Source organism: Puma concolor, chromosome E3, assembly GCF_028749965.1.
Source record: "Puma concolor isolate L17-30 chromosome E3, mPumCon1.1.hap2, whole genome shotgun sequence".
NCBI classification, from domain to species: Eukaryota; Metazoa; Chordata; class Mammalia; order Carnivora; family Felidae; genus Puma; species Puma concolor.
Window position 1 is genome coordinate 823,202 of NC_141682.1, and position 131,268 is coordinate 954,469.

The 131,268-nt window shown below is 59.9% G+C and overlaps 1 protein-coding gene across 2 annotated transcripts; it reads right to left on the bottom strand.

Annotated features, from left to right (window-relative positions):
* Nucleotides 1-17,180: 17,180 nt before the first annotated feature.
* PRKAR1B (protein kinase cAMP-dependent type I regulatory subunit beta) lies at nucleotides 17,181-120,587 on the bottom strand. Of its 2 annotated transcripts, none has more exons than XM_086691830.1 (11): nucleotides 120,439-120,587; nucleotides 118,773-118,973; nucleotides 102,390-102,548; nucleotides 99,354-99,445; nucleotides 50,363-50,424; nucleotides 49,953-49,999; nucleotides 41,687-41,845; nucleotides 35,873-35,933; nucleotides 30,607-30,728; nucleotides 18,941-19,022; nucleotides 17,181-18,588 (listed from the first exon to the last, which is right to left on the bottom strand). In XM_086691830.1, exons 2-11 carry the CDS (start codon nucleotides 118,950-118,952, stop codon nucleotides 18,416-18,418), a joined length of 1,137 nt encoding a protein of 378 aa, XP_086547956.1. In that variant the 5' UTR covers nucleotides 118,953-118,973; nucleotides 120,439-120,587; the 3' UTR covers nucleotides 17,181-18,415. The 2 variants fall into 2 exon arrangements, with proteins under 2 accessions (XP_086547956.1, XP_086547955.1); XM_086691829.1 differs by lacking the exon at nucleotides 120,439-120,587 and adding an exon at nucleotides 119,994-120,119.
* Between the last annotated feature and the right edge of the window lie 10,681 nt (nucleotides 120,588-131,268).

Consider the following 131,268-nt stretch of genomic DNA (forward strand, 5'->3'; position numbering starts at 1 on the left):
AAGCCAACCGGCCATCTAGAAAGTCTGGATCCAGTATTATAGGCAGAAACAACAATAGCACGTGCAAAGGCCCCGGGGCAGGAACCGGCTTGGCTTGTTCAAGGAATAACAAGGGACATGGGATGGTGGGAGAAGGTGAGCTGGGGGAGGCAGGCAGTGGGGCAGGTCACACGGCCTTGAGACCAAAGTAAGGCATCTGGACTTTACTCGAGGGGTATGGAAGGCATTAGAGAGTGTGGGCAGGGAACACAAAATGTGGCAGCCTAGACGGGAAGTTTAGCTGCCAGCCTCCCCGGCCAAAGCAGCAACCCCTGTTCCCCTCGCTTGCCTCCTGGGGTCTTCAGGACTTGTGGCCAAGTTCCTGTGTTCTGGGTGTGAATTCCAAGGAGATGGGGCTGGCCACCCGGTCTGAACCCAGAGCCATCCCCCACCTCTTTCCCCAGGCACTGCCCACGGGCCCTGTCCCTCTCGGGTCTGTGACCGTGGACGGGGCGGGAAAGGCCTGCAGCAGCCCTTGGCCATCAGACAGACAGGACTCACCCCTGCCGGGCAGAGGTCAGAGCTAGCGGCTGGACCCTGGGACGGCTGGGGATATAGTGCAGGGATGGCCTGCCAGGCCTCCCTGAGAGAGGACAGTGAGGCCACACCCTCCAGAGACATGGGCCCACCAGACGGAAAAGCCTCCCGACGTCAGAGAGGCCTGCACCTCCCTGGATGGGAGCACAAATCAGACCAGAGCTGTGGGGTCAACTCGGGGGGCCTCGCTCACCAGGGGGAGAAAGGTGCTCAAGCGGCCCGTAGAAGCCGGGCCAAGGGGCTAAAGGTGCATGCAGGAAGCACAGAGACTTCTAGAAGGAAGAGGCAAATGGGTCATGGAGCTACCATAATCAGAACAGGGAGGCTCTCGTGTGACAAACGGCCCGGAACCACAGAGCCCAGAAAAGAGTCTGTCCCAGAGGAAAAGCCGTGAGAGGTACCGGCCTGTTTATTCCATAGGACAGTCTGGAAGAGCGACCTGCTGAAACCACACTTTACCCCCAGCGCTAAATGCACTTCAGGGGGATCCGGCAACGGTTCAATGAATGTTCTGGAACACGCGTGGGGCGGGTGCGTCTCTGCACGGGGGAAGCTCGCACCGCCGCCTGCCGCGCTCCTGCCAACGTGCGTGCTCTTGGCCAGCCTCGTGGGAGCAAGCAGGCCCCTCCGGGCGGAGAGCGCTCCACAGGCCCCCGAGGCAGGTTGCTCTGGGGACAGCAGACGAGAGCGTCCGGACGGCTCCACCAAAACCCGGGCAGCCAGGGACGCCACCAGGACCAGGGAGAAAGGGACGGTCGTGCTGATGCCGCGCGCCTTGGGACCTGGGGTGAAAGGTCACGATGCCCGCGGCTTGCTTCCAGCGGCCGGGGTCCGGGTGTGAAGGTGACCGGTGGGTCGACAGCGGCCAGCGACACACAGGTGACTGCGGCTTCGCAGAGCCAGCGGAGCGGGGGACGCGGGAGGCGGGTGAGCCGAGGTTCACTGTCGTTTCTCACGCCTGTTCTGGAAGGCCGACAGCGCTCAAATACAAGGCTGTGGGGGAACGCTGATTGCTGTTTCCCAGTTTTCCCACGGTTTGCCGAAGTTCCAGAAGACAGGGAGCTTTCTCCGGAAGACAGCACGGACCGCAGATCACTGTGGGCAGCAGGGCCGCCGCTCACAGTGTTTAGGTTCAACAAAGCCCGGCATAGAAATTTGAAACAGAGTAAAAACTTGAAACCCCGAACACAACCGCTGTCTGTTACGATCGAGTGCCCGGCCTCCCCGTGTATCGATCCGCGTAGGAAAAGCGCGCGGTGGTCACAGCCGTCTACCTGCCGGGTCTCCTTCGCGGGTCCCTCCTCGGGAAAGCACGGGCTGACACACACAGGGCAAGCAAGCCCTGGGGGCACCCGGCCACAAGGCCGGCGGACGGGCCCACGGACAGCGCGAGCAGCCCGAGCGGAGGGCGCCGGCAGGAGTGGGGGAGGGGCCGCAGCGACGCTGACAGCGACTTGGCACCTCGAGCCCTGGCCGTGACCCAACCCTGCAGCCCCGCGTCTGGGCACCTGGCCTAAGGAAATGGCCCGACCACAGAGCGGCCGCGTGCGCGGGGGGCTCCGGGGGGGGGGCGCGACCGGTCCCACAAACACTGGAAACAACCTAAAATCCCAGGTGTGAGAGGCCTTGTTTTCCTGACCCTCTGGTTGGAAACTGTCCATCCCCGGGACGGCGGCGAAGACAGCTCCCCGAAGTGGAAACCACGGAGACGGGACGCTGTCCACGGCGGGGTCAGAGCATCCGCCGCTGGTCTGGCTTCTTTCCGCCCAGCGTCCAGGTGGCGTGGGGTGCGGGTGTCACTGGTGTGAGAGGTACAGTCCCGACTGTTTCGGAAGAGACACCCAGGCTCTAAAGAGGGCAGCATTCCCCCCTGCCCCGCCTCCCCCACCCCTCCACACTGCAGGGATGGTGGCCCTTTTAGAGCAGGGACACTGACCGGCGGGGGGTGGGGACACGATGCCCCGAAGGGCCAGGCTGCATGCGGCCCTCCTTGGGTGGTCCTCAGCCCTCCAGGCGTCCCCCACCCCACCCTGCACCAGGCCGGCCTGGGAGGGGCCGCTCTGTCCCGGCCCCGCTTGGCCCCTGACCCCTGCCGGCTGGTGCCCACTCCCCCGGGGAGGGGGCGCCAGAGCTCAGGGCTCACACCTGTGCTCTGAGTGACCCCGGCAGTGTCCTTCCTCCCTGGGGACAAGGGCTGTGGGCCCAGCAGAGGGAGAGCTTGACACCCCTCCCCGTCTGTGACTGCCGGGGAAGCTATTTTCATCTGTGGCTGTTTTTCTCGACAGGAGAGAGCAAAGTACGGAGGATAATCTTATCCCTGTCCTGCGGTGACCCTTGGGAGACCTGGGGTGGGGGGAGGCCTGGCGACCTCTGCGGCCCAGGCTCCCCTCTGGGGGGACAAGGGGAGCGGCGTGTGGGTCCCCCGGCTTCCTGAGCTCCTACTATGCGCCTGCCGGCGGGACGTCGGAAGGACAGGAGAGAGACCAGGCCCGAGGCCCAGGGGAGCCAGCGCGGGGCTGAGGATGGCTTCACCACCAGCTGGCTGTGCAGCCTGCAAGAAGAGGCTTCACCTCTCTGAGCGCCTGTGGTCTCAGGTGACGGGGGTGATGCCTGGGAAGCAGTCAGCACAGAGCCGGCGAGCATCTCACTGCCGGGGTGCGGAGAGGGCCGCGTGCGGTGACGCGGGCACAGACCTTATGCCCAGCGCTCAGCTCGGGCCGTTTCCGCCTGCAGCTCAGAGCTCCCCGCCCCCCCCCCCCCCAGCCACAGGAGCCCTGGGTGGGGGAGCACAGGCAGTGTGGCCCCACACGTGTGGGCGAGGGGTCCCTCCGCACCCCACGTCACCAGCTCCCGTCTCCCCGGGACAGTGCCACGCTCCGCCCTTCAAGCCTTCACGTGCAGCTAAGATCACAGCGTGTGCCCTGTGAACGCAAAACAGGGCCACCCAGCCCCTACGGCCCAAACTCTGGTCTACACTAGGGTTATCTCTGGATCCCCTGAAGCTGACATTCTGGAAATGTTTTATCAGAGACAACCTCTCTGTCTCTAAGACAGACGCCCTGAGACGCGTTCCTTCCACAGCAGACATTTACCATGCACCTGCTATGTGTGATGCGTGAGGAGCACCATCCCTGCCCTCACAGAGTTGACCTCCCGGAAGGTGGAGACGGACAACACGGAAGAAGGGGTTTACCTGCCTGCTGATGGCCTTGGCCAGAAGCTCTCAGCCTCAGGGTGGGGGGACTCGACCCAACCTGGCTTGCGCAGCGGGCAGCCTTCAGGAGAGGTCTGGTCGAGGACGCGGCTCTGTGTGTTAGTGGCCCTCTCTCCCTCGGTGTCTTCCTTCAGCTGGGGCCTCACGGTGACGAGACGACTGCCATAAGCAGCTGGGGCTCCCTCGTTCACACTGAGCAAGCTCCGTCTCAGAGCACTGCCCTTGCCCCGAAATGGTGCGACGGCGTTGTGTCCCATGCTCCACTCGCCCCTCTGCCAAGACCTCGAACCCAGAGCTCCCTCCTGAGCCCCAGACTCCACTCAGCACCTCTGCCTGGGTGTCCGACAGACAAGTCTAACTTAACACGGCCGAGACCAGCCCCTGGCTCTGCTGCGTGCTCTGTCCCTGGGGACACCGTCCTTCTGGCCGCTCAGACCACAGCCTGCGAGCCAACCCTGAAGCCCTCTGCCCGTACGTCCATGTGTCAGGAAATGTTGTTGACTCGGCCCTCAAAATGTCTCTGAAACCTGACCAGTGCCTCCCCGAGGTCACCTCCTGGCCCCAGCCCCCACCTTCCCACAGGAAAACTGTCCCGTGGTCCCAGGCACGCCCCCCACCCCAGCCAGGGCATCTCCACTCTGCTGCTAGAGTGACCCCCTCAGACGCGTCAGCCTGCCCTCGGCCCCAGCCTTGTCCCGGGGGCTCCAGGGGAAATTAAGTGTGCATTGGGCTCTGGCGGGAATAAAGTGCGCGGCCCCTACTGCCCGTGTCCACTGCTGCCGCCGGACCCGCCTCGCTGAGCCTTGGGCCCTCCCCTGAGTCACAGAGCCTTGTCCCGACAGATAACAGGTTATAAATAATCCTCTCCTCGCCGTGCAGGCTCCCACTGGCAAAGCTGGTGTGTGGGCAGGAAGCAGCCACCCGGGATCTGCCCGGGCCAGGGGCCCACAGCCCCCCACCCCCCCACGAGGTCCCGCAGTTGGGACCACCCAGCTGTCACCTTTCCAAGTGGCTGGTGCGGCCGGGCCGAGAGGCCCCCGAGTGTCCGTGAGGGTCTCTCAAGGACTATTGAGGACTGTGGGGTCTGGGGCGAGGGCAGCTCAGCACCTGGAAAACCCAGGTCCAAATCCACGCTCTTTCTAGCATGTTCTGTGGGTAAGTCATGGAGCCACTCTGGGCCTCGGCTTCTCGGGAGTCATAACAAGTCCCAAACCAGGAGGTTAGAACCACAAGGACCACGCACGCCACTATCTCCGTGGGCCGGGCACCCGGGGCTAAACCAGCTGGACGGCTCTGGGCACTTCGGTCCTTGCTCAGGCCGCATGTGTCCTCACGACCCGGCGCCCGGCTTCCCCCCACGGGGGGACCCCCCCAGAGAAAGCGTCCTCAGCACCCCATCCTCCACAGTACCCTCTGGGTGACCCACGTGGGTGGGGGGACCCCAGGGCGCCCTGGGCTTAAGGGTGGTTTCCAGGGCTAGGCAAGCTCCCGCCACAGGCGCGTGGGGGCTCTTGGACCACGCACCCCTTGCCTCCCAGGAGAAGTTCGGGGGCCTCTCAACCAACTCAGCCTCCAGAGAACGGGCCCCTGGGTCTTCCAGACTCAGCGGGAAGCAGTGAACAGGGCCCAGCCAGGCGGGCGGGTTGGTGCCTTGTTTAGCAAACGGGGTGCATCCCTTCTGGTGGTGGCTGTGCCTGGGGGCATGGCTTAGCACTTTCCGGAAGGGTCCCCCAAAACATCCACCCACTCAGCTCCCAGGATCCCCCCGGCCCCCCTGGACGCTGCCCGTGTCTGACAGGAGGCTGAATAAAGCCAGGCTCCCCAAGGGCACCCCTGGGTCCAGGAGCAGAGGAGGAATCCCAGAAGGCTTCCAGGAGGAGGCACCTGAGCAGAGCCTAGGGCAGCAGCCAGCAGCCAGCAGCCAGCAGCAGAGCTGCCCAGGCCGGGGATTCTCCTTCCAGCCGGGCCCCACCCATCTTATCTCCTCTCCAGGGAGCGATCCCAGGGACCTTCCCGGGAGGGCAGCTGGGCCGCTCCCCTCCCCAGCCCGGCTGCAGTGCTGAGTCAATCGTCTGGAATGCACTTCCAATTCCCCCACCACCCTTCCCCCTCCTCGCTGTCCCCATCCTCCTCCTGCCCGTCCTGCGCCTCCAGTGCCAACCCATCCCTTCCTGACCCAGCCGCACCATTCCGGCCACCAGGCCGCGAGGATGAAGGATGGGCCAGGGACTCCCCAGGGCTCCCTGTCACCCTGGAGGCCAGGGCAGGAAGGAGGAGGTGCCTTCCCAGCCGGGCGGGGGGGGGGGGGGGTCTCCTCAGGGACCTGCCCCCAGACCCTCTGGCCCAAGGGGGACGTGCCAGCTCTCGGCATCCCGCTCAGCCAGACCCCAGTAGAGATCTGGCCGAACCCACAACGTCCCCACCCTGTCTCCTCTGCACCCCAAGCGTTCGTTCTCTCTTCACGGGGCTCCGGCTTCTGGAAGCGGCTGAACAAGGGCCTCGTGCTTTCCTGGTGGCCTCCCTGGAGGAGGGGGCACCTGGAGGACGAGAAGCTCAGCGTGTCTCTCTGTGCCACCAGTGGCGGGGACTCGAAGGGACAGCATCCTGTGGGTCCTTACACCCTCTCGGCTCAGCAGCCCCTCTGAGCCTGTAGCTCGGGCCCGGCTTCTGTGGGCTCCCGTGTCTTGCTGTGGCCCCACAGGGGTTGAGAGCAGGACAGAGTCCAGACGAGGCCTTGCAGCCCTGCCCTGCCTGTGTGCTTCCCAAGGCAACCCCTCTCCTCTCCCAGCTCCCCTTCCTCCCCTTCCTCAGCTCACCTGCTGACCCCAGGAGGTGTCCTGAAGGTGGTCAGAGCCCTGCAAGGTTAATCTTGTGGAAGGGTGGCTGGGTGGGGTCAGCCCCCAGGGCCCGGTGGCGCCCTCCTCGCACGTGCTCAGACACCTGAGGGGCTGGTGGGTGCCTGCACCCCTGCGTCTGTGTTTGCGAGCTGGGCTCCTCCCAGCTGGAGGCGGGCACCCGTTTGAGCCCAAGCAGCCATGCCTGAGGGGCTCCAAATGTACCTGGGTGCCTGGCCGAACCTCCAGGCGAGGCGTCCACCTTGGTGGCCTGTAGGGGGCTGGCGCTCTGCTCGGTTCTGCACCTGTCCCAGGAGCAGGAGCCGGGTGCTGGGCTTACAGCAGGGCTGACCTGGAGGAGGAGGCTGGGCGGGGGCTCTGTTCCCAACGGTGACTCTGCCCTCAGGCTACATCTGCCTGGAGCCCCCAGCAGGACCTCCCAGACACCCTCTACTACCATTCCCCTGTGCGTCCTGCCCCGCCCCCCTCCTCCCCAGCCCCCAGCCCTGTCAAAGTCCTGCCCCTCCTTCCTAGTGCCCCGCCCCCGTCAGAGCCCCGCCCCTCCTTCCTTGTGCCCCCCCCCGTCAAAGCCCCGCCCCCTCCTCCCCAGCCCTGTCAAAGCCCCGCCCCTTCCTAGTGTCCCCCACCTGTCAAAGCCCCGCCCCCTCCTCCCCAGCCCTGTCAAAGCCCCGCCCCTCCTTCCTTGTGCCCCCTTGTCAAAGCCCCGCCCCCTTCTCCCCAGCCCTGTCAAAGCCCCGCCCCCTCCTCCCCAGCCCTGTCAAAGCCCCACCCATTCCTAGTGCCCCCCACCTGTCAAAGCCCCGCCCCTCCTTCTTAATGCCCCCCCACGTCAAAGCCCCCCCTTCCTTGTGCCCCCCCCGTCAAAGCCCCGCCCCCTCCTCCCCAGCCCTGTCAAAGCCCCGCCCCTTCCTAGTGTCCCCCACCTGTCAAAGCCCCGCCCCCTCCTCCCCAGCCCTGTCAAAGCCCCGCCCCTCCTTCCTTGTGCCTCCCGCCCCCGTCAAAGCCCCGCCCCTCCTCCCCAGCCCTGTCAAAGCCCCGCCCCTCCTTCCTAGCCGCCCCCCTCCTCCCCCCTCCCTCAGCCCTATCAAAGCCGTGACCCGGCTACGTCTTCTTCATGGAACACAGGAACTCACTGCCCGCCCATGTAGTGTCTCATGGCCCCACCAGGTCGGGGCTCCGGGGAGGACGTGGCCATTTGTCATGAGACCCCGGTCCTGACAATGTCTGTGGGACGTGCCAGGCCCCTTGCTTGGCCCACATTCTCCCTGGGTCTCAGCCTAGAAGCTGAGGTGCCTGGGCGGGTGGCCCCAGGGACAGGCCTCTGCTGTGCCCAGGGCCATGCAGGGGCTGCGGAGGCCCAGACGAGGGGGCTGGCCATGAACCGTGGGGGCACTGCTTTCCGCACCCCACGGCCTCCCCTCACCAGCCCTGGTGTCGGCCCCGCATGGAGGCAAGGTGACCCCAGAGGAGGAAGCCGGCCGGCTCCCCTGGGGTGGCGGCCTGGCTGTGCACAGAGGGTCTGTGATCAGTGACAGGGAAAGGTGGCAGGGGCAGGCTCAGATCCAGGCTCCACGGTGGGGGAGACCACGCCTGAGTGGGAACGGAGGGGCCCCCAGGCGGCTGCCACAGACGTCAGCCCTTCTCCGAGCTCTGTTTCCTCAGTGGGACAGTGGGTCCCACAGGCTGTCGGGGGGCTCTCTGTGCTGGGGACCTGGGCGCTCAGCACACGCCTGGCACACGCTCGGTCCTCGGCACACGGCAGTGGCTGTGAGGCTGGCGTGGTGGCTCTGTGCCAATGCAGCATCCGCCACGTCCGCCACAGGGCCAGTCCCTCCTCGAAGGCAAAAGCACTTGGGAGTTGTGGGCTCCCAGGGCCCGGGGAGGCCTGGAGCAGGACTGTGGGGATGGGCGCCCACCCAGGAGCCCCCTCGGCCCTGGCGGGCACTGGCCTTCTGAGCGAATGAATGAACGAGTGAGGGAGGGAGGGAGCCAGGCACGAAGCACCAGCCTCACCTGCTGTCAGCCCCCGTGAGGTGGGCTCCAAGGTCTCCCAGGACCGTCCCCGAGAGGCCTGGAGCCCCGTACCTCGTGGGTGGCGCTCAGACCTCTCCTGCTCCCCTGCGGCAGCGAGGGGGTCCCCAGCCCCCCAGGGTCAGTGTGAGGTCTGAAGCCAGGCGGTCTTGTCCACGTTGCCCCTTGGCCAGCCCACAGCCGAGATCCCTTTCCCTCCCTAGCACCTCAAGGACCCTCTGGGGGCCCCGTAGTTCAACCCCCTAGTTCAGGAGCAGCGGCCACCTGAGGGACGGAGACCAGGACCGAAGCTTCCCGCACAGGAAGCTTCAACACCCGCAGGCCGCCTGCATTCCATTCCGGAAGGTTCTCCGTCTCCTACGGCTCTATCCGGGAGCTGGGAGTCGAGGAACTTCCCTTGGCCCCACGCAGCCCAGGCATCAGCACTTGGGAGGGTGCCCCCAAACCCACGGAAGCTCGCTGGGGGTCCCCACTTGGGCCCCATCCTGAGGCCAGACACTCCCCATTCGTTCTTGTCATGCCTCAGAGATCTCTGGACCAGCCGCCGTGTGCGAGGCCCAAGTGGATTGTGAAGCAGGACCGACGGGGGTCACTGGAATTGGAGGTGGGGGCGCAGGAGGAGTGTGAGGGGCAAGCCCTGGGGAGGGGTGTGGATCTGGGGCAGGTGGGGCCCAGGGCTGCCCGGGTCTGGGGGTGGGAGCACCAGGAGAGGAAGGGCTCTGTGCTGGTCTCGGTCTGCAGGCTCCCCGGGGCCGGTCTGGGGCTGGAGCCTAAGCAGGGAAGCAGGGGGCCGGGAGCTGCCGGGAGGCTGGTGACGCACGAGAGAGGCCTGGAATGTGTGGGGGTGGCGGGGCACAGCAGCGGGGGCAGCCCCGGCTGGGCGAGGCCCCCCTGCCCCTGGGGCCGCACCTCTCGTCCCCTGGGACCAAGGCTCACGGTCCCCAGGGTGTGGCCACAGTCTCAGGCCCGGGGCCCCCCGGGGGTCACTCCTGCCCCTCCTCCAGGCCCCGGATTGCTGAGACTGTCCCCCGCCACCCTCACCCCTCCAGAGAGGCCACTCACAGACGCACACACCACAGACGGCAGCTGATGTGGAGAACTCACACCTGAACTGCCTAAATTCGTCGGGTTTTTCCTGGCAACCTATTTAGTCCTTAGAAAAATGAAACGTGGGTGTTCCTAGGAGTCTCCAGGCATGACCAGGGCTCTGTCCCTCAGAAACACGAACCATTTGCCGGAGCGCATTTGTAAATCAGCCAAAAGCCGAACACCACACGTTTCCACCTGAGCCGGCAGCTTGGGGGAACCACAGGGGGGTCTGCGGCCCGGGGGCTCCCGTCCCAGCTCTGGCATCTACTGGGGCTGGTGAAGCACCCTCTCTCGGCTCAGCCTCCCCGCCCCGTCTGAGGCTCCTCAGGGTCCTCGACTAAGCAGTTCAGTCCATTCGGATCCAGGCGGTCTCTGCAAGGGCTCACGTGTGGGTTCAGTCGATCATGCGTTCGTCCGACAAACGTGTTCGCATGGGGTTATGTGGGGGGACAGCTGTGGACCAGACTGAGAGGGCCCCTGTGTGGGGAGACACACGGCCCTGTGTAGACTGATGAGCTGGCCCGCGGCCTCGGCCACCCCAAGACTGCCCCAGGAGGGCCCCTGGAGAGACATGAGGCCCAGCACAACGTGGTCTGCCGACCCCCGGCCAGGGCCCAGTGTTCCTAGGAACTGGGGGAGAGCGGCAATTCAGAAACATGACTGCTTGGTCTTCAAACTCTCCCCCGCCAGGAAGTGGGGCCCGGGTCCCCTCCCTGAGTCCAGGTGGGCTGGACGGCAGAGAATATGCAGAGGTGATGACCCCCAACCCTCACAGCAGGGCCTAAGAGCACCTCCGGCCGGGCGTTTCACCCCGCTCCTGGCCGTGCAGCACCCACGGAGGGAGGCCGGCTGTGCAGAAGCTCAGGCCACCCCAGGGGCCGTGGGTTCTGTCCTCGGGGCCCAGCAGAGTACCCAGAACAAGGTCAGAGGAACGCCTCAGCAGCTGTCCCCTGCTCATGAGGTCCCCGAGCCCTGACGTCGGGGAGCAGAGACAAGCCACGCTCACCGGGCTCTGCCCCATGTCTTAACCTGCACAATCTATGGTGGGTGTTCAGGCCCCCCGGGCCTCAGAGGGACACTACACGGAGGAGTCGCGTGTGCAAGGCCACGTCTGTGACCTCCACAAAGCTGGGTCCCAGAGCAGCTGCTGGGTGGGCGTTCCTCATCTGGGCATCCTCAAGGGCCAGACCCAGGGAGACGGGGGGGGGGGGGGGGGGGGGGGGGGGCTCAACGAGCAGAGGAAGGGGGAGGAAGGACACGTGTCCGGCTGGCACGTGCGGGACGGGCCCCATAGCCGGGAGCCAGACCCATCGGAGCCACAGGCTCTGGGGTTCGCACGTCTGGGTAAAGCGGGAGAGCCTCGCATCATCGTGAGTGCGTGTGACATGATCGGACGTCTCATGTAGCAGTAACTCCACACTGGGGTGTCTCCAGACCGCCTGCTCAGTGGTGTCCACGCAAGGACCCCATTTCATGGCACATCTAATCACACCTCGACCCCCACTTTGTACACCAAACAGTCGAGGCCCTGAACAGGGCAAGTGAAGAAATCTGCCTGGTGCCCCACGGCTCATAAGAAATGGGACCAGGACTCGAGGCAAATTGGATTATATTCTAATGACCGTGCGTTCGCAGCCCGACATAGGCTCCCCTGACGCCAGCATGGTGAGGTAGTTCCCCAGAACATTCCCCAAACACACGCGCCTGATTTCTCCAATGTAAAGGGAAAAGGAACGTTTGACCGGGGAGGCTGAAAGGGAGGTGTCCAGGGGGATGACACAGGGCTCTGTCCTGGAGGCAGACCTGAGCCCCAGCTGCAGCGGACTCCCACTGGAGCAGCAGATTCAACCCCGCGACCTGGGAGGCCGAGTGTGAGCTCTACGCGTGGACTTTAAAATCCTCTGCACCCGCACAAGGTCTTTCTTTGTTGAACGATTCCCATGGAAAGGTTCTGAGGGCCTTGGTGGCCCCCAAGCCTGCCGTGGGTCTGAGGTTACTCGGCCCAGATGGAGAGACTAATTGAAGGTTTCCCTGCCCTTGGAGCTTAAGTTAGAACCAGACTAGCTGACCCCCAGAAGACAGGGGGTGCCCTGCCCAACTGGAGGTGAGGCTGGGGCAGAGAAGTGAGTCATCGACTTCCTAATTTGGTCACATCCCAGGAGGCAAGAGCCGTCCAAGAGGGGAGAGCGAGGTCAGTGCGGTCAGAGGCGTCAGGAAAGTCTTCCTGGAAGGGGGTGGGGTCGAGCCACACTCTGGGGAGGCGAGGCCAGACCCCAGGGACCCCGTCTGGATCTGAGTCTCAGGGACCAGAGCCCCCATGGCCTGCAGCGGCCACAGGAGCCTTTGAACTGCGGGGCCCAGGACCCCCAAGTCGGCCTGGACGGACAGGCCACCGCCAAGGGCGAGAGCCTCCCAGACGAGGAGTCACCCTCCCCCAGGCACGGCCCGGCAGCCCTGGCCCCGGGAGGGAAGTGCCCGACCTCAAAGTGAGTCACCGCCCGGCTGATTCAGCTGCCCAGCCGGGCGAGGTGAGGCCGGGCGGACCGCAGCCACGGGCGGCACGGAGGGCCCCCGCTGGCCCCAGCAGGGTGTGCAGGGCGGCCGGGACCTGCCAGGCTCCTCTCGCTTGTTGGGGTCTTCTCTTGCCACAGGGCTGTGGGGGTCGTTACCCCCACTTCACAGGTGGGGACGCTGAGGCTCACAAGACCCGCGTCTGGCCCGGAAAAGCCTCCGCAGCCGCTCACGCGCAGCAAGAGGGGCTTCTGGACCCAAGGGGGGGTCCCTCCTCTGAACCCTCAGGCCAGACAGCCGGAAAGGGTGTCTGTGGGGGCGCTGAGCCACCCCCACTGCCGGGAACAGTGAAAGGGGCGCAGAAGGAATGAACTCCTGAAGGAACCTGCGTGGTCACTGCAAGGATGGCCTCTAACTCTGGCCCGGCCAGGCTGCCCAGCGATCCCGGGGCCACCTGTCCCCAGCCCCGCCCCCCAAGCCCACCCCAGGTCAGGGAGGGGATTGTGGACCACTGTGGGCAGGGGATGCGTTCCCAGGCTACTCCAGAGAGGGGCAGGAAGGCCTGGAGAGGTCCAGGGACTGGCCCGCGGCCACACGAGTGGCTCTGGGGACTTTCCTCTGGGCGTGTGGGCAGAGGGGCTGGGGCAGGCTGGGGGTGCCGCTTCGAAGTGAAGACTCAGGGAGCTGACCCCCCCTGGGGCCCCTCTCCTGCTCTGCCTGAGGCCTCGGGAGGAGGCCGTGGGCTCGCGAGGCCGACCCTCCCCGGGCCCTGTCCTCCCTGCTGTCCCGCCAGACCCCGGGCCCTCCATACCACACGCCGCACTTGGGGCTCCTGGGCTCCACGCTGTCCGGGGGCTTCCGACGGTGACCCAGGCCCCTCGGCAGGGTGTCCGGGGGTGTCTGTGCCCCTCCCCACCCCTGCCCCCACCTCGCCTTCCTCTGGCCTTCTCCTTCCTGCCCCTTAGACGCCCAGCCTCCGTCTTTCCCTTTTAATCCAAATACCGGGGATCTGCGTATGCTTTACCCGGTTGCCTCCAGGGCTCACGTCTTGCAGAGCGCGAGCGCAGTCCCACGAGCAGGGTCCTGATGTGGGTGCAGCCAATGGGCCCGCCACCCCGCTGCGCCCGGGGGGGGGGGGCGTTTTTCGAGCGGCTCCCTCCCCGCCCCCCGCCAGTTCCTCGTTTTGTCCTTTCAAGGAGGCCACACAGGGCACATGAGGGCCGCGTCTCTGCTCAGCACTGTCCTCTGGAGACGTGCCTGGGGTCCTGCTGCCGCGGGCCAAGCGGAGTCCGTGGCTCGGTCCCCTGTGGACAGCCGGGTAGCTGCCCGAGCGGGGCCCCAGAGGGAGGCTGCGGGTGCCTCGGCGTGAGGCATCCCGCGAGCACACACCCGCCTCTCTCTGCCGTGTGACGGCTGTGCCACGTGCTGCTTGGTGCTGCGTGTGGTTTGTTCCTTTTTAAAGACGCCACCGTCGGGGCGCCTGGGTGGCTCGGTCGGTTGGGCGTCCGACTTCGGCTCAGGTCGTGATCTCGCAGTCCGTGGGTTTGAGCCCTGTGTCGGGGTCTGTGCTGACAGCTCAGAGCCTGGAGCCTGTTTCAGATTCTGGGTCTCCCTCTCTCTCTGCCCCTCCCCCACTTGTGCTCTGTCTCTCTCTGTCTCAAGAATAAATAAACGTTTAAAAAAAAAAAAAAAGACGCCACCGTCTCCCGCACGGCCGCACCGTGGCCCCGCATGCTGCCGGCACTGGCCGCTGTCGCCACCCTTCGCCCCGGCCGCCCCGATGGGTGTGCAGTGTGGTCCCCAAGGTCTGCGCCCCGCTGGCCGTGCGGCTCTCTCCAGGGCGACGCCCCCTCACGCCCTCGCTGGGTGGCTGTGTCTTACCGTTGGGTGTCCGGATTTCTTCCCTTTGTGGGACGTGTGGTTGGAAAATTCTCTCCCGTCTGCAGGTTGCCTTTTCGTTTCCTTCACGGAGGCGGCTGGAGGACAAATGTTTTTAATTTTCAGGAATTCCAAGTAATCCAATTTCCCTTTTACGGATTGCGCTTTGGGTATCTGATCTCAGAGCAATTTCCTTGCTCGCTCGAGATCCCAGGATCTTCTCCTGTTTGTGTTTCTGGAAGTTTTAGCCTTCTATGTTTACGTGGAAGTCTGTGAGCTATGTCGAGCTAATTTTTGTAGAAGGTGTGAGACTCGGGTCGAAGTGTTTTTGGCCCACGGAAGCCAGAGACCGAATCTCCCAGCACCTCCCTCCCTCAGCCAACAGTTGGTGTGCTTTTGTGTATGTATCCCAGTGTTTATCGGGGCCGGGGGTCCACCCAGCTGGGCCCCAGCCACGCCCTGACCGCTTCCGTGCCTCGCGGGGTCCAAGTCAGCCCCCAGAGGAGCAGAGAGGACCGGGGCCACCGGGGACAGAGAGGCCACCACGGCCCCTGCACCTGGGGGCGGGGGGCGGTGTGGGGCTCCGTCTGCGTGGCCACAGTCCCCAGGCCACGGAGGGTGGGGGTGACCACACAAGCCCGGACCCCTTCCCGGCAGTGGATGCCGTACGGAGCCCCTGGCACCGCCCTGGGGGCCGCAAGGGGGCAGGAACAATCGCCCAGCTTGTTGTCTCAGGCACACAAAAGTACGCTTTCACGAGCCCACAAGCCCGGGTCTGTGCCCGCCTGGTGCCAGAGGGATCGGGCCCAGGGCCCAGCTGGGGAAGATGCTTCGGGGGCCTCGGCCCCGCGGCAGGCAGCAGGGCCCAGCCTCTGAGGAGGGGCCCGAGTGCCGGGCAGCTCAGGTGGTGGTCGACCCTAGCCTTGGAGATGGGCACAGGGCTCGGCCCCACACCCAGCCGGGCCTCGGTTCGAGTTTCCCGCGGCCGCTGTGACAAAACGCCAGACCTGGAGGCTCAAAGCCCGTGCCTTCCTTCGGTGGCTGTGTGGCCCCAGGCCCAGGCCAGGAAGCAGTCTCAGCGGACGGAGGGAGGATGCTGCTCGGTGCGGCCTTGCAGACGGGGGCGGAGGAGGGCTGGCGGCTACACAGCCACGAGCAGCGGCCGCCGTCCCCGGCCTCCAGCTGCTCATCTGCCCCACGGGGTCTCAGGGTTCTTCGCGCCCCTCTGCCTGCGGTGGTCAGGACACGCCCCGTGCCACGGCGCCCCTGACGCCGGTCACGGCTCCAGCCACCAGCGGGACCCAGCGGCCAGAGCCCTGACCTCGGGGCTGCGCGCTGGGCAGTGACACCCTACGTCCCCACGAGTGGGAGTCACATTTCTACGGAAGGTGACGAGGTCCTGACAGGCTCACTCCCTCGGGCCACTCGCGGGGGGAGCCCAGGCGTCCCCGGGAGTGTTCCTGCACTAGGATCGAGGCTTCCCTGCACATGGGGCGTGGGGGGCAGCCCCAGGGAGGCAGACCCAGCCCCCCCCCCCGGCCTCCTCCTCTCGGGGGACCCAGGCCAGAACCGCCCAGCTAGGCCGCTCCCCGAGGCCCCCAATGTCTGGGGCTGCCAAACTTGGGGAATTCATTCTGCAGCAGGAGGGAAGAGAGAAGCTCTGGGACCCAATGCCCACCCTCTGAGGGGGGTCCCTCAACATGCACCTCCGCCCTGCCCAGGGTCCTTCCCCCTGTCTCCCTCGCTGCCTCCCCCCAAACCCAGTCCCCCAGGCCAGGTTGCTGCCAGCGTGGGGCCCCCAGGCCGCCTCCCTTGGGGACACTCTGACATCAAATCAGGGCCTTCACGTGCCGAGCCACAGGACGAAGAGGCATTCTAACGGATTTAGGAAGATAAGAGTTATTTATAGACCTACGGCTCACAGGGTCAGATGTGTGACTTTAACAGAATCAATCGTGGAGAACATTGGGGCCCTGCTGACATAGATAAACAGAGGTCCGGGGACGTGGATGAAGGTCACAGATATCCGGCCGATTCCCACAGGTCGGTTCCGAGCAGCGGGAGCCAGGGCCCAGGAGGAGGCCGTCCCCAGGTCCGCACCAGACCCACAGCCGTGCACACGTCGGCACTGTACACGGAGCATGCCGGGCAGACCGGCAGCCACAGCAACACGCGGCCGGTGGGCGCCCCACGCGTGCACCCTGAGCCGCGCTGCACGTGTAAATGCACGCCGGGGCCCAAGACCGCATCCCCAGAGGAGCACAGAATCTCCCAGGAGCCTTTTCTGATATTGAGAAGATGCTCAAATGGCAATACTTTGAGTACACACGAGGCCCCTGGTCGTCAGACTCACGGACACGGGAGGACACGCACTGGGACGCATTCCTGCGAGGTCCCGGGGTCGTCACACTCAAGGACACGGGAGGACACACACTGGGACCCACTCCCACGAGGCCCCGGGGTCGTCAGACTCGCGGACACGGGAGGACGCGCACTGGGACCCACTCCCACGAGGCCCCGGGGTCGTCACACTCAAGGACACGGGAGGACACGCACTGGGACCCACTCCCACGAGGTCCCGGGGTCGTCAGACTCACGGACACGGGAGGACGCGCACTGGGACCCACTCCCACGAGGTCCCTAGGTCGTCAGTCTCACGGACACGGGAGGACCCACTCACTCGAGGTCCTGGGGTTGTCAGACTCGCGGACACGGGAGGACACGCACTGGGACCCACTCACTCGAGGCCCCGGGGTCGTCAGACTCACACACACGGAGGAGACAGTGGGGCCGGGGCTGGGGGAGCAGGTGGGGTCTGTGTGTAACAGGACCGAGTCTCAGGGTGGGGACATGGAACGTTCCGGAGCCGGACGGTGGGGAGGGCTGCACAGCAGCGTGAATGTGCTCAGTGGCCCTGTATTTTTTAAAACGGTTAAGATGGCAAAGCTCACGTTATGTATATTTTTGCACAATAAAAACAAAAGAAAAACCCTCCTCTGTTAAAGATTTCAGACCAAAGCCCAACGTGGGAAGAGGTACTTCGTGGCACATTTAATACACATGCAGCGTTGAAACTTCACGGTACGCATGGCGGCTCAGGCATCACAGAACATCCACGGGCAAAGGCAGGGCTGGCCGGGGTCGCCTCACAGTGGCGGCCTCCCAGACTTGCGTAGGAAGGGCAAAATTGGGCTAACTGCACGACCTCGTTCTCATGTCTGTCACCAGGGGCCACCGTGGCTCTCTGTCCTGCCCCCGGGCCTCTCTAGCTCCAGCTGACGCGGACCGAAAACACATTGAAGTGGGGTTTCAATCGATCGTCGACCTGGGCCGGTGTGGGGCCTGTTTGGTTTTTATCTTTCCTGCTCCGGGAGGATGGAGGTTCAGAAAGCACCTGTCTCCCGGGGCAAGGGCTCGTGTCCAGTGGGGCACCGCCGGACAAGTGAGAAGGAGCCCCTGGCCGTCACAACCGTACCCAGGGCGTGTCTGGAAAACCCCTCCTCCCCCTCAGAAGGTCCCCAAGGAGCTGCTCTTCAAAGAAGCGAATATCATGCGGCCCCCAGCCTGACTCTGAGAGAACCGTGCTCCCTGGGTCGTGGAAATCGTCCAACTCCTGATGTCTCCTTCCTGTCCCGGCTGTCCGGCCCAGCGAGGGTGACCGTCTGGCACGCTGGCCATCCCGAGGGGCGAGTCTCTGGAAAGGTGGGGACGCACACTTGACCACATCTCTCCTCTAGGGGCTCCCGCGAGCCTGGGCCCCGGGGTGGGGGGGGCTAGCCTGCGGCCAGATGAGGCCCCCTCCTGTCTGAGGCAGGGGCTGCTTTCGGTCACTCTCCTGCCTGCCGTCTCCGACAGGAGCCCCTGGAAACAGAGGATCCCCGTGGGACACCCCCTTTCACGTCACTGCACCCCACTCAGACTGCAGCCCTGGTGGCCTGGCCCCTGGGGCACAGGGGCGGGCGCATGTCCCGACCCGGCCAGCCCAGCACCCCCCTCCCGCCCCGGGCTGGCCCGGACTCACAGCTGACTCCTGCGCCCCCAAGACTCGGGGAGGAGTGAGGCTGGGTCCCACAAGCGGCAGAGGGGAAGGCCTGGGGGGTCTTGAGGGCCGTTTGTTTTTGAAACGCATGAGGTGACCGTTTTTTTCCAAACAGGAGTCCGGAGGAAGGGGCGGCCCCGTGGAGTTGGGGTGCCCGCCCCCACGGCCCGCGGACACGGGAACAGGCCAGCACACGGAAGCAGGGAGGTGGGGCCGCGGGGCTCAGACGGTGAGGGAGATGAAGCTGTTGTAGCGCTGGATGTTCCTCTTGAGGATCTCGGAGCAGGGGCCCAGCACGCGCTCGAAGCGGGGCCGGTCCAGCTTGACGCACTTGAGGGGCCCCCGGGCCACCACGGTGGCCGCCCGGGGCCGGTTCAGCAGCAGCGCAATCTCCCCTGCGGGGGAGCGGGCGGTCAGGGGCCGGGTCCCCAGGGCTTCTCCAGACGGCTGGCCCCCCACTGGCCCCCAACACGCGCATGTGCACGCACGCGAGGGCACACACACGCGCGCGTGCGCACACACACACACACACACACACACTGACACGTCACCCTTGGAGCACAGCTGGGCACCGTCCTGCCTCCCCGCAGGGACTTGGGTCACTCGGGGCTCCAGGTCACGCCCTCCCTGGGGACAGCCATGTCCGTTGAGGGGGTCCCGGCCTGCCCCCCACGGGCGCCCCCGCAGCTCTCCACCTCAGGGCCCTTCCGGGGCTCCCCTATGAGAGGGCGGGGAACCCACACTCACCAAAGTAGTCGGAGGGCCCCAGGCGCCCCACCTCCACGTACTCTTCGTTGGGGGACCGGCGCTGGAGGACGGAGGCCGTGCCCTGCAGACGCCAAGGGACAGGTGAGGGTCAGCAGTTGGGGGGGTCACAGGCGAGGGGGCATGCCCAACCCCCGCTCCAGCTCCCGTCCGCCTGCTCCCCGTCTAAACCGAAGTCAGGCGTTTCCTCCTGTGAGGTCAGAGGCCACCGCAGGCCGGGCAGTGGGGAGAATCTTTGGGGGCACCCCGGGCTGACCTCGGGCTAGCTCCCAAGGACTGGCACTCCAGTGGGATGGGCGTGGACTAAGGTCATGCCCCCAGGGAGCAGCGGGGGCCCCTCCCGAGGGGGGGTGGGGGGTCTGCAGAGGCTCAATGATTAACACGGAGCCCACGGAGCCGCCTCACACGCGGGGAGCCGCAGACGGGCTCTGACCCCAGGCCCCCTCACCTGCCAAGCGCCTCAGGCCAGTCCCCTGTCTGGGGAGCCCCCCCGACTCTACACCTGTGAGGATCAGAAGTGAGGCTTTGTAAACTGCCCGGAGCATCCAGCCGGCGCTCAGCCCTGCTTGGTGGATGTGCATAAACAGCATCACTCCTGCAGCTGAGCCCCGTGGCCGGGCTGAACGGCCTCCGGAATAACCGAGCCTCTGGACAGGCTGCCGACGGGGCTGAGGCCCGGGGTGGACGAGGGCCCCTGTACCCTCTGCTGCCCCGGGGCACCCGGGCCCTCAGCCTGTCAGGCGCGTCCGTGGCCCCATGCCCTGGCAGCACCGACAGACGTGATCCTGATCCAAGGGGGGGGGGGGGGGGGCTCAGTTTACCCGGCTCAGGTCGCCGGCCAGGCCGGCTCCCGCCTCACCGCAGGCTGGGGGAGACGCTGTGAGAAGACCCTGCTGGTGCCGCCGTGCCTGGAATCTCCGGGCACCGATCGGCAGCCACCCCCCCCCCCCCACCGCCGGCAGCTGGATCCCCGCGCTCACCCCTGCACCGGCCATGGGGCCGCTCGGCTCATGGGCGTCTGGCGTGTTTATGAAGCCAGCTGATGGATGGAGCCAGACGTCTAAACAGCAGACCGATGCCGCCACTGCCCGGGAGGCGAGGGTGGCAGGGCCTGGAGCACACGTGCTCCCTGCCCAACCCCAGAAGGCACAGAGTCCTGGGCTGGGAGCAAGGCTGAGGGGACTCACGGGCTCCGACATCGTCAGGGAGGCACAGGGAAGGTCACCCCGGCACCGCGTGCGGGCCCTCCGTGCCCTGGGCTGCTGAGACGGGCGTGATTTTTCTCAGAGCCCCGCTGTGCCCACCTAATTCTTTGACATTTATGTCCTATAACTACGGTGTACGTGACCTACACGCCTTTCATTCCCATTTACGTAATTTCCATTTTACAACTGGGATTGTTTTCCTCTTTCAAAACCCCAGCAGTGGAACTGGATGTGTCCCGTGTGTAGAATCAGTGACACTCCAGCCCGAGAGCGTCCGTTCAGATGCAAAGCCAGCTGCAGGGGCCTGAGGGCTCCTGGAGTATCTGTGAGGCAGTGGAACCGGAAGATGGGCAGCCGATTCAGTGGCCCAGACAGGTGTCAGGGCCCGGGGCTCACCCCTGCGTCCTGCTCTGGAGACCTCAGGCCCTCACGGTGGCACAGGAGCTGCCGCGGTTCGGGGAGTCGCCAAGTGTCTCCCCTTGCTATCGGCAGGCATAGAACCCACTGCTTCCTCCTGCAGCTTCTCTCCTCAGCAGGAAAACCTTCCAGAAGCTCCCAGCAACCTTCCCTCACACCGCATTGGCCCAAACAGGTCGCACGCTCACAGAGGCCCGGCCAAGAGGACGGGCAGCAGTGGGAGGGGCTGAGGATCAGGTGGTATTCCCAGGAAGGAGTAGGGATGGGTCTGGGTGGGCCAGCACCGGTCGGGGGACCACCATCCACCGAGAGACCGGCAGCACTTCCTTCCCGGGGGCGCACAGAGCAATGGCCACGTGAGACGAGGCAGGCCACGACCGTGGACGCTGGGGGGCACGTGCACACGGGTATGTCACCGTCCCAGCCAGACGGAAGCAAGGTCGTCACACATGAAGCAGGGAGAGCCCACGGCAAACACACGGCAGGGGAGCACCACTGTCGCCGGCCGCAGCCCCCGCCTGCTCTGTGGGTAGATGCGACCACGTCCTCACGGATGGACAGATAGACAGATGGACAAGGGCGTGTGCTGCCCCCCGCGGCTGTGACATCGACCACGGGCGCCAAGGCGAGGGGGCCCCAGGGCCACGTGGAGCCACCTCCCGGCCCAGAACGTGCTCACGAGAACACGCTTCCTTGCGCTCTCGGGCGTGTGGTTTTGGGGTCTCCTGACCTGGCGGTGCCGGCAGACGCCGTGGGTGCAGACCCTGCGCCCGCGGGGCCGCGGTTCCCACGACTCGCTGCCCAGGCTGCCGACGGGGCTGCACAGACACCCCCGAGGGACCGCCAGCCGGAATGTTCCGGGCCGGAGAAACACTTGCCAGAAGGCTAAACCGTACTCGTCAAATTCCTCTCTCAGTGACTCTAGGCCCGGCGCGAAAATAATTGGGTCTCGCCGAACGCGGCCTGGGAGGGCCCAGGAGAAAAGCGTTAGCACCGGCGGCAGGGGCGGGATTCCTAGATGACTCCCTCCTTCGGCGCCGTTTCAGTTTTAAAAACCGACGAGATTTCCGTGGCTCAGGTTTTCTCCAGTGGGCGGGTGCGATGCCCACAGCAAGGGGAACCTGTCAGGGTGGCACGCGGGGGGGCACTTGGGGGCGGCTTCTCCTCCAGGACCCCAGCCGCACACCCTTTTACTCATTCGTTCGGGGGCTCAGTGCCTGCAGAGTGACTCCCTGGACCCCTGGACCCACCACCCCGGGCGGACGACAGGCTCGTGCGGGACCCGCGTCCGTCAGACCCTGTACGCGCCCCTGAATAACTGAGCGCCGCCAGGCAGGGGCTGGAAAGCCGTGAGAGACGCACCAGCCCCACCTGAAGCCAGAGCCGGCCGACCTCAGCTCCGCAGAGCGCCGGCCACAGCCGCGGGGGGGCCCCCCACTTCCCAGCCTCAGCCTCCTCTTCCACAGAATGGGTACAGGACCGTTCAGCCTCCCGGAGCAGGGGCCCGACTGTCTGCACTTCAGAAGTAGCTCCATCCCCGTCAGATGGGACAGGTGGCCATGAGGGCAGTGGGCGCTTGAATAAGCGGAACAGAAAACACCCGTGGCCGCGGCGTTCACGAGACGTTCCCGCCCGTTCCTGCCTGATGCCCGGGGACCCCTGTGGACGCACCGCCGTCCGTGTTTGTGTGCTTATGCACAGGCAGCGTGCTGCACGTCTGCACGCGCATGGGAGTAACTGAGCCCGCGGGTGAGAGCACCTCGCAGACAGCCCCAGGCTCCCCCTGCATCGGCGAGTGGGCGCCCGTCGAGCTCCTCTCTGTTCCTCCCGAGGGGCCGGGCCGACTCTGCCAGAGCCCCGGTCCCCCCTCCCTGTGGCACGGCGGAGAGCCACGGGGCAAGGGCATCACACCCCGCGGCCGCCCACACCCTGGCCGGGTTCGCGCTCGGGTCCAAAGGTCACCCGTGAGGCCGGGGCCCCAGAGCGTGAAGCGCCACAAGCCCTGGCTGCTGGCGGTCCTTCCTCCAAACCCACAGTCTGTCTCATGCCCCCCAAGTCAGGAGACGTCTGTCAGGAGCAGGGGGAAGCGGCCGGTGACCGATGCTCCAGCGGGCACACACGATGTCCGGGCTGCACACAGGCGGCCGCACCAAACGTGTCCTGGAGCATGACGGGAGGGGCCTGTGGGTCCCAGCCCACGGCTCCCTTCCCCCCGGGCTCTGCCCCCAACGTCCGGCCGGTTCCTCCCTGCCACCCGCAGCCTCAGGGGCACCGGGGAGTGGGTCCGAGGCTTCCTGGCCACACACGCCCTGCTTCGAGTGAGGGCAGGAGAGAGGGACCACCACCCAGGGCTCCTTCCAGGCTGGGAGGGGGGGCGGGCAGCCCGCTGCAGTCCACTCTGGGGTCCAAAGGTTCTGGTGCTCAGCCGAGCCCAACGGCCACCAGCCCCGTCCCCAGGAACCACCGTCTGCAGACTCTCTGTGCTGGCTGGCGGCCTCCACCCAGGGCACCGGAGCCACGGGTAGGCTCCTGTCCCAACGCCTCCCCGGGGGGTGGGCGACCCAACCCAGACCACACAGGGCACCGTGGCCAGCAACTACGCTCCAGCCCTGCGCCCGAGGTGAAGGCCTGAGCAAGAAACAGAGTCTAGACGTGCAGACCTTGGGGCGGGGGGCACGTTTTCTGTCTGGGAGAAACATCCCCCAGACTCTCACCACGTCTCTGACGCCGATAACAGAAGCCAGGAAGAACCCGTCAAGGAGAAGGCACTTAGGGACGCACACGAGACGCCATGGGGACGGCGGCGAAGTGGGGGGATGGTGGGTGGGGAGGAGGCAATGTTTTCCTAAAGACGTTTCTGCGTCACCAGACTTGTTCCAGGAAGTGACACTTCGGTGGCACGATTTTGTTAATGTTTTGTTTTTCTAAGGCTCCCATCGAGGTCTAGCCTCGGCTTCCAGCAAGCTGACTTGTGTGGGATCCAGAATGTTCTGGGGCAGACAGTGCCAAGGCCCCGAGCCACACGACAGTGCACTTAATCCACGGCGGCACGGAAGGTGACGTACGTGCCCTCACGTCCGTGTGCCGAGGCCGATCAGAGCCGAGGGCCTGGCCTGCCAGGTCCTGCCTGAGGGGTCGGCCAGGTGTGCAGGCAGGTGAGCTGGCGAGGGGGTCGTCGGGCCCCTGACGAGGAAGGAGACATCACAGCGGCCCGCACGGGACGGGGCCTGGGAGGCCCCCCTGGCGTCGGAGGGAGGCCGTCCAGGCACCGAGCGGGCACCGGTGTGGGTGGAAGCAAACTCCTTTCGCCCGGCAACCGCGCCCCCGGGCCACACAAAAACCTGCGGCTGGGTGTTCAGGGCGGCTACGCCCACAGCAAGCATGCTGCCCCTAAGCAGGCGAGCGGCTTCGCGGGGTCAGGTCCAGACGAGGGGCCGCGATTCTGCGCCACAAAGGACTGCATGCGATCACCGATAACCTGGACTGCACGCTGTCTGATTCCAACGACAGGACGTCCTGGAAGAGGCGGAGCTGCGCAGGCAGAAGACGGGGGCTGCCTGGGCTCAGGGCGGAGGGAGGAGCAGGGGGAACACAGGGGACTTTTAGGGCGGCGAACAGCGCGAGGGACACGGGACGGTGGACACCTGCCGTCCCACGTTCGCCCAAACCCACAGAACGTGCACCCACCCAGAGGGACCCTCCCGTGAACCATGGACTCCGGGTGATAACAGCGTGTCAGTGTGGGGTCACCGGCTGTGACAAATCCACCATCTGGGGGACACCGATAACGGGGGAGTCTGGGGGGGGGGGCGGGAATTACGGGAAATCTCTGTCCATTCAGCTCAATGTTGCGGTGAATCTAAAACTACCCCCTAAAAATGAAGTCTCAGGGCACCTGGGGCTTAGTCAGGTGAGTGTCTGACTCTTGAGCTCGGCTCAAGTCATGATCTCGTGGTTTGTGGGATCGAGCTGACAGCTCGGAGCCGGCTTGGGATTCTCTCTCCTTCTCTCCTGCTCGCCCCCCGCCCGCCCCCAGCTTGTGAACACTCACGTGTGTGCGAGCACTCTCTCTCTCTCTCAAAATAAATAAATAAACTTAAAAAAAAATCAAATCTTAAAAATCAGAGAGAGAGAGAGAACTTCTCTGAACTCCTGCTCTCTCTTATTCTGGGGGTCTGGCCGACGAGCCAGCAAGCACCCGTGACCTCGGGCAGCCCCACGCCAGGCCCGCAGAACAACGGTCTGGGCCAATCGCTCTCCCTGGATGCAGACTGGAGGCCACTTCCCTCTGTTGGTTTCTGTCTGCAGAACGTTTCCTGCACCTCAGGCCCCGCCCCAACCTGCCCAGCACACCCTCTGTCCAGCGGGACCGTCCCTGCTACCTCCTGGCCCCAGGGCCCCCAGCTACGGGGCCCTCCTGCCGAGGCCCGGCCCTCCTCCACGCGGACCCAGGGCCAGTCTGTGCCAACGGACTGGGACCACTTCCCTCCTTGGCAAGTAAACACAGAAGCGCCCGTAGCTGCTGTCCCCGCCCCGCCTCGGCCTGGCACGCAAGGGCATGGCACCAGCCCAGCCACGAACGGCCCTGGGCACAGAAGGACATGCCCACGGGGGAGGTCTCCTCCCTATCCCCCAAGATCCCGGTGAATCGTGCATGCCCACCAGCCTGGTCCGTGTGTCTGAGGGGCCAGCAGGGCCAGTCCCCGGACAGACCGTGGCCTCGGGAGCAGTGGTTATGCCTTTGCTCCAACACTGTGGACGTTTACAAAATTAACTTACTAAGAGAGCAGATGAACCAAATCTGGAGTTTCCGTGACAGTGTCTCCCCAGCCGCCAGCCGGTGGGCCTCAGGGGGTCCTCCTGGGCATGCAAAGTCAGGCCCGCCCACCTCCTTGCCAGTTCTGGAGACCAGGAGCCGGCAGTCTCAGGGCCTGGAACAGCTGGGGGCCTGGCCAGTTCTGCACCCGCTCGCCCTCTCTCTGCCCGGAGCCCAATCCCTGAGGAGGCCTGGACGTGGTGGGTCCCACCTGGCGCGCCTGCCGGCTCTTTGGGAGGGAAGTGGTCTAGAGAACACAGGGCCACGCCCACCCCACCGGCAGCCACGGGTCAGGCCCTGGGAGGACCCAGGGGCTTTGTACTCTCCGGGTCTGTCGGCCGGGTTTACCAGGCCGACCTCGCTCATCCACTGAGGATGTTTTCAAGAGCTCTGGGGGTCTGGTGTCGTGGGGATTCAGACACAGCAGGTGCACGCACAGAGCCGGGAGACCACCTTGCCCAGGAGGGGCACCGCTCCGGCACAGAGACCCTCAGGGCTCAGGCGAGGCCCCCGGTCTTGCAGCCCAGCCCTGCCTTCCCGGCTGGGCTCCCACCGGACGGCAGGCGTTCATGACTCACCAAGTGTCTGTAGGGCCATTTCCCGCACCTGTGCAGGGCAGGCAGTCTCCACCAGCCTCGGCCACACCTCGGGGACCAGCAGAGAGAAGACGAATAAGCAAACCCCACGACCATCTTCCAAAATGGAGTGGAGACACTCAGTCAGGCAAAGGCATGAGAGCGGGGGCCCGGCCCCACTTACTGACTGGAGGAAAGGAGGCCAGCCACGCAGAGCCCCCCAGCCAGGGCCCCCCAGCCGAGGCTCCCTACGGCAGCTGCGTCTGCAGGCGCCCAGGGCCCTGCACCTGCCTCAGGGGCCCCACACCCCCCGCGCAGACACCTGTCTATTCCAGAAAAGCCGACGGGCATGTCAGTCGGGATTCTCCAGACAGACAACCCACGGGACGTATATGTGTAGAGAGACGTCGAGTCCAGGAATTGGCTCACAGGACAGCAGGGACCGCGAGTCCAGAATCTATAGAGCCGGCTGGCCGGCAGGGGGTGTCTCCCCCGGGGGGACACGCGGGTCTTTCTTCTCTCAAGAAAAGCCTTCAACTGACTGGCTGAGGCCCACCCCTTCACTCAACATCAGCTCATGTCCATGCTAGTCCCATCTGAAAAATACCTTTGCAGAAACATCTAGACACCCGGGGACCGCGGCTTGCTCAAGCCGACCCATCAAACTGACCCTGACCGCAGGGAGCCGCGGACCCCGGGCCCCTTTCCCGCCATCTCCCTGTGCGCAGACCAGCCCCGCTGTGCGGGGGAGCTCACAGGCGGCCCAGGAACCGGGGGTTAACCCACTCCACTGTGTGCGTGTGCTGTTCGCCAGCTGAAAGAGGACAGCTCAAACCAGACTGGCCACGTGCCCGAAAGCTTCCGCAAGAACGTGGGCCACCCGCGCCTCGCCTCGCCCCAGGCCTGGCCTGGGGGGGGGGTGGGGGGGGTCTCTTCTCATAAGGAAACATCGGCCACAGGATGGTCACTGGGGTTTCCAGAAGTCTCCAACCAACGGAACAGCCATCGGAGGGAGAACAGCCGACCCAACAAAACACACGAGTAACACTACCTTCTCCTGCTTCATCTCACGACAGTCCGGGTCGGCTCGGGTCAGATGGAGGCTGGCTTCCCCACCCGAGGCACCACTCAGACCAGGGAGCCACCAGGCAGCTCGCTGGGTGCTGTGGGGGAGCGAGGCTGGCAGGCTTGACCCAGGTGTGGCAGCTGTAGCCAGCGGGCCGCCTCTGGCCGTGTAGCAAACACCCAGGAAGCTGCATTTCAGGCCGAGAGCCTCGATTCCCGTGAACCCTGGGATCCCACCAGGACCTACCGGACTGGGTTGATCACAGAGGAAAAGGGGAAAAAAATCCAAGTTGCCAAGGAGACAACTTCAAATACATTTCCAGGAGGGTCGGGTTACATTCCAGAGCCGGTGCACGAGCCCCTGCCCCCGACCACACGGAGGACGTTCCTGCACGGGGCCCCAGGCCCAGGGCAGGGCCCAGTGCCACTGTCACCCCACCGCCCTCCCTCGGCACCTTCTCCTGGAGACCCCGCAGGGAGCCACACAGGCCTGCCCCGGGCACAGCACGAGACCCAGAAAGGTCCCTCTGCATCGTCACCCATCACCCTGTGTGAATCACAGAGGACAGTGCCATTCTAGAAAAGAATGAGGGGTGCCCACCGGACCCTCTTGTGGGACGCACACATGTGCACACATCACGCGGGAGCAAGGAGCAGGACCCCGGCCACTGGGATGCAGGGCGCACGCTTGCTGGCTGTGTGGCCTTGGGCAGAGGCCCAGCCCTCCCCTGCCCCAGGAGGGATGCTGGCCCCTGACCAGGCCTCCCTGACAGGTGCCTGGGGGTTCACACAATGCCCGGCACATCCTGGGCTCAGAAAGTCCCAGCTCACGACATCGGGATTAACAAACCAGGTGACCACTCCCCTCCCTGGAGCTGTGTGAGGGCCCCCCACCCCCTCGCCCATCTGTGCCCATCACACGCGTTTAATGCTTTTTTTACCCGTGTCCTTGGACCCGGCTGGGAGGTCCAAGCCTTAGTCCACAGCAAATGATGGACAATTGTGTGGGCTGGCCACAGTTACTCCCTCAGCTCGGAGACCACGACCCCTGAGACCATGAACCTCAAAGCCTGCGAGGCCGGCAGACCAGACACAAGGGCCGGGTGGGGACTGTGGCTAACAGGGGTCCTTTCCCACCCCTCCAGTCTGCCGATTGTGGCTAGGTGCCACATGTTTACAGAGAAGTTAGAGTCCCACTGCGACGAGAAAGACCTTGATTTTTAAACACTGGTAATTAATTCAAATGTTTTAAAAAACCACCACGCAAATGAATACAAACGCACCTCTGAGCCAAAGTGGCCCCGTGAGCACCAGCTTCTTATTAGTGAGTTGAAACCTAGGGCAGGAAAGGATTTGTGCCTTCGAGCCGGCACCACACCCTCCCCTTGGTCCCAGGTCATCAGAGGAGGGGCTCCACACGTGCACCCCTCGCGGGGACACACAGGCAGTTTCAGGGGTTGGTGACTTAGAGCCACGGTCTGTCCCCCTCTCACCGGCCGCTCTCACCTAGGCACCTGCTAACGCCCGGGGACCACGGCTGCTCTCTGGAGGTACAGTGGGCTGGACACCCAAGGTGGGGCGTCCAGTGCCCGGAGCTCAGGGCCCCACTGATGAGCTGAGCCGTGTGGGTGTCTCAGCACGGCTGCTGGTGCCAGGAAGGAGGCGCCCCCATGACCAGCCTGGGTGTCCCGGCGAGTCAGACCCCGCTTGTCCAGGAAGCAGCGAGGACCCTGCGGTTGGTCACATCCAATGCAGATTTGGGGGTGGGGTCCAACAAAGTGGTGGCTGGAGGGACCCCCTCCACCCCCTCCTGGACCTCATGTTCTTAACCGGGAAATGCCAGGCCCACACAGACCCAGAGAGGGTGTCACATCCGAGGCCACAGCAGAGGGGACATCACCCACCGGCCCCTTTGAGGAGCAGGACAAGACCTCAAGGGTCTCCCCCCCTCCGCCAAGCTCATCACGGGAGGAAGAAGCCGGCGGGCACTCCCCTGGGACCGGCTCCACTCGCTGTCGACCTAGAATCAGAATTCATTCTGTTTTCTCCTTCCTTCCCTCTCCCTTCAGAAGGACTTGTGACTCACGCAGCCGAGAACTGCTGGGGCTGGGGTCCTCCAGAAAGATTCACACAGCTTCCAGGGAGCCTGGGGTGAAGGAGCCACACGTGCCCCCCACCCGCAGGCACCATGTGTCCCCGGTGGGTGTGGGGCTGGGACGGGTGCAGGGCGGGGGGCGGGGGCGGGGGCGGGTTGTGCCTCCGGTGCCCTGGCAGACCCACCTTCCAGAAATTTCAGGCGGGTGGCGGAAAGGGACCCTGACACGCCCTCCCGGGAGTCACAAACCAGATTTGTGTTTCCTGTCCAGGTCTCACCCGTGCTGTTCGTGCTTCGTGTGCCGGCAGAGAGGGCTCCGCATCTCACCGGCACCGACGACCCGGCAAGGTCCCCTCTTGTTTTGTTTTTATTTTTAAAAACGTTTATTTTTGGGCGAGAGCGTGAGAGTGTGCGAGCAGGGGAGGGGCGGAGAGAGAGGGGGAGGGAGGGTCCCAAGCAAACTCTGCACGGTGAGCACGGAGCCTGGCACGGGGCTCGATCCCGCGAACCGCGAGACCGTGACCAGCCCCGAACGGCTGTCGAGAGTCAGACGTACCGACGGAGCCCCCAGGTGCCCCTCCTTCGTTTGTTTTGGACCCAGAAAGTGGCCACTGGCGCCGAGCAGGGCGTACTTTGCTGGCCGTGCAGAAACTCCAGCGTGGACGGCCTGCTCCGGACAGCGCCGGGCCCCCACGCTGCCCTGCCGAGGCCTCCCTCTCTCCGGCGGCAAGATGCACAGCTGAAGAATGTGTTTTAACGAGCGTGAACGTGAAATCCTTCCGCCCCTGAGCGCCACGGGAGGAGGAAGCGAGCCCAGCAGGCGGCGGCATACTTGTGGCCCCGCGTAATCGGTGCTGCCCCCCGCGAGGCGGGCCCCCCATTCATTCCGGGCAGCGTCTGGGTGGGGGCTCACCCGGGGGTCCCAGCCCGGCACAGCCCTGGGGACGGGCAGCCACAGCAGCTGCTTGCCTCTGTCAGTGACAGGCGCGAGTGTGGCCGACACGGATTACGGCCCCAGCGCCAGCTGTCGCCGGGCCTCGTAAAAATGACTCACGCGCCTCCAGCCTGGGAACCGGGAGCCTCTTTTAAAAACCAACGTCTTCGTTTGAGGTCCTTGTAGATGGGCGCATAGTCGTGAGAGACAGCACGGAAAGATGCCACAGACATCTTTGTCCGCCAGTGACAACGCGCCACAGAGCTTGGGGTGCCGCGCCACCCAGGGTCCCGACGTGGGTTCCGACTCTCCACCCGCACTGCGCACACGCTCGCGTTCAGTCCGGCACAACGTCCTCCCGGGGCACCGCACGCCTGGGGACCCGACGCTGTTTTCCAAGAGGAGAGTCTCGCTTCCGACTCTCCGGGGCGAGAAGACACGACGGCACGGTGTGAGGCCGTTAGCGGGGCAGAGGGCGGGGGGCTCGGGGTCGGCACACGGGAGCGATGCGGACGGAGCCCCCGTGAGGGCGGCCACTCACCTCCGTGATGATGAAGAAATCGTCCCCGGGCTCCCCCTGGACCACAATCTTCTCTCCGTCCTCAAACTGCACAGGCTCCAAGGCGTCAGCCACGGTCAGGCGCTCCCACTTCTCCAGCGACTCTAGAGTGGGCGACAAGGGGACCGTCACTGCGGCCTCGCCCCTGCCCTGCACCCGAGCGCTCGCTCAGCCAAGTGCCGCGGATCGGCAGCGAGGGACCCGGGGCGCGTCTGTGCGCTGGGAGGGCCTGGGCGCCGCAGCACTAAGTCGGGCCCGTGGGGGGCCCCGGCCAGCACGCCCGCCGAGCACTGAGGCCACGATGCGGTTTGACGCGAGTCTGCTCGGAACCACCACCGGCCGGGAAGACGCTTCGTCACCGCTCGGCTGCGAGGCTCGGCATGGCTCGCCTCCCGTTATTTCAGGTCAACACACTTGATTCCATCTCACGCTTCTCGGCACAGCTTTGCAAGCTCCGTGTCCCCTGCCGCCCCTCCCCACACCTCCCCTTCCTGGTCACTGTCCATCCCTAGCGCCCTCAGGAAGGGAAAAAACACCCAATACGCCCCATACGCTCCTTCTGTAAGAAAATAACGACTGCCTGATTAACTATTTCTTTCTCGGCAGAAGAAACCTCCCCGGCCTAGACTCCTCAGATGCTGCTTAAGTGGGTCAGCGGCTAAAAATACAAAGCAAAGCATTTATTTTAGAACTAGGTTAGGAGCGGGATTTCTCCACTTTAAGACGCCCGCCAGTGCTTCTCGTGGCATAGGACCGGCTTTCGGGGAGCCGTCAGTGCACGCGCCCCACCGGCCCGCCTGGAAAGGTCTGCAAGGCCGGAGGGGCCGCTGGGGAGTCAGAAGCCGGGCGTTCCCACGCAGCCCCGCACATCCACCGCCGGGGACCGAACAGAGCAGTGGCCTCAGAGTGGCACGAGGGGTGCGGGCACCAGTGGGTGCGGGCAGGCCGGCCGGCCGGCCAACGTGGAGGTCTTGCCCGTGGGTTCCGAGCGAGAGCCACGGGTCACGCTGCTGGGGGGACGTCTGTCCCCATGTGTCTCTTCAGCGGGTTTCTCTTGTTACACCTGAAATGTGACGCTCCGAGGCCTGAACGTCGACTCGCGAAGCTGCGTCCCGTCAGAAGATGCCAGGAGACGGCGGTTCCTGGGCCCCGATTACTGAACGGGCTCTTCTCTGAGGCAACTCAGGAAACAAGCCCCGGCAGTGGTTCTTCTGCTGTGCACAGCCCGACCCTCCAGGCAGCACGGTCCCTTTCCCGAGCGGGACGGTCAACGCTGCACCCGCACAGAATGCAAACAGAGGCAGGCGTCCCTCCGCCGTCACAGACGTCCTGCAGCCGGAGACCGAGAGCCAGCAGGCGTGTGGCCTGCAAGCAGGACACAGGGAGGCCGGGGTGCCTTCTGTGCTCACACCCCCCGGGGTTCCGCCACGTTCAGTGCCCCCCAGGGGCCGACTCCTATGTCCGTGCGCAGAAACCAGAACCCCCGGGCCCCGGGCGCACCGTGGCTGCCCACGCTCCTTCATGCCGGGGGCAGGCTGCCGAGACCAAGGCCCCCCCACCTTCCAATGCCGGAGGGCTCCGTGCAGCTGGGTGACTGAGGGCCAAGGGGTCAGTCTTGGGGTCGCTCTGCCCGACGGCCACGGAGAAGCGCTAGCTGGCGGTGGGTTCATCGGAGGGAACAAAGCTTCCGCGTGCAGCTGAGCAGAGCACTGAGGGCGCCTGGCACACAGTAAGAGCAGGAGGGATCGGAAGGCGACCGGGGCGCTTGGGCTCCGAGGGAACGGGAGACGGTGAGGGACCAGGGGGCCCCAGGCCCGGGGATTTCTCGTGGGGCTAAAACACCCCTCCTCCCAGCCTCCGTGAGACCCCGAGGACCCGCCCACGAGGCTGCCGAGTCTCGTGTCGCCGAGTGCGACACTGACCCATCAGCACAGCACCCCTTCGTATGACGCGCCCAGACCAGGCACCTGCAGAGACGGGCTCGTGGGCACAGGGCCTCCCCCGGGGGCGACAAGAAGGTTCTGGAACCAGGGAGTGGGGGTGGGGGCACAACCCTGAGCGCAGACGCCCCGAAGGGAAAAACTCTGGGACAGCGGATGCACTTCTACCACAGGAGCACGAGGAAAACGAGACCCTTCTCTGTTCGTTTCGCGGGACCTCAGAGGGTGTGGGGTCGCGCCGTGGCAGGCGCCCCAACCCCGGGGTCAGACGTCCTGCGGCGCCCTCCCTGGCAGGCCTACTTGATTGTTTTTGCTTAAGTTACTCAGATTCGCTACAAATAACTCAAGAAACGGAACGAAGCGTAAAGAATGTGAAAAAGTGCCGAATGCCACCCTACGTCACATCGCCTGGCCAAGTGCCTCTCCAGTCGTAGATCCAGACGGGAGGGTGGACAGAAGACGGTCACGGATGCTTTTACAAACACGACCACCAGACGCTTCCAACGTAAAGTCTTAAAGTTTACTCTGCCTGAATTTAACACCAGGCAAAGAAACCAAGAGTCTCTCTCTCTCTGTCTCTTTCGAGGTAAGATACTTTCTTTTCCCAAACATTCCCCTAAAAGAGATCACGAAAAACACTGACTCAGTGGTCAGGTTTCACACACATTGATGCAGATGGAACGCCCACTTTTTGGGTCCAAAGGGGTAGAAAACAGGCCATTTCAATTTTTCTTGATGTTTATTCATTTTTGAGACAGAGACAGAGCACAAGCAGGGGAGGGGCAGAGAGAGAGGGAGACACAGAATCCGAAACAGGCTCCAGGCTCTGCACTGTCAGCACTGAGCCTCATGTGGGGCTCGAACTCACGGACCGCGAGATCATGACCTGAGCTGAAGTCGGATGCTTAACCGACTGAGCCATGCAGGCGCCCCAAAAACGGGCCATTTCACGTGGGTCGACTTGACACCCTGAACTGCAGGCAGGCTCCGTGTCGCGGGAACAGGTGGCCCCATCTGGCCTCCCTCCCGTGTTGGTTTTCGCTCCCCGGTGTGGGCTGAGAAGGAGCAGACACACCCATCCCATCCAGGGTCTTCTGAGCCTGCCTCCGGGGCGCTGGCCCTCCTGCTCTGGGCGCCTGGGGCCTGGCGGGGGCTGCCTCGTGCCCTGCCTCGATCGATCAAATGCCTCCGTGTGGCTCTGCCCTTCCTCCACCCGCAGCAGCTACACCCCCGGGCGCTCTCCTGGGCTCGGTGACGTGCCCTCCCCGGGGACCTGCTCCGCGCACGATCTCGTCCATCCGTCATTTGGAAAAAAAGTTATCGAGACAGTAGCGCACGTGACGTAACCCAGCAACATCCGTCCTGCGCAAAATCACGCGAAGGTTTTGTCACGATTGCTTCAGATCCGTTTGTTAAGGTTTTAAAATTTTTAGTTTGTTATTAGGGAAGCGTGGTTGACCGTAGCCATCACTGATAAAACGCCAGTGCCCTGCACAGGGCGCCCAACCTGACTTCCGCCTCCCTCCCCGCGGCTACGACGTCCCAGGACCCAGCAAGATGGCTTCGCAGGCCCTGCTGAGCCGGGACCGTCTGCTGCTTTCTGCCTGCCCGCAGCTCTGGTCACTCGCTTGACTGCCCTCCACCCCAGAGGACGTGGCAGGCCTCACGCCGTCTCCACTGCCTGGATGCCGAACACCGCGGTCTCTCTCTGCGCCCTCGCGAGAGACTCCCGAAGGCCGTAGGGTGGGGGGCACCGCTGTGCCTGCTCCTCCCGCGACCCTGCGGACCTCCGAGGCTTGGCCGGAACGCGTCTCTCCAGCTCTTCCCTCTTCAGGCCGCTGCTCTCTGGGCGGACGTGTGTCCTAGACGAACCCTGTCCTGGATTTGATTTCTGTTTCTGTGGCCGTGCTCTCTTCCTAACTGGGTTCCTTCCGTGTGTGGCTGGCTCTCAGCTTTTCTTGGTAACTTCCGGCACCTATCCCAGTCCCAGTCTGTTCGGCCGCGGTGGCCTTTCCCCCGACGCATCCACACTTGGTGCAGGGGGTGCGGGTGGGGCTTCCTCCTGACCTGCCCCCCAGTCCTCCGCTGGAAGGGCAGGCGGCGGGCACCCCCCACCCTTGTCTCTGCAGCCTGGACAGCGGGCCCCGGGCAGAGGGGAGCCCAGCTGGGAGCCAGGGCTGCTCCGGTGCCGGGTCAGCCCGGCGTCCCTACGGGCTCACACCGCGCAGGGAGGGGAGCGCCCCGATCCTGTAACCTCATCCGCGAGCCTCAGCCCCAGTGCTGGACTCACACGCAGTGGGTTTTGTTTGCTTCTTTTCCTTCCTTGCCCCAGCACGCTCTTCCCCATCCTCACCCAGAAGGCCATGAGGGCTGCTGCTGGACAGTGGTTTCCAGAGGTTCCCGGAGGCTCGGCACTCAGCTGTCCCTCGCCCTCCCAAGCGGGGCCCCGCCGTACTTGCATTTCAATTGATTAAAATGGGACAAAATTAAAATTCGGTTCCTCGGGCACACCAGCCACAGGTCAAGTGCTCAACGCGGAAAGGACCGTCACCACGGCTGAAGGTTCTCCGTGACGGGATCGGCCGGCTGCAAACGGTGGCCCCTGTGTATGTCACAGCTACTCCAAAACACTGAAGACTCTTGCTGGTGAGAGTTCTGTTGACAGTGCTGGAAATCGACTGAAATGCAGCCAACGTGTTTATCAGACCACAGGGCGAGAAAGGGCAGTGAGTGCACCGGGGAAACCCGCTTGGGAAAAAAGAACACATCAGGCCCGGGAACGCTCGACACTGGGGACCACGCTTACTAGAACACGAAATGGGTCTCGAAACTGACGGATACGGAGGAAGGGCTGGCGGGGACACCGAAAGCAGAGGGACGGACAGGCGGAGCACGCGGGACGAGGGCACAGACGGCCCAGGAGAGGATGACCGCGCCCGGCGGATCAGACACAGAGCTCTCGGTGCACGTGGACAGACACACGCATGCGCACGTGTGAGTGTGGCTGTGTGTGCACACGTGTGTGAACGTGCCTGGGTGAGTATATGCACATGCACGTGTGCAACTGTACCTCGCGGGTGCATACGCGTGGGAGCGTGCGTGCGAGCATGCCCGCGTGGGTGCATACGTGTGAGCCATGCCTGTGAGGGTTCACACGTATGCCTGTCCCAAACCCACGCGTCACCCAGAGGGCTGAACCTTCCAGGCACACGGGGAACATGGAAATGGCTGGACCCAGCAGGCAGGACTCAGATGAGACCGATGGAAGCTACCGGCACAGGCTCGCGCGCGGCGTGGGGGCCACTGACCCAGGATGGAGACCTTGCTGAGAAACTCCTCGTACATCTTGCGTTTTCTCAGGGTGCTGCCCTGTTCCAGAGAAAGGAGAAGACAGAAAAGAAGGTGGGTCTTTGTGCCTGAATCATGTTGACATTTCCAAATTTCCCCAAATGACTCTGAACTCTTAACAGGAAACCCTTTGACCATTCCATGTCCCGCAAGCCGCTCAAAGACCCCAGCCGGCACCTCCTCCAGGCAGCTGCGCCTCCCCTGGCCGCCGACAGTGACCTCATCCAGCCCGGGCCAGTGACGGGTCCACACGACGAGCACACAGCCAACCAGAATCCTGCACTGGGGTTTCTACGTGCTCGAGGCAGATGTCCCCAAGGCGGGATTGCAAGGGGTACTGTCTGAGCCGGGCTCACTGCACCCCCACCCTTCCCCCCAACACACACACACACACACACACACACACACATACACACACACACACACCTGGAGAGGCTCTGGGGCTGTCGGCAGAACTGAGTGTGTGAAACCTAAGGAGGGAGTAGCTGACATGGGTCAAGTCCCCGGACTGGTCGTGCCTGAACCTGGGGCCTGGTGAGAAGGGCCAATGAGTTGCTTCTTTCCCAACCAAGTGCTGGCTGAACAACATAAAACCAGCAGACAGGGCCCTGTCAACCTCCGCGTGAATTAGAAATGAAAATCCACTCCAAAAAGTAGAACCTGAACGCGAATTGGAAAAGGGCACCCGCTTCCTCAAGCACGCACCCCAAGTGAAGGAGGTGGCGGCCCAGCCTTCCAGCAGCCAGCACCAGCCCGGCAGGTAGAGAGCAGTCTGGACTTTGTCCCCTTGGCCTGCTGCCCACGGCCTTTGCACAGTGTACGCACTCCACAACTGGACATGGCTGCGCCACCACTAAGTCCTGTGAAGCACCGCACATTCAGAAAACGGGGACATGCTCTCCACCGGCAGAGCAGCAAGCCTGGTCTGGTTAAATTCAAACGGCCTCCTCCATCACCTGGGACGCGGAAAGGATGGGTCGACCACAGACCCGACACCTGGTATGGAGAGAGGAGGGAGGAGGACAGCGACGGTGAGAATGTGCTCGGGCCCGGGCAGCAGCAGAAACCCAAAACGCTCAGGCCCACCTCAACCTCGCGAGAGTCCCGTGAGACAAGGGCACGGTTACCCTCATCCCCAGACGAGGAAGCAGGCTCGAGGGGCAAGCAAATGCCTAGACTGGGATCACAGGAGCAGGAATGGAACCCAGGCTGGGTCCTACACATCCCACAGCTTGGTGACGATGGTGGTGGTGATGGTGATGGTGGGGTGGATAGTGACAATGGCGGGGGCAGCAGTGATGACCTTTGCCAAGTACGGTGGTGGAGGGTGGAGGGCTGATGGGGCGGTTCGGGAGAGTCCCGTTCCACATCCACATCACCCGTAACCTCCCATGCTCTTAGACCAGTCTCACCACCTCGGGGTCTCAGTTTCCCCAACAGGAGAGCGGTCGGTCAGCACCACGTTCTCCGTGTCTTCGACCTGGGCTTCTCCCTACCTTCCTCCAAACTGCCCACATCCTCACCTCAGCCCAGAAGGCTCCTCGTCTGCTTCCCACTGAGACGCAGAGGGAGAGCCACCAGCCCCTGAATGACCCCCCGCCCCCCGCCCCATCATCAGAGATGGGGCTGGAACCTCTGCAAACAGGCCCTCGCAGCTGCCCAGACGCCTGATCTGGGAAGAGGTGAGCTCAGCTCAGACGTCCCCAGTGCTGCTAAGACCAGCGCCTCGAAGGATCAGCTCTCTCCGTGACCCTGGGGTCGCCACCAGTCTCCACTCTACAGGGAGGTGTGCAGGCCAGGGAGAGGTCGTAACCTGCTTGTGGCCACTAAGAGGCGTGGTCGGGGTCAAAGCAGGACGTCGATGTACAATTGGTGTTCATGCCACAGAGATGGAGACATGCTGGGCATCCTCCCCCTGCAGAGGGCACCCACTGCGTGCGGTCCTGGACCGCGGTACTCTGGGCATCACCCCTCCCCTGAAGCGCCAGGCCGCCCGGTGGCTGAGCAGAGCCGGGACCATCCAGCCCTCAGCCTCCGAGTTCAGGGGGTCACCACTACACCCACAGCCTCCTGAGGCTCAACCCAAAGAAATGTTGAGAACGTTCTAGAGCATAAGGTCGTTTTCGGACAAGCCCTCTTCAGGTAGGGGTGGGGGGTGCTCAGTGCCCACAGAAAGGGCTGGAAACTGGGGGACCGGTGGCCCTCCCCCCGCAGGGCCTGACATCTGAAGACAGAGGCAGCCCAGGCTGACACCAGGAGGGCCTGTCCCCAGCGCACGGAGTGCGCTCAGGAGCCGTGGGTAAGTACAGAGCTCTGCCACCGCCTGGTCGGTGCACTGGAGGCCCGGCCTTACCATTCTGCAGTGAGAACCTCACGGTGCCTGACACAGGGCACAGGGACCGATGGCAGGCGAGGGCAGCGTTGGGAGGCCGCTCCAAGAGGCCAGCACAGGGAGTCCACTGGGGCGGACACCCCTTGTCTCGTGGCCACACAGACACGGGATGCATAGGAGAAGGTGGGAGACTTGGGCGAGCCAGGATGGGAAGGGCGGTGCTGAGCGTGGGAGGCGCTGGGGGCGGGGGGCAGGGCAGGCCAACGGAGGCTGCGGTGTGCACCTTTCCCCAGCTCAGGGCGTCCAGGACTTGGGAGCTGCACGCACGCGTGACACAGGAGGGGCGTCCGGACAGCCCTGGGTCTGATCGCCGCCCCCCCGACTAGGCGTGCGGGCAAACATTCCCACTTCCGGCCTGTTTCCTCGGCTGCACAAGTCCCGCCCCAGAGGGTCCCGTGAAGGTTACGGGAGCCCAGGCCTCCCCAGCACCACAGAGGCTACAAGGCCCGAGTTCAGAATCCACACAGAGGCCCACGGTCATCCCCGGGGCCCTCCATCCGGCCAGGACCCAACAGGGCCAGGGGACCCAGCCAGCCAGACGACACAGCACTGAAGGGGCTTCTGCCGGGCCGCGGCTGGTGGCCGAGGCGAGGACGCAGAGCCAGGCGGCCCGTGGCAGAGCCCAGGGCGTTTCCAACACCGTGGCCGCCATTGTGGCCGGTGTGGATGCTCAGCCCGGGCCACCTGACGTCCTCGCCGGCCTCGCCGTGGAAAACACGTTTCTTCTGAAAAACCACCGATGGTTCCCACAGCCCTCCCAGCAAGGATGCCACCCAGTGGAAGACAGGCCCGACTCTGCCCAGCGACCTCGGACACTAAAGGCCAGCGTGGCTGGGTCCAGCCGTCTCCTGCTGCAGGACAGCTCATGGGAGGAGACCGGCCGCAGCGGCCGACCGAGGCGCCCCCGCCTTGGGGTGGCTTCCCGCTGTGATGGAGACTCTGGGTGAGGGTGGGTGGGAGCCCCGGGGCCTGTTCACAGCTGAGTGGGAGGCAGCTCTGAGAGTCTGCAGCACCCCTCAGTGCAGGAGAGGCTGGCGTGGGACTCCGCTTCCCGGGTGCACGGTGGCCCAAGGACATTCTCCGCGTTCTCCACGCAGGGGGAGCAGCCGGCAGACCAGGACGTCCCCTCGCTGCAGATGGGGGGACAGAGCCTGGCCCGGCTCAGTGGTGGTGGCCGGGCGGGGTGGCCTCGCCGAGCTCTGTCCGTGCCTCCGCACCACACGGAGCAGCAGAGGGAAGGGAAGGGACGTTCACGGGAACTTTCCAGATGAGACGTCCTGAATCCCTGGGGACACCACTAGCACCCTCCCCCCCCCCCCCGCGCCCCATGGTGTGTCCCAGCTCAGCGCTAAGCGGATGCACGATGGCGGGGCCACTCTGCATGATGGGTGCCTCCAAATCTGTCCAGACCCAGGACGGACGCTAAAACGGATGCCCTCCGGCAGGACACTCCCTTCCGAGGCGGCCGGCACTTGCCATGTTCCTTCCCCAGACTCGGAGGCTCTGCGGACTCGCGGCACAGCTGTGGCTATTCTTAGCACACGGGGCTTCAGAATGAAGACAGAGGAAGCGCCAGCTGCCTGGGTGGTTTGGGAACTTTCCTGAATACAAGGTTCCAGCCACAAAAATCCCACAGCCCAGAAAGACTCAGCACTGACGATGGCGAGAAACAGCGGCTTATGCAACACGGGCCAGGTGTGTGCGGAGGGGCAGAGGCTTCTGGGTCCGCTCCCAAGCCTGCCCGGGCCAGGAGGGGGCGGGGTGGGGGCGGGGTGGGGGGGGGGGTCAGGGTCAGGGCACCAACCCCCCCACCGGGCAGCCGGCCTCTCCCAGGAAACCAGGCGCCGGCAGGTGGAGGACAGGAGCAGAGAGCACGGGCTGGGCTCCGGGACGCAGGGACGCACAGCTTTCTCCCAGCGTACCCGGGGCTCTACATCTCCCGTACACGGTGGGCGCTCCGTCGATGCTTGCTGAGTGCACGGAGGGCGCTTCCTCACACACACGGAGCCCGATCAGACCACGACCCCCCCCCCCCCGACGGCACTGAACCCTCCCTGCGTCATGCAGACCCGGTGTTACAGCGGGACCAGGACAGGTCGGGGGCGTGGGTGTTCCCAGGATGAGGGGCAGCCTGGGCCGGGCCCTAACCCCAGGCTCCCATCTGACTGAGGCCTGGGGCTTCTCGAAACCGCCTGTGGACCGAACCCAGGCCTCCCCCAGAGCGTCCCCAGGTCACAGCCCCCACCCCACGCCATCACCAGAAGCTGCACCGTCCCCAGGGACACAGCCTAGCCCTGCAGGGCACGTGGGGGACACCAAAGGTCTCCAGGCTGGGGGCTGGTCTCCCTCACCCTCCCAGGGTCAGGATGTTTCCATGCCCCCCAGGACGGCCCCCCGTCCATTGTGGAAGGCGCTCTGGGGGCCCCCCTGCACACTCGGGTGGGAGCTGAGGGCTCTGTGGGGGTGGTGAGCCCACGGACCGCATCGCCCACGGGATCCCTACGTCCCCATCCACGGTGGTAACCCCGCTGCTCCCTCTGTCCACGCAAGCCCGGACACTCCTCTCCTGGATATGCTGGTTCCTGCCCAGGTACGTCTGCTCAAACGCCACCTCATCACGGGAGGGGGGCTTGGGGCCTTTCTAGAAAACAGCAGCCCCTCCGCGCCTCCCGGTCACCTCCACCCCATTCTCAGCTTTATCTTTCTCCAAGGAACTGTCATCACCTGAGGTGTGTGTTTGTCCCCTGACTCCCCCACTAGCACGAGGGAAGCTTCCCAAGGCCGGGTGCGGCACCCGTGGTATTCCCGGGTAGGTCTCAGCACCACGAACATGTGTGCAGGACGGGCACTGAGTGGGCACAGGCAGGGCCTCCCCAGCTCCCAGGTCACCTCTGGGAGCCCCCTGTGCATCCGCCATGCCCCTGATGGTACAACAGGGGACCCGTGCCCACCCTGCACCAGCCAAGAGTGGATGTGGCTACACACGAGAGAGAGAGAGGCAGAAACGCCTGAGGGTTGATCCCTGCGTGAGGATGTCTGGGGCCAATCAGTCTGGTCCCGCTGTGCCGGGGCCACCACAGAGCCAGGCGCCTGGATCTCTTTGCTCTACCCCCTTGGTGAATGGGTTTCTAGTCTCAGTCACCTCGTGATCCAGGGTGGCAGCGAGAGCTCCAGCCATCACGACCCCATTCCAAACAGCTAAAAAGAGACAGGGAAGGAAGGCAAAGGAGCCTCCCGAGCTACCTGCTTGCCTTTTAAGAAGTTTCCAGAATCTCTCCCACACTTTCCACCCACCCCACTGGCCCTTATCTATCACCCTCCCTTGGATAAAGCTAGGGTTCCCGACAGACACTTGGCTGCGGGTGTGCCGGGTGCCGCTCACCATGAGGATGCGCCGGTAGCTGTCCCGGTCAATGCCCCAGAGCTTGAGGTCCGTCTTGGCCTTCACGGTCGCTGCCCTGGGGGTGCCGTAGATGAGCGCCAGCTCCCCAAAGCTGCCCCCTTCGCTGATGCTCGTCACCCACTCTCCATTCACGTATACCTTCAGGGGACAGAGAGAGAAATGTCAGAGATGTCCCAGGGGACACGTGGGGTCTCGCCGGCGCGTCCCACACCGGGAGCCCTCCTGCACGCCCACCAGAGGGGACCCGGCAAGGACCTCGCCTGCCCGGGCACGGCCTGGACCTCTGACAGCTTTGCTGCCCGTCGCACTCCCGGCCCCGCACAGAGCCCTGGCTGGGCGGGGGCGATGGCACCTTCTGAGTCCTGGCCCCAGTTGTCGGCGAGACAGGCCGGAGATGAAGGGGAAAGTACCGCCCAGGGCTCCTGGTCCGAGCAGAGCCCTGCCCGCGTCCCTGGCCGGCCTTCGATTCGGTTCCTCATCCGCCTTAGGGGGGCCTTGGGGCCTGTCTCCCCAGCCGCACACTCGGGGCTTCCTCAGGGCACCCCTGCGGACGCCCTCCGGGTCTCTGCCCGGCGCCCCCACCTCCAACCAGCGCGCGGGCCCGGCCTGGCCCGGAAGGAGCCATGTTGGCAGGGCCTGCCCTGCCCGGGACAGCGCCAGGCTCCCTGGGCCTGCGTTCAGTGGAGACGCTGCTGGGGCACCGACGAGACGAGGCTGTGCTGAGAAGGGCCCTTTCAGCCCGCGTGCGTACTTGGCACAGTGCTCCCACTATGACCGACCCTGCACGTTCCGGACCGCACAAGAATGGCGAGATTGTTCATTATGTGGTGCCGATCTGGTTCCTATAAACTGGCACAACACGGGCATTATCCCCCAGCGTGTCAATGAGCTTTAAGAACAGCTCCCATTGGCAAAATGGGTGCACGTCGGGAAAGAATGGATTGCGGTGAATCACGGGCGTGATTCTTGCCGGAATCAACGACTCATTATCTGCCCTACGACTGACACACAGAAGCGCGTGTCTGCGAGGAGACGCCATGCAGGTGAGAACCCCGCGTTCCGTGCGTGCGAGGGTCAGGGGAGACCTGGCCGACCAAGAGGGGTGGGCGTGGCCCGAGGCACAGTGAGGCCCAGGAGCAGAGGCAGAGAAGTCTGGGCAGCGGGGCCCCCGGGGGAAGAGACGCCAGGGTCCACACAACGAGGCCCTCGAGGAACGAGAACCGTGTCCCGTCCTTCCCACGAGGCAGGGAACAGGCCGCCTTGCTCTGCCACGGACGTGCAGGGATGCAGGAGTTTTCAGGGTGCAGGGACATCCTCCAGAACGTGCACCCCTGGTTTTCTCAAAGGGGACCCGGGGCCCATGGAGAGGGGGCAGTGACCACTTATCGGTGTTCCCGGTGACCCAGGCACAGCCGGGCCAGCCCTCCCCGCACTGGGCTTCCTTGCGGTGAAGTCCTGGCCACGGAGGCGTGACTCCCCCAGCAGCCACGTGCATGGACCCCAGCTGCATAGCTCCAGGACGCCCCAGACGTCCCCAGGTCCCCTCCAGCAACCACGGCCCCTCGGGAAGCAATCGGGGGCACGTTCCTCTGCCCTCGCCGTGTGCCACGGGGCCCAGCTGGCTGCTTGGCACAGCCGTGGAGCGGGCACCCATCCTGCAGGACACAGATGGTTCCTGTGACTCCTCCAGGGGGAATGTCGGGCTCGGGTCGTGGGTCGGAGGTCCGGAGACTTTGCTGACAGTCTGGGGAGGTGGGTGGGCCTGTCTCTTGTGCCTTAGGGGGCACAGAAGCCACCTGCCTCCATCGGCTGCCGGCAGGGCCAGCCCGCCCAACAGACAAAAGAGCACAGGGACCCAGGGGACAGAGAATGGGGCTCAGCAGAGCCATCCAGGCGTCCCTGGACCCCGGTTTCCTGAGGCACATCCCCAAAGGCAGGGCAGGACTAAGGGGACCCCCTTCCCTGCCCAGAGCCCAGGCCCGGGAGAGCTCCCTGTGAGACGTCAGAGAAAACCATTGTGCGGAGCCACAGAGGGCCCAGGACCACACTGCAGGCCGGCCACAGAGCACAAAGAGGCCATCCTTCTCGGGACACTGGCCTCTGTCACGGCGACCGGCACAGCGCCGGGCCCCACCCCAGCTGGCACGCAAACGGGCTACTTCTTGCTTTGTTTCACTTTTTGTTTCTTCTTTTAGAAGAAAAATGGTGGGAGGCCCCACTCGGCTGCACGCACGGTCCCACCACTGACAGTGCCTTCTCCAGCTGAACCCGGAGCCCCCACCCGGCCGTGTGTCCACCACCCCGGTGTGGACTGAGCGCCCCTCTGTGCCCTGCGCGTTCTAACTGCTGGCGGTCAGCAGGGGAAGGCAGCGGGTTCCTGTCCACAGGACTCACCCACCGGCCGGGAGAAAGGCTGCAGGCAAATAATCACACAAACGCACATTCGTCGTGACATGTGCTCCGGGCGTGAAGAGAGCGTTCAGAACGACCACGGCAGTGACTGTCTGCAGCGAGCTCTCTGTGAAGGGGAACTTGAGCCAGGCCTGAGCGTCCGGCTCAACGAGCAAAGACTTGGGAGAAGGGCGGCTGAAGCCCAGGACAGGACGTGCAAAGTCCCTGGGGCCACAAAGGAATGGACACTAGATGCGGCATGACCAAGCGGGGACAGACGCCACGGGGGCAGGAGCAGGGGGTCAGGGAGGGAAGGGCTGCAATGTTGTTCTAGAAGCAAAAGGCAGCCACAGAAGGTTCTGGAACCTCATCTGGTTTACACTGTGACACTCCCTCTGCTGGGGAGTGGAGAACAGTGTGGGGCTGCCCGAGGGGAGAGGGGGAGGGGTGGGGAGGCCACTCAACAGGTGGCTGTGATGTGGCCCAAGCTGGACAGCCTGCTTCCGCTCCACAGAGGGGTACAGACGGCGATCGGATGGGGCGTGCGGGGGGGCACAGGGTCCTGCTCACGAGAGCCCGGGGCAGGGGCGCCCGTGCGTGGAGAGGAGTGAGCATCGCCCGCCTGCCTGTGCCCCCCGCCTCGCCCTGCCATCCGCCCTCCCGACCCGGGCATCTCGGTGCAACGCTCTACCGCCCAGAGAGCAGAAACCATCTGGGAGGTGGAGACAGAGCGCGTCTGGCGGGAGGAGTGCCCGCAGCCCCGCCCGCTTTCTCACGCCGCCTGGGGCCGGCCTGGCGCGGCCCGCGTGCCCCGCTGTTGTTTTCCTTCACAGACGGCAAGGACAAGCTAATGGCCCGTCTCCTCCCGCCTCCCAGGCCCTCACGGGAGCGCCTGGAGTCGGCCCCCGCGTCCAGGTCACTCAGCCGGTTGCCCACAGGAGCCCTGGGGCAGGGCACACCCCGCGGCTCTCCCTACCAGGCCTGGGCCGTCTCTAGCCCCGAAGCCGGATGCCCACGGGGCGGCCTGGCTGGCTGCCGCTCACAGCGCGCCCCGAGCACGGGCGTTGACGCTCCCGTCCGCGGCACCCGGGCCACGCGGGTTCAGTTCCACTCGGGTGCCGGCCCCCTCCAGAGGAGCCCCAAATCTGTCATGGCACACGGGCCTCCTCCTGCCCCCTCCCCACACAGACCACACTAGGCGCCCACAGAGCAGGATTTCGCCAGGACCCCGGAGCGCCCCTCCTAAACGTGGAGCACGGCCACCACCACACTGGGGCGGGTCGGCTCACCGTCCCCCAGTCCCAGAGGACAGTCATTACCCGCGGAGTCCGAAGCAGCCCCCGACCACAGTGGGCCCCAGATGTGCTCTGTGGACGAAATGGCTTGGAAGGCCCCAAATGCAACAGAGAAACATCAGCGTCAGCTCTAGGCCGTGGCCACAGCACGTAGTAAATGACTGATTAACAGGGACAACCTGAGGACAGGGACTAGAAGAGACACTCACACCTCGTTCATAGCGGCATGATCCACGACAACCAAGAGGTGGGGGAGCCACCCCGTGTCCCCTGACGTGACCAGACAGACACAGCGCGATCCATCCACACAACCCACTATCTATCACTCAGCTTCACGAAGGAAGGAAACTATGACCCTGCCTCAACGCGGATAAACCTCAAAGACGTGACGCTGAGTGACGCAAGCCAGACACAGAAGGACACGCACCGGGACCGACTCCCTCGAGGTCCCGGGGTCGTCAGACTCACGGACACGGGAGGACACGCACTGGGACCCACTCCCTCAAGGTCCCGGGGTCGTCAGTCTCACGGACACAGAGGAGACGGTGGGGCCGGGGCTGGAGGAGCAGGTGGGGGTCGGTCTGGAAACTGGTTAAGATGGCAAATTTCACGTTGTGTGTATTTTACCAACTTAAAAAAAACAGAGCACCAGGCAAACGCTGAATAACAAGTGACCATGCCCCGGGGTGCCCTGTGGGGGGGGGGGGGGGGACGGGACGCAGCTCAGAGGCCTCCCCTAGAGGCTGGGAACCGGAGGGAACCGGGCGGGGCAGGAGCCTGGGGGTGGGGGTGGGGGTGGGGGCGGTCCCGGCACAAAGAGGGTCCGAAAATAACGAAAGCCTCCCAGGATTAGGGAGGAGCCAGGCCTCAGACAGAACTACGTTCCTGAGCCCTAAAATCGGCAGTGGAGTATCCTTTTAAGTAGAAATGCTATGTTCCACGAATAAAACAAATTGGGAGATATTTTTAAACTTAGAAAAATGGATTACAGCTCTTGGCAACACATGCTGTGGTGTCTCTCGAAAACCATAATTGAAGCCGAACCTGGTGTTTTGGGCACTGGCCACCTGGCCATCCCCCCAGGGCGCCGCTGGGCCCAGGGCAGCATCCATGCCGCAGAACGGGAAGGTGTTCAAGGTGCCGAGCCCAGCCAGGAAGAGGGCCCGGAGGGGCGGGGGTCGCCCTCGGGGCTTCCAGACTTAGTGGGCCCCCCTCCCCTCATGAGGCCGCACAGCCAGGCTCGGCGACCCCGGGGCCGGGTCAGCCAGGCCAGGCCGCTCCCCTGTGCCCTGGAGGGCGGCTCACAGAAATGGGCACGTTCAGCGTGGTGCCAGGGCCACAGAGAATCTGTGTGATTCCACGCCGGGAGCGTGGTGGCAGTAATCACGATACCCCGTGCCCCATACCGCACCCCGGCCAGCTGACATCCCAGATTCCTGACTGAGCCCTTTTGATTCCCTCACATGTGGCTTTCAACCACACTGCTGTGCTGCCCAGTGGGTCCCACATCACAGAACGGCGCCCGCCCAGCTGGGGACCCGAAGGGCCTGACAGAGGGACCCCTACAAGGCACTGCCTGGCCCAAAGCAGAGACTCTGTCCGGACGCGGGCATCCACCCACGTTGCCCAGACATCCTGCTCCAGGAGCCTGAGTGTGGCGGGCACCTTAAAGACACCTTTGTACCTGAACTTCTGAGGCTGGAGCCGGACCCCGCCCAGACAACATATTTGGGGAACCAGCTTGCAAGAAGGTGACCTCACTTCTTCCCTCCCCAAACCGCCTCCGCGGGTCCCTGGCCTAAAGAAAAGCCAGCCATGACCCCTGGCGCGTCATGGGGAGGCTGGGGACTGCCTGTCGGCCCCTACCCCACCCCAAGGGGCCCTGGGGCCGGACTCTGTGACCTCCCCTGGGGGTGTGGAGGGTCCCTGTCAGGAAGGGCAGGCCAAGCCAGCCGATTCTCAGCTGCCTCTTCCCCGTCACATCCCACTTACGAAGGGGCCGGGGGCAGTGGAAGGAGACGCTATCCTGTGGGACCTGAGGGCACTCGGACAGATGTAACGGTGGGTGTGAGGACGGTGGGTGTGAGGAGGGAACAGCCCACGCTAAGACGCTGAGCGTCAGGGGCACCATCATCCGGGATGGCAGGGCCCACGAGCTGTTTAGGGGACCCTCTGTCAGGGGGCAGGTCCTGGTGGGCACCCGTCTCTCACACCTTCAAGCGCTTCCTGCCAGGTGCACTCCCTGCATCAGAGCTGGGGGTGGAGAGCTGGGCGGGGGGGGTTCTTCGTGGTGCAGGTGCGGGCAAGAGGGGGCAGGGATGGGGTCTGCCCAGGGCAGTGGCCACAGTGGCCCAGAGAGAGCAGATTAGCGGGGTTGGGGGGGGGGAGCGTAGAAAGAGGGACCACATCCACAGAGCCTCCTCCTGACCCCACAACGGGCTGTGCGAGGGCACATCAGGAGGACTGCTCCCTTTGGTCTGTGAGCTCTGTGTCCTTCGAGGACACGGGCACAGTGGTCAATACAAGGCCTCGGCTCTCAGGCCCAAGCCTGGGGGGTGTCTGACCGTCTGCTGCCTTCCCGCACGGGCCAGGGAGGAGCATCTCACGAGACCCTGCTGTGGGCCCTCCAGGCTCCTGAAGAGAAATGCAAGAACTCTGGGAGAAGGTCCCCCGCGTCCCGCACCCGCTCACCCCAGCAGCACCCCGGGTGTGCCCAGAAGTCCCAGGGTTTGCTCTTGTTGCTGCCTGAGCCCTGGTGGCACGACTCGAGTCAGCCCTTTGAAGACGTCTCCAGATTGAACTAGAAGATTCACGAGCTCCAGTGAACACAGAAGAGGAAAGAACATCCCAGGGGAGGAGAAGCAGGAGCCAAGATCTGGGTCTGGGTCGGGCTCCCTGTGTGGCAGGGAAGGTCCTGGGTCATCAGCGCAGCAGCCCAAGACAGGAGCTGGGTGTGCCTCTGCCTGGACTAAGGGGCAGCCGGGCTTGGGTGGGCGGGGTCTTGAGGATGCATAGGAGTTTGCGAGGAACAGCAGAAACAGGAACCGATGGAAAAGAGGAAAGACCCGGAGGTAAGGCACTTGCTCATTGCTGTGCAGACCCTGAGGGCAGGGGCCACGTGCCCCCAAGTGCGTTCTCAGCACACAGCAGGGCTCCGGAAACATCTGACCAAAAATGCGAGCGAGGTGAGGAGAGGCTGGGGGGGGGGGGGGGGGGGGCTCCTGACTGAGAACAGGGTCGAGGAGCCGGGCGGGGGAGGCGGGGGCCCCTCGCGGGCAGGGAGCGCGGTGCAGGGGGAGGCATGGAGACACCGAGCACCCCAGCCCTGCTGTGTAACCTGGCCATGGGGGTGTAACCACGAGCTGAGCTGAGTCACAGGAAGGAGGCTGCTCGGCCACAGAGAACCAAGTGGCCAGGTGCGCTTGCGGAGGAGGGACGTCCCAGGGAGGCCAATGGGGAAGCAGGAGCAAGAGGGGCAGCAGGGGTCCTGGCAGAGGCTGCACGGCACCAGCAGGCCCCAGGAAGCGAGAGGGCACTGCTAGGGGCAGGGGGGCAGGCCCCAAGAAGCGGGACCCCAGGAAGCGGGACCCCAGCAAGCAAGAGGGCACCGCTGGGGGGGGGCCAGGCCCCATGAAGCGGGACCCCAGGAAGCGGGACCCCAGGAAGCGAGAGGGCACCGCTGGTGGGGGGCCAGGCCCCAGGAAGCAGGACCCCAGGAAGCAGGACCCCAGGAAGCGAGAGGGCACCGCTGGGGGGGGGGGCAGGCCCCAAGAAGCGGGACCCCAGGAAGCGGGACCCCAGGAAGCAAGAGGGCACCGCTGGTGGGGGGCCAGGCCCCATGAACCGGGACCCCAGGAAGCAGGACCCCAGGAAGCAAGAGGGCACCGCTCAGGGGGGCAGGCCCCAAGAAGTGGGACCCTAGGAAGCGGGACCCCAGGAAGCGAGAGGGCACCGCTGGGGGGAGCAGGCCCCAAGAAGCGGGACCCCAGGAAGTGGGACCCCAGGAAGCAAGAGGGCACTGCTGAGGGGCGGTGCAGGCCCCAAGAAGCAGGACCCCAGGACACAAGACAGAGCCGCTGGGGGGGGCGCGGGCCCATCGTCTGGTCACATAAGGGACTTGGGCCTGAGTCAGAGAGAAGCCCATTCGAAGGCTTTCCTGGAGACGCTGTCCGCCAGGCCCGGTGTGGACGGCAGCCTGGGGACCCAGGAAGGGACAGATGCCCTCACCACTTCAGTGGGGGGGGGGGGGGGTGGCTGCAGGGGTGTGTCTGTGCCACGCCCAACAGGTCCACAATGGGTGGGGGGCTCCCTTAGCCCCGGACCAGCAAGGTGGACAGAGGAAGGTGAGAGGGAACAGGAGGAAGGCTGTCCAGGGCCTTGGGGTCTGTAAACACTCGGCTGCCTGCCCGCTTTGCGAAGCGCTGGGGACCCTGGGGACCACCGTCCGTGGGCGCACACCCTCTTACTCGCGCAACGCTCAGGTGCATTACACCGGCCTTCGGATGAAACGCGCTCCTGGGCTGACCGGACCGCGGACCAGGCAGGGAAGAGATACTCACGTCCACTTCTCCTTGGTCGATCACGTAGAAGTTATCTCCTTCGTCCCCTGTAAGGACAGAAACACGCTGTGCACACCGCGAAGGGCACCGGGGGCCACGCTTCCGTCCCCCCGGAAGCTGGACCTGCCCCAGCTTCACAGAGGCCAAGGTCCCTGGGTCTCGCCGGGTACGTCTTGTTTGTTAAATAAAACTCGTACGCACGACACGAGGGCTGACCCACAGGGGCACGCTCCCCTCGCGCGGCCCCCCATGCTCTGTGTGTGGTGGGGCCCCCGTGGTCCCCGCCTGGCCCGTCTCAGGGTCCAGCTTCGCTGGTGGAACGTCACGGAGACGTGGGGTTGGCGTGCAGAGAGCCGTGACGTTTCTCGCGGGAGGGCGGGCCTTGTGCTCACAGGAAGCAGGAAACATACCTTGCTGGATGACGGTCTCCCCGGCGATGTGCGTGACGGGGAACATGGCGTCGAATATGTCGCTGCAAGAGAACACGCATGGCATGTGGGGGCTGCGGCAGCGCGGGGCACAGACCCCCCCACCCCTCACCTCACGCGGAGCAACCAGCTCCGGTCACCCGGGGAAACGGAAAAATCTGCCTTCGGAGGAAATCATGACCCTTCGTGGCCCTGCCGTCCGGGTGACATCTCCCAACCTCCAGACCATGTCCGTGCCGGGATCCACGGGGTTCTCAGTCTGGGTCTCCGCAGAAACAGAATCACCCCGCACGCATTGCGTCAGACACAAAAACAAGCTGACGGCAGACCCTGGCTGTTCCTCGCGTCAGGAAACGTGAGTCCGCCCGGACACGTCCTGTGAGCCTGCTTTCTGCACACTTCCCTCGAGGGGTGTCCCGAGATCCCCGAGGCAGGAACCAGGGCCTCTACGCGGCCTGGCCGGCCACCGGAGCCTGACCCGCGGGCCGTGCCAAAGGGCGGCCTGGCAGTTAAGTTTCCTAAATGTGGCTGTCGGATGGACCGAACGGGCAGGACACAGGTGCAGGGGAGGTGGAGTGTGGGACCCTCATCTCCGCGGGACTGCATCCAGAATGCACTGTCAGAGGTCAGCCTCGCTCCCCAAATGCGATGGCCACGCCCAGGAGACCGCGCCCACCCACCCACAGGGTCCCGAAGGAGAATCGGGCAGCTGGGGCCCCTGTGTGGGCAGGGCACACGGCAGGGCTCAGGGGGGGCCTGCCTCCTCTCCCCCCGCTGAACGGGAAACCTTCGCCCGACTGGTCAGGTGGAGTGAACCTCAGAGGAACTCGCGGGAGTTGGACACGACCCCCCAGGGGCCAGCGCGAAACCAGAGATCCCAACAGCCTTGTGCTCCGCTGTCTCTAGGATCCAGGAAACGTTAAAGGGTCTGGTCAGTTGTCCAAACTGCATTGCTTCAAAACCACAGCATCAGGGATGTCAAAGTGAGCAGATGTTGAAGAAACGATTCTACAATTCCTGCCTCGTTTTTTAAAAAATTCTCGACGGTAATGGTAAAACATTTTCCCAAATGCCATGAGTAATCAAGCCAACCCCGGGACCCGTCACCACCCAGCCGGGGCAGGTGCTTGGGACAGCGGTCAAGCCCCAGGGCAGGGCCGCAACCCACCGCCCACCCCACACGCGGCCTGGACCTCTATTCCAGGCGGACGAGCCCATGGAAAAGCCTGTCTCGATTTGGTGCCTTTGTCATTCACGCAGAAGTAACGGCTGTAACTCGAGTTTTTGTCCTGTGCTTCGTGACGTGTGTCCAGATGGAGAATCAGGCCAGGCCAGCGCCCCGCTGACCACGCAGGCGCCTCCCCAGGTACAGAAGCAGCGGATGACTCCCAATCTGTGAACAGCGAGGCCGGAGAGCCCAGCCCCACGCACCAAAAAGGGCCGCCCTCCCCCTTTTCCCTCAGAAGAAGCTAACGCCCCCAGAGCCCCCCAGCCCGTCACCAAGGCTGGAACACAGGCTGTGTGCGGGACGGACGCCGAGAGGCCCCCCTCCTTCCCCACCTCTGCGTCCTCTCAAACAAGACCCAATCCTTCCTGCCTCTTAGCACTTAATGGCATTAAAAGACTCTGATGAAAAGAGAAACGGTTTTCTATTCTAATCTGTAAGTGACCTCTGGAAACCTTTACTGAAGCTGTCGCCTGCATCTCAGCGTCTGACACCGGGTCCTGCCGCGGCCCCCGCCAGGCTCCGGAACTGGGCTTGGCAACTCCTGGGTCGGGGCCTGAGCCAGGCCCGGGGACACAGCCCTCGCGGCCGTGGAGACACAGAAACGTGAAGAGGTTACAGCCCTCACTCCCCAAGGACGCTGGCCGGGTGCCCTCCATCCGCCCGCTTGCTCCGAGGTCAGACCTGCGGCTGTCTCGTCCAGACAAGGAAACCAGAGACACTAAGTAACTCTGCCAAGGTCAGCAGCTGGGAAGAGGTGAGGCCAGGCCGCACCCCTGCCTTCCTGTGCAGGGCTCTGTGGGGCGCCCCGGGGCTAAGCGAGGCCTCCCAGTGTGTTCAGGGGCACGGGGCCTTCCCGGTCTCAGGAAATGCCCTCAGAGAGCAGGTGGTGGAGGGTCCTGGCCGCCAGCCCCGGGGAAGCCACAGGCACACTCTGCCCTCCTCCAATCTTGGCCCGACGGTGGGGTCCTCTGGCTCCTGAGAGGTCCCCAGGCCAGAGTGGTCGCCACTCCCTCAACAGCGGGGAACAGCTGACGAAGGGGTGCCTGCTGGTCTTGGCCCCGTGTCCATGTGGCCCCGCGGGCACCTCTCGCCAGAAGCAGGTGAACTCACCTCGCTCGAGGGCAGCGAAGGGGCCCTGGGTTTGACCAGGAGTGATGGGGGCAGAGGCATTATCTATTCATTTTGTTTTAATTATGATTACTTATTGGTACCGACGGTTTCTGTCAACTTCAGGCCAAGGTTGGTTCTCAGGCCCGCTGCACCGTGGATGTCTTCGGCTTCTAGCTGTGTTTATGCACGCCTTCCAGAAAAGCAGAATAAATAAAAAAACCAGCGAAGTCAACGATACGGAGACAGGGATCCAAACACTCAGACAAGCGGTCTGCAGCAGACTGGCCCAGGCACTCGCACACCTGCCTGCATCACAGCGAGCAGGGGCCTAGGGAGCACCCGACGGTGAGGGAGCCACGAGCATGAGGCTCTTTTGAGACAATCTGCAACAGCCAGGATGGGTGCGGAAACACATCCCAGGCACCGCTCAGGTGCACAACGGAGGGAAACGCCAGCCTTAGTGGGCTGGTGACTGTCGGACGGCGGCCTTCCCAACCAAGTCCACGGACCCCTTTACGGCCTCCTACCTCCATCCGTGCCGGGTGCTGGGACCCGGAGCAGAGCACCGCTGACAGGGAGCTGGGGCAGGGTGGTGGCCAGGGAATGGGCAGACTTGGACCCCAGCCACAGCCGGGCCTGGCCCCTGATGCTCAGGGCCTGCGGAGTGCTGGGTCCCAGGTCCTGCGGGGTTTACGGCTCAGAGACCAGAGCCCATGGAAGTTCCCACCTGACTTACTCCTTGTCCTGGTGCCCCTCCTTCCCTGGGCTGCTCAGCTCTCACCCTCCGCCCCCTGCTGTGGATGGTTTCCTGACCCCATATCCCCCAGCTGACTGTGAGTTCTGAGAATGAAGACCACCTCACTGCAGTCTGACACACATTGGCCAGCCCAGGTCTGACTCAGAGCAGGTCTTTGGTATGGATGGAAGGACAGAGGTTGGCTGGTGGATGGCGAGTGGGTAGGTGGGTGGATGGGTGGTGAATGGGGGGGGGTAGATGGGTAGGTGGATGGATGGGTGGATGGATAGATGGACAGATGGGTGGGTGGATGGGTGGGTGGATGGATGGATGGATGGACGGATGGATGGACAGATGGGTGGGTGGATGGGTGGGTGGATGGATGGATGGGTGGGTGGGTGGGTGGTGAATGGGGGGGGTGGATGGATGGATGGAAGGAAGGAAAGATAGATAGAGAACGAGCTGTCTGTTAAGGCAGCTCCAAGACAGGAGATCAACTAGAACATGGTGTGGGTCTTGCAACAAAAGTCCCTGCTTCCTGAGGCCATTCACTGAAAATGGTGGCTATCGAGCCCAGTACCCTCGACCCAAAACAAAGCCTCGTTAAGCTTCTCCCATTTGAACCTCACAAGCATGGAAAGACATTGGCTCCCATCACTGTCCCCACTCTACCGACAGGAATATCAAGGTTCAGAAAGGCTAAGTGACTCACCCACAGTCACGCAGCTGGTTTGGGATGCAGTAAGGCTGACCACCCCGTCAAGGTCCCACTCACTCATGCTGCAGAGGACGCACAGAAGAACAACCAGGGCGGGGGAGTCTGCTCTCTCTGGCCAGGCGCCAGGCCCCGACTCATGGGGTGGGTCCACTCCGAGGTCTGGCCTCCTGGAGATGTTCCCAGGGCAGGAAGGCTGGATGCCAGCCAGGACTCTGCACGGACCACAGGGCATCACCCCCCCTGCCTACGGTCACACTTGCCCTTCCAGGCACACCTGGCTGCCACCTGGATCCCACCGGGTGCCCAGTTCCCAGGCGGGAAAAGTGAGCCCCGGAGAGAGCCACATCCTGAGAGCTGCACTCTCCCTGGTTCCAGCGACAAGGCCACAGGGCATCAGCGGGCATCAACTTCAAAGCCTAGACCACCCGTCACGCCTGACGCCCTGGGGGGTGGGGTGACCCTCCCCCCGATGCCTGACACCCTGGGGGGGGGTGACCCTCCCCCTCACTCCTGACTCCCTTGCAGGGGAGTGACCCTACCCCCAAGCCTGACTCTCTTGCGGGGGAAGGGTGTTCACGTGAAGTCATGTTTTGAAAGACAAATTCAAAATGAGGTCCCAGCCTTGAGGTCAGAATGCCACCAATGAACCCCGACTTAAGGTATTTCAGGGAAGAGCTCCTGGCCCATCTCGGGAGCTCATCCCCACCAAATAAAGCTGTGTAAACGTGCCACAGCTAAGCCCCACGACATAGAAAACCTCAGGTTTTTGTCTGTTTTCAGTCTAAACCCCATACACAGTCCAAACAGTCCAAACGCAAGTCAGTATGTAGAACATGACCTCCTGCTGAGTTACTTGTCTCGACCCTGAAAATAAGACTTTGCAGGATGAAACCAAGCCGGCTGGGGGCCACCAGACACTTCCCGGGTGTGAGGAGTCCCTTTGTCACGTCACTGTCACCTCAGGCCAGCCCCCATCTCCTCCTCTATCCAAGCAGAAAACCCCTGGGCGCTGACCCCTGGGGGTGTGGACAGGAACCCCCTCTGTCTCTCCCAGGAGGAAGAGGGCGCATTCACCCTGCTGGGGTGAAATCTCAGCTCAGGCACTTCTCACTACAACCTTGTGACATTTATCACCGTCATCCCCGTTGTGGTGAGAGGAGGACTGAGGCACAGAGAGGGTAAGGAACTCGCTTGGGGTCACACAGCCAGAAAGTGGGAGTGCAAGACTGCAAACCAGGTGACCCGGCACATAAGCAAAGTTCCCTTAACGTCAGGATGCTTGTCTGCGATAGGCACTTGTGACCTTTACTAAATTAAAACATTTTCCTCCTGGGACTAGTTTGCTAAGAATTTTTATAATAGGTGCTGCGCTGTATGAAATTCTTTTCCCACACCTACGTGATCTACCACACAGATCTTTTTCCTGGGATCTGTCAATGTGGCAACACATGGACAGTGTTCTGAGCTCAAACCGTTTTTGAAAACCAGATAAACCCTACCTGATCTGGATGTGTGGTTTTCAAAAATCAAGTTGGATCTGTTTGGCTGCTTAGGGTTTGTGCATCCACGTTCACAAAACATATACTACACCTATAATTTTTTTTTAACGTTTATTTATTTTTTAGAGAGAGACAGAGCACGAGTGGGGGAGGGGCAGAGAGAGGGAGACACAGAATCCGAAGCAGCTCCAGGCTCGGAGCGGTCAGCAGAGCCCGACGCGGGGCTCGAACTCATGACCCATGAGATCATGACCTGAGCTGAACTTGGACGCTTCACCGACTGAGCCACCCAGGTGCCCCTACACCTATAGTTTTTATACGACTTCTTATTCGTTTTCTCATACTGCCCGTACCACGTGCTGGGATGCAGATTATACTGTCCTCGTACAATGAGCCGGGCGGCTCTCCTGATTTTCCGTTCTCTGCAGCCACTGGTAAAGGGAGAACGATCTGTTGACGTTGGACAGGACTCTCCCGTAAAGCCGTCGGGGCCTGGCCTCTCCGGAGGGGGCAGGCCCTTGGTTAGCATTTAACCTCCTTAGTGTTTATTGATCGTTCCACACTTAACTGTTTCTTCACGTGCCAATGTTAGCTGCACGTTCAAAGTTAGCTCCCAACGTTTAAAAATTGACAGAGTTATAAAAACCGAAGTTTTTGGCTTTTCTTTAAAAAAAAAAAAAAAGGTTAGCTCTAGCTACATGGGGTCTGTGTTCTCACAAAGCAAGAGCTCAGGCCATTTCCACCCTGGTCAGACCACATGCTCTCCGTTTGGCCACCATCCCCAGAAGGCCACGGATTCCTGCCCCTGCACCGTCTGGGTGCACCAGCCCGCCCCTGCACCTGCTGTGGGGAGCCGCACACGTGGGACTTCATCACGGCGGGGGGGGGGGGGGTTGCCCTGTGACAACTGCTTCTCTGATGGCAACCCAGGAACCCGGTGCCACTCCTCAACTTGCCTGGAGAGACCCCAGGGGCGGACTCTCCGAGGACTTAACCCATCCGGAGAATGGGCAGGCGGCATGCTCACAGGCCACGGGGCATGTAACCACTCGTGAAGCACTTAGCGGAATGAGCCCTGCCATCAGGAGCTCCCGTGACCGTTTCTGCCGGCTCCAGATCCCCCCCACACGGCCCCGCTAAGATGCCCACACATGTCTCAGGGTCCCCTGGGGATGAAGCCAGCCGGGGCACATCGCACCCCCGTCTTCGCCAGCCTTACGACCCAGCACGGCTTCTGTACCCCTTGTTGCCGGCTCACGTTTGCAACATACTTGAAGCCGCAGCCCAGGCAGCCTGCCCCCACCCCTGCGAAGCTGCAGAAGCAAACAGGCTGCGCCAGTTCTCAGAGCGAGGCCGCCCTGAGCAGGACGGGCCTGGGAGGAGGCACCCAGCAGCCAGCCCTGCATGTGGCCCCACGCACCCGGCCTCCTTCCAGTGCTGGGACGTAGCGGCGTGGAACTGACAGGGTCCCACACGGACCCCCCCCCCCCCCAGCAACCCGCGGTGCTGCATCTTGGAAACCCTGGCGGGTGGAGGGCATTCCCGGGATTTACGCAGGGAGCCCCAGGACACGGGCCACAGGGTCGCCTCCAGTAAGAAGGAAAGCAGACCGCATCAGTGCTTTCAACATTTCTGGATCTCTACTTCTTTAAACGACTTACTCGGACAAACGTCAAACTTTCAGAAGCACGGAGGGGACACGGATGTGGGAGGGGGATGTGCTACACCTCCGGCTGGCAATGTCCAAAGAGCAGAAGGCAGCCCCTCGGCCGTGCACTGGCCGCGGGCGTGCACAGAAGCGCACGTCCGTGTACCACGAAGAACACAAGGGAGGTGTGAGTGATGTGAACAGAACGCAAGAACAAAGACTGCCCAGGCTGCAGAAAGCACGTCCCGGTGCACACAAGCGTGTTTTCCTGGCTCCAAAGTGATGCCAGAGACGGGATGTCTGGCCCGTCCCCTTCAGAAGTGGTTCAGAAGGACCCAAACCAGCCGCCTCGGCCACGGGAGAACGTCTGTCCGGCTGTTTGGACTCGGTCAATGTCACCCAGGGACGCAAGCGCCCGGGACCCGCAGGCAAAGCTCTGGTGCCCACATCCTGCTTTATGCTGCCTGTCACAGCCCGAGTGACAGTGGCCCCGGGCTGTGTTTAGGCCTCTCCACTGTTTGGGTGAGAGCTCACTGTGTTTCTCCATCCACTGCAAGTTTCCAAATAATCCTCTGTAAACAGTGATAACTCAGGCGTGGCCGTGTCCTCTGGAGACACGGTGCTGGAGCACCAGGAGCACGGGAGCCTCTGCCCCGGGGGCCTGGTGCCACCTCGTCTGCAGCAGTTCCCCACGCACAAACGTCGGGCCCTGGAGAGGGGTGCACGAACACGCGCCCGGGACTCCGGTGGGGAGTGTGTCCGCAGCACCCGGGACGGGGGACGGGGGCCGGGCCTCGGGGGAAGGGGTGGGGGCCAGGATCTCCAGCCCAGAATCGCCAGTGCACAGCCCCAGCCCTGCCATCCATCGTGCCCCCGGAGGCCCCGGCCAAGCGGAGGTGCCGAGTCAGAAGGCACCTTGGATGGAGACCGGCGCCCGCAGGTGTAGGCTGAGGCCGGGGAGCTTTTCTCTTAAGATGTGCCCTCTGACCCTGCAGGGCCGCTGAGGTTCTATTCCCTCCCACGCTCACTCTGGAGGCACAGTTAAACACACGAGGTGCGGTGCGCCCACTGGGCCGCTGGGGACCGCGCTGTCTGCAGTCACGGCAATCTGTAACACCTGACGGCTGGGGACCGGTTAACTAAATTACTAATTATGGACCAGGCGAGGGCATTGCAGACGCACCTCTGCGCGGAACACGGGCGTCCGTTACAGGTCTGCTAAATAGAAAACATCTCGCAAAACGAGTCTGACAGAACTGCAAGGAGAAACAAACAAACCCAAATTAGACTGGAGCGTTTCAACACCCCTTTGTGAGTTACCGGCAGCTCCACAGGCAGAAAACCAGTGAGGACGCAGCTGAGCTGAAAAGCACCATCGGCTAAGCAGACGCGGCTGACGTTTACAGGACTCCTTCTCAAACACAGCAGAACACACATCCTTCTCAAGTTCGCAGGAGTTTACCACGATGGACCACATCCTGGACCGCAGAACACACCTGAACACATTTAAAAGACTATGGTACACAGTGTCTCCTCCTGGGCCACAGCGGAATTAAACCAGAAATTAGTAACAAAAAGAGAGCTTGAAAGTCCTAACATTTGCAAGTTGAAAAACACACTGAATAACACATAGGGCAAAGAAGAAGGCTCAAGAGAAACCGGGAGTGTTTCTAACTAAACACAAATGAAAATGCAGCTTATTAAAATCTGTGGAGGGGCGCCTGGGGGGGCTCAGTCGGTTGAGCATCCGACGTCGGCTCAGGTCACGATCTCACGGTTCGTGGGTCCGAGCCCCGCTTCCGGCTCCGTGCTGACGGCTCAGAGCCTGGAGCCTGCTTCCGATTCTGTGTCTCCCTCCCTCTCTGCCCCTCCCCCGCTCATGCTCTGTCTCTCTCTCTCTCTCAAAAATAAACATTAAGATTTTTTTTTTTAATGAAATGAAAATAAAAATAAAATAGGAAGTGATTGGAGAAAATCAACAAAACCGAACCTGGTTCTTTGCAAAGATGAATAAAAACCTACAATCCTCTAGTGAGGCTGAGAGAGAGGGGAGAGAGCAAACAGAAGTGAGGGAAGAGGAGGATGTACCCCGCAGGTCCCAGAGACACTAAGAGTCTGATAAAGGAACGCTACGAACACCACAGACAGTGTGAAAACCTAGATGAAAGAGACCAGTTTTTTGAAAGACATTACCCACCAAAACTGACAAGAAGAAATAGATAATATATGCAAGAAATTGAATCAATAATTATTAATTTTCCATAACAGAGAGCCCGCAGGCCCGGAGGGCTCGTGAGTGAATTCTGTCAAGTATTTAAGGAAGAAATTATAGGGGCGCCTGGGTGGCGCAGTCGGTTAAGCGTCCGACTTCAGCCAGGTCACGATCTCGCGGTCCGTGAGTTCGAGCCCCGCGTCGGGCTCTGGGCTGATGGCTCAGAGCCTGGAGCCTATTTCCGATTCTGTGTCTCCCTCTCTCTCTGCCCCTCCCCCGTTCATGCTCTGTCTCTCTCTATCCCAAAAATAAATAAACGTTGAAAAAAAAAATTAAAAAAAAATAAAAAATAAAAATAAAAAAATTAAAAAAATTAAAAAAAAATTAAGGAAGAAATTATACCAATTCCCAACCATCTCTTCCAGAAAACCGAAGCAGAGGAAAGTTTCTCACTCATTCTACGAGGGCAGCATTAGCCTAACACCAAAACCAGACAGAGGCCTTACAAAAAAAGTTAAATCACAGACCAGTATCTCAAGATACGGTTGCAAAATACAAGCTTAATATACAAAAGCCGGTCACTTTCTTACACACCAGCAATGAAACAGTGAAATGTGAAATGAAAAGCACAACACCGTTTACAGTAGCACGCCTCAAAATGAAATACTCAGGCATAAACCTAACAAAATATGCATGAGATCGATGTGAGGACAACTACAAAACTCGGATGAAAAAAAAATTAAATAACAAATACAAATTGTCAACTGGATCCCCACTTGATCTGCAGATTCAATTCCAATAAAAATCCCAACAAGTCATTTTGTAGAGATCAACACACCGATCCTACGGTTCACACATCGAAGCAAATGACGCCGAACAGCCTGCACAGAATTGAAGTCTGAGCGCGGACTGCCGGACGTCAGGACCTGCCAGACGGCTGCTATAATAATTGAGACGGTGTGGTGTTGGCAAGAGTACAGGCCAATAATAGACCCAGGGAACGGAATGGAGAGCCCAGAAACAGAACGCCCCGAATACAGTCAACCGAGCTGTGAGAAAGGAGCGAAGACAGTCTCCCCCACACTGAGCTGGAACAAGAGGATGTCCACACGCTGAGTCTAGACCCAGACTTTACTTCCTTTACAAGAACTAACTCAAGATGCATCATAGATCTAATCGTAAAACACAGGGGCGCCTGGGTGGCTCATTCGGTTGAGCGTCCGACTTCGGCTCAGTCGTGATCTCACCGTTCACGGGTTTGAGCCCCAGGTCAGGCTTTGTGCTGGCAGCTCGGAGCTTGGAGCCTGCTTGGGATTCTGTGTCTCCCTCTCTCTCTCTGCCCCTCCCCTGCTCACATTCTGTCTCTCTCAAAAATAAATACACATTAAAGAAATGTTTTTAGGGGCACCTGAGTGGCTCAGTCAGTTAAGCGGTCTGACTTTGGCTCAGGTCATAGTCTCACGGTTTGTGAGTTCAAGCCCCACGTCGGGCTCTGGGCTGACAGCTCAGAGCCTGGAAACCGCTTCGGATTCTGTGTCTCCCCGTCTCTCTGCCCCTCCCCCACTCGTGCTCTGTCTCTCAAAAATAAATAAATGTAAAAAAAAATTTTTTTTTAATTTTTTTAACACTTTTTTTTTTTTCAACGTTTTTATTTTTATTTTTGGGACAGAGAGAGACAGAGCATGAACGGGGGAGGGGCAGAGAGAGAGGGAGACACAGAATCGGAAACAGGCTCCAGGCTCTGAGCTGTCAGCATAGAGCCCGACGCGGGGCTCGAACTCACGGACCGCGAGATCGTGACCTGGCTGAAGTCGGACGCTTAACCGACTGCGCCACCCAGGCGCCCCTTTAACACTTTTAGAAGACAACACAGAAAACAATCTAGGGACCTTGGGTTTGACAATGACTTTTTAGATGCAGCACCCGCAGCCCCCCGGATGGAAGCCTGGCTGCACCACAGAGGACACGTGCAGCCATCCATCCTCGGAGGGCACCAAGAACCCCCAGGGGGTAGCAGAGGCTCCAGGAGCCACCCGACTGAGAGCCCCATCAACCCCGGCTCCTGCTGGGCATCTCTGGGCGAGGGTGAGCAGCCCCAGGGAGGTTCGAGCACCACACCTGGTCTGACTCACCCACCGGGAGACCGTGGAGAACAAGGCAGGCGCAGTCCCTGCCTCAAGAGATGGCAGCAACATGGGGTGGGTGCCGAACAGCTGGGGCCTTCCGGCTGTTGCTTTTCAACAAACACACAGAGGGTCAATGCCAGGTCAGCCCCCTGCCGGCCTCAGGCCGTGGTCGGAGCGCAGGTAAGAAAGCCAATCCCTTGCTTGCCACTGGGCAAAGACCATGCGAGAGGAGAGGCGCCAATGCCCCGTGTGGACAGACATCGGCAGTGCCCTGGTCTCCTCGGCCTGGGGGCCCAGTAGTGGGGAGGACACCCCAGAAGCAGCTTCTGGTACTTACGGCAGATCAACCAGAGACAGAGAACGGGGCACAGAAGGCTCCGGGTCAGGACCCGTCCCACATGGTAACCAAGCCTGGGCTGGAAACCTCATCACCACCTCTGCACGACGGGCTCAGAAACAGTGCCTGGGAGCCAAGGGGAGTCACCTCCAAGAGCCTGTCTCCTGAGACTCAGATTCTAGATCTTTCTTCAAGGATTTCATGCCGGCAGCCAGGGCTGGGCATCCGGCTCCGGGGCAGGCTGGGGGGTGGTGCGGGGGGAGCTGTGGCGGGCGGCAGGGCTGAGGGGATGCACAGAGAAGCCAGCCGGCGGGAGTCCGTCTGAGGTTCAGCCTGGGTCAGTGCAGCCTCCCTGCCAGCCGGCCAGGCAGTGGGCAAGCAAGTCTGTCCTCTGGCCCCAACTACTCGGGAGCAACATGGGGCATCCTCGCCCAGCCACCTGAGGTTTGCGGAGCTCCACGGCCTCGTCTGTCTCCCCCCTGAACACTACCGTCCTCACCTCCTCCAAGCAGTCCCCTGGGATTCCTCCCCCCCACACCAGTCAGGGCTCCTTGGTTCTCAGGCCCGTTTGTAGAGCAGGTGGTTTGAGCCCCTGAGGAACAAGATTCGGCGTTCTGCAGCCCGTGGCAGTGCTAATCTTGGAGGGACGCGGGTCTCAGAAGCCCTGAGCGGCCCTGCGCTATCCTCACAGGGCCGGGTGACCCCGGTGTGAAAGCTTACAGTGAAGAGGGCCCCCCTTCCCAGCTGCCCTTCTGCAGGCCACGTCCACGGCCAGGGACACGACCCAGGAACTCTGCTGCCCTCCCCCTCCCCATCACCTCGCAAGGCGGGCGTGTTCTCCAGGGTCAAAGGCATCTCGCTTATTTTAAACCAGAGGGCCCACGGACCGGTCACAAGATCCAGGCAGCCGGTGTCCTCATAACCGCAGACCCCGCTCCAAGCACGTGGGAGGGGAGAACGCAGCGGCCTGTCTGTAGACACCGCCACCGAGGCTCCGTGGGCTGGGGACACGTGTGCTTTCTTTCCACGGCTGCTAAACCAATCAGCTGCTCCACGGGCCACTTCCCAGGGCGGGCACAGAGGCACCCAGGGCCAGGGAGGCGGGGTGGAAGGGTGCTTCGGAGGCTGAGGTGGAAGGGTGGGTCACGAGCTGGCCGGCCTGGCGGCGGGACCCGGGCTCCCAACAGGTGGGCAGCCGGGATGCACCAGCACTCGGGGCCAGGGACCGGCGGTCGTCCCGGGAAAAGCCGGAGCTGCCCAAAGGAGAAACAAGCTGCCCTGGGTGTGGGGGTCCCGCCAGGGTGTGCCAGGGGGGTTCCGCCAGGGGATGCCAGGGGGGTCCCACCAGGGCGTTCCCACAAGGAGGTGCCAGGGGTGCCTGGCCAGGGGGTGTGGGGGTCCCGCCAGGGAATTCCCACAAAGAGATGCCAGGGGTGCCTGGCCAGGGGGTGTGGGGGTCCCGCCAGCGGGTGCCGTGGGGGTCCCACCAGGGGGTGTGGGGGTCCTGCCAAGGGGTACCAGGGGGGGGTCCCTCCAGGAGGTGCCGGGGGCACTGAGAGGGGGTGCTGTGGGGGTCTTACCAGGAGGTGGGGGGGGTCCCACTAGGGGGTTCCCGCCAGGAGCTGCCAGGGGGGTCCCGCCAGGGGGCGTGGGGGTCCCGCCAGGGGGTGGCCAGTTAGCACCCAGCTAAGGTGCATGGACACCGGGTGGATGGTCTCTAGTGATGCCATTAGGGTCCCGAGGCTCCTGTTCTGAGAGGAAATGTGGCCAACTCAGAGTCATTTAACTTTGCTATTATTACTCTGAACCTGAGTGAAAACACACAGCTTTTACAAGGCTGGCCCTGAGTCAGACCCTCCTATGTCAAAGGCACCCGAGGGACATACCCCAGGCCACCAGGCATGAGCACGCCAGCAAGGGGGTTACTGCTCTCAGAGCCGGAGGGGCCACCGGGACTGTGGAGACAGCCAGGGCTCACGGAGTCAGCCCCCTGTGGGCCCAGGCAGGCCCAGGGGCCAGGAGCGCACTCCCCCACCTACAGAGAGCCCATGACCAGAGTGCAGTGAGGGCCCAGGATGAGTAACACTCCTGTGTCCCACACGACGGTGAGGGCGGACTCTGACTTTAAGAGCGCCCGTTGGTCAAAAAGAACATGGCTGTGGCCAGATGCAGACAGCACCCCACTTCTGCCATCCCACCAAGGCCAGTGCGGAGCACAAGAACGTGTGAAGCCTGTCACTGGCCAGACCAGGTCCAGGGCCAGGAGGAGCTCTGCCTGAAGCCGGCCGCGTGGCCCCGAGGGTCCCCGCGCCTCATACCGGGACCCGGCACTGGGAAGGGAGAAAACAAGGCCAGCCGAGGCACCAAGGATGCCCGTCGGAAAGCCACCGGCAAAAGCCACAGAACCACCGGCGCGCCCGTCACCAGGGGCAGCTTGCTGGGCAGTCACGCGAGGACGGGGAGGCCTCCGTGCTGATCCGCAACGGTCACCGGGGCGACCCCAGAGGGGCAGAGCGTGTGACAAGACAGCTCGTCATATCGGAAGACACGCGCACGTGTGCAAGGCAGCAACCCCGGAGCGACGCGTGTCCCACAGGGCAGCGGGGGTGTCTCCGGGCCACGGGGAAGGTGCTGGGACGCGGTCTGTTTGTCCTCGCCTACCCGGTCAGGGTGTTTCGTGTTTATCTGTTACCTGATTACGAATCACCAGTTTTAAACAATCTTGAGAGGTGCAGCGCTTCTGTTTCTGGTTGGTTCTGGGCTAAGGCTCTCTCCCTGCTGCAAGAGCCCCACGATGCTGGCCTACACTTGATTCTCCATGCCGCACCCCCCCCCCCGGCTTAGTGAGCCAAAGCAAAGGGCATGGCCGGGTGCACCCCAGGTCATTATCGCGCTCACGCGCTGGGCTGGACTCTGCCCGGGTTCCCTGTGCACAGCCGGCCACACCTGGACACACGCATACCTGTGCCCGCTCCGGGGCAATCGGCGGGGCTCCGGGGCCATGCCCCCAGGCCAGCTGCAGGCAGACCGCACCTCCCCCCCCACCCCAGCCCTGGGACTGGCCAGGCCGGGAAGCCAGGCTGTGCCAGGACGCAGGGTTATGTGAGAAAAGCAAGGTGGGGGTCCACGTGGAGGGGCAGGGGCAGTGTCTGCAAGGAAGGCGGGGACAGACGTGGACGTGGGTGCGTTTTTGCTCACTGAAACCAGGGACAAACCGTGAGGGTAGAAGGTACGAAGGGGAGACACCTTGTCTGCGGGCACGGCCTCGGAAACACGTCACTGCTCCGCACGATTATAAAAACAAAGCTGGGATCGGAAAGGCAATACTTACAAATAGTAAACGGCAACAAATGATAGCGTAACTGCCCCCAAACAGTACCTGGGGACAAAGTGAGTGTCACGGACCCTTGCTGGTGGCAGGTGGGGCTAATGGTGCCGTCATCCCAACATGGGGCGCGAGCGTGTGCTGGAATAAAACAGAGCAATCTTCAGCGGGTGTCGTTTAGATCTGGCACTTACGGGAGGAGAGACACATGCACGGCACCCATCGAGCTGTGCTACAGGGAAGATAAGAGCCCAAGCCTGTAGCCCTGAAGCGGAACTGAAGAGCCCACGTGAACACACGAAGTATTTTATCCTGAAAAAATTCCTGGTTCTGTCCACAGAAAAGCCTGGAAGGGGGTGGCTGGGTGGCTCAGTCGGTGGAGCGTCCGACTTCGGCTCAGGTCATGATCTCACAGCTCGTGGGTTCATGCCCCGCATTGGGCTCTGTGCTGAGAGCTCAGAGCCTGGAGCCTGCTTTGGATTCTGTGTCTCCCTCTCTCTCTGCCCCTAACCCACTCGCATTCTGTCTCTGTCTCTCTCAAAAATAAATAAACTTTAAAAAAAAAAAAAGCCTGGAAGAATGACAACTCAGAGTGGCACTTTTTTCTTTGGAGAAAGAGTGACTTCAGGTCTGGGGCAGAAAACACAAGCCAAGCCTACAATGTCCTAAAATACCAGAAAGCAAGGAAGATGGTAAAAACGAAGGGGCTCACAGCAGAGACCGAGGAGCCTTCACGGAGGCTCTGTGGGCCGCAGAAGGGGCAGTCCCAGCACCCCTCGGTGGTGGGGGCCCAAGGGCACACCGAGGTCGGGGGCCGGCAGAGGAAGGGCCACCAGGGAAGAGCCGGACTCGGGAAGCCCCACGCTAACCTGGAGGGCGGAGGAGCGGGGAGGCAGCTCGGTGATGTCCACCGGGCACGCCCCTCACCTGTCCGTCCTGCGCAGGCCAGGCCTCTCCCATCGGGGCCACTGGGCCCGCACCTGCTCCACGCGCTGGGCGTGAGGCCGCAGGGCGGGCTGGGCTCTGGCGCTCTGGGGCCCGATCTCCTACGTGGGCTCCAGCCAGGGAACGAGCAGGGAGTCCCGGGCAGGTGCCCCACAGACACGGACAGGACGCCGAGCCGGTGCAGAAGCTGAGCCCCGGCCACCCCCGGGAACCGTCAGCCTGGCCCAGGCAAGGCGACGTGCCCCCCACACCTGGCCTCCCCTACCTGTGCCGGGTGAGCCACTCAGAACCACACGGTGTGCTCCGGCTTCTCTGCCAGGTAAGAGGCTACGCTCCACCCCCGCAAGGGCAGAAACGAAAGGCAGGCCGTCCCCGCCGTGTGACGGCCAGGACAAGCGTGAGCCCCGGGCCCCAGCAGTCCGAGAGAGGCAGGGGGACCCGGAGGCGGGCTTGCAGGCACAGCCGGGCGTCTGAGGTAGCGGGACACTGCTCAGGGGTCTTCGCGCTGTCTCACTCGGCCCAGCCCTCGACACGAGGCGTGTGCTGAGTGCTAGGGCTCTGGCCACCCGGGGTGGGAAACGGGGTCTCAAGGCATGCAGAGGCCACAGCCCGGTGCCCCAGCAGGGCGGTGGGGCCAGCGTGAGAGCCCCCTCCATCAAACAGAGGGGGCAACTGAGGCTCAGAGGCACCACCGTGGGTCACAGGTCACACAGACGCAATGCGACTGCCAAGCCACGCCAGATCCAAGGGCCACCGAAACTCCCTGGGGTACCACACCCTAAAATCCGAAGGAAGATGATTTCCCTGTGGACTCATCCTGCTCTCTGGGACAAGGAGGAGCATGCAGGGGGTGATGTGTCTCAGACCTCTCGTCTCCTGGCTCTGCTCAGGCTTCCAGACCCGGCACAGACGCCTCCTCCCCCAGGAAGCCCTCCGTGTACCACTCCTGTTGGTGCCGGATGACACCCTCTACCCCACACCTCCCGTCCACCCCTATACAACCCTGAACAACTCCAGTCAGTGGAAACAGTCTGTGACTCCTACCCTCAGGACAGGCTGGGCACGGGGGGGACTGGATGGTCTGTGTGGAAGGAAAGAGGAAGGAGGGAGGGAGGAATGGGGGAAGGGGGGAGGGAGGAAGGGGGGAGGGAGGAAGGGGGGCAGGGAGGGAGGGGCGAAGGGAGAAAGGGAGGCAGGGAGGGAGGGAGGGAGGGAGGGGGGAAGGAAGGAAGGAGGGCAGGGAGGAAGAGGAGAAGGGAGGATAGGGGGAAGGGAGGAAGGGGAGAAGGGAGGGAGGAATGAAGGAGGGAGGGAAGGAGGGAGGGAAGGAGGAAGGAATGAAGAGGGGGAAGGGAAGAAGGAAGGAGGGAGGAGGGAGAGAGGAAGGGGGGAGGGAGGAAGGGAGGAAGGGGGGAGGGAGGAAGGGGGGGCAGGGAGGAAGGGGGGCAGGGAGGGAGGGGGGGAGGGAGGAGGCAGGGAGGAAGGGAGGAGGAGGGAGGAAGGAAGGAGGGAGGAGGGATAGAGGAAGGAGGGAGGGAGGAAGAAAGGAGGGAGGGAGGAACGGGGGAAGGGAGGGAGGGGAAAGGGGGGAGAGAGGAAGGGGGGGAGGGAGGAAAGGGGGAGGGAGGGATGGGGAAGGGAGGAGGGAGGAAGGGGGAGGGAGGAGGGAGGAGGCAGGGAGGAAGGAAGGAGGAGGGAGGGAGGGGCAGGGAGGAAGGGAGGAGGGAGGAAGGGAGGAGGGAGGGAGGAAGAGAGGAGGGAGGGAGAAAGGAAGGAGGAGGGAGGGAGGGAGGAAGGCAGGAAGGGAGGAAGAAGGGAGGGAGGGAGGGAGGTGAAGGAAGGAGCGAGCGAGCGGCAGGGCGGCCTCCCTGGATGCTGGAGCCGGGCGTCCGTGCCCCGTGGGCCCCACCACTCTAGGGGTGATGACATCTGGCTTGACTGAGAAACTGCATCTGGCCAAGGTTCCCCAGCCAGGCCATGGTGGAGCTGGGCTCCAACCCCAATCCGGAAGATTCTAGAGCTCAAGAGCCTCCTCTTCAAGTCAGACAGGAAACCGGGTCGCGGTCCCAGCCTACCCTCCACACAGCCCTGCTTAAGTCAGCTGCCCCCTCCTGAATCAGTCAGGGATGTGACGCGGTGGCCTTCCCGCCAGAAGTGAGTAACCTGAACCTAGTCATGAGCGGACTCAGCCGGGCCAGAAACCGTAAGGCCGCTCCGGGCACTTGAGAGACCGGGCAGGTGCCGGGCCCGGACCGGGTTAGTGAGGAACCCGCAGCCGTGATAGAGTCCTGACTGCGGTCATCACCCTCCGAGGGGCCCCACTCGTGGGGGACGTGCCGAGGTCACTCAGTCTCAAGCGGCACGGGGGTAACTAAGAGGCAGACACACGTGGACGGTGTCAGCTGGCAGGTCCGGGGGAGGCACACGCTCCTTGTAAACTTTTCTGTTTGAGACACTTTCAAGAAAAGTACAAAATAAAAAATAATAGTAAGTAAATAAAAGAAATTTTTAAAAATTTACTAAATAAAAAACTTTTTTTTTTTTTTTTTAAGTCAAAAGGGAAAAAATGAGTACACAAAAACCTTGACTTTGAGCTTCTCTGCACAGATCTGAGATCTGGCCGATGGGGCACAGAGACCAGGGCGCAGGCTGGCGAGCCGGGGCCCTGCTGGCGGGAACTTCGCCACTCTGGACTGGCCCCAGCGTCCTCTCTGGGCGGGGACCAAGGGGCCCGGGCTCGGCGAGGCCTCGGCGGATGCTGAGCGCACGGCTGTCGAGCACCCGCACACCGGAGCCCCGAGAGTCTGGCCAGGCCCGGGGGCTCTGGAACGCTGCCTCCAAGGCCCCCGGGACTCCACCGTTCGGCCACCAGGATGCAGCAGGCAGGCGTGGAGCGGCAGGGTGGAGAGACACACAGAGAGGCGTGAGGCTGCCGGGCTCTGGAGTCAGGAAGAGAATCTCAACCTGTCTCAATCTGTGGCAAGCAGGGCGGCCGCGGGCCCGGCTGAGTCTCGGCTTCCCCGTGCGGGAAACGACACCACAGAGGGAAGCGAGCTCCACGGGGGGCCGTAGAGGCACCTGTCCCCTGCCACCAAGGCCGCCTTCCTCCCGGGGGACGCCCAGGCTCCTCCAGCAGGGATGGGGGTCAGCTCCATTCCCGCCCTCTCCAACAGCTGGAGCACAGTGACCCCAGGTGGCCAGCACCTCCCCACCGATGGCTTCACAAGACGGCAAGCAGACGCCGAGCTTTTCCCGTCACAAGGGACCCTGCGCAGCACTGCTCGGTGCGGGTGGGTCTCTCCACCCGGCACAGGGCGGGCGCCACCCTGCCTCACCCCCTCGTCCGGAGAAGCTCCCGCCAACGGCCGAGACCACCAAGTGGGCACGGCACAGGGGACAGGAAGGTGGGTCACCCTCCCTGGGCCCTGAGGCCGTCAATGGCAGGCCCCCCTTCCCAAAGCCGGTGGGGGTGGGGAGCCAGCCTGCAGGGTGGGCCAGTGGGTCAGGCCGCAGGAGTCAGAGTAACAGGGAAGGCTGGGGATCCCGGATCCGTGATGGGCTGGGCAGCCCGGGCCGAGCTGCCCACCTCCCTGCTCTGGTCCGTCTGGCAACAGAGCCCATAATGACACGGCCTCCCGAAATACCTGTGGAAGCATATCAGACATGCGCTGGAGGGCCAGGACTGTCCTCATTTGCTGCTGAAAGCCCAGCCCTGGAGCTGCACCCAGCACCCAGCACCCAGCACCCAGGCCCTGGAGCTGCACCCAGCACCCAGGCCCTGGAGTTGCACCCAGCACCCAGCACCACGTCCCTGGAACTGCACCCAGCACCCAGCTCCGGGAACTGCACCAGTACCCAGCACCCAGCCCCTGGAGGAGAACCCAGCACCCAGCCCCTGAAGTGGTATTCAGCACCCAGCACCCAGCCTCTGAAGCTGTACCCAGCACCCAGCACCCAGGCCCTGAAGCTGCAGGACCCAGCACCATGTCTCTGGACCCAGCATCAGACCCAGCACCATGTCTCTGGAACTGCACCTAGCACCCAGCTCCTGAAGTTGTACTCAGCACCCAGCACCCAGCCCCTGAAGTTGTCCTCAGCACCCAGCACCCAGCCCCTGAAGCTGTACCCAGCATCCAGCCCCTAGAGCTGCACCCAGCACCCAGCCCCTGGAGCTGTACCCAGCATCCAGCACCAAGCCCCTGGACCTGTACTCAACTCAGCACCTTGCCCCCAGACCCTGGAGCTGCACCAGCACCCAGCACCCAGCCCCTGGAGCTGTACTCAGCACCCAGCACCCAGTGAGTGTCAAGGGGCAGCTGTTGAGTTATTCAGTAAAGAGCACGTAGAGGGCATGTCACAAGTGAGGATGCATATATGACGACTGACCGTCATCACTGTCCCTGCTGCTGTCACGTGACCCATGGCAAATAAGATGCCAGGGCAGGCAGGGACATCGCTCCAGGCCCTCTGCCCGCCCCCCACTCCCCCCGCTTCAGGAGCTGGACTCAACCTGAGCCTTGGAGCCAGGAGCTAAGTTCAGGCTGGTCAGTTACCAGCATCATGATGCCCGCTTCCTAGAGGCTCCATGAACAAGGACTCTTACTTTTCTGAGCCGTCCGGCTCCTCTGAGACCCCAGAGGAGCCACACCACTCTCCCAGCAGAACGCACATCCATGCACTTCGCCTCAAACTCACAGGGTTCAGGGACCCCCCGTACGCCCCCACCCAAGGCCAGGTCACAGGGCACCGTGCTCGGAGGAGGCCGAAACGGCCTCTCGGCCAATGATGCACACGCAAATGGTCCTGGGAGATTCAGATCCCACTCTCACTGAGCACAGCCCAAGAGGTCCTGTGTGAAGGAAGGGATGTGCCAAAGCCACCCAGAGAGGAGTCCACTGTGCATGTAGGAGCCCTGACATCTGCACTCTGGGCCCCATCCTCGCTCCCACCCCACTCCCGAATGCCCCCAAAACCACTCTTCCTGCCGGTCAGAAGGTGCACCCCAGCCCTCCAGAGCCCCATCCCACCCCATAGGCTCAGCTGGGCAGGGCCATCCCCTGGGAAGGCCCTGTCAGCGGTTGTGGCCTTTGGAGTCCTTAGAACAGGACTTAAGTTGGCTCTGTGCTGTCACGGCTGTGTGCCCTGAGCAAGCCACCTCACACTCTGGGACTCAGTGTCCTTACCTGGAGCGTGGGGTCGACTACCACCAGCCTTCTGTGGTTTCTATGAGGTTAAACGGTCCTAGCAAACTGCCTGGCATGCAATCTTCATTATACACACGCCTTAGGTGTTTCTCAGTGACCCACCCACATGCACAGGTGCACACCACCCTGCTCATCAGAACCATGAAGTCAAGTGCAAGAATAACAGCCGTTGGGAATGCAAGCTGGTGCAGCCGCTCCGGAAAACAGTCTGGAGGTTCCTCAAAAAAGTAAAAATAGAACTACCCTTCGACCCAGCAATTGCACTACTAGGCATTTATCCACGGGATACAGGGGTGCTGTTTCGAAGAGACACATGCACCCCCATGTTTATAGCAGCACTATCAACAACAGCCGAAGTATGGAAAGAGCCCAAATGTCCATCGATGGATGCATGGATAAAGAAAACGTGGCATGCATACACATACACACACACACACACACACACACACAACGGAATATTACTCGGCAATCAAAGAGAATGAAATCTGGCCATTTGCAACTACGTGGATGGAACTGGAGGGTGTAATGCTAAGTGAAATTAGTCAGAAAGACAAAAATCATATGACTTCACTCATATGAGGACTTTAAGAGACAAAACAGATGAACATAACAGAAAGGAAATGAAAATAATATAAAAAACAGGGAGGGGGACAAAACAGAAGAGACTCATAAATAGGGAGAACAAACTGACAGTTATTGAAGGGGGTGTTGGAGGGGGGATGGGCTAAATGGGTCAGGGGCACTAAGGAATCTGCTCCTGAAATCAGTGTTGCACTATATGCTAATTTGGATGTAAATTTTAAAAAATAAAAAATAAAAAAAAAAAGAATACCAGGCATTAGGGTGCATGGGGGATCAGCTGGTTAAGCGTTCGACTCTTGACTTCGGCTCAGGTTATGATACCATAGTCATGAGATCGAATCCCGCGTCGGGCTCTGTGCTGACAGCACAGAGCCTGCTTGGGATTCTCTCCCTCTCTCTCTCTGCCCCTCCCCCACTCAGACTCAGGTGCGTGCACGCTCGCTCTCTCTCTCTCTCTCTCTCCTCTTTAAAAAAAAAAAAAGGAGGGGCGCCTGGGTGGCGCAGTCGGTTAAGCGTCCGACTTCAGCCAGGTCACGATCTCGCGGTCCGTGAGTTCGAGCCCCGCATCAGGCTCTGGGCTGATGGCTCGGAGCCTGGAGCCTGTTTCCGATTCTGTGTCTCCCTCTCTCTCTGCCCCTCCCCCATTCATGCTCTGTCTCTCTCTGTCCCAAAAATAAAATAAAACATTGAAAAAAAATTAAAAAAAAAAAAAAAAAAAAAAGGAAAGTGGTACTCCGTACTGGACAAACGCATCAAGATATAAAAATCCAATCTAACGAGAAAATGGAACAGCAACCATATTTTGCTCCGGCCAGAAGGTGAGTTAACAAGAGTATCAGCTCCCACAGAACGAGCCACCGGGTGGGAAAGTGGACATCCTCACTAACTACAAAGAAACACAAAGAAAATACCACTGCGGACTCCTTATGCAGGTTTAAATCTGCAGAAACAGTAGAAAGAAATAGAGAGCTCATGTGCCCGCGACACCCTCTCCCCAAAGGTAACGATCTACAAGACGGTGGCAGCGTCCAGGGTGCCCACGGTGATACACCCAGATTCGGGTCATCAGGGGCCACCAGGATGGCTCACTCTGTCCTTTAAAAGCCGCACCCACCCCGTCTTCCCGATCCCTCCCTCCTCTGCCTCAGCTTCCAACCCCTGGTAGCCACCAAACTCTTCCCAATTTCTCCAATTTTGACACTTTGAGCGCGTACTTCAATGGAATCACCAGGATATAACCGCCAGGGACTGGCTGGTCTCCTTCAGCACAGCCCCCAAGATACTCTCCAGCTGCTGCCGCATCCAAGGTCCCCTCCCTGTTCGGGCCGAGGCCTCATCCACAGTGCGTGTGCACCGGCTTTACTCCACCCTGTACCCACTGAGGGGCGTCGGGGTCGTTTCCAGGTTGGGGCTATCACAAATAAAGCTGCCGTGAGCAAAACTAACGCACAGGTGTTCGCGGGGACGTAAGCCACCGCTGCTCCGGGACAGGCAACTGAGTGCTGGTCACTGGGCAGAATCAATTTTAGGTCTTTAAAAAGCTGCCAAAGTGCCCTGCGGGCTGTGGCATCTGCGCCCCGCCCCCCACCCGGGCTGAGCAACCCGTGTCTCCACACCCTCCACGGCTCAGGAGGGGTCCCTGCCATTTATTTCAGACCCGACAGGCGCGGCTCCCGGGACTGGAGGCGGGACTCCTGGGGCTGGAGGCGGGGCTCCTGGGGCTGGAGGCGCGGCTCGCGGGGCTGGAGGCGGGACTCCTGGGGCTGGAGGCGGGGCTCCCGGGGTTGGAGGCGGGGCTCCCGGGGCTGGAGGCGGGACTCCCGGGGCTGGAGGCGGGGCTCCCGGGACTGGAGGCGGGACTCCTGGGGCTGGAGGCGGGGCTCCCGGGGCTGGAGGCGGGGCTCCCGGGGCTGGAGGCGGGACTCCCGGGGCTGGAGGCGGGGCTCCTGGGGCTGGAGGCGCGGCTCGCGGGGCTGGAGGCGGGACTCCTGGGGCTGGAGGCGGGGCTCCCGGGGCTGGAGGCGGGACTCCCGGGGCTGGAGGCGGGGCTCCCGGGACTGGAGGCGGGACTCCTGGGGCTGGAGGCGGGGCTCCCGGGGCTGGAGGCGGGGCTCCCGGGGCTGGAGGCGGGACTCCCGGGGCTGGAGGCGGGGCTCCTGGGGCTGGAGGCGCGGCTCGCGGGGCTGGAGGCGGGACTCCTGGGGCTGGAGGCGGGGCTCCCGGGGCTGGAGGCGGGGCTCCTGGGGCTGGAGGCGGGACTCCCGGGGCTGGAGGCGGGGCTCCCGGGACTGGAGGCGGGACTCCCGGGGCTGGAGGCGGGGCTCCCGGGGCTGGAGGCGGGGCTCCCGGGGCTGGAGGCGGGACTCCCGGGGCTGGAGGCGGGGCTCCTGGGGCTGGAGGCGGGGCCCCAGGGGTCAGGGTTTCTGGAGGCTGACGGTCTGGACATCTGTCCCTGCGTCTGTTCCACCTGCGTTTCCTTTTCCGGGAAGGGTCTCTCCGTGTCTCCTGCCCAATATCTAAGCAGACAGTTTGGCTTTGTGTAGCGGATTCCGGAGGTCTTTCTATATTCTAGACACTAGGCCTCGTTCGGGCATGTGGCTGGGGGACGTGTGCTCTCACCTTAGGCCCGTCCCCTACCCTCTGCACATGACCCTTCAAGAGGCAAACACCTTAAATTTGAGAAGTCAGTTTGTCTATCTTCCTTTCATATATCACAGTCTTGCCATCAAAGTGCTCTGTCCCAGTCAGTCATGGGGCCCGAAGACCTTCCCTAGAAGTTTCACAGCCGTGCTAGGTCTGCGATCCATCTCGAGTTCCGTTTTGAGTAAGACGCAGGATTGAGGTCGAGGCCGCTTTCCGGGCCCTACGTGGAAAGCCTATCCCCTTCCACTGCCTCACCCTCCCGGTCCCATCAGAAGTCGGCTGGGCACAGCTGTGTGGCTCCTGTTCTGTCCCACAGGCCTGTGAGCCGCATCCTGGCTGCCGCAGGGACACAGCGAGCCTCCTGCCTTATTATCTCCTTATTCCTTTGCAATGTCGTTTCTGCTGCCCTGGGTTCTGTCCACTCCCACGCAGACTTTAACCAAACACCTGCTGAGGTACTGGTAGCAACTGCATTAAACCCAGGGATCAGTCTGAGGACAAGTGACATCTTTCCAAGGTGGAGTCTTCTCATCCATGGACATGGTATGTTTCTCTGCGTATTCAGGGTTCTTGGACTTCTTTCCTCAGCATTTTGTAATTCTAAGCACGCATATCCTGCACGTGTTAAGTTTGTACCGAAGGAGGTCACTTTATTTACAGTGGCTGTAACGATACTGCATCTTTAATTTCTGTTCACACACCACATTGCTCGTATGTGGAAATGCAGGTGGTGTTTGCAAGCTGACCTTGCATTCTGCGGTCGTGCCGAACTCATGCATTTGTTCTGGGAATTTCTGTAGATTCCTCGGGTTTAGCCCACAGTTGATTTAACGTGGGAAATCACTGAATGTAAACCCATCCTGGTGACAGATTACAGGGGGAAATCATATGAAGGGTCTGCAGATAAATTGTGAGTGCTAATTGTAGTCCCTGTGGGCTCCAGACCATTTTATCAAAACCCACTGCATTAGCACATAACCTAACAGGCTATCAAAAATTGAAATGTTTTAAAAATACCATTTATAAAAACATGAAAATGTGAATCACTTGGGAACAAATTGAACAGAAGATTTTATGACCTTCATGGGAGAAAACTGTTGGAAAATTCTTTAAAGTCCTAGATAAGAGAGATACCACGTTCATGAGTTACATAGGAAAGGTGTCGATTCTCACCAAATAAATGCAGAACTCAGTGCAATACGGGTCAAAACCCCAAGTGGTGACTCTGGAGAACCGGACAAGCTGATTACAAACTATGAGGAAAAACACAAAGGCCTATTCAGTGATGAAAATGAAGGGAACAGTTACTTCCAGCACCAGTAAAAGCTCACCAAGTCGGACAGGGATCCAAGACACAAAAACATACACATTCACTCCATTCATATGAAGTTCCAAACCGGGTAGCAGCAGAGAAAGCAACACTGCCCTGTTAGGGCTGCGTGCACGCCAGAGGACTAAAAAGAAACGCAGGAGAGTAGTGACTGCAGAAGTCACGCAGCGTGGTCGGGAGAGGCACACTGGAAGCCCCGAGGTGTAGCCACTTACAAACGGATCGTGGCTACACGGGGGCTCATTTTATAGTGCTCTCTAAGCCCTGTGAGTGCATGTGTGCACACACGTGTAAATGTTCTGTGCGCTCTTCTGCGTCTACGATGTAGCTTGCAACTTGAAGAGAAGACAGAGATGGAGAACAAAAGAGGCAGAAAAAGAATTATTTTAAGTAGAACAAACGAAAAAGAAAGAGGGAGCATCTTCCTGATCACAAATCAAGACTCCTGTTACAGCTATGGTGATTGACACAGGGTGGTGCTGGGTCAGGGAGAGGTAGGCAGTCCAATCGTCCAGAGAGGAAATGCACTTGATACACGATAGGGGCGCTATTCCAGGTCAGTGCAAGGAAGGCAGAATTTTAGCAGGTGCTTCTGGGACACCTGGTTGTCCCTGCGGAAAAGTCAAACTGTACCCCTCCTTCATACCATAGAAAACACCAATTCCAGGGACACCTGAGACCTGACTACAAAAGAAAACACTGTAAGGTTCCTAACATAACTTAGGAGACCATCTTCATGGTCTCAGGAAAGGACAGGATTTCTTTATCCTTCATCAAGTCATAAAAACACTAACCTTAACAGGAAAAAGTAGTACATTCAACTACCTTGGACAAGCCACAAACTGGGGGATGAATGTGCAAATACTAGAAAAAGACAGGCACGCCTGGGTGGCTCAGTCAGCTGGGTGTCTGACTTCCTCTCAGGTCACCATCTCGAAGTTCGTGAGTTTGTGAGCTCGAGCCCCGCGACAGGCTCTGTGCTGACAGCTTGGAGCCTGGAGCCTGCTTTGGTTTCTGTGTCTCCCTCTCTCTCTGCCCCTCCCCTACTCATGTTCTGTTTCTTTCTCTCTCAGAAAATAGGTGAACATTTAAAAACAATTTTTTAAAAAAATTTTTTTTTTCAACGTTTATTTATTTTTGGGATAGAGAGAGACAGAGCATGAACGGGGGAGGGGCAGAGAAAGAGGGAGACACAGAATCGGAAACAGGCTCCAGGCTCTGAGCCATCAGCCCAGAGCCCGACGCGGGGCTCGAACTCACGGAGTGCGAGATCGTGACCTGGCTGAAGTCGGACGCTTAACCGACTGCGCCACCCAGGCGCCCCAAAAACAATTTTTTTAATAACAACAAAAAAAAAAGAATTAGAAAAAGACATACAACCCAATACCGAAATGGGTAAACGACTCGCACAGGGAATGAACTTATGAAAAGATGCTTAATCGAATCAGTCATCAGGGAAATGTAAATTGAAACCACAACGAGGCAGCATCACACAGCCACCAAAATAACCAAGAAGCCCACCACCACCCGGCAATACCCAGTGTTGGTGAAGGTGTGGGGAAGTGGGGCCCGCACACGCAGCTTTCCCCAGTGAACGGAAGACACACACGGATGACAACCCAGCAGGTCCACACCTGAGTACGTACCGTGGACAATACCTGTCCATGTGCAAAGGAGGCACAAACGCTCACAGCCACCAAAAAGCAGGGTCTAGCCAAACAACCGTCAACTATGGAACGGGTCAGCCATGGAATATTCAGACAATCAAACACTATACCCAACAAAAACGGGACAGCTCCTCGAAGGTCACACACAGAGCTGCCACAGACCCTGGTAGGTAGGTGCCCAAGAGGACTGAAAGCGTGCTCATGTGAATACATGCGTGTAGATGTTCACGGCAGTGCTATTCACAAGAAGCCAACTGTGGGAACGGCCTGACGTCGACCAACAGACAAATGGGCAAACCAAACGTGGTCTAGCCATACCGTGGGCCGCCACTCCACCACAAACAGGAGGGGAGTTCTCATCTATGTTGCAGCGACAATGAACCTGGAAGGCATTATGTTACATGACAGAAGCCAGACTTGTCGAGACCACATGTTGAGTGATTCCGTGTTCGTGAAGCAGCTGGAACGGGCACACGCACAGAGGCGGCTGGTGGTTGCAGGGGTGGGGCGGGGAGATGGGGAGCAATGACCAGTGGGCACGGGGTACCCTGTGGGGTGGTGTAAAGGTTCCAGAACAAGATGGTGGGGTGGATGCATGGTGCTGTGACTAGAGCGCTGTGTTCACTCTAAAAATGGTTAGTTTTATGCTACATGAATTTCACCCTAATTAAAAAAAAAAGAATAAATGACAGCTGCTTTCTTCCATGAATGAATCTTAAAACAGGACATTGAACAGAAAATAAGACAGAAAAGAAAATAACAAAGAGAATGATTCCATTTATACAAAACTTAAAATAGGCAGAACAAGAACGCATGCTTCGGGCAAGTACACAGAGGTGGTAAAATTATCAAGCGTTACAGGGAATGAGTCCCCAGAACGGACGCTAACTCTTCTGGTTCTTAACCCTCACAGTTTAGAATTACTTCACTAAAATGCATTATACATTCTTTAAGGGATTCCTGGGGGGGGCTCAGTCGGTTAAATGTCCGACTCTTGATTTCGGCTCAGGTCGTGATCCCAGGATCACGGGATCGAGCCCTGCATCAGGCTCCGTGATGACTAGAGAGCATGCTTGGGATTCTCTCTCACTCTCTGCCCCTTCCCCGCTAGCGTACGCACTCTGTCCCTCTCTCTCTCTAAAATTGGAAAAATTTTTAACTAAGGAAAAAGAAAATGGCATTCTTCCTGAGGTATGTAAATCTAAAACACACTTTAAAGGAGTAAAGAAAGAACAAATATTGTTAAAATGTCGATACTACCCAAAGCAATCTACATATTCAACGCAATCCCTATCAAAATAACACCAGCATTCTTCACAGAGCTAGAACAAATAATCCTAAAATTTGTATGGAACCAGAAAAGACCCTGAATAGCCAAAGCAATCTTGAAGAAGAAAACCAAAGTGGGAAGCATCACAATCACGGACTTCAAGCTATACTACAAAGTTGTCATCATCAAGACAGTACGGTACTGGAACAAGAACAGACACTCAGATCAATGGAACAGAATAGAGAACCCAGAAATGGACCCACAAATGTATGGCCAACTAACCTTTGACAAAGCAGGAAAGAATATCCAATGGAAGAAAGACAGTCTCTTCAGCAAGTGGTGCTGGGAAAACTGGACAGCGACATGCAGAAGAATGAACCTGGACCACTTTCTTACACCACACACACAAAATAAACTCAAAATGGATGAAAGACCTCAATGTAAGACAGGAAGCCATCAGAATCCTCGAGGAGAAAGCAGGCAAAAACCTCCTCGATCTTGGCCGCAGCAACTTCTTACCCAACGCATCTCCGGAGGCAAGGAAAACAAAAGCAAAATCAAAATAAAAAGCTTCTGCACAGCAAAGGAAACAGTCAGCAAAACTAAAAAGCAACCGACAGAATGGGAGAAGATATTTGAAAATGACATATCAGATAAAAGGTTAGTATCCAAAATCTATAAAGAACTTATCAAACTCAACACCCAAATAACAACTAATCCAGTGAAGAAATGGGCAAAAGACATGAATAGACACTTCTCCAAAGAAGACATCCAGATGGCCAACTGACACATGAAAAAATGCTCCACATCACTCATCATCAGGGAAATACAAATCAAAACCACAATGAGATACCACCTCACACCTGTCAGAATGGCTAAAATTAACAACTCAGGCAACAACAGATGTTGGCCAGGATGCGGAGAAAAAGAGGATCTCTTTTGCACTGCTGGTGGGAATGCAAACTGGTGCAGACACTCTGGAAAACAGTCTGGAGGTTCCTCAAAAAACTAAAAATAGACCTACCCTTCAACCCAGCAATGGCACTACTAGGCATTTATCCACGGGATACCGGTGTGCTGTTTCGAAGGGGCACAGGCACCCCCATGTTTATAGCAGCACTATCGACAATAGCCAAAGGATGGAAAGACCCCAAATGTCCATCGACGGATGAATGGATAAAGAAGATGTGATATATATATACAATGGAGTATTACTCGGCAATCAAAAAGAATGAAATCTTGCCATTTGCGACTACGTGGATGGAACTGGAGGATATTATGCTAAGTGAAATTAATCAGAGAAAGATAAATATCATATGACTTCACTCATATGAGGACTTTAAGAGACAAAACACATGAACATAACGGACAGGAAACGAAAATAATATAAAAAACAGGGAGGGGGACAAAACAGAAGAGACTCACAAATATGGAGAACAAACTGAGGGTTACTGGAGGGGGTGTGGGAGAGGGGATGGGCTAAATGGGTCAGGGGCACGAAGGAATCTACTCCTGAAATCAGTGTTGCACTATATGCTCACTAATTTGGATGTAAATTTTAAAAAATAAAAAATTAAATTAAAAAAAAAAACCTTTTATACAGGACTGTAAATTTCTAAATAAAGACTTTCAACAATGTTATAGGGACAAAAAATAAAATACAGGAGTAAAGAAGAAAACAATGAGAATCGGGAAAGCTAGAACCAGGCATACATACCTCATGCTGGAGGGAGCACAGCCCAGTGCTGGGAACCCCGGACATCCCCCCCAGCTCGTGAAGGGGCAGAGCCCCATGCTGGGGTCCCCAGATATCCCCCCCCCAGCTCGTGAAGGGGCAGAGCCCCATGCTGGGGTCCCCAGGCATCCCCCCCACCTCGTGAAGGGGGAGAGCCCCATGCTGGGGTCCCCAGGCATCCCCCCCAGCTCGTGAAGGGGCAGAGCCCCATGCTGGGGTCCCCAGGCATCCCCCCCAGCTCGTGAAGGGGCAGAGCCCCATGCTGGGGTCCCCAGGCATCCCCCCCAGCTCGTGAAGGGGCAGAGCCCCATGCTGGGGTCCCCAGGCATCCCCCCCAGCTCGTGAAGGGGCAGAGCCCCATGCTGGAGTCCCCAGGCATCCCCCCCAGCTCGTGAAGGGGCAGAGCCCCATGCTGGGGTCCCCAGGCATCCCCCCCAGCTCGTGAAGGGGCAGAGCCCCATGCTGGGGTCCCTGGATGCCGGCAGCCGGTTCTTGCAGTCTCTTCAGCTCAGGGCAAGGAAGAGCCCATTCTGTTCATGCTGTGCTCTGTTCCAAGGCCTCATCCTGCCCAGAGAAGGCCTGGGGGGGCCCTGGCAGCTGCTGGCCTCGCAAGCACTGATAATATCTGAGTGCCACAGGCCAGTGAAGGCACACAGCAGGCACATAATAAATGCCCGGCCAGCGAGGGTACACAGCAGGCATTTAATAAATGCCCTGGAATGAACCTGTGGAACAAAGGCCTTGAATATCTTCAGAATGTCTGTGAGTCCCCGGGACTTGGCACATTTTAACTTAAATGCCAGCCTATGCCCAGAGCAGAGCAGCGAAAGTTGAGCAGCGAATGTCTTCCCCTAACTGGTCCCAGAGGCAACTTGCAAAGGCACACTTCCCATAACTAAACCCCATCTGGAGACCTCACCCAGCTCCACCTGGTGGGGACTGAGCAGCTGTCCCTGGGCCCAGCAGAGATGAGGCAAAGCCACAGCCAAAGTCCCCCAGCAGCCCGCTGCGGTGGACCGGCCTGCCACACGCCTGCCCACCAGAGGCCCCCACAGCGGCCTCCAGGCCAAAGCCGGCCCACCCTGCCGAGGACAAGGTCTGTCTCACAGTAGCGTCGAAAAGAATGGAATATCTACCAAGAGAAATGCAAGACTGAAACTGAAAACTAGAAAACGTTGTGAAGAGAAACGAAGAATCTGAATACACGGAGGGAGGTCTCACGTCCGGGACTCTGAAGCCGTGATACTGACGAGATACCAGTTCGGTAAGAAACCGATCTCCAGGGCGCCTGGGTGGCTCAGTTGGTTGTGCATCCGGCTTCGGCTCAGGTATGATCTCAAACCTGAGTTTGAGCCCCGCATCGGGCTCTGTGCTGACGGCTCGGAGCCTGGAGCCTGTTCCGGATTCTGTGTCTCCCTCTCTCTCTCTGGCCCTCCCCCGCTTGTGCTCTGTCTCTCTCTGTCTCTCAAAAATGAATAAGTGTAAAAAAAAAATTTTTTTTAAAGAAACCGTTCTCCAAGTTCAATGCAGACTTTCAAAAGAGAAACCACCTAAAGTTTGCATGGAAAAGCAAAGGCCCCATAGCAACCAGGACAGTTTTGAGAAAGAACAAAATGAAAGGCTCGCACAACTTGGTTTCAGAACTTACGACAGAGCCCCCCTGCCTTACGCGGCCTTCGGTGCCACGACGAGCACACGGAGCAACGGACAGACTGAGAGTCTAGAAATAAGCCTTCACACTTCCAGCCGCAGGTTCCCGTCCAACACGGAGAGCAGTGTTTCAACAGAAGGCGCTGGGACAACGGGAATCCACAGGAAAGAAATACTCCTGGACCCTGACCTCCAGGACCCCTGGACCCCTTGTTCCTCCACACAAGAAGTAACTCAAAATGGGTCGTAGACCGGGGCGCCTGGGTGGCTCAGTGGGTTAAGCGTCTGACATCAGCTCAGGTCGGTCATGAGCTCATGGTCCGTGAGTTTAATCCCCATGTTGGGCTCTGTGCTGACAGCTCGGAACCTGGAGCCTGCTTCACATTCTGTCTCCCTCTCTGCCCCTCCCCAGCTTTCTCTCTCTCTCTCTCTGTCTCTCTCTCTCTCTCTCAAAAATAAACAAACATTACACAAATTAAAAAAAAAGAAAAGAAATGCCAAACCAAGTGGGAAGAAAAGATTTGCAAACACACATCTGATAAAGAATCCACGTCCAGAATATATAAAGAGTGCTCCAAAGTCAACAATAAAACCAAGAACTCAATTGAAAAATGAGCAAAAAATTTAACTAAGGACTTTGCCAAAGACTTCGTACAAATGGCTAAGAAGCATCTGGAAAGCCGTCCAGTCTCAGTAGTCACTAGGCAAATGCAAAGCGAAGCCACATGCGATACCCGCAAGGCTGACGGCAATCCAAGCACAGGCGAGCCAACGTCGTTCTACGTAAAAGAAGCCAGAAACACGGGGCCACGCAGGGTCTGCTTCCATCATTTCAAGCGTCCAGAAAAGGTGTGCAGAGTCGTGAGAGGTAGGGCGGTGGAGAGGATGGGATGGCAAATAGGCACCGGGGACGTACGTCGGCAGGAGTCATGGAGTCGGACGCTTACTCTGGGCGAGCGGTACGGTACGTGTGCGATACCCCGACCGAGCGGCTCCGGAAAGAGAGAGAAGGAGAGACAGGAAAACACCTGTCTTCCAAGGACCCGGGTCGGCCCCTGGTTCCTAAACGCCAGACGGCTGGCGTCACGACGGGACACCCAAGGGAGACGGCGAGGTCCCGGTCCTGCCGGCCGTTCCGAGCCTGCTTCCACCCTAGGAAAAGGCAGGCCGCACCCCTACCGCCCAGACGGCGAGCGGTGACACGCGCGGAGCCCCCAGCATGGGGCAGGTGCCGAGCGGTCTGGCTCCGAGCAGAGGGCTGTTCAGCAGGAACGTAACCGAACTTTTCTGGTGCAAAAGAGGAAGAAGAAAATGAAGCTTTACCTCAAACTTCCGGACATATGGTCCCTCTTTCAGGCGGCTTCCAGCGGCGTGGCTCGAGAGTGCACGACCCTGGGCCAAAACGCGGTCCCGTCTCTTCCCGCGCTGGTGCCCAATGGCCTCCAGGCGCACACTTGACTGGGACCCCAGGAGGAGCAAGACTGGTGACCGAAAACCTCGCAAAGGACACTGTGGGGCAGCTCGGTCGTAACTGGTCACTCGGCTTCCTTCCACCTCGTTCTGCGGGAGTCCCGATCCGTCACAAGGGAGTCCGAGGGCCGAGGCCACCACGCTCCAGGCACCAGCCCGGCCCAGACCTCAAGTCGGCCGAGCCCGGCACCAGACTTGGGGTGCAGACCCCGCATCTGGCACCAGTCTTGGGGTGCAGAGCCCTCATTAACCCCTCGTTTCTGTGTTTTCCTGGCTGCGGTCCCCGGCCTCGTGGGGCTCGGAAGCCGTCCCCACCGGGCCCCACCAGCATGACGGACGGCCACCGCTCAGGCCACAACGTCTGGGGGGCCGCTGCGCCTCGGTCTGTAGCACGTGGGCGAGCAGGGGTCAGCGGTGCCCCCACCCGTCCGCAGAAAAGTGGGCTCGTGTGCACTTACCCGCACCGAGAGCGAGCCCTGGGCTAACAGAGCAGCTCCCTTGTCCAAAGCATCTCGAGATGTCAAAGATCTCTTAAAATTCTGTTCAAATCACCCACCTCTGAGCTCCGGAAGCCCACACGGTCAGGGGGAGGTGGTTCACGCACTAGGGACAGAATTGACTCCTCGGGGGCCCAGACCAGGCTCCCTGGAGCCAAGGGTCCCCGCAGGGGCACAGCCGGGCCCCACGTGGAGGGCCCCCTGGATACCTGGGTGGTCCTCTCTCGAGACGTCTAAGAGCCGTGACCCCGTGAGGGTGAGTGAGGACAGGCGTCTTCTGCACACTGAGCCTCTCAGCCTCTATAAACGAGGTGCAGCTTGTCCTGCGACCCGTGACTCACTCGAGATCCTTAACTGAGAGACACAGATGAGAAAGGAGCAGACGTGTCTCTGGAGCCCCTCCCTGCCCGCACCGTCCCCGCTCGTCGTGGGGGCCAGAGGAAGCAGTGCCTGCCCAAGGTCGCTCAGCGTCCCCAGGCCCACGTGCCCTCCCCTCCGAGAACACAGAGGCTGCAGAGAGAACCCGCAGGAAGAGAACGCAGGTGGAATTCGGGTGCACGTCCTCAGCCAGACCTACGTCCACACGTGGCTTTAGCATCGGGCTGGCTCAGAACCCTTGAAAGAGACACCAGTCAAGTCTAGTGCAACATGGGGGCCCCGGCTCACCCTAGGAAAGCCAGGGCAGTTACTTCCAGTAAGGCCTCCCTCGGGCCGGGGGGCAAGGGCAGGGCCACCCGTGCGTCTCGTATCCCACCGCAGCGCCCCAGCATGCTGCAGCTGAACACAGCAGTGAGTTCACGGGCACCTGATGGCAACGTGATAGGACACACTGCGGTGACCCGATGGCGGGAAACGCGGTCGCAGCTTCTGCGTGTGGAGGGCACCGCGCACCGGACGTGAGTGGGCTTATGTCCACCGTCTCCTTCACACCCGATGCTGGACGCCGTGACGTCACCACACGGCCCCGTACGGCAGGCTGGGGCAAGATGAGACATCCGTCTGGGAAAGGCTGGACGCGGGGCGGCCACGCTCAAGTTCACACTGGACCCAGGGAGGCAGGGGCCTGAGAGCCTGGCTCTGAGGAGCTGCACCCCACCCCAAATCTCAACCTCGTGCTCCCCCTTCAGGAGAAGACTCTCAATGTTTCTGGCCAGGTGGCGCACAGACCCCAAGACGTGGGAAGTCTGATGTTTGTGAACTTTTCCGGTTCTGCAAACCCAAGTGCTGAAGGCCACGGAGCCCAGGGGACACGAGAACACCGTGTCCTTCTGCCAGCACTCCGGCTAACCACAGCTACAACGTGGCTGAAAGGAGCAAAATGCTCCAGGAACACAGCTGCTTGCAGAATCATCATCATTTCCACACAATTAAACCTTGTTCGCCACGAAAGCATCACTCGGAAGTGGCTCTGTTCTCGGCCCGGACCCAGGAACTCACAACGAGCCACGTAAAATTGATTACGAGTTAATTGCTCTGAGAGACGCTTAGCTTTGAACTACGAGCCGTCGCGGCAGGGGTAATTAAGAACAAGCCATGTTCAACAAACTCAATGAAAACCAAGACTTAAATGCTGAAATTGGCCGCTGGCCTGAATATAACAGGAAGGCGGTTCCAATCCGAAAGGCCATCGGCTGAGCACACGCCGTGCAGGAACGGGGCAGCGGGGCGGCGGTGAGGGCACCCAGGGCACATGACACCTCCCTCCAGTGCCCAGCGGGCTGCTCCAGCCGGCCTCTCCGGATCTAAGGCCGCTGGCAGCCTCCCTGCACCCAGGCTACATCCACAGTCCCTCCCTTCCTGTGACTACGCCCGTGGTCGCGATGCCCGCACATGAGTACCCTTAAGCCACATCCCTTCGGGTGTTTCTAAGCCGACAACGAAAATGCTGCACTGTGTGTTCACATACTTGGAAAGGGAGTGACTTCTGGCCGCTGCAGACAACAGCCTGCCACCTGTCCTTCTGTCCTTCTGCAAATACGGTCAACGTAAACCCTTTGTGCGAAGGAGACTTCGTGTGCCCACCGCCCAGGCCACGGGATGCCCCGATGATGCCCAGACGGAGAAGTGTTACTTCCAGGTGCGTGTGGGCGTTTCTGGAGGAGCTGGGCACCTGGACCGGAGGGCCTGGGGGGGGCGGGTGGGGAGGATAGGAGGAGAGTCGGCTCTCTGTGCAAGCTGGGACATCACGTCCTCCTGCCCCCAGACAGCAGGGCTCCTGGGTCCCGGGCACTCAGACTCAGCCCAGAGCACACAGCGGGCTCTGCTGGGTCAGCCCCCACAATCACATGACCCGACTCCAGTACCAAATGCCTCAGGTATGTCTGCACCCCACTGGCTTTGTCTCCCCAGAGAATCCAGTATGCTGCGGTGACCAGCCCCTCGCCAGCTACTTAAAACGGGACATTACTGAGCGCTGGATGTTCACATGGCTCCTTGTCTCCAGAACTTTCCGCGCAGAACATACCCAAACATAAGAGCATTTATGCCTTGTCTCGTCCATCACCCTACCACACCTCTCTGTACAAGATACAATGAATTTCTGGAGCTTTTATCATCATTTTTTTAAGATACAGAAGTTTTTTTTTTTTTTTTATATTGGCTGACTAAATGTAAATACATCAACATTTTTGATAAATAATTATTACATTGAAAGATTATGACGTTCTGGAAATACACCACTTGGAGTTTTTTTATTTATACTGATTTATAGCGCCTTATTTAAAAAGAGGCCTCGTTCCAACGTTTCAGGGCCCTGAGGCTTCTGCACCTTGGGGCAACCCACCCAGGTAAGACCACCCCTCTGACAGCAGAGGAGGTCAACTTTTTAAGAGTAAGGGGCTAGGCCGCGTCAGGCTCTGGGCTGATGGCTCAGAGCCTGGAGGCTGTTTCCGATTCTGTGTCTCCCTCTCTCTCTGCCCCTCCCCCGTTCATGCTCTGTCTCTCTCTGTCTCAAAAATAAATAAACATTAAAAAAAAAAAAAAAAAGAGTAAGGGGCTAGGAACGGTCAGGAAAGGTCGGAGAAAAGTCGGGGAAAGGTGACTTTGACTGCTCGGTCCCAAGTGCGAATCTGAAATCTGAAACCCAGGACTCTGACCCCGTTGAGTGGCCCATGGAGGGCTTGCACATCAGGGTCTGTGTGTCATGCTGGAAGATCTCGGCCCTCAGAAGGACAGGGTCTGGGTCACCCTCTCCGCCTTGACAGGATCCCTCCTGGTCACCTCTGACCACCCAGGCTGCCCCTGGCCCTCAGACCAGAAACAAGCTTCCCAATCCCCACGCTTTCCGGTCTTGGCTGAAACTTTCCTCGGCCCGCGAAAGGCCGTCTCTAGCTGCGTGTCCAGCACAGACCCTCCCCCGCCCACTCCCGGTGCGTTTCCCACAAAGCCCCCACCCTCCCTAGAAAGCACAGAATCACATGCCAATGAGCGAGTGAGCGGGAGAGAGCTCCTGCCTCCAAGGTCACACAGCCAGCCCGCAGCAAGGCCAGGCCGGCGCCCAGGGTCATCCTCTGGCTCCCCTGTCTGACACAGCCTCCTCTTGATAGCAAAACAGTGTTGGGGCTCCTGGGGGGGATCCTGGGGGGCTCAGTCGGTTGAGCGTCTGAGTGTTGATTCCAGCTCAGGTCACGATCTCAGGTTTCGTGGGATCAAGCCCCACGTTGGGCTCTGTGTTGACAGTGCAGATCAGAGCCTGCTTGGGATGCTCTCTCTGCCCCTTTCCCTCCCCTCCCCAGCATGCTCGCGCTCTCTCTCTCTCTCTGTCTCTCTCTCTCAAAATAAATAAACAAAAAAAAACGGTCTCTAGCACGGCCACCACTCTAAGGGTCCTCCAGGCCCTCCGCCTTCTGGAAGCTTCCCTAGGCTCCTCCCTTTTCAGTGCTGAAACTCTCCCAGGCCCAGAATTTGAGCACTTCTCAAGGCCAGGGCCAGAGCTCTGCTGCCCTGCCCAGACTTCCCACCGCACCCAGCCCAGGACAGCGCACACAGCCAAGCTTACTGGGGCCGACGGCCCTGAAGTCTGCAGAGGGGACCTCGTGCCCACACAGGCCAGGCTGGATGCTGGCCTGGCCTGTCTGGGACCACACACAAGCCCTTTCACCTATGAGCCCACTTTCCTCACCTAAACATCAGACAGAGACAACACACACACACACACACACACACACACACACACGGCTGCTGGGAGAGATTAATGAGGTCACAAGTGCCCGGTGCTCAGCAGGTACACAGCACAGATGAAGCCAACGCTGACGACTGGGAGCCGCTGGGCAAAACCAACACCTGAGGCGGGGGTAACCCCCGCCAAGCACTGGAACAAGCCTTTGGAAAACGGTCTTTTCTGAAAGGCCAGAGAAAGGTCAGGAAAAGCCACGGGAACCTGGATGGTCGAGGAGTGACTGAGGATGGATCCATGGGGACGATCTCACGGAGTGAGTGAGCGAGCGGGAACAGGGAAGGAGTGGGAGAATGAGGCCGGATCACGTGGCGTGAAGGAGTGAATGAATGAATGACAGGAATGAATGAGGCCGGATCATGTGGCATGAACGAGTGAATGAATGAATGACAGGAATGAATGAATGAGGCCAGATCACGTGGCGTGAACGAGTGAATGAATGAATGACAGGAATGAATGCATGAATGAGGCCGGATCACGTGGTGTGAACGAGTGAATGAATGAATGACAGGAATGAATGAATGAATGATTGAGGCCCGATCACATCGCATGAACGAGTGAATGAGGACAGATACTGGAGGAAGAAGGGAAAGAGAATGAACGAATGAATGAGAAATGGCCTCGGGTCCCCCAACAGCCCCGGTCTAGCCTCCACCAAAAGAGGGTTCTGTGCCAATGGCCAGAGCCCTGATCTCAGTGTGGGACACAAGTGGGGGCGGGCAGGGAGGGAGGAGGTGTCGGTGGCCCCGAAGGGTGAAAGGGTCCCGCTGCAGGCAGGTCTGAGGCCTGCCGTGTCCCCCCCACCCCCACAGCTGCTCCTGAGGTCAAAGCACATCTGTGCAGCCGCTGCGCTCTCTGAAGGAGGCGGCGGGACCAGCTGTCGCCCCCGGGTCGCAGCTCGGGGAGCCGGCCATTCAGGAGCCACGCGGACGGGACACGGCCCCCCCCCCCCCCCCCGACTGTCGGAGTTCCGGAGGGTCCTTGCTGCGTTCCGCTTCTGGCCGCCCACACGCTTAGGGCGCGCCACCGGCCCCTGGACCGTCTGGGGGCCCTGATCCCACGCGGGAAGGAGCGCTCCCATCTGGACACGAGAGGCTACACGCGGCAGCTCTGGGCGCCACCTCCCAGCGAGCGCCACTCTGTCCCAGCTGTGCACCAAACGTGGAGGACGGGAGCGGGTGACACGTTCCCCTCGCGAAGTATCAACAGCGAGACTGAGTGACGGCTGAGGGTCCGTGGGCAGGGGGAGGAAGGGTGGGACCGCGGCGGCCAGGGCTCCTTGGCACGGCCCCCTCCCTGCCGCCCACACCTGCCATTCTCTGCGACAGAACTTGTAACAGAGGGTCCTGCAGCGTTTCCAGCAACAGTCACCCAAACGCACTCCCCCACACCAGCGGCAGAAGTCACACTCGCCACGTGCACACACAACACGCTCATCGGGGACATCCATCCACACCCCACCTCAGCAGAGCCAACCTGAACCCCCGGCCTGTGCTCCCCTAACCCGCCAGAGAGCTCCGCACAACGGAAACCTGAGCACGCCTTCCTGGACCCCCCAACGCCCTCACGGCACCCCACAGCCACCTGGCGGCTGCTGAGCCCCGGGCCGGCACCCCCCACCCCCACCCAGAGAGGGGCCACAGCCTGCTGGGGTCTCCAGGCCCGCACGCCCCTGCGGGGAGGCCTTCAGAACACGCGGGCCCAGGCCAGCCCCCCCACCTCCCAGGTGCTCAGTGAACGCGCAGACCTGGCAGAGACCCCCACACGGACAGGGACGCGGTTTCTGTCGGATCAGTAGGCACAGAGACACTTCCGCTCAGTGGCCGTGTCAGCACGCGTGGCTTTTTGGGAAGATCCGATGTGCTTACGTCCCTAAACCACAATAAAATTCCTGGTGGATCAAGCCTTCCATCACTGAAAGAAAAACAAGCCACAGGCAATGTGGGAAGGTTCTAGAAAAGATCACGAGTGTGTTTGCTTATGGTCTTGGAAGTCTGGAAGGCGTTCTGAGAAGAACATCAGAAGCCATCAAGGAAGGAGAGGAAATCTGCCAACGTAAAACCTACAGCTTCCCATCGACGGGCGAACAAAGCCTGGTCCGTCCAGTAGAATATTAATATTTCAGCCTTGAAGACAGAGGGGAGACTCTAACACGCACCGAGTACCCACTGCCATGAGTTTGCGGGAAACGAAAGGCAGAAACCAGGCGGAGGCAGCGCAATCCCTTCCCCTGGAGGGTCCCCTGCACGCGGGCCGTGTGGGCCCCTGGCGGAGACGAGGCTCCGGGGACAGCGGATCATGAAAGGGTGAGCAGGCGCCTCCGGAGCGGCAGCCGCAGTGACCAGAGGTGCCATTTCCCGGTGGACGTGCCAGGCGGGAAGCCACAGGCGTGGGCACCGCATGCAGAGCTGGGCCACTGGAAGGCGGGTGCCTCCTCCCACACCTTCCAAACGCGAAGCCGGCTCCATTTGACCCAAGGGCACAGACACCTGACGGGAATCAGGTGGGGCTATGGGGGCAGCAAAGACCGTGTCCCAGGGAGGCGCCAGCGCAGGCCTCCCTGCTTCCCTCTGTCCCTCTCTGCGTCGGAGAACACGTCTTCCCACTGAGCTGTGGCCCCAGCTGCACTCAGCATCTGCTCCGGCACCCCCTTCCTCCACCCCTGCTGCTGCCTCCGCCTGCCCACACTGTTCCCAACACTCGAATGCCCTCCCCACTCTCTTCTGCCCATCCTCGAAGACCGGGCTCAAGGGTCGCTGGTTCTGGTAAGTGAGCCCCCCGAAAGTACAGGGAGAATGGGGTCCTTTCCTCCTCTGTGAGCCCACAGCGTTGAGGCACAGGGCAGCCTCCTCCCAGAAAGGTCCCCACTGGGATGAGCCCGCAGCAGGAGGGAGGCACAGCTGCGGGCAGGGTCCTGACGGCGCACGGCCACGCACCACACAGCGCCTCGACCGGGGCTCCCCACGGTTGGTCGCAGGTGGTGGGACCCAGGGCAAGTGGCTTCGCCCTCGGCTGGAGCACAGGTGACCCCATCACTGACTCTCACGGGGCAGCTGTGCGGGTCGGGACAGACCCAGGGCCCTGATGCAGAGCGCAGCATCACCTAAAGTTACACTGAGATACCCGAGGCTTTCTCGCTGCAGAAGCCGCGCGCGTGCACGACTGTCTCGGGAAGACTGGTGCTGCCCCAAGGAACCCACGTGACCTCCAGTCAGTCACCCGGCTCCTCTGGGCCTCAATGTTCCCGCCTTTACAAACGGGAGCGGGGAAGCTGGCCAGGCCCCCACGGGGTCCCCCTGGAGATGAGGACAAGTGTGGGTGACCACAGTCCTCTCGGCCACCTGCCCTTCACCCCGGCCTCTCCCTACAACCCCCGCTCTGACCCCAGCCAGCTGGTGAATTCCTCACACCCCAGCTGGCAGGCAATTCACCCATGTTTAGTGACCGCGGCTCAAGAATGCAGCGGAGTCAGGACCCGAGGCGCCCACTGGGTCTCAAAGCCAGCGCCTGCCCCCTTCCTGGGGCCACGTCGCCCCCTGGGGGTGGGGGGCAGAGGTGCAGTGGGCCCGCTCACCGCCAGGGGGCATCTTGCGGAGCGGCCCTCCGGGACTCGGTGCTGAAGGAATGGCCCCAGTCCCTGCCCCTGGGCAACAGGCTGTCCCACCCCTCTCTGGGCCCCCACGCCCTCGCCCATGGAACGGGTACTGGCGACAGAAGACATCGGGCAGCTCAAACCCATCGTCCACGGGCCTCGTCAGGTGGCATCAGCAGGAGAGCCGGTTGGGTGGGGAGAACAGGAACAGGAGGGTCTGCGGCATTCTGGGAACGGCACACGGCCAAATGCTAGAAGATTCAAAGCGTTGTGGCACCCAACCACCAAGACCACAGACAGACCGCCACATGTCCACAGCTGGGTGACAGACGGGCCGGACTCTAACCGCTCTGTGCTCACAAGCCTGGGCAGCTCTTCTCAGCAAAGACTCCACAGAGACCCCAAAGCTGTGCCTTGTTCTCCTTCTGGAACCACACGACTCCCCATCAGCTGGACTAATTCTGGGCACGAGGGAAAGAACTCTTCTCTTTCCCTGGGGGGGGGGTTACTGAGCTGGGGGGTACCATCACACGGAGACAGGCCGGCCCACCGCAGCACTGTCCTGGGGGGGTGCAAGCCCAGCTTCTCCCAGTCCTAGCTGGGGGCTCTGAGCAGCCTGCCTAACCTCTCTGTGCCTCTACGCCTCATCAGAGGCCCCAGCAGTGACGCCGGCCAGCGCTGTTCTAACGAGACGGTGCCCATGAGGCCCGAGGTCCAGGGACTAGCTCGGAACAGGTCACGTGAACCAAGCTCCAGTCCTCAAGGTCTCCTCTGCCCGGAGCTGGAGGCTTTATGCAAGACGAAAACCAAATTCGTTGCATGTTCAAGCCATTAAGCTCCTCCTGAGATGAGGCCCTGCGTTCTCCAAAATGCTAATTTTGTTTTTTTTGTGTTGCCTGAAAGGGAAGCAGCACGCCCTGAAGCCAGAGCCAGGCCAGACGGGAGAGAAGGGCCAGGCAGAGGCCATGCCTCGGCCGCAGCGTGTTTTTCTCATCACCTGGGAACCCGAGCCAATCTGTGGAAAAACAGACCGCAGAGATGCGCGGGCGGGAGGCAGAGGGACAGCGGCAGGTAGCAGGAGACAGCCGCTCAGGCCAGCGGTGCGGCGCTCCAGCCAGAGGCCCGTTCTAATTAGAGCTGCAGAGAGCAGGGCCAGCCAGGAAGACCGCCCCAGGGTGAGATGCCCTCGCCACTCGTGGGGCGGGCAGCTCCAGCAACAAGGCCCCCGCCGAGGCCCGAAGCACCACACACACACACACACACACACACACACACACACACACACACGCACACACACACACACGGGGCCTCCTCATTGCCACGCTTCCCGACTCCCAGGGGCACGGTGGTGCTCGACTGAACCCGGGGGCTCCCACCTCCCTCCCTCAGGCCTGGGATGCACCCTCGGGGCCAGGCCGCGGTTCATGGCCCTTCCCAGGGCTGTGGAGCGCCCCACGGGCTGCCCTCTAAGCCCGCCTGTGTCCCTGAGCAGAGTACGTGCCCCCAGCACCCCCAGGAAGGACAAAGGATCTGACTTTGCTCACCGTACCTGATACCAAGCAAGGAGCCTGCACCTGCCCCCTGCCCCCAGGACCCTCACCTGGAGTAACTCAGTTTAGCAGAGGGGCTGTGGAGGGGCGTGAAGATACCAGCTCCAGCCCCGGCTCGGACACCTACTGTGACCTGGAGCGAAGGACAAAGGCCCTCCCCTCACTGGGCCTCGAAACCATCTGTACACTGAGGTTGGGAGATGAGCTGGTCACCCACAGCCCTTCCTGCTGCATCCGGAGGCCCAGAGCAGCCAGCTGACCCACCTCAGGCCCAGGATGGAGCAGAGCATGACCTTGTGGAGTGGCCACGGACTGAGCACTGGGAGGGAGTGAGGCCGGGCTGTGGGGCTCGTGTGGGCATCTGGGCCAGCATCAGAGCAGCAAGGCCGTGGGCAGGGAGAAGCCCAGTGACGTAGTCTGCCCTCCACACAGCCAAAGGGCTGCCGGAAAGAGGATGACGACGGTGACTAGGATGGGGAGGGGGAGGAGGGTGGGGGTGATGGTGGCGGTGTGGGTGACGATGACAGGGACGATGACATTGGGGATGACGACACAACACGGGAGGACACTCCCATGGACATTACTACAATCCACCGTCACTGCAACCCTCGAAGTGGGTTTTATTCCTCCCATTTGTCACTTTTGACACGTTTGAGGAAACGGAGTCCCCGAGAAGGTCGTCACGCAACTTCAAGACATGATTCAACTGTCTCCTTCCAAAAGACATTTTAACACACATGGGATTCTGCAGCGTGAACATGTGCATGTGTGCATGTGTGAGTATGCCTGTGTCTGTACACGTGTGTGAGTCGAGGTGTGTATGTGCTTAAGAAATCTCTGAGCTGCCACCGTGTTCAGGGGTCTTCTGGTCCTCCCTCTGGCTCCCCAGATCCCCCACTTCCAGTTCACCCAGGATACCTGCGGACCCCCCCAATGACCACGTCTAGATCACCCACCCTCCAGTGTTCCTTCCTCCTGCAGGTGTATGTGACCTGTCGTCAGAGGAGTGAGGGAGGGGGAGCATGGCCTCGGAGCCCCCAAGACTCAGGAGTCCTGGCTCTGCCGTGACGAGTGTGGGGCCCTGGTCAAAAGACACCCCCTTTTTATGCACGGAGGGGGTACCCGAGGCAGGGGCCCAGAGAGAGCCTTCGATGGACGCTCTCTCCTAGGAGACAGGTGGCGGTTTGGGGGTTAGGACCCTTCCCCCATGGCTATGTGGCATCACCTTCTTTTCAAGAAAAGATTTTGAACAAAATGGTCACGTCTTCGCAGGCACAAGTATCTGCACACAGACTGAAGGACATATGCCGTGGTTAACCGACAAGGGCAAAACCACCCAGCCCGTGACCACAGAGTTACTGGTCTCACACCTGAGCTGGGGGCGGGTCTTTCAGCACAAAGGTGCGCTCGCCCCCAGCGGATTCACCCCTGGGGATTCACGCGGGAGGCAGCCTCTGAGTCGGACGCGCATCTGGAAAGAATGGGCCCCAAACCACAGCCCAAGCTGCTGAGCCCGCCTTCTCCTGAACTGGAAAAAGCCAAGTATTTGCATGTCACACAGGGGACATCAAGGGAAAGGTCAAGAGACGAGTCTCTGGCCGCCAGCTCCCCCGGAGGCCACTTCCTGAACCGTCAGCCTGTTCCTTCAGAGGCCAGAAAGAGGAGCCCCCCCAGGGTTTCAATATGGAAAGTGAGTTTTCCTGAGGGCAAAACAAAGATCTGAACCACAGACACACCCCCTGACAGAAAGCTCTCTTCCTAAGCCAGCCTCGCAAAGAGGAATTTTCAATCCAACCATCTGCTTCCTGCACTTTTGTCCACCTGGCTCCCAGATCTGGAAAAGTCCGAGGCGGTAGGAACTGCACGAGTCTGGAAAGTCAGGGCCAAGGGCACAGGACCCCGGCACAGACATTTCCTGGACACACGTGGCCAGAGACACCACTTGGATCAAGGCGTCCTCGGGCCACACAGGCCCCCGGCCAGCCAGTGCCTGGGAGCGGGGAAGGAGCCACCAAAGGGTGTGGAGGGCGTGGCTTGAACACAAGTGCCCCCCAAGGGGCACCCGGGCTCCACAGAAGGGGGGACTTGAAGCTCCGTGGGGCCAGAAGGGAAGCTGAGTGTGGGGCTCCTCACAAAGTTACACAGGGAAGGACTATCTGCCCCGCGAGCCACCTCTGAGTTTGCAACCAAAAGACCCAGACGCCCGTGTTCACGGGAGCATTTTGCTCGACTACCAAGAGGTGGGAGCAGCCCCAGCGTCTGTCAGCGGAGAAGCAGATAAACACATGGTGCCCCCCCTGCAACGGTGAGAACCCCCACCCTCAGAAAGAAATGAGGACTGACCCGGGGCACCCCGAGGGTGCGAGCCGACACAAGAGGACAGATGCGGTGTGACTGTTCCGGGGATCTGTGAAGCCGCACTTGGGGGAGGTCAGGTGGGTGCCGTTGACGAGACCGCACCTCGGCCTCGCGGGAGCCCGTCTGCAGCCTCCCTGCCTCGGCCAGGCCAGGCCAGGCGAGTGTTCTGGGAGGATCCCTGGGAGGGGACGATCCCGTGAGTCCTGGGACAGTCCCGAGATTCCGGCCACACGCCAAGCACCCCTCTGTGCCCTGTGACGCCAGCACGGCAGTGTCCGGAGCACAGGGGGCACCCGGCCGGTCTGGGCCGCCACAACCGAGCTTTCCTGCCCCAGACCTCCTCCGCCCGGCTGCGCCCTACCTGGGGACAGTCACCCCATGCTACACGTTGGGGCCTCCCCGGACGACCGTCGCAGCACAGCCTCCAAACTTGCGGGCGTCTGCGTTCCCTTGACGGACACTTCGGGGGAGGCCGGCCCCGCGAGGCAGGACCTCGTCCTCTGCTCCGCCGCCCCCAGCACCTGCGCGCAGCCCAGCACACGCTCTGCAATCGCGCCCTGACCTCCGTGGAGCCGGACACACAAACTCGGGGTGACCTCCGTCTGTTCGCCTCTTTCACCGACAACTTTATCAGGTCAGGGGCCGAACGACGGGTGACAGCTGGGTGCCCGCGCTCAGATGAAGTCGACTTCGGCGGCAGCCAGGGCACGCTGCTCACACCGTTACCTCCTGCTGTCACCCTCACGCGGCCCGGGGATGCCACGCCCTCAGCCCCACCCACCACCCTCAGCCCCACCCACCACCGGTCACGAAGGCGCCAGGCCCGCGCTGCTCTTGCGTCCGGAAACACACTAGCAAGGAGAAGCTCCTGGGGGTGGCCGTCACCGCCACCGCGGCCGCGGCCGTTCCCACAGGGGCTTAATGCGGACCAGACCCGGACACCGAGGCCCAGAGGCCCAGAGAACAAAACCAACCTTCCGTGTGAGCTGGGTTTTGGAGGACAGCCCAAATCACGGCGCCCCAGAACTCCCGCCCCACACTCGGGGACGGGCCCGACCCGGTGACGACGGGGCCAACGGCTGCAGCATACAGGTCAGGGGCACACGCCGGCCGGGCTCCGGCATCGAGGTCCGCCCCGCACCGCCCGGCAGCTCCGTGCCCACAGCGTCTTCTCTACCCAGAGCGGCGCCTCCTCCCCCGAGCTGGCCGCAAAGTGCCAGGACCCCGATGGACCCAGGCACGGTCCATCCCTTCCCTAAGGGCTGAAACCGGGTAAAGAATGGATGGTGGGGGCGCGTGGGTGGCTCAGTGGGTTAAGCGTCCGACTTCCGCTCAGGTCACGATCTCGCAGTCCGTGAGTTCGAGCCCCGCGTCCGGCTCTGTGCTGATATCTCAGAGCCTGGAGCCTGCTTCCGATTCTGTGTCTCCCTCTCTCTCTGACCCTGCCCCGTTCATGCTCTGACTCTCTCTGTCTCAAAAATAAACAAACGTTAAAAAAATTTTTTTTTAAAAAAAAGAATGGACGGTGGTCTATGTGGCCGCTGTGGGGAACGTCTGACCTTCTGCCTGAGGGTGCGGAGTCTGTCCACAGAGACGAGCCAGGGTCCTGGGGCCATCTCCAGACGGCTCACCTTTCACTCTGGACCCCTGGCACCTTCTGAATTTCGACCCGTGTGAACGCACCATCCAGTCAGAGCCCGGGTTTAAATCTGGACTGAGTTCTTGATGTTTACATTCAAGTTAATAAAGCTACAACTCGGAGTCATCTGGTCCCACCTGGTGACCGAGGACCTACCTGCCAGGTGGACACCTCCACGAAGGCTGAGAACAGGGGACTGTCTCCAGTTCTCGAGGCCAGGAGCCCAGAATCAGCAGCAGCAGCAGTCACAGGGCTTCTCTTCGGAGCAATCCCCCCCATGCTCCCCTCTTGCAAGGACACAAGCCTGTATTTAGGGCCTGTGGAGGGTGAATCCCAGACCACCTCTCCGTGTCAAAACCCTCCTGGGGCGTGAGCCCAGCTGGGGGGCCCACGTGGAGAACTGGCCTCCCGCCCTGCCCGTCACGCCCCCACGTGCTTCTGACGGGTGGACATCTCAAATGCCCCCGAGACACTCCCGGGACACGGCGCCAGCCAGGCCTCACCTCGGAGACTCCGGGAGCGCCCAAGGCATGGGCAGGCCTTCCCTGCGGCCTTCCTGGGTGACCAGCCTGTGCCGTGTTGCCAAAAGCCCTGGAAAACGCACCGGCACCTACGGAGACCCTACGCCCCATCTCTCTGGCCCAGCTCCTCTGTGGGGGGCCCATCCTGCGTAAACACCTCTCCTTCCTGTCCACCGGGGCACGATGGCATCCAAGAACCGCAAGCCTCCCAATGACCCTCTCTCTCCCCGCACGGTGCGGCGCTCAGCAGATGTTAACCATCCCAGACGCTCACGCGGAAGGACCCACGAGCGTCACAGAATGAGGCTGCGAGAGGACGTTCTCTTCTTATTTTGTGGGTGTGCGTGTTGTTTAGATTCTGTATAGAACTGTCATCAGAACACTAGGTTATCGACCAAAAAACATAATGCACCAAAAATGGAAAAAAAAGAGAATTAAAACACTGCACAGCCTTTCATCTACCCCGAGGAGCTTAGCTCGAAGGAAGAAACAGACACAGAGGAGAAGGAAGTTATAGCAACTCCACAGAAATCCATACAATGAGCCCTGAAAAAGGCTTTACTGACAAAGAGGGATGTCCGTGACCTCGTAAGCATGACAAACTCGTGGAATGTGATCCCATTTTGTGACAACACGGAATTAGAGTGCACACTTCAAGTAAACCCTCAAGGATCACCCCAAAACGCTCCCAGTCCGATTTTCCCAACTATGTGTAGGACCTTAATTCCCAAGCATGGCACCCAGTCCGTCACAGCTGCCGGGTGCCCGTCCCTGGACAGACCCCACCCACGGCCATTCCTGCGGCCCTTCTAGACCATGTGACTGACATCAGCACCTGGTCAGTCACGTTCCTGGACCCCCGAACCCTGCCTGCCAGTCCCATCTCCCCACCAGGCAGTGAGCTCAGCCCAACAAGGCAGATCCTTGTAGAAGTTGCTGGAAGACTAGGCCCCCAGTGGTCAGAGCGAGGAGACCCACAGTGTCTCTTGACGACAAAGTCACATGGAACCCGCAGATCCTAACCTGGTATGCAGAAGGACAGCAGGTGCACAGAGCACATTATTTCTGGAAGCCGCCCATGTTCTGTGAGCACATGCTTCCAAAAGTGTGCTCTGTGACCGGGTCCCTGGGGTTCAGGGCTGGTGGTGACCAGCAAGGCCTCCCTGGAGGGGTGTCAATCCCAGCCCCGCCCCTCCCAGGTTCCTACCTTCTCTCATTGTCGTCCAGGTGAGCAAACAGCACGTTCTTGGAGATGGCCTTGGCCAGCGCGGTCATGGTCTTGTAGTCCTTGGGAATAACCTGCAGGGGAAGCCAGCGGAAGTCAGACTTCCGGGCACCCCTGAGGGTCAGGGCTCGGGGCCCGGCCCCTCCCAGCACCTGAGGGACCCTGAGAAACCATGACGTGGCTGGACACAGAACGGTCCGGCCTTCAGCGTGTTACTGCTGAAGGACCGCAAAGACAGACAGCCCGGAGTGTGATCCCGGAATGGGATGTGTATGTCACCATCGCTATAAGCAGCTGGAACCAACATGACGAAAGAAAGGGAGGACGAGAAAACACGGTGATCTGAGAGGTGGCCTAAGAACCTGGAGGACTTGGGGCCTTGGTGGACTGGCCCTGGCGGGCCTTAGGGACCCCTAGAGGATGCTACAAGAACTCCAGTCCCTTGGATTATCAGTTCTGTTTTATTTCAGTGGCTTTGTTTTTAAGGCAATAAAACACTTGCGTAAATATTTGAAGACTGAAAAAAAAAAACACAACTTGAGCCAAGTTTGGAGCCACACCCAAGGCTGACCTTCACCCTCCGAGGCGGTGATGGGCGGGCCTTGTAAGGGGGGCTCTGCCGATAACTGAGCCCGATGATGGGCGGGCCTTATAAGGGGTGGGGGCTCAGGACCCTGCTGATAACTGGGTGTGGTGATGGGGGGGGTGCCTAGTAAGGGGGGGCTCAGGACCCTCGGCATGGCTATGGGGGCCTAGTAAGGGGGGCTCAGCCCCTGCCAGTAACTGGGCCGGGGAAGCGTCCACCAGAGCAGACCTGCCTGGTCACAGCTCCCAGTAAGCACATGCCCAAGAGCTCCATCACCGACCGAACAGCACAAAGTGCCTGCATCTCACATTATAAGCATCTCAAACGCCAAGATTTCTCCCTCAAAATAAAAGACACCGGTGGGAGGGCTATTTGGGCCGTAACGTGACCCCCCTTGGAGCTCAGCTGCCAGAAAGCTCTGCCAGGCTGGGGGGTGGCATTAGGCCCCAGCACATGTGCGCATTACATTTAATACCATGGGTCTTCACCCAGGGACTCTGAGAGACAGGACTCAAGCCCTAGAGATTTACTCTTTAAAAATAAGCCTTTTATTTTAGAATAGTTCAGACTTGGGGCGCCTGGGTGGCTCGGCCGGTTAAGCGTCCGACTTCGGCTCAGGTCGTGATCTCGCGGTCTGTGGGTTTGAGCCCCGCGTCGGGCTCTGAGCTGACGGCTCGGAGCCTGGAGCCTGCTTCGGATTCTGTGTCTCCCTCTCTCTCTGCCCCTCCCCTGCTCATGCTTTGTCTCTTTCTCAAAAATAAATAAAACATTAAAAAAAAATTTAGAATAGTTCAGACTTATGGGAAAAGTTGCCAAAGGCAGTGCCCGTACCCTGCAGCCACTTGGCCCCACTGCTGGCACCTGACCTTACTCGGGAACACACCACAGCCACGGAACCAGCCACGGAACCAGCCACGGTGCGTGCTGGCAACACGTCCTCAGTTTCACCCGAGCCGCTCACCCTGTCCCTGGGCCTCACCCAGGTCACGTTCAGTGACTGCACCCTGAGCCCCCCGCTCTGGACAGTTGCTTAGGGCGCCCTTGGTTTGATGACCTGGACGGGTCTGAGGGGTGCTGGCCAGTTACTTTGCAGAATGTCCATCCACCTGGGTTTGTCTGGGATCTTCTCGAGGTGGTAGGGGGTTGCTGGGGGGGGGGGGGGGCGGAGACCACAGAAGTGAAGTGCCCTGGGGGTTTTATTTAAAAATTTTTTTTTTCAACGTTTATTTATTTTTGGGACAGAGAGAGACAGCATGAACGGGGGAGGGGCAGAGAGAGAGGGAGACACAGAATCAGAAACAGGCTCCAGGCTCTGAGCCATCAGCCCAGAGCCTGACGCGGGGCTCGAACTCACGGACCACAAGATCGTGACCGGGCTGAAGTCGGACGCTTAACCGACTGCGCCACCCAGGCGCCCCCCCCTGGGGGTTTTAAACGACACTTTCGGTGGTTTCTCATCCCTGATGGTGGGCATGTAACGGGGCCAGAGTCTCAGTGCAGGGGGACGGAACGTTCTGGAGACAGACGGTGGGGATGGCCGCTCAGCAGCGTGAACGTGCTCAGTGGCCCCGGGACCCAGCTGCCCCCAAAACCCATGTGTTGAAGCCCAGACACCAGTGCGTGGTGTCTGGAAGTGGCCCTGAGAGATCAGCGCCCTCCTGGCAAGAGACCCCGAGAGCCCACTCTCCCTTCCCCTGGATGCCCGAGGACACAGGAGGCCGAGCGGCTCCCACCAAGAACCAGCCAGCACCTGCTCCCGGACGTCCAGCCTCCAGACCGTGAGCAAGCGTCTTTGCCCCAGCTACGCAGGCTCACAGAGACAATAAGCTACGTTGTGTGTATTTGCCTGATTAGATTTTCTAAAAGGCCCAAAACTAAAAATACCAAGAAAAGAAAGTAAAACTGAGGCTAGAAACACACAAGATGGAAACGACAGAGCCCACGTCTAGGGGCAGACGAGGGGTGGGCAGGGGGCGCCGGGCAGGGGGCCAGGTCGGAGGGCAGGCAGGGCGCCGGGCACACCAACAGGCACAGGGGCACCACGTGTCCTCACGCTCCAGAGCACGTCCTGACTCAGGCACACCTGCTGGTCGCCGTCCCCAAGGGAGGGACACTGAGGAAGAGCAACATGGAGGAGGGAATTCCCACCAGGCGGCTCCGAGGCCAGGCGCCAGCCTCCAGGGCAGAAGGAAGTCTAGGAGGACAGGGACCACAGGATCGGGTTTCGGGCCCCTCTGCCCACACCCCGTGAGCTGCTGTCCCGTCCCTCCCTGGAACACGTGGGTCAGGAAACCCCACAGGAGAGCCCACGGGCATGACCGTGACCCTGACCATGACGTTGCCATCACACCGGCCCCTCCCCGACCAGAAGGGAGCGTGGCCGGAAGCCGGGACCCTGAGGGCCCGGGCCGGGGCGGGGAAGGGGGGCCCACCTTCCTCACGTAGGACACGGCGTCCTCCTCCGTATACACCTCGGCACTCACACCCCCTCGGCGACGGCGGGTTTTCACCACCGGGTTCGGCGGGGTCGGGGAGACCTCCTCGTCGTGGGAGTCTGACTTCTGCTGCGTCAGAATCTGTCTGGTTTCCTCCTGTGGGGAAGACAGCGGGCGGGCTCACACTTGGGTCTGTCCGCCCTCCCGAGCCTGCTCCTTCAGCACCTTCCAGGGCTCCCCTCTGACGGCCTCTCCAGGCCGGGAAGAGCCCCCCGCTCCCAGGCCAGCTCCAAGTCCCCCTCCCCCACCCACACGGCCCTGATGGCCAGGCCCAGGGGGCAGGGGGCACGTCCGCTCCGTTCACCCCTGCACCCCCGCATCCCACGCGGGCAGACACGCAAGAAATGGTGGGCGGATACATAAAAAGAAAGGAAATCTGTTTTGTTTCCTTCCCTCCCTTCATTATTTAAATGGTTTACAGGGGCGCCTGGGTGGCTCAGTCGGTTGAGCGTCCGACTTCGGCTCAGGTCACGATCTCACGGTTCGTGAGTTCGAGCCCCGTGTCAGGCTCTGGGCTGATGGCTCGGAGCCTGGAGCCTGTTTCCGATTCTGTGTCTCCCTCTCTCTCTGCCCCTCCCCCGTTCATGCTCTGTCTCTCTCTGTCTCAAAAATAAACATTAAAAAAAAATTAAAAAAAAAAAATAAATGGTTTACAAATTGTGAGTGCGTGCAGAGGGCACAGAATTCCAAAAGTGTAAAGGAACACACACTGCACACTGACAAGCAGGCCCCCACACCTGACGCTCCAGCCACCACATCCCCACATCCCAAAATCCGTCTCAAGACCGGTGGGGCAGCACAGAGTGAGGTGGGGATCCAAGGCAAGCAGGCCCTCACCTGTCTCCCCACCTACCTAGGACAAGGCCTCCGTCCCCTCATCGGGGAGGGCCACCTTCCCCAGAACACCCACACCCAGCAACCTCCCGGGTCAACCCAGCACAACAATGAATCCGACTTTACCAGGCAGCGACCCAGCAAAAACATGAAGTTAGGAAGGAAACTGAGTCCCACCCACGGTTCCTCAGGGGTTCCCGCTGCCCCACGTTCCAAAGCACCCCTCCCTGCTTCCCAGGCAGACCGTGAACCCTGAGAGAACCCTGAAACTATCCTAATTCATACTACAGTGTAAATGACTTCTGGAGGCGTTCTTCCCCCAGAGGGCTTGTACTTTCTAAAGACGACGTTTTAAAAGACCCCAGACGGGACTCTGAAGTTCAAATGGGAGGTGTGGTATTCCGACTGGGAACCCACAACAAAAAGAAAGTCAAGAAGCTGTCGTCCACCCAAAACCAACACAGTTCTGCCATTATTCCTCATAGGAAGGCCGCCTGTCGCATGCCAGGTGCTGTTGTCGGGGTTTTGCTTTTCCCTCAAACAAGTTTATTTCTTCCACTAAAAACAAGCAAAGAATACAGAGCCAAGCGAAAGTTCGACACGGCGCACGTCAGCTTTGTGGGACGTTACGTGGCACTTGTGCCCCGGGTGGGGGACGCTGGTGGCGTGGACCACAGGACACGCCCGCCTGCGGCCACCGCCTGGGCCCAAGACCAGTGTGCGCGGGCCTGCGGCTGCTCCCTTACTTCCCCTCCGGTGAGGCCCACAAACCAGCCTCCTTGCGGGGAATTTCAAGGCCTTTAAAGGCACCGTAGCTCCCCACGCACGAGCTGCCCCCTGTGCCCCAAGACCTGCTGCACCCTGAGCTCAGAGCAGAAGCAGAGGCCCCGGCTCCCCGCAGGTGCAATCCTGCCCCTTGCAGGGAGGAAGGAACGAGACAGAGAGAAGACGAACGGGCGGCCAGAGCACCAGCAGTCAGGAGAGCCTGGAAGGTACGTGTGCCCAGTGGGCAGGACACTGAGCTGGGAAGGCTCCTTCCCGAGTGCACTGTGCGATCCTGAGTGAATCCCTTCACCTCTCTGTGCCTCCATCAAGGACTGTTGAAAGCGACTTCACGCAGCTATTTAAAAGTATCTTTAGGGGCGCCTGGGTGGCTCCGTCGGTTAAGCGGCCGACTTCGGCTCAGGTCACGATCCCGCGGTCCGTGAGTTCGAGCCCCGCGTCGGGCTCTGTGCTGACAGCTCAGAGCCTGGAGCCTGCTTCCGATTCTGTGTCTCCCTCTCTCTGCCCCTCCCCCGTTCATGCTCTGTCTTTCTCTGTCTCAAAAATAAACGTTAAAAACAAAAATAAAAATAAAATAAAAAATAAATAAAAAAATAAAGTATCTTTACAGAACCTCCAAAAGAAAGGGTTAGCAGATGGGTGGTACGCATCCTCCCTCCCCCCTCCCCTAAATGATGGTAACATTAAAGCCTGAGTGGAGGTGAGTCCGCACGGTGAGGACCACGGGGCATGCCTCCACAGGTCTCTGGAAAACAGGACAGCAAGCTGCCTGGCACTCAGACAAGAGCAAGCCACACGGAGGGTGTGCAGGAACAGGCCCCCGGATCCAGGGAGGGGGCCTCCAGGCAGACAGGGGGGCCTACCGGGTTCGTGGGGAGCCACACCCTGGGGAGCAAGGGCCACCAGGTCCGTAGGGAGCCACACCTTGGGGCGAGGCACCCCACCCCCCAACTCAGAAAGGTGTGCAGAGGTGAGCCCCTCCCTTCCTACCATCGCCCCTTTTCACGTCCCCTTTTCACGTCGTGTGGAAACCCTCAAGTCCGTAGGGTAGCAGAGGAAGTGACAGACGACCACCAAAATCCCATCACACATCTTCAACAATCGTCAAAACAGGGCACACCCACTTGAGCTCACCTCCACGCACTCCACACGCACGCACGCACACATGTAACACGTGCACATGTCCACGCGTGCAACACACACGTATACGTGCATGCACACGTAACACCCGATGATGTGTGCACGATACACATGATATATACACAATACATAGAACACGCATATGACAGATATACAACGTGCACACGTATAATACACACAGGCACACGTAACACACGTATACAGTACATTCACATACGTAGCACACACATAGTGCGCGTGTGCCTAGGACATGTATACAAGGTACACGCGCCTATGATAACACACGCATATAATGTACACGCACACAACACGCACAGACACGCATACACGACATATACACACATACGTACACAGCTCTGCACGTGTAACACATACATGTATACAAGACACACACAAGACTCCTCTGACACACGGGAGATGGAAGCAAATCCCGGATGTTATGAATTTCATTGAAAAGTTTTCTTTTTTGGGGGGGGCGCCTGGGTGGCTCCATCGGTTAAGCAGCCGACTTCAGCTCAGGTCATGATCTCGCGGTCCGTGAGTTCGAGCCCCACGTTGGTCTCCATGCCGACAGCTCGGAGCCTGGAGCCCGCTTCGGATTCTGTGTCTCCCTCTCTCCCTGACCTTCCCCCATTCATGCTCTGTCTCTCTCCCTGTCTCAAAAATAAATATTAAAAATTTCAAAAAAAAAAAGATTAAAAAAAATTTTTTTTTTTACATTTATTCATTTTTGAGAAACAGAGTGAGACAGAGCGTGAGGGGGGAGGGGCAGAGAGAGAGGGAGACAGAATCAAAAGCAGGCTCCAGGCTCCGAGCCATCAGCCCAGAGCCCGACGCGGGGCTCGAACTCACGGACGGTGAGATCGTGACCTGGGCTGAAGTCGGACGCTCAACCGACGGAGCCACCCAGGCGCCCCATGAATTTCATTTGAGACCTTTTAGTATGTACCTCCTAAAAGATGACCTTTAAAAAACATAGAGCCCCATGTCCTCAAGCTACATGAGCCGTTGTGACCACAAAGCACCACTCGGCTACCCCAGCCTCTGGCCACAGAGCTCAGGGGCTGACGCGGGGCCGGGGCCAGTGACGCGCCCTTCAGGGCCCAGGCTCTGGGTGCATCTCGGCGGCCCCGCGGCCCCCTTGAGAGGCTCGGGTGCGGCGAGGGGGGGTCCAAGGGCGAAGGGCGGGGTTGCACGCAAGAGACCGGCCAGAGGCCACCTTCTCAAGGGAAGCCCTGTCGGGGCCCCCCCTTCCATGGGGCCATGGGCATCGCTGTCCTGGCACCAGCCACTTTCCATGGATCCGGGGGCTTCCAAATGCAAGGCCACTCGGGGAGGCACTGGGCGGAAACGGGGCCGTTATTTCTGGACGGCACCCCTTGCCCTCCTCAGCATTCCAGGAAAGCCTCTGGTTTTCCAGAGCCCCCTTCCTGTCTCCTGCTCTCACGCAGATGAACTGTCTGGGTTGCAGGATGGTCAAGGGCAGGAGGTCAGAGGAATCTTCACAACAGTGTGGGAACGGCGATTCCAGAAAGCTTTGCGGCCAGAACCTTCCCCAGAAATGCCTAACGCCACCCCAGGGACCGCCCTTGCTCTGCCCCGGGGCCACGTTCTCCCCAGACCGCATATGATGTTCACTGTCTCCTGACCGTGATTTTCCGGCACGAGGGGCAAAATGCGGACTTGTGGCCTCAGAAGAGGACATTCTCTTCTGAATGTCGGGAGGGGGAATGTTGGGAGACTTTCTGGAACTGAGTAGATGCTGCTGAGAAGCCCACGTGCCTGGGACCCGGCAATGATGGAGTCATCCCCTCCACCCCATGCTCCCCCTCTCTGGCTGAGGACACAGCCTGCCGGTCCCTTTGAGAGGCCTCCTGGGGCAGCGGACCACGCCAGCCTGATTGCCCACGCTGTTCCTGAACACCCCGCAGGAGGAGGGGCCGCTTCCCCAGTGGTGGCCAAGTTGGCGTTTCTGGACCTCCCCCCAGGGGGACTGTCCCTTGCCTCCCTGTCCCCTCCGACCGAGGGAGAGCCGTGGTACTCGGGGACCTGCGGCGTCCAGGACAGGGGTCCATGGTGCCACCCCTGGACCAACCACAAGCCCCCTCCCAGGGCTGCAGCATCTCAGAGCACGAGGCAGGCCCCGAGGCCAGCCATCCCCACCTACAAGGCAAGGAAACCGAGGCCCGGAGAGTGCAAGGGGCATGTCCAGGGGCGCTCAACCTTCAGTGGCAAAGAGAGGAGAGAAAGGTGCAGTTTCAACCATTTATTGAGCACTTTCTGAATACCAGCCCTCATACAGAGAAAAAGGCACGGTTTGTCACGGAAGGTTTCGATCTAATAGGAAAGACGGGTCCAAGTCTGACAGAGAAACAGGCTGAGCCATGAAGGACTAGATACAAGGGCTGTGCAGGCAAGGGGGCTCCTAGGCCACCCCTGGGAAGGAGGAGGCCGGGAGGGCTTCCTGGAGGCGGGGCCTTCTGAGCCTGCCCGGATGAGACAGGCCGAACCCAGGAGACACCGTGGGCCGTTGGGAGCTCAGCCCCCCACCTCCCCAGGTGCCCTCTCCGGACCTGTGGCAGATTCCCGTTTACACGGTCCCTTCTTTGTGCAGCCACCTTCCCAGATGTCCATTTTATTCATCCCCAGAGTCACCTCCTTTACCGTCTGCCGTCACCTCCTCCATTTCCGTTTCATTAACTTCCGCTTCATCCTTGTTATTTCCACGGTGTGGCTCTGTCACTCACCCTCTTTCCAACCTCCCAGGCCACACACCATAGCGGCTTCAGTAGGCTCCCTCGAAAATTCAGAGGGGAGCTCTGTTCGGAAACAGGACCTTTGCAGACACAGGTGAACATGAGGTCTTGGTGTCCTCGTAACAGGAGGAGGATCTGGACACACGGCTCAGGGCAGATCTCACCATGAAGACAGAGGCAGAGGCCGGGTGATGTGTCTGCACATCAGGGGCTGAGAGCAACGTGAGGCCGGGACGGACCCGTGTCGGGACCACCAGGAGGAAGTGCCCGGGGCAGAAAATTCCTGCTGCTCGCGGCCCCCCAGTCTGTGAGGATTTGCTCTGGTGCTATAGGAGTCGGAGACACATGGTTCAGTAATTCCTAATCTTAAGTGTCCAGTGAAGCAATAATTTCCCCTCTAAAGACCAACTGGGGGGCGCCTGGGTGGCTCAGTCGGTTAAGCATCCGACTTCAGCTCAGATCACGATCTCACCATCCGTGAGTTCGAGCCCCACGTCGGGCTCTGGGCTGATGGCTCAGAGCCTGGAGCCTGCTTCCGGTTCTGTGTCTCCCTCTCTCTCTGCCCCTCCCCCGTTCATGCTCTGTCTCTCTCTGTCTCAAAAATAAATAAAAACATTAAAAAAAAAATTTAGGGGCGCCTGGGTGGCTCAGTCGGTTGGGCATCCGACTTCGGCTCACGTCACGATCTCGCGGTCCGTGGGTTCGAGCCCCGCGTCGGGCTCTGGGCTGATGGCTCGGAGCCTGGAGCCTGCTTCCGGTTCTGTGTCTCCCTCTCTCTCTGCCCCTCCCCCATTCACGCTCTGTCTCTCTCTGTCTCAAAAATAAATAAACGTTAAAAAAAAAAAAAAAGACCAACTGGGATGCTTTAAATGTCACTTAATTCTAAATACTCGTAATTTTTTACTATGACAATCTTCTTTCACAAATTACGCAAATGATCATTACTGGTTTCCAAGCGTATGCGGAGGCTGGCTTCCTCCATTTTCTCCTGGTTAGCACTTTATTAATGAGAGTGAAACAACTTTATCAGGTTATGGTCAAAGAATATGGTTTTTGAGTAAGAAAAAGATTTAACCTCATTGGGGGATGTACTTGATTGTAAAATTCTGATTTACACACCCCTTTCCAGGACCTCGTCAGTTGCCTGAGCACACACTGATGCGTCCCAGAAAGAACGTAAGTCAGTAAGGACGCAGAGCCGACCTGGGGCCCTGACCAGCCGTGGCCCTGCTGCCTCGTGCAGTTGGGTGAAGGGCAGCGTGCACGCGCAGGGCGGCACAGCGGGGAAGTCCTGGGCTTCCTGATGTGCTCCCAGATCCGGCCCGGTACCTCGAACGGCACCTGCCACGTAGCTGGTGTTCAATAAACATCTACCGACTAAGTGAGTAAGTGAATAAAACCTTTTCGGAGAACTGTCGCCACAAATCGATGGGCACTTCTAGGCCCCATGAATCTCTCTCTTAAAATATATCCAAAGGAAGCAATGAGAGGTGTCAGAGATAGCTGTACTAGAATGTTCTCTGCAGTGTTTCAACAAATTTTTAATCCAGCTAGCAGCAAGAAGTTGCTTAAATCAATTTAGAAATATCTACGTAAGGGGCGCCTGGGTGGCTCAGTCGGTTAAGCGGCCGACTTCGGCTCAGGTCATGATCTTGCAGTTTGTGGGGTCAAACCCCGCGTCAGGCTCTGTGCTGACAGCTCAGAGCCTGAAGCCTGCTTCAGATTCTGTATCTCCCTCTCTCTCTGCCCCCTCCCTCCCTCGCACGCACGCTCTCTCTCTCTCTCAAAAATAAATATTAAAAAAAAAAATGCAGGAGTCAAAATTACATGCAGTTAAGGGAATGAAAACACAAGCCACAGACTAGGAGAAAATACTCAAAAACACACATCCGCTAAGGACCCGTGTCCAAAATGCTCGAGAAACCTCATAAGGTCAACAAGAAAGCAAACAACCCAGTTAAACACCAGGCAGGAGATCTGAGCAGAAGCGGGGGGGAGAACGCGTGTGGGAGGGCAGGCGCGCACGGGAACGTGCTCCACGTCGTGTGCCGTCAGGGAAACGGGGAGCAAGACAGCAAGGAGAGGCCACCACCGCCTGTCAGAAGGGCCACGGCCCACAGCACGTCACCGCCGGGTGCTGGCGGGACGGGGAGCAGAGGGGACGCAGAATGCCGCGGCCGCTCCAAGAGGGACCCTGGTGTCTTACAAAACCGAGCACGGTCTCGCCGTGCGGTCCTGCAGTCACGTCCCAAGATGTGAGAACGTGCGTGCTCGCAGACCTGCACGCGGAGGTTTGCAGCGGCTTTATCCGTGATTACCGAACCCGGGCAGCAACCGGACGCCCTTCAGTGGCTGGCGGACAACCGTGGTCCATCCGGGCGGTGGGGTTTTCCTCAGCCCCGGAAAGAAGGGAGCCGCGAAGCCAAGAACGACGCGGAGGCACCTTCGATCCAGGTTACTGCGTGAAGGAAGCCAGTCCGGAGAGGCCGCACCCTGGGTGACCCCAGCCGAGTGGCCTTCTGGGAAAGGCGGGGCCAGGGAGCCGGTAAAAGATCAAGGGTTCAGAGGGAAAGCGGGAGGCACGAATAGGTAGAGCTCGGAGCTTCTAGGGCAGCAGCACTAACCAAAACGATACTTTAACGACAGACATGTGACATCAGGTATCTGTCAGAAGCCACAGGACTGTGGGGCACAAGGAGTGACCCTGACGTAAATTCCAGGCTTCAGTCGAGGGCGACGGCTCTCGCCAGCTGAAACACACTCCACTGACACAGCGGGACTAGTGGGGAGCCGCACGGAGCGGGGCGCGTGGGAACCCTGCAGCCCTGAGACTGCTCCCACAAGATAACACCTGTCCGTTAAACAGGAGTACCACTTAAATAACAATAAAAAACGAAACAGGAGTAAAGCTAACCAAACACGTGAAGGAGCTGTGTGTTAAAAATATAAAGGGGCATCTGGTGGCTCAGTCAGTGGAGCGTCCAACTCTCGATTTCAGCTCAGACCATGATCCCAGGGCCATGAGATCGAGCCCCACGTCAGGCTCTGCACTGTGTGGAGCTTGCTTGGGATTCTCTCTTTGCCCCTCTCCCCACTTGCACATACCCACTTTCTCTCTAAAATAAAAATAAGTAAGTAAAAATTAAATAAATACAAGTTTTTCTTTCATTGACATTAGAAATCAAAGACCTAGATAAACGGAGAGCTATTCTGGAAAGTTAGCTGCAGGGTAACTAGAAGATTCTAGATTGTGGTCTATTCTCCTTAAAAGTCAATAAATAAAAGTTAAATAAATACAAGTTTTTCTTTCATTGACATTAGAAATCAAAGACCTACATAAACGGAGAGCTATCCTGGAAAGTTAGCTGCAGGATAACTAGAAGATTCTAGATTGTTGTCTATTCTCCTTAAACTGATTTACGTATCAACATGAACCCACTCAAAATCCCAAGAGGATTTTTTGGTCCATGTCCCCAAGATCACGCTAAAACACGCCTAAAAAGGCAGAGGAACCAGGGTGGACAAAACAATTTTGAAAAAGAACAATGCAGGGGCGCCTGGTGGCTCAGTCGGTTGAGAATCCAACTCTTGAGTTTGGCTCAGGTCATGTCACGGTCGTGACACCGAGCCCACATCAGGCTCTGTGCTGAGCAATGAGCACGGAGCCTGCTTGGGATTCGCTCTCTCCACCTCCCTCTGCCCCTTCCCCAAATCGTTCTCTCTCTCTCTCTCAAAATAAATAAATGAACGTTTAAAAAACAGAAGAAGAAAAGAAAAAGAACGATGCAGGGAGGCTCATACTACCCGACTTCGATCTTCACATAACGGCAGAATGATCCAGGGGCGCCAGGGGGCTCAGTCGGTTGAGTGTCCGACTTCAGCTCAGGTCATGAGTTCAGGGTTTAGGAGTTCGAGCCCCACGTTGGGCCCTGTGCTGACACCTCGGAGCCTGAGCCTGCCTCAGATTCTGTCTCTCTCTCTCTCTCTCTCTCTCTCTCTCTCTGCCCCTTCCCTCTCTCTCTCTTTCAAAAATGAATAAAACCTTAAAAAAAAAAAAAAAAAAAAAAAAAGAATGATCCAGAGACATGCCCCAGCACGTACGGCCAGCTGATGAGGTCAAAGGTCTGCCCAAATTCAGTGCAGAGTTCTTCACACAAACCTAAACACAAAAGCACCATCCACTAAAACAAATACCTTGAAAAACCGGACTTCAGAAGCCAGAACTTCCACTCTGTGAAACACACTAGTGAGAAAACCAGGCAGACAGGCTGAGGACGGACTGGAAGGAGGTGTCTGCAAACCAGAACCTGACGCAGGACTTGCATCCATGCACATAAGGGCACGACTTGAACACACGGAGTTTCCAAGCCCAACAGTAAGAGAAGGACCTGGTAAGGAAACGGACAAAGAAAAAAAAAAAAAAGAAAAAAAAGAAAAAAAAGAAAATGGACAAGAGCCATGAACAGGCACTTCAGCGGGGAGACAGGCCAAGGGCAAGTAAGGGCATAGGAAGAGCACTGGTCATTAGGAAATGCAACAGTGGCCTGAAGGGCCACCCCATGCCCATTAGAATGGCTAAACTTTGAAACCTGATAACATCAAGTGCTGGCCACGTGAGGGCCAGGAGCCACCGCTGGTGGGAATGCAACCCGCCAAAGGATGAACACACTGTGCTCCGTCTACACAGCGGAGTGCAGTTCAGCAAAATAACTCAAACTCAGGACACTCACAAAACCTCGAGGAATCTCAGAGGCGCTTCGTTAAGTTAAAGAACCCAAACTCGAAAGGCCACATGCCACGCAGGACTCCGCTGACGGAACATTCTTGAAAATGCAGAGCTTCGGACACTCCAGTGGTGCCAGGGATTACAGGTGGGGGGTGGTCTGACCAGCACGGGCAGAAAGAAATGGGCAGGGGGTGGGGGATGCAGACGAGAGAACAGTGGCATCTCAGGTCTGGGCCTCGGTTACCGTGGCAGGAACACTACGGTCAGAGCTCATGTGGTTGCACAGCACACAGCACGAGCTTCAGGGCATTTAAATTCAAGGAGAATTTTAAAGGGCGAGCGGAGCGGGCTTACCCGTGCTGCCATGGAGCGTCCCCTCGAGTGACCCCGTCAGCGGGGACAGGGCAGACTCAGGGCAGCATGCCCACGTGCAGCTCAGCCCAGAAATCGCACCCACGTTGCCCAAAATGCGTAACATCCTCCCGAGAAATCTCAGCAACGGAACCAACAGAGGTGGGCTCTGGGCGGCAGGGGCGGTAGGGGTGAGAGACTTTTAGCTTTCACACCTTTGACTCTGTGCCATACGCACACATCACTTTTCTGGGCTGCCTCACTGGCACGTGCATCCAGTAGGGCGTCCTGCTCTGAGAAGCTGTCTTGTCCCCCGCCCGACGCCGGGCCTTAACTGATGGTACGGGTGCTGTCGCGGCCGCTCTCGTCCCCGGGCACGGCAGCAGTCGCCTCGGAGCCCAGAAGGCCTGGCGGCTCTAAGTGCCAGGGGGCAAGCAGGTGGTGATTCCATGCGACCCTGCCCCTCTGGGTCCCCCGGGTGTGCAACGAAGCAGTCCGTCCGTCTGGGCCTCTGGGCACCACCAGAATGGCACCGGTCACCAGGAAGCACGTGCTGAGCTTCCAAACTGAGCGACCAGAGACCCATCCCCTAGCCCAGCGCCCACCCACCGCCCTCAGGAGCGGTTGTCTGGGTGGGACGCCGTTTACTGCCACGGATGTCTCCCAGGAGAGCTGCCCCTTCTGAGCTGTGTCCGCTCATTCCAAAAGCAAAACGCGTGACTTGTTAGTTTTTACTAAAGACATAGCAGTGAGCCTGGCCGCTCGGACTGTGTCACCACCGCTGAACCGATACCCGGCGCGGGGGGTGGGGGGGGCAGGCACGGCAGTGAGGTATCGATGTCCACAGATGAGCACAAAACAACGGTCAAAGAAGCCAATGTTGGTGAGGATCTGGGAACTCGGCACGAGCCACGCGTGTTAGGGAAACCACAAACTCATCTAATTCTGTGGAGTAAACCAGAAATGTGGCTCTAGAGCTGTAAAAACATGCAGACACGCAGACCCCAGAGCACAGGCCCTGACTGCAGCACAAAGGCACAAAGGTGTTTTCTGAAGGAAAAAAAGAAAAAAAAAAAAAAAAAAGAAAGAAACTGAAAACCATCAAACACGAAACAATGCAAACAAAGGCCACGACATCCACGTGATCTTATGGCCACGGATGCCATAATGGTGCTACTGAGACGAGCACGGAACATCAACGCATTTGACACCACTAAAATGGACACTTTAAAACGTTCAAGGGGGCGCCGTGGCGCCTCAGTCAGTTGAGCGTCCGACTTCAGCTCAGGTCACGATCTCAGGACTCAAGGGATCAAGCCCCGCGTCAGGCTCTGCGCTGACAGCTCGGAGCCTGGAGGCTGCTTCCGATTCTGTGTCTCCCTCTCTCTCTGTCCCTCCCCCACTCATGCTCTGTGTCCCTCTCTCTCTCTCTCTCTCAAAATTAAACATTAAAAAATGTTTAATACATTTTAAATAATAAATAAAAATAAAATGGTCAACAGAGCGAACTTGATATCACGTACATTTTACTACAATAAAAGAACCCTAACAAAAAGTCAAACCAAAAGTCCACGTACGCGACAACGACCCACGTCTGCACGTGCACGTGTCTGCCGCACAGCGGGAACAGTCCTCGTGAAAACGCAGGGTTGGTACGTGCGTGAACGGTAACGGGTGTATCTTTATGGAGGGAAATCTTGCTTACAGCGTCTAAACTCCACTCTGGAAAGGACGAACGACTTCATCGCCCGTGATCTTCTGAAAGACCACATCTTGGAGAAGCTTCGGGGCCTTGTCGTCAGTGCATAAGGACCGTCTGGCCCCCTCAAGTCTGGACCTTAGAAGAACCACCTGCTTAAATGGCCCGCGATGAAGTCACTCACCGAGGCCCGAGGCCCGGCCAGGGCAGCGCCCCGAGAGCTGGGCCATCCTCGCCGCTCTGTGCCGGGCCTTTATCCGGGCCGCGCACACACGCTTCCCGCTTGTCACAGGAGAAAACTCCCCCTCCCGGGGCATCTGCCTGCTGTCCACTCACGGTGGCCTCTGCAGGGAGCAGGTGGCCCGGGACTCCGCCCCTCCCCCAGCCACGGGCAAAGAGCCTTCCTGCTCCCATATTAACAAACGCTGGCTGAGCGAGTGAGACTCCCGTGGGACCTCAGGACGCCCTCAGGCAGGGGTCTCAGATCTGGCACCAGGGACGGACTCCCTAGTAGAGTCCCTAGTAGAGAAAGCATGCACGTGGTGTCAGAGACCCCGCAAAATCCCCCCAGCGCCCGAGCGCGTCAGCCGTGGCGGAGAAGTGACAACAGGCCGCAGCCGGGCCCTGAGGCACCGGCTTCTGTCCGCACCGTCTGTCACACACCTCGGAGCTCGTCTGGCGCTGCCTTTGACAAAGACGTGAAGGCTGGTCACCCGCTCTTCCCGTTACCAGTGGCTCGCGGTAGCCCGCAGCCTAAGCAAAGCAGCCCTTTGCAGCCGGACTGCAACCCCCCAGGGCACAGCTGTTGGGTTCCCAACCCCAGGACCTTAGACCGTAAGCTCATCTGCAGACAGGGTCTTTGCGGATGTGATCATTAAAATGAGGTCACGGGGTGGGCCCTCAGGCAAGGTGACGTGTCCCCACGGAAAGAGAGAAGGCCGTGTGAGGATGGATGCAGATCGGGACGGGAGCACCGCAGGCTGACCCTGGGGGAGGCGTCTGGGGCAGGCCGGGCCCGCGCCCGCAGCCTCCAGGACCGAGTGTGGCCGCCTGGCCTGCGGTGCTTTGACCCGGCGGCCCCAGCAGGCCGACGTGGTGGCTACGGTGACCATGACTTGGCGAGGATACGAATCCCTCGTTGTCAAGTAGGAGGAAAGCACTCAGTCTCCTCCCCCGACTGTGACAGGCCACCCTCCTCTTCCAGAGCCCGGTCCTCACCTGTCACCTCCTACAGCAAGTATGATCAGAGAACCTTCCCGCCCCCTGCCCTTTGCCGGCCACCCCCCGCCCCCAACGCGAGCTCACAGCCTCCTGACGACTCGCACTGTCGCCACTCTCCCGCCCTGCCCGTCTGCTCCCACTGTCCCCTTCTTGCCAGGTGGCACCGCCATTCACTCAGGTCCACACCAAAGCCTCTTGCCCCGCTCCTACGTCCGCTCTGCCGGCCAGCCCTGAGCACTGAGCCACAGCTGACAGCCGTGTTGCCTCCCCTCCGCCCCCCGCTGGATGCTCAACCGTCTCTGGCCATCGCCGCGTGTCCCCTGGGGGCCAACCGTCCCCGGTGGAGAACCTCCTCTCCATCTCACGCTGATGCCCTTCAGCCACACCTCCGAGACACGTCGCCTGGCGGGCACCACTTGGGAGCAACCCCAGCAAATGACTGCAGCCCTGATAGTGAGGGTCTGAGGCAAGGGAGGAGGCCGCAGGGACAGGCACGTCACCTGTGGGTGGGCCTGGTGGCCAACACTCACACCCACGGCCCCGCTCCACAACCGTGACCTCAAGAGTAAGCAAAGTGGATGAGGGCCACAGGACTGTTGCACGTCAACTGGGAACGACAGCCTTTCAAACGAAAACTGCCCAAGCCGGCTACGATGGGCAGACCCACAGCCAAACTCTGTCAGCGGCGGGCACGTGAGCTGTCACGACAAGGCCACAGCCACCCAACGGGGCCTCCTCCACCCAACAAAGCCGTAGCCACTCAACAATGCCATCTGGAATTTCCATAATCCCATTTCCAAAAACTGTACTCAACAAACAATGCCACACACAGGGGGAAAAGGCCACGTACAAATGTGTTGGTGTGGCATTATTTTCAACTTTGAAGAAAACCACAAACAACTCAGTTGTCTCGTCATGAGGGACAGTGTTGAGAAAACTTCAACGTAGGGTCACACGCCCAGCCGAGTGAGGTCCGTGAAAAGCACAAGTACGCGATATAAAATGGCATTTAGGGGTGCCTGGGTGGCGCAGTCGGTTAAGCGTCCGACTTCAGCCAGGTCACGATCTCGCGGTCTGTGAGTTCGAGCCCCGCGTCGGGCTCTGGGCTGATGGCTCAGAGCCTGGAGCCTGTTTCCGATTCTGTGTCTCCCTCTCTCTCTGCCCCTCCCCTGTTCATGCTCTGTCTCTCTCTGTCCCAAAAATAAATAAACGTTGAAAAAAAAAAAAAAAATTAAAATGGCATCTATGACACGACTGCGTGGGGAGAGGGGGCAACTGGGTGGAGGGGGGCCACGTATGACTGTTACTCCTTCTTTCTGCTTCTGAACCTTTCAAACTTTCTTTAAAAGGTATGCATTACTTGGGGCACCTGGGTGGCTCAGTCAATCGAGCGTACGACTTCGGCTCAGGTCACGATCTCACAGTCCGTGAGTTTGAGCCTCGAGTCTGGCTCTGTGCTTTCCGACTGATTCCGTGTCTCCCTCCGCCGCTCGCACTGTGTCTCTCTCTCAAAAATAAACATTAAAAAAAAATTGTTTTAAAGGTAGGCCCTACTCGAAAATGTTTAACAGGTTGTTTTAATTTTCTTAAGTTTGTTTATTTTGAGAGAGAGAGAGAGGACAAGAGTGGGACAGGAGCAGACGGGAGGAGAGAGTCCCAAGCAGGCTCCATGCTCTCAGCACACAACCTGACGAGGGTCCAGAACCCACGAACAGTGAGATCATGACCTGAGCTGAGATCAAGAGTCAGATGACTGAGCCACCAGGTGCCCCTAACAGACTGTTTTAAAGGAAAGAAAGGAATTCCTTTGGGTCGGGGCTAAGGGTCACAGGAGGCCCGGTGGGAGGGGGCGGGGGGGGACTCAGAGAGGCTTAAGAGCAAACCTGAGCTTCCTCAGGTCATGATGTCACCGTTCATGAGTTCGAGCCCTGCATGGGGCTCTGCACGGACAGCGTGGAGCCTGCTTGGGATTCATCTCTCCTTCTCTCTCTACCGCTGCCTGGTTTGCTCACTCTCTCTCCCCCTCTCTCAAAAAATAAACATTTTAAAAAATTAAAAAAAAAAAAAAACCAGACCTGAGTCTGACCCCAGGGTTCTATCGACCCTGTGAGACTAGGGCAGGGACAGTTAAGTTAGGTTGTGAGCAAGGGGCCCGGAGGAGGACCCTCAGGTGCCCCCGGAGAGGGTTCAGGGTGGGAAGCCAGAGGAAGGAGCCCGCCACGGAAGGGCAGGTCGCCAAGGGGCTCGGGAGCCCCCTCCCGCTCCGAGCCCGTCCTCCCACCGATGGACCAGGAAGAGGTGAGGGAGACCGTTCATGGAGGAATGAGCCAGGGGGTGGCAGGGTCGCTCCTCAGAAGAGAGGCGTGGGTCGTGTGCACTTCCCCACGCTGCATGCGCCTAAGGGGCGTTTCCCTCTGCGGGCGCCCACCACCTCCCAGAGGCAGACCGCTGCAGAATCAAGCGTCACATGCACTTCAGACCTATGTCCTTTCATCCCAAATGTCAACGCACCCATAACGACACCTGGTCCCCGTCTCTGTCCCCCTGGTTGAAAACTCAGTGGGCCCCGTAGGCCATCTTCCCAGTCAGTTCTCCCTAAGGCGCTGTGCCTGGCAGACCCCGAACCGCTGGGAGGGCCGGGGGGCAGGGAGGTGGTGGCTGGGACCTCGGAGCAGGAGAATGAATCAGGTGAGGTCAGCCTCCCGGGCTGGGCCCTGGAAGAGCCGCGGGACACCCTCCTGAGCTCGAGCTCCAGCAGGCGGGCCCAGCACCCCTGTGCGGGGAGGGGGGGGACACCGGGCGGCACTGACCTTCTCCAGCTTCTCGAAGTGCTCCCGCAGGAACCTCATGGGCCTGTCCGGCTTGGACACACACAGGTGCACGATGCAGTCCTTCAGGACCTGCTGAACACCATGCTTCTGCACATACAGCTCGCACCCCTTCAGGCTCTCGTCCTCCTCCGCCGCCGGGCAAGAGGACGGGGATGCCATGGTGGCCCCACTTCTGGCCTCCTGGGGAAGAAAACCCAGGCCACTGTACACATGCATCTGAAAGGCACCTGGGGTGTGTCGATGTCAAATCCAACAACCCCACGACGGGCGGACGTGTCCCCCCCCCCCCCCCCACCTGTCACAGGTCTTCCTTTTCAGGGGCTGGAGGAGTCGGCAACACAAAGCCTTACCGCGAAGATCTTTGTGGGCATGGGGGAGGATCAACCAGATTTTGTAGATGAGCAAACCCCTGGTCTCCGAGAAACCTGAAGGCGGAAAGTGGGGGCCCTGGGAACCTGAGTGGCGACCATCCCTCCCCCCCTTGTAGGGACAGCTGTGTGAACCGGGGAGATGAAGGGGTGCTGCTACCGGGTCGAGAAGCCTGCTTTGCAGGAACAGAAGGAAAACAGTTGAAAGCCACCTGAGGGGCCTTCTGGAAGGATGGAACATGGGGAACAATGGCAGGGCCGCGCAGTTCTCAGCCAGGCGCTGGGGGCTAAGTCACAATGACAGGTCAGGAACTGGGGCTGCACAGCTCCCGCCAGCCGCCCCCCCCCCAAGCCTCGCGGGGACCCCAGGAAGCTGCCAAGGCTGCGCACCCCCCCACAGGCCCCTCGCGCCCCCTCCCCCGCCTCTGCGCCCCCGGCCCTCCTCCAAGCCCTGCGCGCCCCCGGTCCCTGCGCCCCTTCCCCAGGCCCCACCTCCTCGGGCCCCTGCATCCCCTCCCCAGACCCCGCGCCCCTCCCCCACCTCTACGCCCCCCGCCCCCTTCTCCAAGCCCTGCGCTCCCCCTCCCCGTCCCTGTGCCCCTTCCCCAGGCCCCACCTCCTCGGGCCCCCGCACCCCTTCCCCAGGCCCGGCGCCCCCGCCCTGAGCCCCCAGCCCGCGCGCCCCTCACGGCGGCGCGACGGGCCCAGGTGCGGCCAAGGGGGCGGGGGCTCCCCAGGCCCACATTTCCCGGGGCCCCGCGGCCGGCCCAGCCACCCCTCAGCCCGCGCAGGCCGGGGGGCCCTACGCAGACCCCGTCGCAGCCCCGCGTACCTGCCTGCGCGGCGCCCGAAGCCCGAGGCGGCTGCGCGCGGACGAGGGGACGGCGGGCGAGCGGGTCCCCGCACTGCAGCGGCACCGCCCTCCGCCCGCCCCCGCGCCGCGCCGACCCGCCCCCGGCTCCCGGCCGGCCCCCTCCCCCCCGCCCGCCCCCCACCTCGTCTACTTCCGGCACCGCGGCGTGCCTCCCTCTGCCCGACCACAGACCTCTCCGCGCGGGTGTCCCCTCGCCCCTAGCTTACCTCTGCACCCCCCCCCCTCCTCCCTCCCCGCCTTGGCCAAGCCCGGGCGGGCCTCGAGTTGGACAAACCCACGGCCGGCCAGGACCACCGCCCTCCGCCGCCCACCGCCCACACCTCCTCACCCCTCTCCCCTGCACCCTGGTTGGCTGCAGCTGAGGCGGCATCAGGGTCACGGCCGGGCCCCCCACTGCTCACACCTGGCGTGTTCCATCTACACAGCCTGCAGCGTACTGGTTCCAGCAAGTGCACCCCTTCTCGGGGTCGAGGGCCCCAAGTCAGGGCCAGAAGAGGGGGCCAGATGGGCCCAGACGTAGAGGTGAGCCGATTTCCTTCAGATGTCCCAGTGGGAAATCAGGGGGTCATCCTAATTTCTTCCCACCACCCTCCGGTGCCCACGAGGTTACCGAGGCCTGCAGAGCCCCCTCCCCACCCCCAACCCGTGACTTCCTAATCTGTAAGCCCAGACCTGCAGAAAACGGAACTGTCCTTATTTTCCTGTTGCCCAAACCACGCTTTGCCCCCATTCTGGCAGGGTGGGGGCAGAAACTCATCTCAGTCTGCTGGGGGACCCCACCCTTGCCACAGAGTGGTCCAGATACCAGGAGAAGGGACAGGGAACCCAGGCCTTGAAGGGACAGAAGATATTTGTGCACCTCTCCCACACTCTCCTGTGCACAGTCACCTGTCCTCCCTGCTCACCTGTCCTCAGCACATCACAGCAAGGCCGGCCTCACCCGGTGCGCTCCCCCAGGAGGGCTGATGCTGGCCCTACTTTTCTCTTGCCTACGTGAAGGTAAATGGAACAGGTCACACTCAGGTGGAGAAGCTAGGAGCTCCTTTCCGCTTCCCCAGCGCCTGCCCTCAATGTGGGGGGAGGTCAGGGGTCAGCTGGGCAGCCAACTGGACCATCAGTAGCCGATGCGCTTACGTGAGGACGGCGGGAATGTCCCTCGCGGAGCTGGGGTGTGAAACCATGAGCACCCACAATGCTGACAGTCACGGGTAGGTCACCTCCCCCCGGGCAGTGATAAATCCTGGCTTCTTGTAGGGTGTCCAGGAGCCCCCGCCTTCCACTGGGAACAAACGGCTGGTATCAGGTCGCCCTTTCACAAGCCCCGTAAATAGTGCTCATCTGAGAACGTCCCCTCCACCCACAGGGAGGCCCCCCGCTACATGCTCAGCCCTACTGCGTTCCCCAGCAGAGGTTATCGACAATCCGAGCTCTGGGGGGGGGGGGGGTACTTACCCCTAGGACCTGGGTGACCAAGCCTTGCAAAGACCCGACTTCAGAGCCACGTTCTTTCCCGAGCACCACCCCTGGGTCTGTCAGCTCCACTCTCCCGCCAGGATTCAACCACCGGAGTGTTTCTCCTGCAGGAACACTTCCCTGCGGTGCTGCCCCTGCACGGAGGTAGGCACCTGTGGGGGCAACGTGGACCCCCCTCGTGGGACTATGTGAATCTGCTTGCTTAATAGGCACGGTGCTGTTTGTTCCCTCCTTTATTCAGTCTGCGGGGCAGATGGGTGCAGAAGAGAAAATGACTCGTTCCACCCTGGCCTCTGGAGACGTGGCGGGGCACCGTGGTCTGACTTCCCCACAGGCACCGTGTCCTGGGCAGCGTGCAGAAGCCTTGAGGGCGGAGGATGTGGCTGACTGCTACTGACCTGCTCGCTGGGGGACAGCTGGGTGCCAGAGCCTTCCTGGAGAGGCCCTTGGGGGACAGCCGGGTGCCAGAGCCTTCCCGGAGAGGCCCTTACACCTCAAACGGGTGGACGTTACTCGAGTGCAGCTTTTAGTTGAGGAGCTGGGACGGAGGCCAGCAGGGAGCAGCAGGCAGCAGGGGCCAGTGACCGTGACCCCCAGTGGTTATTATTCTTAGGGCCACAGCAGTTCCTCGGGGAGGGCTGTAAGTCCCACCCTGAGCACACACAGGCAGGGGCCCTGTAGGGATGCAGAAGACGGGCCACAGGGGGAGAGGAGGCGGGAAGCATCCCCCAAACCCTGTACTTCTGAAGAAGCTGCATTCGGTGAGAGAGATTCCTTGGGAAGGAGGCAGCAGGAGAACGTTGCAAGAACAATGTTATCCAGTTTTCAGCTTTTATTTCTTTTCATGTTTGTTTAGTTTTGAGAGAGACAGAGCACGAGCCAGGGAGGGACAGAGAGAGGGGGAGACACAGAATGTGAAGCAGGCTCCAGGCTCTGAGCTGTCAGCACAGAGTTCGATGTGGGGCTCAAACCCGTGAATGGTGAGATCGTGACCTGAGCCGAAGTTGGACGCTCAACCAACTGAGCCACCCAGGCGCTCCTTGATTGTTCAGCTTTTAAATGGCTCATGAGGTGGGTCTGGGATGCACAACTTCCTACGAGTTTTCTCACATGTCTGTGAAGTCTGATCACCCACGCTCCCTGGGGTGGCCCTGCTGTGTGACAGCCCACGCTTGGAAGCAGACACCCCGTGGGGCCTCCGGTGAGAACACAGACCACAGACCCCAGGCCCACAGAGCCACGGGATAATCGGGTGTGTTGTTCAGTCAGCGCGTTTGCGGGGACTCTTTCCGTGGACAGCTGAGTCCCGGGCAGGGGGTGGGGGCCAGGGAGAAGAAGCCCAGCCTCACGTCCGGGTGGGTGCTGGACGAGAACGCAGCTACAGAAATGCCACAGACAGAACGTTTGCGGCCCCCAAACTCCTGTTCAAATCCTGACCCCCAGCATGGGGTGCTAGGTCCTGGGCGGGACCCTCACGGCGAGCTCAGTGGCCTCACGAAAGAGACCCGGGGCGCGCCCTCGCCCCCGCAGCCCGGCGAGGATGCGGTGACCAGACGGCCAGCAGCGGCCTGGCCGGAACCACAGGGGTTTCGTCCTCTCCACGTCCAGCCTCCAGGGCCATGAGGAATCAGTGTCTGCTGTTCACAAGCTGCCCGGCCTGTGGTAATTTTGTCATAGCAGCCCGAGCAGACTCAGGAGGCGGGAATATCCAGCAGAGCCACATAGGAAGATACATTAAAAGATTATGAACAGGGTACAGGAAAGAACAGACGTTCAAGAACCAGAACAAGGAATCCAGAAATAGACCCAAACCGATATTTACGGGGACTCTGTACGTGATGAAGGTGGCATTGCATATTTGTGGGGATGACAATAACTTAATAGTTTGGGAAGAAGTAAAGTCAATTGGAAAAAAGTTAGGTTGGATCCCAGTGTCTCTCTTTGTATAGATAAACTTGAGATGGGTTAGATGATATACAAGCAACAGAAGTAACGTTTGGGAAATATCATCTCCGGACACAGGAAGCCTTGTTTTTTTTAACATTTATTTTTTATGTTTGAGAGAGAGAGAGCATGAGTAGGGGACAGGCAGAGAGAGGAGGAGAGAGAGAGTGGGGGGCGGGGGGGGGGCGCTGAGAGAGGGAGACACAGAATCCAAAGGAGGATCCAGGCTCTGAGCTGTCAGCACAGAGCCTGACGTGGAGCTCGAACCCACGAACCGTGAGATCACGACCTGGGCCAAAGTTGGACACTCAACCGACTGAGCCACCCAGACGCCCTGTCACAGGAGGCCTTTCTAATCATACATCCAGGAGCTATAAATATGAAAATCGATAAACTCAACTCTGTAAAAATGAAAACCTGTGCGTAAAAAAACCCTCGCACATTCAAAATAAAAACAAAACACGCAATAAATTCACGATACCCGTCACAAAGGACCGATTTCCTCTGCATGAAGACACCCAGTGCAGATTAACCTGTCGGGCTCACACAGGCCCTGCGGTCTGGCAACTGCAGGTGGTGGGGGCATGGGAAACGGGCCCCCACGCTTCTGGTGGGGTTGTGCAGAGGGGCCTCTTCGCACACTTGTGGAAAATCGTTAAATACCCAGATCCCAGCATTCCTACCTCGCTAGGTTTGTCAATCATCTGATAACAAATCAATACCGCAGTGACTATCCCGATGGGTGCGTTTTTCTGCACGTGGGTAAATGTATACCTTTCCGGGCGCACAGAAACTCCTGATAAGCAGAGTGGCAGGAAAAACCAAGTGTCCATCGACAGGGTCTGACGAAATACTCTGCGGCCCACGGGACCACGGGGCGCCACACGACCGTTTAAAAAGCATGTGGCGGCCCTGAGTGCGCAAACGCTAACCCATCCCCACGGCGTGTTCCTGAGCAGAAACCAAAACCACGGTGTGAAACTTGGCACGTGCGCTGCCAGCTGAGGGGTGGCCGTACGTGTGGGCGTGTGCGGATTCAGGCATGGCGCCTCCAGAGGGACACTGAAGGACACAGGCGGCCTCTGAGGCGAGCGGGGGCAGGAGCCCTTCTGTGTTCCGTGTCCTCGAGTGCCATTCGAGCTGTGCACCAAATGCGTGTCTTAACCATTCAAAAGTAATCGATTTTCTTTGCATTAAATTTTTAAAATCTTCCTGGAAAGAGGGAATTCAAAACACCTGTTATTTTCGCTTCCTCCACAAGCCACACTAAAATCACAATAAAGGCATTTTTTTTTAAATATTCATTTTTGAGAGAGCAAGCGGGTGAGGGGCACGGGGGGGCGGGCGGGCAGATCTGAAGCGGCTTCTGCACAGAGCCTGACAATGGGCTCAAGGTCACGAACTGTGAGATCATGACCTGACCAAGTCAGATGCCCAACTGGCTGAGCCACCCAGGTGCTCCAAGGGACTTTGTTGTAAAGGCGCAAAGCCCCGAGGACGGGGAGAACCCAGGGGAGACCCTCAGAAAAGTCTGGGAGCCCGAACGAGGACGGGAGAGCCGTCGTCGACTTACTGAACTGTGAGCTGGCAGACAGAACCTGTCGAAGAGCCCGGTTCACACCACAGGCCTCCCCACCCCCACCCCCGCAGCCTCAGAGGTGGTCTCACCGGATCCCCTGGAAGGGAGAGCTGCCGGAGCTGGGGGAGAGTTGGCCTTGCGGCCCCGGAGGAGGAGAACGGTCTCTAGACTGGGGGTCCAGGACAGCAGAGACCCAAACCAGGGCGGACCCCTGCCCCTCACCGGAACGCCAGGGGCCCCATCTTCGCCCTCCCCCGGTGCTGGTGGGTCTTCTCCGGAGAGCCTGACTCGAAGACACTGACACCAGCAGTCCCCCGGTGCCCGGCCTGACCAGCAGGGCCTAAAAGCAGCGGCCCTCCCGCCACCACATGCACCCAACGTCCGACAGCCGCCGAGCTTCCCTGAGGGCCTGTGTCGCTCGAGGGGTGAAGCCACACATCGGATGCTAGAAACTGCCCACCATCACACCAGTTAGTTAGGAAGCCGGAGTTGGCCAGGAGGAGAGCTGCCCCGCAGCGGGGCCCCAGCCTTCGAGGGGGCCCGGCCATCACGGGCTGGAGACCACTCCCAGCCTACAGACTTCCTAACTCACTCGAGCCGGTGAGCGTTGGGACGGAGGCTACACCACGTTGACTTACTGGATCCTGGAGGTCTCAGCTGTCTGTGACCCTGTCCAAGCCAGAAATCAGAATGCCCTGGTCATCCCCCTGCCCCTCAGCCCCGAATCTGCTTCTGCAAAGTAACCCTGCCCCTGCCCACGTGCCCCACCATCTCCCATCAGGCCAGTCCAGGGGCAAAGCCAGTGACGCCTTCAAGCCAGCCAAGGTCCCCGTCCCCCTCCCTCCCTCTGCTCCCAGGCCCTCGGACCAGCATTCCCTTCCTCTGTGCCTGAGTTCCTCCACCTTGGACCCCACTTCCAGAGTCTCTCCTGGGGGCGTCTACACCTCCGCCCTGCCCCCCACTGCACGTGGCACCTCCCTTCCCGGCTGTCGGCTCCGTGAGAAGCAACAGCATCTGCTTTGACTGCCTGCTGTGTCCTGATGCCCAGAAACGTCAAACAGCCCACGTGTGTTGGATGAGATCACAAACGAATCAACCAAGCACGAATTATTTGCTAAAGTCGGTTTGTTATACTGGCTTAAATGACACGCTTTAAAACACGTGGCACAGGACACTGAACAAGCGAGACTCCGCGAATAGACTTGGAAATCACGTTTTCCTTACCTCTTCCTGCCTCTTTAACTATTCAGTGGAGGCAGTCCCGTCTCTGCCCCGAGAGGCACGTGTGGACAGTGCCATCTCGTTCTGGCTCAAACGTAGAGTTTCAAAGTCCTAAGGTTACGCTGAGATATGAACCCAGCGTCAGTCAGCTCAGTCGTCGTAATCGTCCAGGACCAGGAAGTGATGAAAACGCGAAACCAGACTGAGATTAGGAGCACGGCCTCCTCCAACGAGGCGCCCCTGCTGCGAGCAGTGGGGAAGGAGAGGGGTCCCTTAGCTCTGCCCCTCTCTTGCTCTCCCACCACCCTCCCCAGACTCCGTAACGGGGCCTGCCCCCTCCCGCGTCGGAACGGCCTCTGGCATCTAGAATTCCCCGAAGAGGGCACACCACCGGCCACTGCATCAGCCTCAGGGACCTCACAGAAGGGGAATCTACGCCGCGTGGCCTTCCCTGTCGGGCTCTCACCGAGCATCGTGTTTTCAGGGTTCAGCCACACGGTGGCCGGCGTCCGCACTTCATTCCTTCTGCAGCTCGACGGTACCCCACGGTTTATCCGTCACCCGTGATGGACACTCGGGCTGCTTCCACCGCTCAGCTGCTGGGAGCACAGGCGTGCAGGGACCTGCCCGACCTGTGTCCACCTCTACAGGCTGTGTAACAGGACACAGACGTAGTGGATCTTACGGGAGTCCCAGGTTTCGTTTTTTGAGGAGCCGCCAGACCATCTTCCACAGCGGCCCTCCACCAGCAGCACCCAACGTTCCGGTTTCTCGCATCCTTGCCAATATGTGTTGTTTTCTGTTGTTGTTGTTTTAGTAACCGCCTCCCCCAGGCGTGGAGACAGCTCGGCACGCTTCCTGCCACGTTCCAGGGACCAGGCGAGCTCGCAGGCCAGCTCAGATTCAACACGAGGCTGGATCCGTGTGCAGGCATGGGAGGAATGTCAGCAGCTGTCTTTGGAACCTGTCCTCTGCATCTCATGTGACATTTGCTAAGTGGGTATTTGTGGGTGTGCCTTCTATCCCTCATCTGCCAAGTTGTTGTCATGAACAGGTGTCACATTTCATCACATGCTTTTTCTGCACCCACCAAGATGATCCCATGATTTTTTTTTCTTCAGCTTTTTTTAATGTGGTAAATTACATTCATTTTTATGTTAAATTAACTTGCATTCCTGGAATAAGTTCAATCTGGTCACAATGTATTATTCTTTTTAAATTCTTGATTTCCAGACTGAGTTGGTTAATATTTTATTTAGGATTTTTACATCTGTATTCAATGAGACAGACTGATCTATGATATTCCTTTTGTGTAATGTCCCTGTCACCATGTGGGATCAAGGTTATGATGCTGGCCTCATAAAATGGGTTTAGAGATGCTCCCTCTTCCTGGTGTCAAAGAGTCTAGGCCCAGAGTTATTTCCTAGTTAAATATTTTGAAGTTAATAAAGACCTGTGCTTACAGCCATTACCATGGGAAGCTTTTTATTTATTTTTTTAATGTTTATTTTTGAGAGAGAGAGGGAGAGAGAGAGACAGAGTGTGAGCTGGGAAGGGGCAGAGAGGGAGACACAGAATCCGAAACAGGCTCCAGGCTCTGAGCTGTCAGCGCAGAGCCTGACACGAGGCTTGAACCCACCGACTGCAAGGTCATGACCTGAGCCAAAGTCACTCGCTTAACCGACTGAGCCACCCAGGCGCCCCAATGCTTTTAAACCACAAAGTCAATTTCTTTACTAGGTACCAGACTCTCCTGCCTTCCTATTTCTTCTTGCATAAGTTTTAGTAAACCACATTTTCCTAGGAAGCCACCAATTCATCTACTTTGGGAGGAATAAAGTGATTCATATGCTCCTTGTAGTGTCTCTTTATTGCTCAGGACCTGTAGTGATAACCCCTTTCCACTCCATGTCGGTATTTTGTGCTGTCTCATTTTCTCCCCTTGTCAGTCTTAACAGAGGTTTATCAACTTTCGTAGCCTCGTAAAAGAACAAACTCTTGGTTTTATTGATACTCTCCACTGTACGTTTTTCTACTTCATTACTTTCTGTTCTAACCTTTATTATTCCTTTTCTTTTACCAGGTTCAGGTTTATCTACGTATTTTGCTACTGGGGGGAGAAATCAACCTTCCGTACTCTACGTGGGCAAGAAGCATAACGGAGATACCGGTAGACTAACAACATCTGATCGCGATCTGATTCCTGTTCCTTTAAAAGCAATCTGTTTTTTCTCTGGAAGTCCTCTCCACGTTTGTCTTTGACATTCTTAGATTCAATAGCCTGTCAATATGTGCACCTCCGGGGCGCCTGGGTGGCTCAGTCGGTGAAGCGTCCGACTTCGGCTCAGGTCATGATCTCCCAGTCCGTGGGTTCAAGCCCCACGTCGGGCTCTGTGCTGACAGCTCAGAGCCTGGAGCCTGTTTCAGATTCCGTGTCTCCCTCTCTCTCTCTGACCCCCCCCCCATTCAAGCTCTGTCTCTCTCTGTCTCAAAAATAAATAAACGTTAAAAAAAATTTTAAAAAAAATATGTGCCTCCTTGGTACTCTGCAGATCTAACCTGACGGTCCTTTCTCTTACACTCTGGAAAATTTGTCTCCGTTGTCCCTTCAAATATTGGCTACTCCCCGTATTTATGACCCCTTTCTCTAGGGCATCCATCAACCAGATATCAGCATTGTTGCTTCTATCCACCTCTTTTAGGCACCTTCTTCTTGTTCCCGGTGTCATGCCGCCAAGATAAAGACTTTCACCTCTTTTATGGGCATGTCGTACTTATTTTGATGCACTGGCCCTTCCGTTGGGCTGCTCCTGTGATCACCGGTTTACTTCCTTCCCTTCGGTCTGGCTGTGTGTCTTCAGGAAGGAGACAGGGCAGATGCTGTCTGTGTATCCGAGTGGCCGCCACCACCACCATCACACTGCTTAAGTACCGTCACCACACACGACTGCCCCATCGGCACATCATGGCCACTCCCAGCTTCATCCCTAACCCCGGAGACCACGAAGACCTGGACTTGTCACTTCACGAACATCACGTAAGTGGGATCTCGCTGCACTCACCCTTTAATGACTGCCCTTTGGACTCAGGACATTTTCCCTAGAGTCACCAGCTCCTTGTGTAGAGCAGCCGTTCATTCCTTTGTATCTCTGAGGACACCTGTGCTGAATTTCCACCTTTGAAGATTTTCTTATTGTCTGCTACTGATTTTCAGTTTGATTCAGAGAATACAGTCTCTGTATGGTTTCAGTTCTTTTAAATTGATTTTGTTTTATGGCCCAAGATATGGTCTCTCTTGGAATATGTTCCATGGTCACTGGAAAAGAATGTGTCCTCTGCTATTGTTGGGTGGAGTGTTCCACAAGTGTCCCTTAATCCTGTCGGTTGAGGGCGGTGCTCTTGTGTATCTTTGCTGAATGTCTGTCTAGTAATTCTAGCAACTGCTGAGAGTGGGTAAGAAGTCCTCATATAAAGTCCTTTATATGCTCTGAAGCTGTCACGTGGTGCCTGTGCACTTGGGATTGGTCATTTTATCATTAGGTAACGTCCCTGTTTTTTTCTGAGAAAGTTTCTTCACTCTGAAGATTATTTTGGCTGATATTAATAGAGTCTATCTGCTTATTAAAAATTAATGTTTACTTGATATATCCTCTTCCATGTTTTTACTTTCAATCTACCCATGTCCCTGTGGCCAAAATGAGCTTCAGCGTATAGTAGACAACGCAGAGTCAGGTCTCAGTTTATTCACTCTGCCAACCTCTGTCTTCTAACTGGTACATTTAGACCATTTACGTTAAAGTAGTCATTGGCATATTAGGGTTTCTGTCTGCCATTTCATTAATCGTGTTTGTTTCCTCTCTTGTGCCCTGTGAGATCCTGAAACATTTGTTAGAATTCCATGTAATGTTTCTGCCTCTACCACTGTGTTGAGTTTTCTCAGCGGCTGCTCCAGACATCACCACACACACACACGGCACTTAGAGGTCCCCTGGTATTGATGTTGTGCCACGTTGACTGCAGTGTAGAAACCTTACCGCCACTTATGTCCCTTCATCCTTCCCACTTTTCAAATATAATTATAAATATTTCCTCTGCATACACCGAGCCCCACATCAGTGTTATTTTCTGCTTCAAGCATCAACCATGATTAAAGAAACTTACGAAGTGAAAGACGGTCAGTCATGTTTCCTTCCACTCTTACCCATTCTATTCTTAATTTTCTGAAGGTCCCTGCCTTCCTGTTACAATTTTCCTCTTCTTGGACAGCTCCTTTTAATCATTCACCAAGGGCAAATCTGCTACCAACAAATTCTATCAGTCTGCTTCTGAGAATATTTTCATTCCTCCTTCACTCCCGAGGACGGTTCTGTTGGTAGAGAATTCACTTCCCTTTCAATCTCTTTCAATGCTTGAACAACATGCCGCTTCCTCCCGGCCTCTGTGATGTAGGATAAGACACCTGCTGTCACTCATGCTGCTGTTCCCCTACAGGCCATGCATCGTTTCTACGTATAACATTTTTTCTCCTCTCTTCGGTTTTCAGAAGTTCAACTGTGATGTATTTCCCAGTCCTGTGACCAGAAAGCGGTGGTTCGTCCTGCAATTTTCTTTTTTTTTTTTTTTTTTAACATTTTTTATTTATTTTTGGGACAGAGAGAGACAGAGCATGAACGGGGGAGGGGCAGAGAGAGAGGGAGACACAGAATCGGAAACAGGCTCCAGGCTCCCAGCCATCAGCCCAGAGCCTGACGCGGGGCTCGAACTCACGAACCGCGAGATCGTGACCTGGCTGAAGTCGGACGCTTAACCGACTGCGCCACCCAGGTGCCCCACGTCCTGCAATTTTCTTGCCCGTGCTGTGACTGTTAAATTAACATCTGACAGGCAGAACCTGAGGGGTCAACAAGGACTGGGAGGGAAAGTACATGAGAGGCGCTTATGACTCACAGGTCCTGGGCGTACACAGCACAGCACGTGGGGAGGTAGAGGCAGGGCACAGGCAGAGAAAGGGTCCGT

Bases quoted from the DNA above. Each gene is read 5' to 3' on its own strand.
- PRKAR1B (XM_086691830.1), bottom strand. From the start codon at position 118,952: ATGGCATCCCCGTCCTCTTGCCCGGCGGCGGAGGAGGACGAGAGCCTG. The intron at 50,000-50,362 runs GTATGTTTCCTG...CTGTCCTTACAG, and splicing joins GGAGACCGTCATCCAGCAAG to GGGACGAAGGAGATAACTTC. The intron at 19,023-30,606 runs GTGAGTGGCCGC...TGGCGTCTGCAG, and splicing joins ATTTCTTCATCATCACGGAG to GGCACGGCCTCCGTCCTCCA.